This window comes from Petaurus breviceps, unplaced genomic scaffold, assembly GCF_028583685.1.
Source record: "Petaurus breviceps papuanus isolate PSGF00001 unplaced genomic scaffold, PetGlider_PUasm1.0 90504, whole genome shotgun sequence".
NCBI lineage: Eukaryota > Metazoa > Chordata > Mammalia > Diprotodontia > Petauridae > Petaurus > Petaurus breviceps.
This window is the reverse complement of record NW_027187266.1, coordinates 480141-624319: the sequence shown is the minus strand read 5'-3', so window position 1 is coordinate 624319 and position 144179 is coordinate 480141. Positions and strand designations below refer to the sequence as shown.

The 144179-nt window shown below is 36.2% G+C and overlaps 1 protein-coding gene and 1 pseudogene across 4 annotated transcripts; one reads left to right on the top strand and one right to left on the bottom strand.

The window, feature by feature from the left end:
* The first annotated feature begins 40285 nt into the window (after positions 1-40285).
* GPCPD1 (glycerophosphocholine phosphodiesterase 1) lies at positions 40286-132148 on the top strand. 4 transcript variants are annotated; one of them, XM_069062773.1, is made up of 22 exons: positions 40286-41575; positions 48796-48871; positions 53405-53501; positions 58011-58095; positions 63928-64003; positions 66128-66169; positions 68504-68627; positions 75334-75562; positions 75804-75966; positions 77483-77615; positions 80289-80343; positions 83307-83399; positions 89504-89581; positions 97004-97046; positions 99219-99280; positions 102951-103016; positions 104025-104161; positions 105892-106027; positions 106246-106406; positions 107305-107344; positions 130995-131077; positions 131736-132148. In XM_069062773.1, the coding sequence occupies exons 1-22, from the start codon at positions 41555-41557 to the stop codon at positions 131740-131742; spliced, it is 2007 nt and encodes a 668-aa protein (XP_068918874.1). In that variant the 5' UTR covers positions 40286-41554; the 3' UTR covers positions 131743-132148. The 4 variants fall into 4 exon arrangements, with proteins under 4 accessions (XP_068918874.1, XP_068918876.1, XP_068918872.1 ...); XM_069062775.1 differs by lacking the exons at positions 130995-131077; positions 131736-132148 and having other exon boundaries at positions 40289-41509; positions 107305-109009; XM_069062771.1 differs by lacking the exons at positions 130995-131077; positions 131736-132148 and having other exon boundaries at positions 40289-41575; positions 107305-109009.
* Positions 127666-129472, bottom strand: LOC138141886 (malate dehydrogenase, mitochondrial pseudogene; annotated as a pseudogene).
* Positions 132149-144179: the final 12031 nt, after the last annotated feature.

Sequence of the window (144179 nt, the reverse complement as noted above, 5' to 3'; positions counted from 1 at the left end):
TAAGTTCCCTGCTTCAATATCCTTTTAATACTCTGATAGGAAAGTTACCTCTTCTTATCCCAGCATGAAACCTGTTCATGTTGTGCAAAAATCTGAAAGCAAAGTAACTAGTTATTTTGGGCAGATTGGATTTCCGATAAGGCAGTGTCCATTTTGTTGGAAAAATATCATCCATCAAAAGAATCTGTGGGAGCCTGATTCATTGTTAGAGATCAAAAACATGTATATAAAGGTTGGTAAATAGGCAGATAGAGAAATACATGCTTTATAGCTATAAAAACATATGAAAATAATTACTTAGCAGCTCCACTAATAGCCCTCTTAATGCCTATTGGAAATGGGATGATATTGCTCAAAGGGCATTGGGGTGTTAAAAAGTTGTAAGGCCTGTCTCCATAGAAGAATAGGGATGTAAAAGAATTTAGAAAAATGTGCAATTGAGGGGCAATGTTTTCTATATTTTTGACATTTATCTTTAGACATTTAAAATATAGCTTTTTTATTTAGATAAAAAAAGCAATGGGAATGAACAAAAACCAAAACCAAGATTCATTGATAAACATTGTGATGAGACCACAGTTGCCTTATTTTTTAAAGTCAGACTCTAAGGTTCTATTTTGCACCCATCAGATCTCTCCCTCAAGTCTAACAGTTTTGCAAAATTGGGAAAATAAAATGTCAAATGTGAGAAAACAGGTACATTAAAGCACTATTGGTGAAACTATGAACTAGTCCAACCATTCTGGAAAACAATTTAGAACTATGCTGAAAAAGTTATTAAACTATGCATGTCTTTTGATCCAGTAATATTACTACAAAATCTATAGCAAAAAATTTTATAGTAACTATTTTTGTGGTTGCAAATAATTGAAAACTGAGAGTATGTCTATCAGTTGGGAAAAGGTTGAACAATTTACAGTATATAATGTAATGGAATATGATCGTTTTGTAACAAATGATAGAAGAGATGGTTTCAGAGAAACTGGGGAAGACTGGTATATACTGATGTGGAATAAGAAAAATTTACACAAAAATAATTTTATGAAAACGAGCAACTTCAAGGACTGTGGGACTCTTAGGAAACTTAGGAAATTAATGCAATGATCAACCATAATAGCAGAGGATTCACAATAAAAACATGCCACCCACCTCCTGACAGAGAAGTGATGGATTCAAAATACAGATGCAATCTTTTTTTTGGTTATGGACAATATGGGAATTTGTTTGCTTTTATTTATTTCTTAGTGGTAGAGGGGTGGGAAGAAGATAAAACAAACTTTCATTGATTGAAAAAGTTTCAATTTTTTAAAAAAAGTATATATTGCAAACATTTAGGAAATGAAGTAAAAACTCCTTGCTACATTATTTAATGAATTCATTGTAAGCAATGTTTTTAAAAATTATATGAATTTAAATTACATGTGTATATATATATGTATATCCATATAAATGTTTCTCTTGCTTTATTATTTTGAAACATATTAGAAACTACTTTGAAGAAAATTCCTAATATTTAACTTTTAAGATAACAAATATAAGAGATAAGAATGGATATCTATATGTTTTGGATAAATAAAAGTTAAATTTTGGTTAAAAAAAGTCAAGGGAGATGTAGTCATGGCCCCAAACAGATAAAGACACTAGTTCACAATAGAAACTCAGTCTTCAGAACATGGACAATCACTTCTAAGCCCCTTCCATATACTTTAGCATCCCCAAGATTTAATCATATGTTATATAATAAATGCTTAACATAGTTCTCCACTGATATCACAGGACAGTTACCTGTCAAACTCAATTTCAGACTCTATAATAAATAATTATTCTTTATTCCCTTACAGCTCACTATCTTCATATGGGAGGGTAATTGTCTGAGCAAACTGTGAGTCTTGCTCATTCTATGCTGTCAGCTCTATGACTATATTGGATGACACAAGAGTAGGCATATAAAAAATTCCATATCAGGGGTCTCCTAAATGTTTTTGAGCAAGCCAAAGATAGGGCTTCTCATAGTTGCAGTTACTCAGCTAAAATGTTGTTAAGACCTGAAATAAATCAAAGCCATGAGTTAAGGAATAAAATATCTTTAATTGAGATAACAGGGTAACAAACCTGCTACCCTGGGGGATGTTCAGTGGATTTCCCAATCAAAGAGACCCATGAAAAGATTTTATCATTTTAGGAGGAGAGGGGAAGGAGACCATATGAGATAGTAAGGCCTGGTCATGAGGCTCCAGTGACTCTTAGCAATCTGGGCACAGAAAGCCACTCCATTCTGGTTATTTTGCCCTTTGCACCATGAATCCCATTGGAAAGTGGCAAGGAAATCAAAGGCCTAGATCCAGCTTGAGCCATATTTCCCCACAAGGCAAGATCTCAGGATGGGGGGCACCTAGGGTGTGGTTCAACTCAACCTTATCAAGAGTAAGGACATGTAATGTAAAGAGTAAAGAAATGTAAGGACATTACTGAAATTCTGACATTAAGAGGAATGTTTAAGGGAGTGGCAGTCCATAGTACATTTGGTATTAACAATTTCCATTATTATATTAATAATCATATTAACAATTTTCTGTCAATGTCATAGTACTACCGTGTTTCCCCGATAATAAGACCTATCCTGAAAATAAGCCCTCCCCTTACTGTGTAAGATTCCTCTAAAATAAGCCCTCCCCCGAAAATAAGCCCTATTGAGATTGCTACTGTAGTGAAGGTGATCCCCCGTGCTACACGCTACATTACAGTACCCTCTGTATGCACCGTCCCCCCCCCCCGTGAAACGCACGCCGCACTCCGAGCTGCATCCAATCAGAGCTGCAGCAGTGAGCGCGTCATCCTGTTCTTCCCCAGTGATTTGCTTATTGAATAAAGGTACATTTTTTTGTTCACATTTACCTGTTTATTAAAATTGCTGTCAATGTTCATTAAAATAAGCCCTCCCCTGAAAATAAGCCCTCTGGTGTTTTTCTGTCCAAAAAAAATTATAAGACAGTGTCTTATTTCGGGGAAACACAGTAGATATTATTTTTTCTACGGAAGACAATTGTTTTTTACTTTGACCTTTCTATCCTTAATTTCTACTTTGTTGTCATTCAATACTATAGGGATGTTTCCACATGCCACATTTCTATGCCTGTGAGGTGTTTTGTTCATTCAATCATGAGCAAAGCACCATTGAATTATAAATCTTGAGGTAGAAGAAACCTCAGGGTCTATGTAGTCCACACTCCTTACTTTACAGATGAGAAAACTAAGGGCCAAGGAGTTTAAATTACTTGTTCAAGATTACATAGGTAGTCAGAGATGAGATTTAAGCCTAGGACTTCTGACTCCAGAGAGTTCTTTGTACACACTAGTAAGCATACTAATAGTACACTCAGCATGGATTTAATAATCATTTCCAAATTTCCCTTGGACACACTGGCATAGGGCTATTCCTGGCCAGAGAATGGAGTTTTATGATTTGAAAATTTTGTTTCAAAGTCTTAGTTACACATAGCCTATCAACAAACCTCTGTGTGTGGAAAAACCTTGTCCTTTGAATGTATGAAGTTTAACAAAAGAAATCTGGGAAAATACTGATAAGAGTTTAAGATTTCCCATGATTACATTCTTAATAGAGTCTGCAATATGGCTATTGCTATCTCATATTGTCTCCTCCCCCTCTCCTCCTATAGCAGAAGCTGAATGTTGAGTTTTACCTTAGGAGTGCAAGATTCAGTAGCTTTCACAATATTTTTAACTGTGATAGCTAAGTATAATTAGCTTGTTGTAAACCATGAAAAGATTGAGTGAGGGAAAAAACAAACATTGGTTTCATTGACCTATAAAGAAGGAAAGAAAGCTTACTTTCTACATTCCTTTTTAAAAAAATATTTAGATTACTTTGAGGTTCTTGCTCTTATGTCTTGGTTGTTGTCCCTCATTCTCAAAGATGAGCAAATGACATCACTATGTGGGGATCAAGGTACAGTGTGTCTTACTGAGGATCAGACCAATATGAGCTCATAATGTTCTACCACAGGTCAGGGACAAACAGTCCATAGGAACATTTGGAATGGAAATGTCTCTTATGTAAAAATTGATAAGTATAGGAATAATTTTCCTAAAAATTTTATCCTGCTAGACCTCTGACACATACTGGCCATGTAACAATAGGAATATCACTTCATTATCTCATTGCTTTAAGTTTTAGAGATGATGTTGACCAGCATTGGTGGTGGGGAGTTTTCTCTCTGGGAGTTCCCAGAACAGTGAAATCAGGTATTATTTCCTCTTCCTGCTCTAGCCCTGTTATCCTGGATACCTCCCATTAACAATTTTTTTTGCTTCTAACCCTTGGTCTAAGAAGCATCGTTGGAGGAAATAATGAAATTCAGCTGACACAATTTACAGAAATTCATCCTGATTTCAGGTTCTCAGTTTTCCCAACAATTATTCCATTCATGTGCTGACTCCTTATCAAATCCCCAACAGCTATTTTAAATCTTTCCTCCTGTCCTCAGTCTCACACTGTATTCCTACCTCTCCCATCTTGAGCATCTCTTACTTTACTGAGATGGAATTTTATGACATGATTTTCCTTGACTTCTCTCCACTTCAATATCTCTCTTTTTCTTCATTTATCCTCTCTTCTCTCCTGCCTCACAGAAAGACAAATCTTTTCTTTTAAGATTTCTTTAACTATTCCCTCTACGCCCTTGCTCCCATCCTATCCTTACTATCTTTGTGTCAATAATCATCTGTTATTGTTGGGGTTTTTTGGTTTTGGTTTTTGTGTATTCAATCTTTCCCTGGCTTTAGTGGATCCTTAGATCTTTGTCTACAAACATATCATCTAACCTAAAAAAACCACAAAATCCCTCCCCAAGCTACTCTCTCATTGCTCTCTTTCCTTTAACCACCACATTTCTTGAAAAAGCAATCTTTGCTCACTGTCTTCACTTCTTTACCACCCAGACACTTGCAGAGCAAGAGTATTGCTCAAGGGATTTCATATTCAAGTCTATGATTTCCCTAATCAATTCAAGAAGCGGAATCTAAGGGGTCTTTCCCCATGTCTTATATACAATTCTACTGGTGTGTTACTTATATGACATAGGGAATTCAAGTCAATTGTTGGACTAAGGTTTAAGAGGAGAGACTCAGCCATTCTCTAGTCCAGACCAGCGTTCTTAATACCCTAAACTTAACATGTCCAAAATCAAGCCATAATCTTTAGTCTCTAAACTTATTCCTCCTCCTGACTTCCTGATTTATAATAAAGTTACAACAATTTTCCTAGTAACCCAAGCTTGAAACCCAGGAGTCATTACTGGTTTTTCCGAAGTGCTGTCAAGTACTGTCTATTATATCTCCACAATGTCTCTTATATCTATCCTCTCTTCTCATTTCCACTTCTGCTGACAAGACCTCTTAATCCAGGCTCTTAACTACCTCTCACTTGGAAGGGTGAAACAGATTCCTCACTGAAGTTACTGACTCAAGTTTCTTCCTCCTCCTTCCCATCCTAAACACCTGGTTAATTAATATTCCCACAATGCACAGCTTTCATCAAGTTGTTGTCTTTCTCAATATTTGTCAGTGGTTATCTATTGCTCTAAAACTATAAAAAAGTATGAATAACCATCAACAAAAAAATAACATAAATATAGAAAAAGAAGGTCAAAATCCTACCTCAACCCCATTGACTATAAAAATCAGAACCAAAAGAAGTGAGAAAAGAAAATAAGATGCCTTTGTTTTATGTCTTTCTTCTATGAAGCCTTTCTGAAATTCCTTCATCTTTAGCCCTGTTTTATTCCATGCCCTTGGCATCTTGTTCCTTCTTCCTTTTTTTCTCCTCCCTGCTTCGTTCATATAATCATTATATGATGGTGATTAGGATACATATGCTTCTAGTTCTTATTTCTCTACTTTGTATCACCTCATATAAGCTCTATATTTCCTTCCATGTTTTACATTTATTTTTATATCATTGTGATATTCATGAATAAATAATAATTTATTCAGTCATCCTTCAGCCATTTTTTCTTCCTTGCAATGACAAATACAATGGTTATGAAGCCTTCCTGGATTGGTAGTGATCCATCCCCACCTCTGAAATCCCATAGCATTTTATATCAGTACATCTCCTATGGGACTTTTTGAATTCTATGTTCTTTCATAATTACTGGTTTACATCTTATCTTCTCTATTATCCACCTGAGGGCAGGGACTTTGCTAAGACTTATTCATCTTTATATCCCCCACTGTGCCTAGTACAGTGCCCTCATCCAGAGTAAATGTTTTACAAATGTTCAATGAATGAATCTAACTTGAGGGGAAAATTACCTGTTCTTTAAAGAAAAGAAATACTTTAAATAGAGACAACGGTGCTTCTTCATGTTTTAGTAGTGTCTAACAAAATCAGACAACTGATCCTTTGGAAGGGGAGAGGTGGGGGGGAGATAAATGCTTGCATATCTATCTATATCTATATCTATCTGTCTGTCTATATTTATAGACCTGTGATTTCATTTGTCCTGGGAATTTCAATAAGGAAAAAACTTCCATCAATACAGATTGGATTATAGTCTTAGAGAGTTGCCTGGGGGGCACTGAAAGGTAAGTGACTTTCTTGGGGTCTCCTAGCCAGTGAAAATCCAGGTCTTTCTGACACAGACTGGCCAAGGCTGTATACATTATACCATGTTGCCTCTCACTGAAAAGACAGTATTGTGAAATACTCTGGAGATGGTAAAGCAATAAGCAAAAAACAACTAGGTTATGTGTAATTTTGATAACTTCTTCTGGAGGGGAGATATCTGAAATATAGAAATCATACAAAATGACCAAAAAAAAAATCTCATTCAGATAAGCTTTCAACTTAATTATCTTTCTACATAGTCAGTGATGAAATTAGCGTGCATTAAATTATAACTATTTAAATGTATATATTAGATTAACTCAATTAAATTAGTATCATTAATTAATTGATAATTTTAATTAATTAAATTTTTTATATATTAGAATTCTATTCAAAAGTAACTTGTTTTCCTCTAACTAAACCAGATTAGGAACAGGAGGAAATTTTCCTCAGCTGATTAAGCTGTATAACATCTGCCCAGTTACCCTAAAAATGGTATAGGTTGAAGGATACTAATTGCTCCCTGGACAGTGTAGTTTATAAAAAGGAGAGATGGAAGTGATTGCTGTTCTTGCTGCTGAAAAAGGGATTTCCTGGGAGATCTTTATTTCCAGAGTAGTTTATCTTAATAACAATAGCCAGCATTTATATAGCATTTTAAGTTTTGCAGAGTACTTTATATATGTTATTTTCTTTGGTCCTCACAACAACCCTGACAGCTAGGTAGGTAGAATGTTGGATCCGGAGTTAAGAACCTGAGCCTGAGTTTAAATTTGTCCTCAGACACTTACTAGTGATGTGACCCTGGGCAAATTACTTAACTTCTGCCTGACTACGTTTTCTCATCTATAAAATGAAGATGATAATAGCATCTATTTTCCAGGATTGCTGTGTGAATACAATGTGATACTATTTGCAAAATACTTTGCCACACACACGCTATTATATTTTTACAGAAGTGGAAATGGAGTCTTAGGGAGGTTAAGTGACTTGACCTAGGTTACATTTAGGGATCTGAGGTCACATTTGAACTCAGATCTTCTTGATTCCTAGTACAGCTCTCTGTGTACTGTGCCAGTTAGTGGCCTTTTAACCTTACACATTTTTATAATGCTTCTGACAGAGAAGCAGAAGGGGTAAGAACACTGAACTCTGGGATAGGAGACCTGTTTTCAAGCCCCTTGTCCACTGCTTCTCAGCTGAGTGTCCTTGGAGGAAATTATTTAACTCAAGAGCTTTATCATTTTTATCTGTGAAGAGGAAATATGATCACTTGCATTATTTACATCATACAATTACTGTGGGAATCAAACAGTATTCCTGTCTATGAAGAGTTTTGTCATCGTAGACACTATAAAAATAACAATACTTATAGACAGGTGGCAAGTCATGTTATTTCCCTTTGGCAGATGTGGAGGTGTGGTATAGCATAAGGAGAATTAGAAGTTTACCTTAGGTAGACATTGTGGTTAAGGGCAGAATATTGGATTTAGAATTGTAGGGCCAGGACTCACATCCTGGCTCTTCTACTTATTACCTAAATGACCTTGGGTAAGTTACTTCTGTGATAAGTGATAGTAATGGAATATAAAGATCCCCCTGTATTGGCTTGGTTTTCAAATTGATTGTGTTAAAACCCAGAGTTTGTTAATCCCACCTGTGGGGTGGACTTGTTGATGTGAAAAGAGAGTCCTGAACTGGGAGGAGCTGGTGACGTAGATTTGGAGAGACAAGAGGGAGGCAGAAGAACTTTTTGGAAGCAGCACCTTTGGAGGCAAAGAGAGACTGAGAGGATTGTTGGGGGCCACTTTGAGTTGCCCTGGACTTTTGAGACCTGCCCCCGGAGCTGCCAAGGACTGAGGAGACATGGCTGTTTTGATGTTGTTTTGCCAGATTTGTCCACTGGTGAAAGACAGTCCTGTTGTTGCAGGGGTCTGGGAACCTTTCTGTTGGTTCAGAAGCCCTGAAGAAGGATTTTCTTGTTGTATGTTTACAGAAATCCTGGGAGAGGGTTTTGCTAATGTTTTCAGGGGTTCTAGGACTGTTCTGCAGACAGAGGATGAATTAATGAAGAGACTGGCAATGTATCTTGTGGCCTTGCTAAGCCTTGTCTCCCCAGGAACTAAGATTGCTGAGAACTTGCCTTGTGTCAAGATGAAGAAAAGACCTCCATTTGGGTATTAAGTGCTGTGCTTAAACTTGATGTAACTCTGGGGTAGATTCAATTGTGATCCAGGGGTGGGGAACTTTTGACCTTTTTGTGTTCTATGGTTGAACAAATGAATGTACTTTACTTATGTTTGGAAACTAATCTCCATTTGAGAAGAGGGATTTTGTGATGGACTAAATGAAGGTACAGCCTAGGGGTGGAGAAGTATTTAGAACAGGGACTTGGTAATTGATTGAATGAATGGAAGGTCCTGGGGTGGGGTAGTCCTTGGAGATTATTTAATCACACTTAGTAAATGCTGTATTTTGAATGATGTCATGTTTTGACCTTCTCTGTTCTTAATTTGTCACTGAATAAAATGGAGAGCACCTATGTGCTGGTATTTTGAACCTTGGGAAGTTGCCTTTCCTTGGCATTACATTACAACTTCTCACATTAATTTCTTTATATGTAAAATGAAGGGGTTGGACTAAAAGACCTCTAAGGTCCTTTCCAGCCTTAAAGCAGTCAACCTAAACTCACATAAAATATGATTTGGGAACAGTAGTGAGGGCCTTGAAACTATTAACATTTTAATTAATTGGAAACATGTTAATCTTATATGCAAATATTTTGATCTGTTAGGTTATTTTAATAAATTATGTCAGAGCAATTGTCCAATTTGAAGGTGTATTTTTTATTTATGGAATAAATCAATAGTATAATTTAAAAAAAGATGATCACATAATATTAGATACAACTTGCTATTCCTTTTAAATATATAATAAAGTTATCACATAAATTTCTTCCCACCCCCTTTTTTTTCTTTCCTCCTCCCCTCCCTTCCCCCTCTTTAGAGATGGTCACCATTAGACACAAATATGTACGATCATTGTATACATACTTCTTTTTTACCACTTCTTTCTCTGGATGCATATAGCATCTTCCTTCATATGTCCTTTGTAGTTAGGTGTATATTTTTATCAACTGATATGCTCATTTGAAGGTGGTTAAAATACAGGGCCTCATTATAGTATTAGCCTCTACAGTGAACTTCACACACACTTATCCTGTAGCACATAAGTGCTTTTATATCATCATTAAGGCTATAATTTAAACTCATCATTTTAGTTGGGTTCCTGTTTCCAAATGCTTTTTGTAATATTCTCACACTAGGTGGGTGCAGGCTCAAATATATCCCAATTTACCAGTCAATTAACAAACATTTATTAAGCCCCTACTATATTCCTACTGTACTAACTGCTGAGGAAAAAAGTAGTCCCTGCCCTCAATGAGTTTATAATCTAATGGGGAAAGACAATACACAGAAGAAACTGAAAAGCAGTAATCAGGGCATAGTGGAAAAATCAGAGAACTCCCAAAGTAGTGCAGCCAGGTAGAAATTAGAAGATGTTCTGAGCTTGAGATCCCTCCTTAAATGAAGATTTTAGAGTTCTTGGTTCCACCCTCCAATCAGAGGAACTGAAGGTGGTGGTAAGGTGGAGTCTTAAGGCTGATGGGAATGGTGAGTTTCCTTGGGCATGGTGGAAAAATCAAAGAAGTCCCAAAGTAATGCAGAAAAATAAAAATGCCTTACAGATCTAGAGAATGTTTGCCATTAAGGAAGTAAACAAATTCACACATATGTTCCTTAGCAAAGCCCGCCATACAATGTGAGTGTACTAAACTAACCATTATGGCAGAAAAGGAAAATGGAGACAAGGGTATAAGTACTTGGCAGGGGGAGCGTAGTCACTCTGATGTTACAACCAGAAATGTTTTCTCACCAGCTGCCAGTTAAATGAGAGCTGCTGTATATACCATTCTCAGAGACTTCCCCCGCTACTGGTTATCTGAAGACACTTCGTCAGTTTTCTTACAGTATCACTATATACTTCTAATAATGCTAGAAAATTGCTCAACTGCCATACTGGTACTAGACTTCTCACAATACAAAGGTAATTCCATGCCCATGTTGTTTAGGTTCCTTAAATGTATCTTGCTCTGGGTCAGCTCAGAATGACCTTTGTGATCTTGGAAAATGAAGGACCTAGGGAGCTGGAGTGGGGAGAGCCAGTCTGATTCTATTTGTAGGTAGCAAGGAAGAACAGGGAACTGGTCTGAGCTGATTAAATTGGTAAGGGAATTGGCTGCTCATGAAAACTAAATTGACTAGACTCATATAAAAGTATGTTTTAAGGGATCTCCCTGTCTAGGCGATCGAAGGATGATATCTGGATAATATATTTTTCATCTTTTCTTCCATACATGCTTTCTAGAAGCTGCTGAGACGCTGGGTTTATTTTTAGCATGGGTTCCAAAGCAGAAGTTTTTGTTACTTCAAGTTCAGTGTGAGATGTTTTAAGTAATCATAATTAATTATAATCAGGAACCATATAACAAATAACAAAGCTTTGAATTAAGATAAAATAGCAGCAAACAATAGCCATAACAGTAAGAGACAATTGCATAAAAGGAATCCATCCCAGATTCCTTTGTTATCAATGGGAGACTGAATAATGCTTAGACAACTCATCCTAGATTTGCATCTTGGCTGGACCATCTCTTATAGCTCTTTCACCTAGCTATGAGTTGTTTCCCTGATCCCTCAATTCAGAAGGTGCCACTATTCTGTCTTCAAAGCTGACACAAACTTCATCTTTGATAAGCTGCCCCTGAGATATGTTAGAGCTCTTTTCTGCTTCTGGGATTTGTTTTTCTTCAAAAGGAATATAAATAATCTTTTATTGAGAGAGCATAGCCAATATGCCTAGGGCTAATCAATGGGTTTTCAGTTCTTCTGGTAGTCAGCTGACTAGCCATCTGCACACAGAAGAATCCAGTTAAGATCTGTTGATTTGGAGGGTATAGAGGTGGAAGGGGGAAGGGTGGAGGTTCAAACTTCATTGCCTCTCAGAGAGAATACCCCCAGGCTCCTTTGATATTTTAGGGTCATGGGATCTAGACAAGGAATGTACCTTGGTCTAATCCAACCTTTTCATTTTATAGTTTAGGTGAATGAGGTACAGAGAAGCAAGGAAAAGCAACAACCATCTATTAAGTGCTTACTATGTGCCAGGCACTGTGTTAAACACTGGGGATGCAAATACAAGCAAATGTATTTGCCCCCAAAGAGCCCACATTCTAACTGGGGAAGATAACATACAAAAAGGAACTAAAAAGGGGCAGAGGAGGGAAAGTATTGAATAGGAACATGGCATAGCAATATCTGATGTCAGCTAAGGCATGGTGGCAAAGTCTGCAAGGAAACAGAGCCAGGGAGGGAATGAAGGCTGGCCAGCCTGGGTTCTTCCCCAAAACAGAGATTCCAAGAGAAACTCACGAATGGGAGAAAGGGGGCTGGTATTGTGGTGGGCTGTTCCTGGGTAAGTAAATAGGGGAATGGATGAATATTCTGGGGTGAGAAGGACCCTGGCCCTGAGGGAAGTTCCAGAGTAAGACCGCAACTGAGGCCTGGTAAGTCTGGAAAGCCAGGAGCAGGATGTCTCTTCCACAGAGAGCTGAAGTTTATTCCTTGAGTTCACATAGGAAGTATGCAGCAGAACTGGGATTCTGACCCAGGTTCTCTGGGTCCAAATCCAACACTCTTTCCATTGCATCACTGGTTCCTTAGCTTGGATTAGTAAACTCCTTTCAACTCCCATCGTGTTTTTGGCAATTAGGACCGTGCAAATTGCCATGAAACTTTGACAAACCAAGAAAAAGCTTGAAGGGAGTGAGATAATGGTTCATTTCTATAGCTATGCCTAGGGTCATTGTCCCCTTTATATTAAGATTTTGTGTAGCCCCCCAAATTATTTAAAAACCCTATTACTTCCTTCAATACAAAACTGCTCAGAGTAAATACTTCCCTCACGTATAATCTTTCCTTTTTGTGATCTTTGATGTTGGGTGCCCTCATAAGACCCTTTAACTTTAAGTCAGTTTGTGGAATAAATAGTTTTAATGTATAATAAAGGAAAAATTTTGAAAGTCTCTGACAAAAAGAAAGAAAAACATCTTTTTCTCCATGTGAAACATCAGCCAAATAAATATTTGGCTCATCAAGTTCAAAACCTCAATTTAAAACCTTGATACTGTTTAAAGAGCACTTAGCTTTGTTCAAGAAATCAAAAACATAATAGATCTACTGATACCCTTTGTGGTAGTTAAAGTTCTAAAGGAAGTACATATTCTTGATCAATTATAAAGCAAATTTCTTCTTTAAAAATAAAATTTTGATACTTTGGTTTTTATGCCACCTACACTTATTGTATCTCTCCCTCTAACACCTCCCAGTGAGCATTTTTTTTATAATAAAGAATTTTAAAAGATGAAGAAAAAAAAAGCAAGCTCTATAAAATGAATACATCAAGAAAGCAGGATATTATAAACTGTTTCAAATCCATGCTCACCAACCTCTTTAAAGAATCAGGGCAGGGTATCCACTAATATTTCTTCTTTGTGGGAAGGCTTGATCATTTTAATTTTGTGCCATTATTTTGATTATTTTATTTTTTGTTTCTCCAATTTGAATTATTGTAGTCATTTTCATTACTTTATTTTTTAGTTCATATTATTATTTTCATGCTTCCTTGTGTTCATCATATCCAACATTTCTTATAGCAAAGTAATATTCCAACAAGACCATGAACTGAAGTCAGTTTAGTTATTACCCAGTCGATGTGTACAATTTTTTTACAATTCCTGTGCTACCACAAAAAATGCTACTATGAATCATATACTGCATAAGAGACTTTTTATTTCTGTCTTAGATAAACTTGGAGTATATGCCTAACTGTCCCAAAGTGGAAAGGGCTGCCCTAGAGAAGTAGCTGGTTCCTCACTGTTGAAACTTTTGAGCAGAGGCTTGATGACCTCTTTAGCTATGCCTGTCCCTGTAAATTCCACTGTCAGGAATCTTTTGGTATATGGATTGTAATCCGACCCACATTTGGATAGTTGCTCGGATAGTTGCTGAGCTTCTTTTCCAGTTCTCAAATTCTGGGATACTGAGATCTCTACATTAAATGGTATAATATTTTAGTCAATTTTGGGGGGTTTGTTTTTCTTTTTCTTTTTGCTTTTTGGAGGGGGAAAGGCAGGGCAATTGGGGTTAAATGACTTGTCCAAGTTCACACAGCTAGTAAGTGTTAAGTGTCTGAGGCCAGATTTGAATTCAGGTCCTCCTGATTCCAGGGCTGGTGCTCTGTTCACTGCACCACCTCGCCTCCCCAATAACTTGTAATTAGTTCAAGAACTGTTTGTTCCTATCCTTTGACCACTAATCTACTGGAGAATGGCTCTTGGTCTTATATATTTTATTCCCTATATAGCTTAGATCTCAAGCCCCTATTGGAGATATCTGATGTAATGGTTTCTTCCAATCAATAGCTTCCTTTAAAAAATATAATAATAGCATTTATATTATTATATTATAGGCAACTGGTGGCAAAATTGAAAAAGTGCTGAACTTGGTGTTAAAAAGACTTGCATTCAAATTTGGCCTCAGATACTTAATAGCTGTGTGACTCTGGGCAAGTCATTTAACCTCTGTTTACTTCAGTTTCCTCAACTGTAAAATGAGGATAATAATAGTACCAACCCCACAAGGTTCTTTTGAGGAACCAATGAGATATTTATAAAAATGCTTATCATAGGATTTTTAAAATCATATCGAGATGTGGGAGCTATATAAATCCTTATTCCCTTCCCTTCCTCCATTTTATTCTAGTTGTGTTGAAAAAAAAAACTTTTTTCAATTTCATGCAATTGAAATAATCCATTTTGTATTTTGTGACATCTTCCATTTGGTTAGTAATGTTTCTCCTAGCCATATTTGGGAAAGGTGCTTGCTCTGATTCACCCTTAAATGTTTTTATCTTGCCTCTTTACACAAAGCACCATGATTTTCCTTCCCTCCTTTGGACAGCATCCATTGTTGATAGTATGGGACTTGTAACTGCATTCTGTGTCTTCCAGATTCTCCTCTCTTCAATTTATCCTTCACAATGCTGTCAAAGCAATATTAACAAATAGATCTTGTTTCATAACTTTTTGGATCAAAAGTCTATTATTGTTTTTACCTGCTGGAAAATCCTGGCATTCAAGATCTTCCACAATATGACTTCAACCTACATTTACAGGCTTGTTTTATACCTATAAACTTCCTTAATTATATGGCTTAGTGAAACCTGGCTATATATTGGCTATTCCCCAATCTTGGTTTCTTGGACTCTTTTACCTTTATATATTTGTGGCATCATCCATTGTATTGGGAATAGACCCTTCCCAAACCCCTACTTTTAACTTTTTTTTTTCCTCTGAATTTTCTTTTTTAAATGAACTTGACAAATCAAAAGCTAATGACTCTTTTTGGGCCTGACCTTTTATGTCATGAATGTTGGGGTCTCTTGGTGAAGAAATTTCTCTGCCAGTGAGGACCAGCACCTTCATTATAATTTATGGATTTAGGGAGTTGCCTGGGGTACTAAAAAATACAATGACTCCCAGAGTCATGGAAATATTATATATCAAAGGCAAAAGACTTTCTGGTCACCTTAAGACAATTCAAGAAATTATTAGCTGCCATATTTTAGGTAGAGAGAGTATGCTAGCAGATGTCTGGATGATTCAAGTTCTCCATCCTTTTATCATGAATTTGTGTCAGGCTTATATGATTCCCAAATTCCTCATCAATTTCTTCTTTGTCTTCAGATTGTCTATACAATATTACAAAGACAATTATGCCTCTGCCTCAATTGATCTTTACCCAAATGCTCTCTATCATGTCTACTCTCTCTGATTCCTGACTTTCTTTATGTAATTATATACAGCTATGTTACTATGGGCAAGTCATCTAAATATTTTGAGTCTCTGTTTCTTCATGATAATGAAGAAAATGAGGATAATAATATCTGTAGTGCCCATCTCACAGATGTGAAAAGCAAATGAAATAAAGCAGTTTACAAATATTAAAGAGGCATTTAAGTGTAAAATGTTATGCTTCCTGTCTGGCTTCTTTTGAATAAACAATTTTATAATAACCAGTCATAGGTCTCATATCACCAAGTCTTAGCCATACTATATGGTAAAATTTGCCTTTTTCATTAGTATCTCTAGTTCACCTTGTTTGTGTTTTAGACTCTGTGCATTCATGATTAGACATTAGAAGCCATGGGTTTTATTGACTCTTGAACTTTGTCTCCTGTGAATTTCTGGGTGTCTCTGCTTCTTTTAAATTGTATCTGCTCCATAGAACATCTAGGCTAGCAAAAGGTCATAGGCAATTTTATCCTCCCTATTTACGTTTCAGTTTTAAAAACTTTTGATTAGATTTGCAAAGCTGAAGGAAATACTTTATATCCTGTTCCTACAATGGAGTATATCATTCCTTAATTTTTAGGTTGTGATGCAAACATTTACATCTTGTTCTCAGAAGCCGTCTTCTTAACCAGTTTATTTTCCAAATCTGCCTTTCTTTTTGGAATCCTTTGACTTCAATGGGTAGTAATGATGAAAATGCTACCTGTGCCCCTAAGTTCTTTAATTTCTTGCCCAATATTTTAGAATCTTTATCAATGTTTTTAGATTCCCTCTGGCAGTATCATTTGTGTCTTCATGGATCACTAGAAGAAGGTAGAGTCATCCAGTTTAACAGGTCTTGGGGAATTCTCTTCCACATCTTGGATACAGGCCCTGGGTAGACAACAGACTTCTTTATGATTATGAGGTTGGTAAATCATTGCTTCAGTCCTCCATTACTCTTCCCTTCCTACTCAGACCCTCAAAGGGTATGTTGTTGTTCAATTGTTCAGTCATGTCTGATACTTTGTGACCCCATGGATTATAGCATGCCAGTACTGTCATGGGTCTGTGGAGTTTTCTTGGCAAAGATAATGGAATGGTTTGCTATATCCTTCTCCAGTAAGTTAAGAAAAACAGAGGTTAAATGACTTACCTAGGATCATACAGCTAGTAAGTGTCTGAGGCTGGACTTGAACTCTGGTCTTTCTGACTCCAAGACCATCACTCCATCTACTGAGCCACCTAGCTGCCTTCTCAAAAAGTCCAACTCTCTCCTTTTGAAAGGAGCCTCATATCTATTCCTTAGCTCCAATATTATATTCATTTTCCCACTTTGTCCTCTGTGTCACATTCTTATACCCTCCAATTTCCCTACATAGGTTGGACATCCTCTGGATTTTATCTCTTTGGATCCCCTTTCTTTATTTTTAATCTTTTACAGAATTTTTTTGTTTATTTATTTGTTTTTTGACAGTAATTCTCCCTTATGGCTGGAAATAGAGTTGAACTTCATGGCCTGATCCTTCTGCAGATTGGCATGGAAGATTAGACCTACTCCATTTTATCATTTTATGACCTGTACCAGCATTCTTGGGAAGCTGCTTCCCCAATCCCTCCCCAAACTTTTGCCATATTGGTGCTAGACTTAGTACAGGTCTCCAGCTTTAGCCCTACTGTAGCTCAATATATATCTTAACTCAAGTGATCCACCAGTCTCAAACTCCCCTAGAAGAAGGGACTACAGATTGCGACTATAGACCTGTATCAAGTCCAGATCTTTCTTTGTTTTAACAATAAATCTCTTCTCCAATTTTTTTTAAAGTCAATTCACACCCCCCCCCATAACAAAATTCCTTGAATTCTCTTACCTTCTTTTGTAGGAGACCATCCTGCCCTGTTCTCTAAGGATAATAAACTATTCCTTGAAGGAAAGGATTGGATTGCTTTTTATTTTTGGATTCCAATCACCTAACTTGGTATCTTGCAATTCAATTCAATTAATGTCTATTAAACCTCCATGTATAAGACAAACATGTCTAATAAACATTAATTGAATTGAATTTCAATGTGTCTATTCCTTCCTCCCTTCCCCTTCTGCGCCTTCCCCCCTTCACCTCACTCCCCTTTTCAGGTCTTCTGACTCAGCTTTAGCTCTAGGGAAAGATAAATGCTTCAGTAAGGCTATATCAGAAAAAGAGCCAAAGTGAAGTCTGAGGGCAAGATTTTTTTTTTAACATATATTTCCTTTGTGATGGTTTGCTTATCTTGATGTCTAAACCAGCACCTCCATAGCTCTGGACAGATATGAGCATTAGCATTTTCTAGATGCCACTATTTCAAGGAAAATAAAAGCTCTCTAGGCATTCAGCCAAGCCAACTGGACCCCTGAGTCACAGAAACACTCACATGAGATGGTGGGAGGAAACTAGAACTCACCAATCCTACAGTGATTATTAGTTACGTAATCAGTCCTACACTTTGCCACTGCAGAATAACAGTGGCTAATTTCCAAAATAACCATGAGACCCGTTACTGGGTTCTTGTTATAAATCCTTCAAACAATCATCACCCTCTCAGGATGTAATTCTGAATTATAACTGGGCTAGAGTGACTGGGACTTTGTCTCAGGACGCCAAATTTAAAGAGTGCTAATAGCACTTTCATCCTTTCATCTGAATAGAAACAACAGCTAGCATCTGATTAATGAAAATGACTGAAAAAGGAACTTTACAGATGACACACTTACTTCTCAAGGACATCGGTACCTAAGTGAACTATTAACTCTGTGTCTAACTCACTATCAATGGCCTTACAGGCTTGCCCTGAAGTTGGTTTGTGGTAATTCACCTGGTGGTTCATTTGAGCTCTGAATGTGGTCAATTTGTTTGTGACTGTATTCTACTTCCCAGGCTATGCTGACTATGTCTACTCTGTTTAGCAACAACAAAAATAGAGAGTGGACTTCTATTTCATTGGTTTAGAAAATTAACAGGTAAAGGAAAGAAACACTCTCTTCTTAGGCATCTTATAAGGCCTAAATAGTTGCCTAGCACAATGAGAGGTTAAGTGATTCACCTAGTATATAGCAGAGGTAGAACTTGAACTCAGGTCTTACTGGATTTGAGGCCATCTTTCTACCCACTATGATGTAATGTCTTTCTCCAACAATTACAGCAGCTATCATTGCCAGAAGCTTATTCTTTGTTGAAACAAAATTTAAGTCTCTGCTACCTCTAACAATTGGTTCTAATTCTTTTCTCTGGTGCTACAAAGCATCAGTGTAAGACAATCCTTCAGCTATTTTCCAGCAGTATAGTATAGTAGAAAAACAAAAGAATAATAGTCAAGAAGGCCTATGTTCAACCCCTGACTGCCACTAAATTACTCTATGGTCTTATGTCACTTGAGGGCCCCGCCCCCCCCCGCCCCAGGCCTTAGTTTCCTCACCTATTTTTACAGAGGAGGGTGAACTAGGTGATCTCTAAATTGCCTTCCAATTCTAACATTCCATGCATCTGGAGACATGTCCCAACCTAGGTTTCCTTTTCTTCCATTCCCAAAATCCTTCAACCATTCCTTGTATTATAGAGTAACTAGATCCTTTACCATTCGGTATCTCCTCTAGATGCACTGATTTTTGTCAATATTTCTTCTAAAAAGGTAGAACCCAGAATTATACACACAATGAATACAATTGTGAGGGCACTAAATGTCTGAAAGAGGGAAAGATATCAAAGAGTAGAAGAAAATTTGGACCTCATTAATACTGAACAAAGGTGATCAATTGTACATCAGTGAAATTACTAGGTTATATGTCTACTCTCCTATCTTTACCTATCTTTACAAAATCTTTGTGAGAACCATATATACACGAATCAATGGCATCCTTGATGAGATTAGCAATGAACAAGCAGCATTTAACAAGCAACATTTGACAATGGACCACATCTCTACCACTGTACAATTAACAGAAAATTATAGAGAATATAAGATCCCACTCTGACTATTGTTTAGTGATGGTGGAAAAGCATTTAGTTCAGTAGAACAAAATGTTACCTTATAGACTCTTATAAAGCAAGGTGTTGGTATTTACTCTATACACATCAAAATCATTCAAGATTCCTCAAAAGATAGGCAAAATGTTGCCTTATAAGCTCTTCTACAGTAAGATATTGGTGTTTACCCTACACACATCAGTATCATTCAAAAGTCCTTGAAAGATATAACAATAGAAAAAACTCTCATCAATGATCCTCTGATCATAATCATCAGGTTATGTAAAATAAAGAGATAAATACCAAAGAAGTTTGTTAAGATTATAGAGTAGATCCAGAACTAAGCACAATTTAAAGAGGAATTCCCTTTAGGTGGTGAGATTCTCCAGATGCTCCTATTCATGGAATCATTTGTAATTGCATTTTCTGAAAAAATTTTTTTTAAAAAAAGAGCATTCCATTCATCATAAAACTACTGATTAGGTAAGATGTGGTCCCTATCTTCATGAAGCTTAGAGTCTAGTAGTAGGATTCAATTCAAACATAGATAATGATAACACATGATTTTACATAAGTGTATTAGAGAACTACAAAACAAAATCTTATTTAAGGTTCAAAGGGAAAAATTATTCATATCCTAAACTAACTTTGCATTTTGCTTCCACAACAATATTATTTTTGTTTCTCTCTTCTTTGATCAAAAGATCCTCACCATACTTAAACCCTCAGCTTCTCCCTAGGTTTCATGAGATAAATTTTGTTCCTTGATAGGAATTCAATATTCAATTCTTGAAAAGTATCTTTTGTATACAAAGTATGAAGATGAAAGGGAAACAGTCCTTGGCTTCAAGAAGCTTATAAACTACTGGGGGAACACATGTACAGAAAAAAAAGTATGGTACCAGGAAAATTTTGGAGGAACATTGTGTTAACCACCACAGGTACAAATGGAGAACAAAAAAGACTCATGGAGGAAATGGCCCTGAATTAAGTCTTGAAAGAAGAATTAAGTTTTGAAAAGTAGAAGTGGGGTAGAAGTACATTTAAGCTATGGGAAATGGCTTCTGAAAATTCAGGGAGGTTGAGAGATTAAGTAGGGGTGACAGCTAATAGTTTGATTGGTTCATAAAGTTGGTGGGTACCAGATTAGGCTAGAAAGGTAGGCTACCAGATACCAGATTATTTTGTGGGCAGTGGGGAACCACTGATAGATTCTGAATAGGAGATTGACATGATCAGACCTATGCCTTGGAAAGATTATTTTGGAAGCTCTGTGGGTAGATTTTTCTGGTATTGTAAAGCATGGTTAATAAATCTAAATCCTCTTCTTTAATATCACGTACATAGTTGTTTTCTCCCTTTTCTCTTTTATTGTCAAAAACCTTCAACCAGGAGAAAAGATGAAAACACTAACTTAAATTCTTCCCTGACCTCCTATATTCAGTACTTCAAAGTCACTAGAGCTACATTAGAGGTTTCTTTTGGCTGTTTTCATTTGTTTTCAAATTTATCTAACAGTTGGTGAGTCTGACAAACTCTACAGTGTCTTTCAAATATACACTTCAGAGAGAAAGCCTACTTCCAAATAACTATGTCAGATCTGCATATAGTTATCTCTCTGTTCTCCAGCAGACAAACACAATGCATTATTCCTTCAGGTAATAATATTATTCCTTACACTTTTGGGGCCTATGAATCCTTATTGTGCTGTGAATCATACACTGCTGCTCTCTCCACCCCAACCCCAAGTCCACCTTCTTTAGAAAGAGATATATATTTGTTGTAAAGTTTTTCCAGAAGACAGTTTTTAGGTAGACCAGGCATGGTTAATTTGAAACTGAGCTATCTTAAGAACATGTACTTGAGACAGAACAGAAAGCTCACTAAGACTGACCATAAGAAGTTGCCTTAGAAGTTAAATAAAATAGGGGCGGCTAGGTGGCACAGTGAACAGAGCACCGGCCCTGGAGTCAGGAAGACCTGAGTTCAAACACGGCTTCAGACACTTAACACAAAAACTAGCCATGTGACCTTGGGCAAGTCACTTAACCCCAAATTGCCCCACCTTCCCCCCTCCAAAAAGCCAAAAAAAAGTTAAATAAAATACAATATCAAGGAAGTACATGACTAATAACCAAATACATCACAGCTGTATTCCCAGATCCTAGTACATTGGCACATTCATAGTAGGAGTTTAGTAAGTTTTTATTGATGAGTTTGAAGGAGAGAGTTCCCTGTGCCTTAGCTGGGAATATTTCAAAGTGGAAGAGGGCTTGAAACTGAGTTTTGAAAGATTGAAAGTATTTAGATAGGTCTTAAAGGGAGAAAGAACACTTCAGAACGAAGAAAGATATTTTGTTTTTGCATCCCCAACATCTAGAATACTCTCTTCTGCAGAATAATAACTTAGTAAATATATATATTTGCCTTTTGGAGGGCAGTTGGGGTTAAGTAACTTGCCCAAGGTTACACAGCTAGTTTTTTGTGTGTGGGTGTTGTGTCTAAGGCTGGAACCGAACTCGGGTCCTCCTGACTCTGGGGCTGGCACTTCACTCAGTGCGCCACCTAACTGCTCCTATAACTTAGTAAATTACTAGTAAATTAGATCGACTTGGCTTGGATTATAGGTTCCTTGTGTATACAAGGTATATTTGGGAGAAGATGAGTATATCCATTTGAATAGAGCCTAGCACTAACTTAGGAAATGAAGTGACAGTGATATTCAGATGTCTCTTCTGTTGCCTCTTTCCACAGAATCACAGAAGAAATTGATAAGCCTGGGCAACAGCTGTGCAGCTGTGAGTAACCACTCACACTTGCTACTGTGCTATAGGAGACATGCACCTCCCATTTGGAAGCAGCTGCGTCTCAGCAGCTATAACTGAGACATATATAGAATTTTATAGCATTAAAACCCAACATATAAACTGGTTTTTCTGTACTGGTTATTCAACTTGGACAATCTCCAGATTAGCTGGGAGCTATTTTGTATTAGGACGTTACATGCAAATCTATTCTGAAGAGAAAATCTTCAGCATTTTCTAACTAGGTTCCTATTTTTCTGTGTCATGGACATATGTGTTTCTTTCTGGGCCCAGGATCCTAGGCATTTATCCAAGCAAGATATCTGAACATGGGCCTTGCTAACTCCAAGTCTAATATCCTTTCCACTAGGAAAATGCTTTCTGGCATCTGAATTCCCAAGAGCTAGCAGGATATAAAAACCTAGCAAGAGAACTGTGGCAACAAGAAGAATTTTATCTTATCCTAGACAGTTTGAAAATCATAATTATAATAATAATCTGATGCATCAACATTTAACCAATAATAGATATGGTACAGTTTATAATAATGAATCTTTCCATTTTATATAATTTAGATGACCTAGTAAGTTTTTTTAAGTACTGGATATTATCATTATAAAACATCTCATAAATAAAAAAGAACTATAATTATTATTATCATAAAAGATAAGATTATATTACTAACTTTGTATTTTCACATCGCTAATAAAACATTGACCTTTATCAATATCAAAACACATTGTGCCTCCCTAAGTGATTCTGTAATCAAATTGAAACAGCAGGAATAGAAATAGAGGAAATATTTTCTGGAACTTTATTGTGTTTTTTTAGCATGCTAAAATATTGCTATCTAAAAATATTTTTTTAGGGACTTGAAATCCAAGTTATATTGAATTTAAAGAACCATTATACAAGAAGAAGACTTAATCTTAGGCCATGATATTGCTACCCTCACCAAGGTTTCTACTTAAGTCATCATAATGCTTTATGCCCAAGGAATTATAAAGTTGCTCATACTTTAACCTCATTTTCACAACTCAATTTCTTTTTTTCAACGTGAAATGGACATAAAATATTAGTCTAGTTGAATTCAATAGGCATTTATTATTTATCTTACTGTGAGCAAGCATTTTGTTAGATTGTGATGATACAAAGATAAAGCAATGAAATGTGCCTAACCTCAAGGAGTCTACATTCTTTTGGGGGACACAATGTCTACACAGCAAGATAAATACAAAATCACTGCAGAGAATGAAAGGATGGAACTAAACAACTGGGCAATCTGGAAGGACCTCATGTAGGAGGTGGAACTTAAGAAGATCCAAGCAGAAAAGTTTGTATTTTATCCTGGAAGTAATATGAAGCCACTCAAACAAATTTCTTGAGCAGGGAAGTGACATGATCAAAGTCTTTTTGGAATATCAATTTGTAATCTGTGTGGAGAAAGAATTGTAGAAAGGAGAAACTGATTCAGCAGAGAGATCATTTAGGAAGCTACTGACATGGTCAGGGTGGGAGATGATGAGTTCTAGAACCACAGTGGTTACCATGATTTGAAGTTATTTCCATGTATTTCATTTATGACTTTCTCCTCATTTTCCTCCTACTTGTTTAATTTCTTCTTCTTAGTCTCCTTTGTTACTTCACCAAATAGATTTGACGACCATTTTACTCTTCTATTCAATAAACTCTAGTGGCTCCCTATTGCCTTTAGAACCAAATATAAATCCCCCTATTTAGTTTTTAAAGCCTTTCCAATTTTGTTCCAGTCTGTCTTTTCAATCTCACTGAACATTACTTCTCTTTCCACACACTGTGATTCATCTAAACTGAATTTCTCTTGGTTCCTCATACACGATATTCTAATACCTATCTCCTTGCTTTGCAGACTGGTTATGTTCCATGCCTAGAATGCATTCTCTTTTCACCTCCACCTCATAAGATTCCTCTCTTTCTCCAAGATATAGGTCAACCAACACTTTCTACATGAAGCTTTTCTTTTTGTCTCAACTGCTAGTGTCTTCCCTCTCAAACTGCCTTGTTTTAACTACTTTGTATTTATTTAGATTTATTTTCCATAAGCTTATTTGTTCTTGTTGCCTTCCCCATTAGAATGTGAACTCTTTGTAAGAATTTCATTCATTATATTTGTGTCTCTAGTACCTTATACAGTTCCTGACACATAGTACTGATACTTAATATTTGATCGATGTGTAATACGTTTCTAGATACTTATTATTTTTTACAAAGAAGTTCTCTGTTAACAGAATAGGGATTGGCCCTAGACTGAAACCTTTCCCAAAATTCACTTCTTCACTTCAAGCATAGGTTTAGACTGATGTCAAGAGGAATTTGGCTAACTTAATGGTCAGTAATGCTAATGCATAGAAAAAAGAAGAAACTTTTCTGTGGGTGATTGTGGCTTAATCAAAATTTTTTTGATAGTTTAATTGGGATGGCATTGAATAAGTAGATTAGTTTAGGTAGAATTGTCATTTTATTTTATTAGATCTGCCTACCCATGAATAATTAATATTTCTCCAATTATTTAAATCTGAATTTATTTGTATAAAAAGTATTTTATAATTATGTCCATGTAGTTCCTGGGTTTGTCTTCGCAGGTATATTTCCAAGTATTTTTATGCTGTCTACAATTATTTTCAATGGGGTATCTCTTACTATTTCTTTTTATAGGGTTTTGTTGGTGATACATAGAAATGCTGAAGATTTATATGGGCTTATTTTATATCCTGCTACTTTATTAAAATTATTCTTTCATCTAGCTTTTTAGTTAAGTCTCTAGGATTTTCCAAGTATATCATCATATTGTCTACAAAGAGATAGTTTTATTACCTCATTGCCCATTATAATTCCTCCAATTTCTTTTTCTTCTCTTTTTATTGCTAGCATTTCTAACACAATATTGAATAATATTGGTGATAATGGACATCTTTGTTTTACCTCTGATCTTATTGGGAAGGCTTCCAGCTTATCCCCATTCCAAATAATGCTGGCTGATGGTTTTAAGTAGATGTTTATCATTTTGAGGAAAAATTCATTTATACCCATGCTTTCAAGTGTTTTTAATAGTAATAAGTATTGGTTTTGCCAAAAGTTTTTTTTTCTGATCCTATAATTTTTGTTACTTTTGTCATTATATCATTTTAAGAGTTTTCCTTAGATTAAACCATCCCTGTATTCCTGGTATAAATCTCACTTGGTCATAATATATAATCTTTGTACTATATTGCTGTAGTCTCCTAGTCAGTATTTTATTTAGGATTTTTGCATCCATAGTCAATAATGTAATTGATCTATAATTTTTTCCTCTTTTTTTACTTTTCCTAGTTTAGGTATCAGCACCATATTTATTTCACAAAAGAAGTTTGGTAGATAATATTTTAATTAATTTATCTTTATTTTTTTGTTTAATTTGTTTATTTTTAATTTTCAACATTCACTTCCACAAGATTTTAAGTTACAAATTTTCTCCCCATCTTTCCCCTACCCACCACCCTAAAATAGCGAGATTACTGAAAACCCTTTCTCCCAATCTGCTCTCTCTTATATCCTCCCCCACACCCCCTCTGATTTTCTAGTAGGGCAAGATGGATTTCTATACCCCAGTGCCTGTATATCTTATTTCCCAATTGCATGTAAAAAAATAATTTTATATATATATATATATATATATATATACACACACACACACACACACACACACACACACATATATGTGTGTGTGTATCTATCTGTCTATCTATCTATATTTAACATTTGATTTTAAAACTTTGATTTCCAGATTCTTTCCCTTCTTCCCTCCTCACCCACCCCTGTTGGGAGGAAAAGATTTGAACTCAGGTCCTCCTGACTCCAAGGCCAATGCTCTATTCACTGTGCCACCTAGACACCTCTACATTGTTAAGTTTATTGGCATATAATTGGGCAAAATAACTCCTGAGAAGTGCTTTGATTTCATCTTTGTTAGTTGTATATTCACCCTTTCCATTTTTAATGCTAGTAATTTGGTTTTCTTCTGTATTTATCTGAATCACATTAACCAATGATTTAACTATTTTATTTACTTTATCATAAAACCAACTCCTATCTTTATTTATTAATTCAATGATTTTCTTACATTCACTTTTATTAATATCAGCTTTAATTTTTGGGATTTCCAATTTGGGTTTTTTTGGAGATTTTTAATGTGCTATTTTTCTAGTTTTTAAATTGTATACCCAGTTCATTGATTTGTTCTTTCCCTACTTTATTGATGTAAACATTTAGAGATATAAATCTTCTTTGACTACTGTTTTGATATACCCTCTGGGTTTTGGCATGCTGTCTTATTATTGTCATTGTGTCTCATTTTTTAAATTATGTTTAATAAAATTAATATTTAATAAAATTTATTGTTTGTATGACTTGTTCTTTAACCTGCTATTCTTTAAGATTAGGTTATTTAATCTCCAATTATTTTTAATCTGTGTTTCCATGGTCCCTTATTAAATATAATTTTTACTGCATTATTATCTGAAAAGGATGCATTTAATATTTCTGCTTGTCTGCCCTTTACTATAAAGTTACTAAAAACCATATGGCCAACTTTTGTAAAGGTACCATGTATAGCTAAGAAAAGGGTATATTCCTTTCTATTCCCATTCAATTATCTCCAGATAATCTAGCATATCTAAGAGTCTTTTAATCCCTTGACTTCTTTTTTTTTTTAGATTTATCTAATTGTAAGAGAAGAAGGTTGAAATCTGTAATTATATTTTTGCTACCTATTTCTACTTGTAATTTATTTAGCTTTTCTTTTAAAAATCTGGATGCCATAGCAATCTGTACATATAAGTTCAGTACTAATATTACATCATTAATTATCAATGGTATTTTTTTCATAATATAGTTTCCCTGTTCATGTCTTTAAATTAAATCTATTTTAGTTTTAACTTTGTCTGAGATCATGATTGCTACCTCTGCTTTTTTTTAATATCAGCTGAAGCATAATAAATTCCATTCCAACCCTTTGTTCTTAACTTTATATGTTTTTCTTATTTTAAAATTTGTTTCTTGTAAACATATTGTCAGGTTCTGGTTTTTGTTCCATTCTGCTGTTTCCAATTTTTGGGTGAATTTATTCCATTCCCATTCAAAATTATAATTACTGTTTCTGCATTTCTCGCCATCTAAGATTTTTCCTCACTGTTTATCCTCCTCTCTCTTCTTAGAGGTCAAATTTTCTTCTTTTTGGAGGCAATCAGGGTTAAGTGACTTTCCCAGGATCACACAGCTAGTAAATATTTGAGGCTGGATTTGATCTCAGATCCTCCTGATTCCAGAGTTGGTGCTCTATCTACTTTGCTACCTAACTGCCTTATTGTCTATGGCCATACCAGCCTGAATGCTCTTGATTTTGTCTAATTTACTTCTAAACACTGTCTCCCTAATCCACCCTCTTCCAATAATTCCTCCCATATCCTCTCCCCTGACCCTATTTCTTTTTTCTTTTTTTTAATGCTTTATTAACTTCTGATTTACATCATTCATTTCCACCAGATTTTGAGTTACAAATTTTCTCCCCGTTTTTCACCTACCCACCGCCCCAAAATAGCAGTCCCACAGGATATCCCCTCCTCCAATCTGCTCTATCCCATATTTTCTCCCATACCCCTTTCGACTTTTCCAGTGGATCTCTATGCCCCAGTGCCTGTATATCTTATTTCCCAAATACATGTAAGATGGTATTAATAATAGTATATACACACACATACACACACACACACACATATATATATTTGAATATTTGATTTTAAAACTTTCAATTCCAGATTCATTCCCTTCCTTCCTTGTTCACCCACCCTTACTGGGAAGATAAGCAGTTCAGTATAGGTTGTACATGTGCGGCTAATGCAAAACAATAACATAGTAGATATCTTATAAAAGACTGACTATATTTCCCTCCCTCCTATCCCACCACCCACTTTTTCTATTCTCTACTTTGATCCCCTCCCTTTTCAAAAGTGAGTGCTTCCAACTTCCCTCCCCCCAGCCTGCTCTCCCTTCCATCAACCCCCTCTCATCCCCTTCCCCCTACTCTCCTGTAGGGTGAGATACCCTATTTGGCACATATTTCATTCCCTTCCCGCTCCAAATTCAGTGAGAATAAGGTCGACCCATTCCCTTTTGCCTTCCTATTCTTCCCCTCCATTGTAACCATTTTCCCTTCCCTCTTCTGTATGAGATAGTTTACCCCAATCTGTCTCTCCCTATCTCCTCTCATTATATTCCTCTCACCTCTTAATTTCACCTTTTAAGTATCATCCCTTCCTGTTAAATTGGTCCTGTGCCCTCTATCTATGTATACCTGTAAACATATATACACACATTCACATATGTATTCATATGCCCATATGCCCTCATATATAGAGACACACACACACACACACATATATATATATATAGATATATATATATTTCTAATCCCTTCAACTACCGAGAAAAGTTTCAGAAGTTATAATTATTGTTTTTCCATGTAGGGATGTTAATAGTTCAACTTTGATAAGTTCCTTATGATTTCTTTTCCCTGTTTACATTCTCATGCTTCTCTTGCTTCTTGTATCTGAATGTCAAATTTTCTATTCAACTCTGCTTTTTTCAGCAAGAATGCTTGAAAGTCCTCTATTCCACTGAATGACCATATTTTCCCCTGAAACATGATACTCAGTTTTGCTGGGTAGGTGACTCTTCGTTTTAATCCCAGCTCCTTTGGCCTACGGAATATCATATTCCAAGACTTTTGATCCCTCAGTGTAGAAGCTGCCAGATCCTGGGTTATCCTGATTGTGTTTCCACAATATTCAAATTGTTTCTTGCTGGCTGCTTGTAGTATTCTCTCCTTAATATGGGAATTCCGGAACCTGGCTATAATATTCTTAGGAGTTTTCTTTTTGGGATCTTTTTCAGGAGGTGATCGGTGGATTCTTTCAACCTCCATTTTGCCCTCTGGCACTAAAACATCAGGGCAGTTTTCTTTGAGAACTTCCTGGAGGATGATTTCTACGTTCTTACTTTGGTTATGGCTTTCAGGTAGTCCAATAATTTTTAAATTATCTCTCCTGGATCTATTTTCTAGGTCAGTGGTTTTTCCCATGAGATATTTCACATTGCCTTCTATTCTTTCATTTGTTTGGATCTGTTTAACAGCATCTTGATTTCTCATAAAGTCATTAGCTTCCATTTGCTCCAATCTAATTCTGAAGCAATGATTCTTCTCATTGAGCTTTTGAGATTCTTTTTCCATCTGGCAAATTTGGCTTTTTAAGGCATTCTTCTCCTCATTGGCTTTTTGAGCCTCCTTTGCCATTTGAGTCAGTCTGTTCTTTAAGGTATTATTTTCCTCAGTCAGGCTGTTGACTCTCATTTCATAATTTTCTTGCATTGTTGTCATTTCTCTTCCCAATTTTTCCTCCACTTCTCTTATCTGCTTCTTAAGGTCCTGTATGGCCTGTAACCAGCTTGTATTTTCCTTTGAAGCTTTTGGTGCAGGAGTCCTGACTTCACTGTTTTCCTCCTGTTCCATGCTTTGCTCCTTTTTGTCCCCAAAATAGGATTGTAATTTTGGAATCTTCTGTCTGCTTTGTTTCCTTTGCCTGCTCATTTTGCCATTCAATTACTTGACTTTTGGGCTTTTTACCACAGTAGGACTCTGCCACCAGACAGGGGAGCTTGCATCCCAAACGCTGGGGTTTTCTCAGCTGCTGGAGGTATTTATTAGATGGGTGCCCTCTCTGAGGTCTCCACAATCTCTGGAAAGCTGGACACACACCCCAGGACCTCCACCCTAGACTGCAATCCAGATCCAAGCAGGTTAAAGCAAGAGCAATTACCCCTCAGACTGGAACTTGGTCTCCCTACACTCTGCAGGCCAGGAGCTGAAGCTGCCACATGGCACTGGCTGGCTGTGCTGGCATCTCAGCGGCTTCTCGACCCGGAGGTAAAAGCCACGCACTCCCACTTACTGGTCCCAAAGTCCAGACTGCACTGTCCTCTCACTTTGTCCTTCGCATCTATGTGTTGATAAGTCTGGAAACTGCCACAGCTGCTGCTGATCTGGAGTCCCTCAGGCAGGTGGCTGGTCAGGCCCGCCCTTGGGCTAAAGCCTTGGAGTGGGGCTGGGCTTAGCTCCAGAGCGCTGACCTGGCTGATTCCTGCCAGCCTGTTGGGCTGTCCTCAGTGGAAGGTTAGCTTCTCTGTGTCATTTTGTGGGTTCTGCCGCTCCAAAGTTTGTTTAGAGTCCCCTTTTTACATGGATTGGGGAAGGTGGAAGCCAGAGCTGTGGGAAGGTCGTGCTTCTACTCTGCCATCTTGGCTCCGCCCCCTTCACTTTCTTTCCGACCCTATTTCTTTATCTGTTCACCTAAGAGTCCCTTCCTTATCCTATCCCCTTGTCCTCCTATTTCTCTCTAAGTTAGGATGATTTTTATACCCTTCTAACTGTATGTCACTACCTCTTTAACCCAATTCTGATATGGTTCTAGCACTATCAGCCCTCTGTCCCCTATAGAATCCACTTTGCATCCATTCATGCCTTGTTTTTATGAGATGATTGCTCCATTTTACCTTTCTTTACCCAATTTTATTTTGTAGAATCATACCATCATAATCAACTCAACCTGATGTTTCTAATTTGAAAACATTTGACAGTGCCAAGGACATTGGTGGTAAGAACTTTTTTTCTGAATCTAAGGCACCTGTGGAGGTGAAAGGAGTAAAAAGAGCACCTACAGAGCAGTTGCCAGTTCCACAAGGTTGAAGGCTCTAGGCGCCATGTTGGAAGTAGGGATAGTGGTGATGGTGGTGGGTACAGCTGTTTCCAGAGTATTTGGGATTACCTGCCTGCCCATTGGTGGCACATGCCACCCCATGTCTCTCCTTTAGGGTTCGGTACTCCTTCTATGCTGAGTTGCTTTCCCCATCAGTGGTAGTTGGTATTGGAGAGACACAGAGACCTGTGATTTCATTGGTATAGGGAACTCTATTGGTCAGAAAACTCCTTATACAAATAATACAGATGACTTCTACCATTTGTAGTCTTAGTATCTTACATGTCAGCTCTGAGACTGGGGCAAAAACAAAAGGCAAAAATATTATTGTAGCGAACCTGTATGGTACATCAATGGAAGAGACATGGAGACACTCATACTAGGAGATTTAGGCTTTTGACATTTGTTTGACATAAATACCAAACTGAAAATCAAGGAAATTAACTTGCTTTGCTAAGTGCTATCTTGTCTAAAGGCAGGTACTCCTCTGATAGGAGAGTCAACTGAATTCTTTTAGGGAATGAGCAGAGAAAGAAGTTTTGTTGTTGCTATTGTTGTTGTTCAGTTGTTGTCATGTCTGACTCTATGTGACCTCTTGGGCTTTGTTCTTGAGGTTTTCTTGGCAAAGATACTGGAAGGCTTTGCCATTTCCTTCTCCAGTGTGTTCCCATTTTACAAATGAAGAACTGAGACAAATAAGAGTTAAGTGAGCTGCCCATGGTCACACAGCAAGTAAGTCGGAGCCCACATTTAAACTTAGATCTTCCAGACTCTAGGCTAGGTGTTCTATTCACTGCACCACATAGCTACTCCCATATAGACTAGTGGAGGGAAAACTGTCATTTGCAAACTCCACAATAACAATGAGAGGTAAAAGATTTTTCTTTTCTATGCATTACTGATTATTGAGTTGGCTAAATTCTTCTTGATATTAGTCTAAATCTATGATTGAAGTGAGGAAGTGATCAAGAATTGGTTCTGTTTAATCTTGGGACTTTTTATTCCTTATTTCTGGAGTCCTCATCCCATTTTGATCATTTTTTCCCATTCTTTCATAAACAATAGATGGAAAAAGGATGGTGAAATGCACTCCCAACTTGTACTCCCTTTCTCTTGATAACTTATTAACATTTAAAACCCTTCTTCAGTCTTCTTATGATTTTAGCCTGAACAGCTTACAGATCCTCTTAGAACTGCTACTACTGGAAAAAATAGTTAATAGCATCCTGCCATCATTTAAAAATCAAACTGAAATTTTTACCCAAAACCCAAACAATACTCCCCCCCCCAAAAAAGCCACCAAAACACCATGCTTTGGGATTTTCTAGTAATATTTTTTTAGCCAAGGTGAAGAAAAAAATATCACTCTATTAATCAGCAAAATCATTTAGTTATATGGATCAAACCTCAATTTCCAGAATTTGTGTTACACTATGAGCAATTAGTATTTACAGATATATTATAGAGATAACAGTCTAGTGGGAAATGTTCTAGGTCTGGAATCAGAAGATCTGGGTTTGAATTCTACTTCAGATACTTACTACTTGAGTGACAATGAGCAAATCACAACCTTTCAGAACCTGCTATTTTATTTGTAAAATGAAGCTAATCATGACTGCATTGCTTACCTCACTGGGTTGTCACGTGTCACGAGGAAAAGATTTTACAAATCTTGAAGTGCTATTTAAATGTGACATATTTAGCATTATGAATTTTAAAAAATCTTCCTAAAATGGTGTTGGCTTCTCCTTCTTTCTATGTTAGACATGAACAATACAATAGTTATTCAACTTTACTAATTTTAGTTTAAAACAATGGAAAAAGGAGAGTAATACTTCTGGGGAAATATGATCTTAATAAATCCACTGATGCAGACTGTATGTGTGCCTTCTCACTCAAAAATCCTCCATGCAGGATTAATTCAAAAGTACTGAAGTAGGGAGACATTTAATATTAGTGGACTAAGTGAACTTGTATTCATTCACAAAAAAGCTATAATATTCCTCCTACTTGATTTTTAAAAATTTTAAACTTAAATGCAAAATGAAAAAGAAAAACAATTGCCATGTATATAGCAGACCATGAGAGGATTCAGTTTAAAACAATACATTTTCATTTCAAGAAAACCTGGGATGCAGAGTCAAGATGGTGGAGTAGTAACAGGACTTCTTTGGGGCTCCCGCTGCCACCTCCTCCGATTCATGTAAAAATGACTCTAAACAAACTTTGGAGCTACAGAACCCAAAGAAGGACACAGAGAAGCTAACCTCCTGCTGAAGACAGCCTGGCAAGTCAGCAGGAAGTGGCCAGCTCAGTGTGTTGGGAGCCGAGCCCAGCCCCGCGAGCCTGAGGTTTTAGCTGCCAGTTGGAGGGACTTCAGAGAACCAGCAGCTGTGGTGGTTTCCAGAATTATCAACCCATAGATGCTAAGGACAAAGTGAGAGGTCAGTGCAGTATGGACTTTGGGACCTGGGAATTCAGGAGTGCAATCCAGTCTTTACCCCTGGGGTGAGCCACGTGGCTGCTTCAGAGCTCCTGGCCTGCAGATTGTAGGGGGACCAAGTGACCAGTCTGAGGGGTAATTACTCTTGCTTTAACCTGCTTGGATCTGGATTGCTGTTTGGGGTGTGTGACCAGTGAGCCAGAGTATATGGCGGCTTCAGAGAGGGCAGCCAACTAATAGCTCCAGCAGTTGAGAAAACCCCAGTGATTTGTGACAAAGCTCTCCTCTCTGGAAGCAGAATTCTACAGTGGCAAAAAGCCCAAAAGTCAAGTAATTGAGTGGCAACATGAGTAAGCAAAGCAAGCACAGCAATCCAACTTTGGATTCCTTTTTAGGGGACAAAAAGCATCAAAGCATGGAGTGGCAGGAAGACAATGAAGTCAGAACTCCTGCACCAAAAGCTTCCAAGAAAAATGATTGGTTACAGGTCATTGTAATGGAAATGCAAATTTAAAGATCTTCCCTGCCCCTAGGCTAAAGTGCACCTGAAGCCTGGGGTGGGAGGCTTGTTTTTCAGTAGATACTTCTTGATTGGCCAGTGAGTCAATAAGGTTGTTACATTCTCTGAGCCAGGAGAAGGCTATATAAGCCCTGATGTGAGGCTTTGTTTTGGGGGGCTCACTTTGAGAAGTGTTTTGTGATTTGATCTGTATTCTGGGAAGCCGTCATCCAGGGCCCCCCGGCTTTGAAAAACCCAGATGTGGAAACCCAGATGTTGACTGGGTATGGATGTAATGGCTGGACAGTTTGGAAATCTGTCTACTTGATCTGTTTCTGTCTTGATAATTCTGCCTGTATACTTTGAAGTTCGGGGTGCTGACCTTTTCCCCTGAACAAGGTAAATGATATATGTCTGACTGATTAACGTAAGCTTGTTAACCCATTTTGAGTTGCTTTCGTTTAACAAAGCAGATCCAAGAACCTGTGCTGGTGGCAAACCCTGAGGACGTTTGGGGTGCTTGCTGCTACAGTCATAGAGGAGCTTAAGAAGGAATTTGAAAACCAAATAAGAAAAGTGGAGGAAAAATTGGGAAGAGAAATGAGAACGATGCAAGAAAATCATGAAAAGTGAGTCAACAACCTGACTGAAGAAAATAACACCTTAAAAAATAGACTAACTCAAATGGCAAAAGAGGCTCAAAAAGCCAATGAGGAGAAGAATGCCTTAAAAAGTTGAATTTGCCATATGGAAAAAGAATCTCAAAAGCTCACTGAAGAGAATCATTCCTTCAGAATTAGATTGGAGCAAATGGAAGCTAGTGACTTTATGAGAAATCAAGATACTATTAAACAGATCCAAACAAATGAAAAATTAGAAGGCAATGTGAAATATCTCATTGGAAAAAACCACAGACCTGGAAAATAGATCCAGGAGAGATAATTTAAAAATTATTGGACTACCTGAAAGCCATGATCAAAAAAAGAATGTAGAAATCATCCTTCAAGAAATTCTCAAGAAAAAATTGCCCTGATATTTTAGAACCAGAAGGCAAAATAGAGGTGGAAAGAATCCACCAATCACCTCTTGAAAAATATACCCAAAAGAAAACTCCTAGGAATATTATAGCGAGGTTCCAGAGTTTCCAGATCAAGGAGAAAATATTACAGGCATACAAGAAGAAACAATTTGAATATTGTGGAAACACAATCAGGATAACACAGGACCTGGCAGCTTCTACACTGAGGTATCAAAGGGCTTTGAGTATGATATTCTAAAGGTCAAAGGAGCTGGAATTAAAACCAAGAATCACCTACCCAACAAAACTGAGTATAATGTTTCAGGGGGAAATATGGTCATTCAGTGGAATAGAGGACTTTCAAGTATTCTTGATGAAAAAAAACCAGAGCCGAATAGAAAATTTGACATTCAGATACAAGAAGCAAGAGAAGCATGAGAAAGTAAACAGGGAAAAGAAATCATAAGGAAGTTATCAAAGTTTAACTACTTACATTCCTACATGGAAAAAAAAATATATATATATATATGTATACATACATATATGCCTATATAGGAGGGTATATGGGCATATGAATACATATGTGAGTGTATGTATATATATATGTGTACAAGTTACATAGACAGAGGGCACAGGACCAATTGAATAGGAAGGGATAATATTTAAAAGGTGAAATTGAGAGGTGAGGGGAATATAATGAGAGGAGATGGGGAGAGACAGAATGGGGTATACTATTTCATATAGAAGAGGTAAGGGAAAACTGTTACAATGGAGGGGAAGAACAGGAAGGCAAAAGGTAATGGGTCAATCTTAGTCTCATTTAATTTGGCTTAGGGAGGGAATGACACACAATAAATAAGGTATCTCACCTTACAGGAGAGCAGGGGGGAAGGGGTAAGAGGGGAAATGATGTAGGGGAGGGCAAGTTGTGGGGAGGGAAGTTAGAAGTATACACTTTTGAAAAGGGACAGGGTCAAAGTAGAGAGATGTGGGGGGCGGGATAGGATTTCCATCCACTATGGAAATGTTTTACATAGCTACACGTGTACAACCTATATTAAATTGCCTATCTTCCCAGTAAGGGTGGGTGGTGATGAGGGAGGAAGGGAAAAAAATCTGTATTTCAAAGTTTTAAAATCAAATGTTTAAAAATATATATATTATTATTATTATTTGCATGCAACTAGGAAATAAGATATACAGGCACTGGTGTGATCCATCTTGCCCTACTGGAAAGTTGGAGGGGGAATGGGGAAAGATATAGGAGAGAGCAGATTGGGGGAGTGGGTATACAATGGGATTGTTCCTTTGGGGTGATGGGTCGCGGAAAGACAGGGGGTGTTCTTTTCTCTTAGATGGGGACTCTGTAAACACTCTCTCCCACATGCAGTGGAGCCAGGGTTTGATAACCGGCATTGAAAGGTGTTAGGTAGCACTTCTAGTGTTAGCACTTCATCAGCTATTGCAAGACGAGAGGGCCAATTTCCTTGTTACACAGCTGGAGAGGCATGGATGGGGGCCAAAGTAGGGGTGAGGGGGAGCAGAATGCAGGTCATTGCCTAGGATTGTCAATATTCTGACTTCATTTATTCTCAAGAAGGTGAATGTTGGGAACTTTTAGCTCGCTGAAATGAGAACTAAAGATGCCTTTGGACAAGTGTGCTTTCTCACCTTCAACTCTGTGGCCATAATTGTCCTGATTGCCTGACACTATGCTCACTAATGGCAAAGAGTGAATAGAACAGATTTAAATGTCCAGATCACAATGGTCTACCTGATTATCCACAGGATTCTCCATGAAAAGACTCTGACATTCATTAAAATTGTTTTCATTTCTCCTGTAATTCCATCTGTATATCAAACTTAAATAATGTAACTCTTGGAAAGAACAATGTTCAAGTTAATTTTAGTGACATAAGTTTTTACTTTTGAGGGGTTTTTGGGGGGTGTGGAGAATCGAACTTATAATTTGATTTAATGTAGGCTCCATATATGAATGCAAAAAAAGGTGTTCTCCAACTTGGAAGGTTAAGTAACTTGCCCAGTGTCACAGTCAGTATTTGTTTGAGGCAGAACTTGAACCCAGATCTTCCTGACTTAGAACTAAACTCTCTTTCCACTGTGCCATGTTGTCTTATTTCAACTGGTTAATCATAAGTAAAGCTCTTTACTACATGGAAAAACTTAAACAATCCTATCTGGTCATGGCTAGCTATCCCGGATATAATAAGATTTAAAGATGAGCATTTTAAGAAGATGACCTAGTAGATCTCTTGAATGCAGTATCACCTTAACTTTTATTTCCACTACTTCCTCAGGCTATACTAATAATGTGAGGGTGTCATGCACTCTTTCAATTTTTCATGGCAGCCTCCCCTATTGCAATTATATCGATGGAAAACTACTTGCTTGTAAAGGCACCATTAAAAAATTGTTGCTATTCAGTCATTTCTCCTGTGTCTGACTCTTCATGACCTCATCTGTGGTTTTCCTGGCAAAGATAATGGAGCGGTTTGCCATGTCCTTCTCCAGCTCATTTTACAGATGAGGAAACTGAGGCAAACAGGGTGAAGTGGCTTGCCTAGGGTCACATAGTTCTGTCTCTGTCATGTGTGCACGTGCACACATGTGCATGCTTACTATGTGCCAGGCATTGTGCTAAGTGCTTTACAAGTATTATCTCATTTGATTCTCACACCAACCCTGAGAGATAGGTGCTATTATTTCATTTTACAGATGAAAAAAAATAAGCAAAACACAACAAACTGTGTCTGGAATAAAACTAGTAGGCTTTGACCTATTTCTTAACAAGTAAAGGATTATTTTAGCCAGAATTAAGAGTGAAATTTTTCCTAAATCCTGGAAGAAAGGATTTAGTCTTAGTCTGTGCTTTTTGAGGTTTTTTCATCTGTGGTGTTCCCAGTAATTTTTCCAGTTCATGTTTCACTGAATGTGAAATATTCCACATTAACGATATTTTTTAATCTAACTTCCCAATATTAATTAAGTAAATCTATTTGTAAGTAGATATATAGGGCATGTAGCCTTTTGGTGTTTGCAATAATAATATAGCTTATCTTTATATAGTGCTTTCAATGTGCCAGATAATTTATAATTATCTCATTTGATTCTCACAACAATTCAGGGATATAGGTGCTATTATTATATTCATTATACAGATGAGGAAACTGAGGTAAATAGAAATTGATTTGCCCGGGGTCACACAGCTACTGAGTCTGAGGCTAAATTTGAACTCAGGTCTTCCAGACTCCAAGCCCCTGATACACTGCACCATCTACCTATCTTTTAGGGATGTATTAAAGAATTGAGTTGTTTGGGAAGTAATCTAAGTTCTGAATTAGCCATTTAGATAAGCTAAGAAGTAGGATGGAGTTGTAGAGCCAGCCTCAGAGTCAGGAAGACCTGGGTTCAAGTTTTGCCTCTGACAAAGCTGAATGACCATGGGCAAGTCATTTAATTTTTTAGTTGCCCAGTCTACTCTGCAAGACTACACATTACATTAACAGTTGTTGACCTGTGTTGGTGGAAGAAATTTCTACACTGGGGCATCCCAACATAGTGAAGCCATAGGTTCAGAACAACATCAACAAAAAGTCAAACTGTGGAAAGTTTAATAGCCCAAAGAAGTAACAGGAATAAAACCTTTAAGACAGCTTAGCAATGTGAACAAAATAAACATATCTCTTTTAAAAAAATTTACTTTATTCTGAATTTAAGAAATAAAACAAGTATTTCCATAACAAAGCTAGACAGAAAAAGAGGATTGCACTTGAAATAGGAGATCCTTTATGTACATTATGTACTACCTGGCATTCCTTTCCAATATAAAAGTTATCATGTGACTTGCTTTTTTTTGCCCTTCCCCCTATCCCAAACTTTGAGATGGTTACCATTGGATACAAATCTGTGTGTGTACAGACACACACATATGCATACACATGTGTGTACATATACACATATACAATATATACATACATATACATGTCAGTTCTTTTTCTGGATTCAAATAGCATCTCCTTTCATAGGATCTTTGAGGTTAATTTGGGTATTTATAACAGTCAGAATGACTTGGTTGCTCAAAGTTGTTCTCAAAACAATATTGCTGTTACTATGTACAGTGTTCTCTTGGTTGTGCTCATTTTGCTCTTCATTATTTTGTGGAGGTCTCTCCATGCTTTTCTAAAATCATTGAGCTTATTTATCATTCCTTATAGGAGGGTGATATTTCATCATGAACATTTAACACAATTTGTTTAACCATTCCCCAGGTGACAGGTAGCCCCACAATTTTCAATTCTTTGCCACCACAAAGATAGCTGCTATAACTAATTTAGAACATGTACATTCTCTTCCCTTTTCCCTAATCATCTTAGGAAACCAATCTAATGGTGGTATTTCTGGGTCAAAGGGTGTAGGCAGTTTAATAACTCTTTGGGCATAATTCCAAATCTCTCTCCAAAATGGTTGGATCAGCTCACTAAATACAGCTCAATCTATTACACCTAATTTGTAAGCAGTGACATTTTGGTTTGCATTTTGAAAACATATTTTGGCAAATGATGAATTGGTTAAGTGTAGACTACAGGGAATTCTAGGTGATGAAATAAAGTTCTGTTAATAAATGTCTAGAGGGCATCAACAATGAGGAAAAGAATTCATTGGATAAATCTAGGGTATGTTAGAAACAGATTAACATCAATATCAGGCTATCAAGGAAATCTTAATTATAGCAACAATTAACATGTCCTTTACCTATAAAATACTTTCATCCATATTACTTCATTTAATTAAGTTGTAAAATAAATAGAAATTTTTTTTAAATGTGAACTATAACTAAGAGCTCTGTATTAGTTAGTCATCTGTGAGGTTACAGTGGAGAATGCCTTTGTCCTTGTTTTGCCATCAACTGGTTATATAAAATGCACAAGTTACTCAGCACCTCAGGGTCTCAGCTTTGTCATCCGAAAAACGGAATATAATGCCTACTCTTGTACACTTTGCAGGAATGAGGTAATTCATCTAGGTGTTATATAAGTATGAGGTGTTTTTTTTTTTTTTTGGCTCTTTTACTATTGCAAAGTGTATTTCGTGTAAAAAGTAATAAAATTTACACAGACTCCTAAATTTGGGAGGGTTGGAGTGATCATCTAGTCTAGTCCAATGACCCTGACTGGCAAGATCCTATCCAAAACAACCCATCAAAGAAGAGACTTTTCTATTATAAAAAGGCCTTTAATGAAAAAGCCTTTCTCCTAGTTAAACCAGTTTCTTCAATGCATTTTCAGCCATACTAGAGGTATCAAAATTTTAACTTTGTACATTTCCCAGCATAATTGTAAAGCTATAATCTCAGGCAAGCAAACATTTAAATATACATGTGTGTCTTTCCTAGGATAGAAAATATTTGCAAACTACTTTCTTTGGTACAGCTTTCACTTTTCACAAGTTCAAGTAATTTTTTTTCCTGGCATAAGATTCCTTAAAAAATGTTAATCAGACTAATGTCCAACACTTCAGTAACTCTCCGTGTCATGTTGGTGACGGTGCAAAAAGACATTCTTCCATGTTTTAAACCCCCCTCTCATTTGTCTGTTCCAACGTACAGCTCGTGCACCTGCAGCCCCAGGAATCGCGCTGGGCGTTCGCCGCCGACCCGCTACTTCGGGGGTCCAGGGCGGGGTTCGTTCCCCCAACCTCACCCTACCACCTCCTCCCCCCAAAACAAAAAGACCCGAGGGGCTGGAGGGGTGGACGCCGGGCTCTTCTAGCCGACCACCTAGCCCCACTCCGGGGGTCCGATGGCTAAGAGAGAAAAAGATAGAGAGGGAAACCTCCGAACACGCCCAAGCGGGGGCCCCAACCTCCTAAAGGAGAGAAAAGGCTTTCCAAGAACCGCTGTCTTCATTTCGGAGACCCGTCCCTGGCGCGGATTGGTTTTAGAGCGGCGCTGCCTTGTGACGTCACCGACCCTTCTCCGCCCACCTCCTCCCCCCGGGTGGTTTCGGCTGTTGGTCCGGAGCAGCTGAAACCGGTTTGAGAGAAGCCGTTTCCTCCTTCTCTGGGCTGCCCAGGCAGCCCTCGTGAAGCGCTCTCGCGGCTGCGGCGGTGACCGCCACCCGGCGACTGAGAGGGGGCGGGGGCAGCCGCGCCGAGCGGATTTTCTCTTCCTTGGTTCCACTGACGAGGAGGGGGCCTGGGACCTGACGCTCTTACTGAAGCGGCAGCGGAGGCAGCGCCGGGCGACGCACGGAACCCGTCGTGGGGAGGACCCCTCTTTTCTCCGCTCCCGACGCCCCCTTCCGCCTCACCCTCCCGAACAGGTGAGCACGCGGAGGCAGGGAAGATGGGGGAAGGGCACTCCCGCGATGTGCGGTGCGGGCGAGCAGGTGAGCTGCCAGGCGTTGGGAAAGGTGTCGGGTGAGGACTGTCTAGTCTGCGGGGGTCGTATCCTCACCCCCGAAGTCGAGGGGAGGAGGGGGAGGAAGGGCGCGTGGTGACGAGCTCGCCAGTTACCGGGGACCCAATTTCCCCCACTGTCCTAAGGCAGGGGTGTTGCAGCTGAGGGATGCCTGGAGCCGGAGGTCCGGGGCACAGGCTGGGTGGAGGGGGCGAGGTTATCTTCTGGCGGGGGCCGGGGGGATCCTCAGGGGGTCATGTGGGACGATCTCTGGGCCGGAGGCTGGTAAGCCTTGATCGTCTTTTCTGGGGTCTTCTGGGTCTGGAGAATCTGCTGGGAGGTAAGGGGTTGGCACCCAGTTTGGGGAGAATTCATAGATTCGAATTTTGTTTTGATTTCTCTTTCTTACTTAACTGAGACCTGGTTGATGAATCTGCTTACTCACTCTGCCTCTCTCGGGTACCAGACTGCCTTATCTTGAGCTTTCTAAATAATGCCCGAATTGCTGGCTAATGTATCTGTCAAGAAATTATTAAGTGTTCACTAAGTGCTAGGCGTTTTATTGTACCGAGGATGAAACAATTCCTGCTATCAAAAAGCTTTTAAAATCAGGGACTCCTAAGGTTCTTTACTTACGCTTAATTGAGCAAGTCTCCTCGTCTTTCTTATTTATGGTAGTGTTTGTCCTTTTAAAAAAAAAAAGGCTTATGTCAGCAAAGCCTTGTAATTGTAAATTTTAGTTTTAGAGTCATTTCAGTAGACATCAAAGCCTGTAATGTGTACTCAGGATTAGGGGCCGGAATACTGACAAACTCAAATAATCCTTTCCCCCAAGGAATTTATATTCTATGGGAATGTTAAATGTTCATTTTAAACCCTCAGCTTTTTTAGTCATGGAAATCCAGGAATTTTCTTTTAAAACTTCAGTTTACTTCAGTGAAAGGAATTAGTATAGTTCATTTGTGCATTGTATGATTCTTCAGCATAAATATTGGAAATCATTAAGGGCTCCTGTCATTCAGATAATTTGACTGGTAGTCTTTTCCAATCTAAAAGTTTTGCTTAATGAGTCTGCTGTATATGTTCAACATTACTTGGAGAATTTTGTTACCTTTTTGTTGCTGTATTTTTTTAATGTATGTTAAACAAATACCCCATAACTCTATAGATTTGGAGCTGGAAGTGAGTTTAGGAGGTTATTGAGGCCAGCCTCCTCATTTTACTGAGGAAGCAACTGAGCCACACAGACTGAAAATAACATGCCAGATTACACACCCAGACCAAGATGGGATTTGAACAGAAGTCTGACTCCTGCATTCTCAAGCCTTCCCTTACATGCCCTGCATATGTATTTTAGGAAGATTAAATATGAGATAACATTTTCTCCAATTGTGGAGGATTGTTCATAGAAAGTCTAGAAATTCTTGAAGAATTCTGAAGTCATGGCTTGTGGGGAGAGCATCATGGAATGTTATGAAAATCTAGAGCACTCATTATCCCCAGGAATATTGGATTTGGGGGATTGGAGGGAATATTCCAATATGAATGCCTAAATAAGAATGCTGTATTTTTTGTTTCTAAAATTATACTGTTTTAATGCTTTCAGCCCTTTGGATTGTTTTAGGAAGAAAGAACCTTACTTTCTTTAACATTTTTTACTGTCTCTTTAAGAGACTGACTGAGTGGTATAGTGGATAGAGAGAGTTAGCTGACTTCGGAGTCTGGAAGATCAGGGTTCAAGTCCTACCTCTGGCCTGTATTGATTTGTGAGCCTGGGTAAGTCACTTAGCATAACATGGAAGTAACCTAGGCAACTCAATGTGTCGCTTAGTTGCAGAGAAGAATGATGAACTGAATTGGAAGAACCAGTTTCCTCTATGTTGCCTATACCAATATAATCACAGGTCTAGTCCCTATCCATATTCTTATGAAGTAATAATAATATCTAAAATTACATTGTGTTTTAAAGTTTTTAAAGTAATATATGTGTATGTGTGTACACACACACACACACACACACACGAGCTTCTCATTTGGTCCTCACACATCCTTGTGAGGCAAGTACATCTTGATTCTGAGGAAGATCAAGTGGCATCATCAGGCAGAAGTAACAACCTATTGGGAACTGTGTAGTGCTGCAAAACTGTACCAGAAAGTAGAAGGGAGGCAATTTTGAATGGACCCATGCCAACAAACATGAAATAGAGAATCCCAAGTACCTAAATCTAGAAGTTTTTCTTTGCTCCTCTGCAATAACTGAAGACATTATGTGTGTCCAGTGCTACTTTAATTCTAGGAGGGGGTAAGAAGAAATTGAAATTTTTTCCTTTTATTTAAAAAAGGAAATCTGTGAATGATGGTTCCTTTTGGCTATTCCTGTAGTGCTCCTGGGAAGCTAAAAATGTTTGTAACTTAAAACTCTTTTTATTAAGTTTTATTATGAAAAGTTTCATATAACCTTTTTTTGTTCCCAAATTTAGGGAGGGAGGTTTACTGTATGAGTCAGAAAAAATTTACCTGGTAAAAGCCTATATAATAAAAGATTTCACAGGGTAATAACAGTTTAACATTTATTGCCATATATTTTGCTGCCAACTTATTTGAGTCTTTTAAAAATGACATAATATAGGCAAGCTCAAATGAGTAAAATAGGTTGTTTTTCTTTCATTTAATTTTTTCTGTTTGAAAAACATTAATTTGTGGGATACACAAACATGACCCTTTTCCTAAGATGACATTTTATTATATATTATAGGAAATTTGGTTAATATAAAAGTTAAACTTAATGTAAAAATGAGAACATTAAACATCTCAGATAAGTTCTGTTTTATGTATTTTATTCTTGGATGTGTATGTGTTTGTGTGTTAGCTGACTTTCCAGCCTCCTCTCCCCTGTAATTGGGATGTTTTCTTGAAAGAAAAACCAGAGAGACTTTCTTGATGATTCACTATGAAAAAGTAGAACAGAATTTTATGTTGTCAGTACTATATTGCTGATAGTACAGGTCATTCTGGGTGAGAAAACCGCAGTTAAATCCTGCACCAGAATTTTGGCTCATATCCATGCTTATGAGTACAATGCAGTACTAGGGAACTGCTATACTTTTAGAAATATGGTAACAAGTTTTAGAATGAGCTATAAAGTAAAATTTTTTCCTGGAATTTAGAAAGGAGAGCCATATAGTAAATATTTATAGATAACATTTAGAGGGGCAGTAAAGTATACTGGAAAGACCACTGTTTTTAGGTTCAAGTCACACAGCTTTAATGCACTAACACTTTGACAATGGAAAAATCACTTTCATTTTTGAGACTTAATTTCTTATTTTGTAAAAATGTATCACTTATTTCAAAGGGTTACTATGAAAAAAGCACTTGGTCTATGTACAGCACTATAGAAATGTGAGGCTATTCCAATGATCCAGATGTTCTTGTTTCTCAAGTCATCTCAAGTCATCATTCAGCAATCTTCTGTAACTTGGTTTTCCTAGTAGATTTTCTAGTGGGAAGGGTTTGCACTGTTTTGGGCAGTTGTATCATGAACTTTCACAGTTCATATTGTATGTAAATACTTCAATAGTTCCATGATTTCTTCCCTTTGGGGAAGGATGGGGAGGGTAATATCTCTACAATCCCTCCACACCTTAATATACTTATCAAGTTTCTGTGGCTACGTTCTGGAAATAAATCTCTCTTAACTAGGTTGGCTGAAGATGTACTTCAATAACTGGGTGCACACTTTAAGCCTTTCCTTTGGTACAGTATCTTAGAAATTGCGCCTTCCTGGAACAGCTTTTGAGAACCCAGGATTACCTCCATGCCATCATAAGGAATTAAAGGACTTGAATGAAGGTACTTATTGTAAATTAATAAATTGGCATTTTTGGTTTTGGTTAGTATGAACCTTTCCTGAGAATTAGTTGTCTCCAGGTGGACTGATATTTAGAGATCTTGACCCTACAAATTTAAAGACTTGACACTGGTGTTTAAGGTGACTGCTGAGGTGCTGCAACTAGGAATGACTTAGCCTCTCCAGCCAGACAGCCTCTTCAGTAGCTATCATTTTATCTGCCACCGGCCAGTGTTAAAATACATCACATAGCTACTAAGAGTGAGAGGGGGAAAGAAATGTAGAACTAGCCCAAGAGACTCTTTTTCAGGCAGAGGATCTCAGGAACATAGTTCCAGAGCTGAAATGGAACCCAGAAGGTCATCTTATTTCTATCTCAGTCCAAGAAACTTGTTATGTACATATTTAGTATATAGTGTTTACTTTTAGAAATAAAACATATTAATAGCACCTTTAATTCATTTTGGAGTGAACTTCCTTTTTTGTTTAGTTGTTTTCTCCAAATAAATTGTTTTTTCTAATTAAGGCTGCAGGTGAAATGTCTGTCATTCTGCAAGTAGGGTGACAATAGCTCATGGACCTATAAAACTATAAGGTTTGCAAAACACTTTGTTTACAACAGCCCAGTGTGTTAGTGCAAATAATTATCTAGCCTTTTAGGTAGAGTAAGTGATGATTAGAGACAGTGATAAGGAATTTGTCCACATTGAGGCTGCCAAGCTAACTTGGGAGTGTTCTTGTTGATATATGTTTATGTGGTTTTTATAGCTATTCATAGGTTATGTAGGTGAATTGTGTCCATATAGTTATGTTGGATATAGTAACTATTTATTGAGCTCTTGTTTAAAAATAGCATATTTCTGTGTGTAGGAAAACAAGATATAGGAGTATCTGTATCTGGGAAATTGAAAATAAATGGATTAAAAAGACAACATAAGTTAGGACATTGTGCAACCTTGATAAATCACTTGAAGATCAGAGAGTTAGAAGAATGATCATCACACTTAGAGATTAGTTGAGGTGAATTTTCTAATGGAATTAATAAAAACATTTTATAGAGTCCTTTATAACTTTAATAAAGGTGGGATATCTCAGGTGGAGGAAAATGATATACTCATTACAGTGTTTTAAGCTTTATTAGGTTAGAATGCTCTCTCTTTTAATTTTAATTAGCTCTAGGACTCATTTAAAAACAAAACTTTTTAATTTTTTCTTTAGAAGTACATGATGATAGTATTAAAAAAAAAAAGAGGAGGGACCTTACTTAGATTTAGAGCATTTGGTACAGGGGTCTTAATTTGAGGCCTTTGAATTTAAAAAAAATTTTATAACTGTTTCAATATATTTTGTTTCCTTTTTAATTCTACTTATTTTATGCAACTAAAGCATTATTTTGAAAAATGGCTCCACAGGTTTCACCAAATTGTCAAAAGGAGTTCATGTCAGAAAAGCCCCTGATCCTAGTACAACTAAATTTCTTAATAATTTTAGTGTAACTGAGATAGAGTTTATATTAACAAAAGTAAGTTAGAAAAATGTCAAGCAAATTAGTAAATAACCTGCCGTAATTTTTAAAAATTGGTAGATTAGGCAGTGGGTTGCCAACTATGTATCGCCTAGGTAAGATTGTTACTATAACCCATGGAAGTTGTAGTTGACTCTTTTATGTCCTGGCCTTGGTTTTCTTCCTTTCCTTCCTTCCTTCCTTCTTTTTGTGAGTCTTTTGGGGTTAAGGGACTTGCCCAAGGTCACACAACTAATAAGTGTCAAGTGTCTAAGGCTGGATTTGAACTCAGATCCTCCTGACTCCTGGGTCAGTGTTCTGTACCCTGTGCCACCTAGCTGCCACCTTAGTTTTCTTATAACCTCCCAGAAATGCTGTGTCAAAGTTCTGCAGTTGAGAAGGGAGTGTCTGGATGTCAGTGGGGAAAGTATTGATTTAGATCCTAGATCTCGAGGTGTTAGATAAACAGATAACCATATCTCTACTGAGATATGCATGGTGGAGAGACCTCTTTACATTGTAGCTAGAGGATAACAGCAGTAGCCAGCATGCTGAGACTAGTTGAAGTCAGGGATAGGGATTAATTTTTAGAACACCCCATAATGATGATTTAGAACACCACTTAGTGATGCTACTGGATTCATTTTATGAAGTGAAGTTCTCAGAAGCAGATTGAATGCATTCAGATAGCAGTTGTATGGTTTGGAGGGAGAGGAGTCACAGTAAAAGTGTGTGTGTGTGTGTGTGTGTGTGTGTGTGTGTGTTTTAAAACTTGTCAAGAAACTCAAGTGACCAGGATTTTTACAAGGTTTGAATTGGTATTCACATTCCAAGTTGTCTGATATAAAGGTCTTCCCAGGATTTGGAGAGGGGTGTCTCAACAGTAAACAGAAGAAAAAAAAAACCTTCACCTCAGAGGACTCTTGCCGCAGTGCAAGGGTTACATTAAAAATTGAGTTTTATTAATATTTTTATAGTAGTTGTGCATAGAATGGCAGAGAGGACATTGGGGACAAAGAGGCTAGTGATACAAAGTTCTAAGAGATGGATGTGGGAGTGGTAGCTGTAGAAATAGAAAGTAAGATGTGGATCATAGAAAAATCACATAGAAGTATCAGCAGGACTTAGTAATGTATGTGGGTAGCAAGGAAAAAAAGAATAGAAAAAAATTATTTCCCTTTGTGGAACCAAATGGCAATTCAATAATATTGATGCAGTTTGTAAAGAGGAAATTGGAAAAGGTGACCTATGATGGAGATGTTGAATACTGACTATTTATGTCTTTGAAATTGAATGCCATCATTGGTGCCAAGTACAATTTGTTAAACAATGACTACTATGTAAATTAATTTTATTTCAGCTTTTCCCATTTTGCTAAATTAGAAACATCTTATTTTTTTCTTGCTGTTCATTTATAGTAAAATTTCTGCCCTCTACCATTCAGAGCTGTTTCAGAAAGATAGTAATAGAGACTTCAAAACAACTGCTTATCAAACAAGGACACATGTGACCAGAGAATCTTCACACCTTTATCATTAAAATTTATAAATATATCCATACAGGAAAGTTAGGAATTTTAATAGTATAAAACTTGAGATTTCTATTTAGTATTTTTAATAAATTTACTCCCTCTGATTAGTCCCAGGAAATCACAAGTGTTAGGAGTGAGCATGTGTTGTTATTAAGTTAAACGTGTTTTATACAATGGCTCAGAAATTAATCAATAGAGCAAAAGTTGGGGTTCAGTAATAGTTCATCTCTTTAATGAATTTTAAAAGTTGACTACCAATACCTAATGCATTTTAGATAATATTTATAGCTAACATTTTCCTGTATTATACATTTTTTTTTCTAGTTCAACATCCTAAATAAATCTGCCAAGATGACACCTTCTCAAGTTACCTTTGAATTAAGAGGAACTCCATTACCAGGTATTGAGAAGTTTTACTCTTTAAATTTTTACATAGCATTAACATCTTCATTCTGTACTATTTTAAACTATAGAACTGCTAAGTAAAAGAAAGAAATTGAGGGTGATATATATTTTAAATGTTTTGCAAAATGTTTTTGCACATGTTCTTTGAAAAGGATTTTTCTTACCAAAACTGGAAAAGGAAGGGGAAAGGAAAATTAAGTATTTATATAGAGCCTCTTATGTGTTAGGCACTGTGCTAAGTACTTTTTAGAAATATTAGTAGTAGTAATAGTAATAATTCTAGCTAACATTTATACAGTGCTTGCTGTGTGTCAGGCACTGTGCTTAATGCTTTGCAGTTATTATCCCGTTTCGGCCTCACAGTAACCATAAGAGGTAGGTACTGTTATTATTCCCTTTTTGCAGATGAGGAAACTGAGGCAAACAGAAGTCAAATGACTTCCCCAGGGTCACACAGCTAGTAAATATCTGTGGGTAGATTTGAATCCTCAGATCATACTGAGTGACTCCAGGCCTAGTGCTCTATCTACTGTGCTACCTAGTAACAACCCTGCAAGATGGATGATATTCTTATCCAAATTTTATAAGATATTGGAGATAATCAGCAGAGGGAAGGCTTAGCATTAATGAAGATCAGGAGAAGATGGAATTTAGTTGAGACTTGCAGGAAGCTAGAAGACAGACTATTCCAGGCAAGGGAAATAGCCAGTAAAAAAATTCCTTGAGTCTGGAGATAGAGGGTCTTGTGTGTGGAATAACAAGGGATGTGTCACTGGAATAGAGATGGGAAGATGTAAGAAAATTGGAAAGGAAAGAGGGAGTCATGTTGTGAAAGGCTTTGAATGCTGAACAGAAGATTTTGTATTTGATCTTGGAGGTGAACTCTCATTGGAATTTATTTAATGGTGGGGGATATACATTGTCAAGTCTTTGAGAAGATTAATTTGATGGCTGAGTGGAGAATAGATTGGAGTAGGAAAAGACTTGAGGCAGGAAGACTTACCAGAGGGGTGTTACAATGCTCTGGAAGTAAGGAAATGAAGGCCGCCACAAGGTGGTGGCAATGTCAGAGGACAGAAAGAGGCTGAGATGTGTTACAAAAGTAAAACTGACGGCCTTTGGCCACTGATTTGGATATATGAGAAAGTGATGATAGAGACTGAGGGGTCAAAGGTGCTATCTAGGTTATAAGTCTGGGTACCTGGGAGGATGCTAGTGCCTTCAGTAATAGGAAAGAGATTGTTGGAAGAGAAAAAGATCTTATATATTCCAAAATATAACAGCTTTTTTGGTAGTAGTAAATGGGAGACTAAATGGGTACCCATTAGTTGGAAGATGGCTGAACTAATTATGGCATATTTGTCAGTCATTTAGGACAGTGCCTGGCACAGAATAGGCATTATAAATGCTAGCTATTACTGTTTAATTTATTATTGACCAGTTAATTGTCATTTTTAATTAATAAGTAATTACTAAAAAAACCCAACTTGAAAATAGTTGCTTCTTATTTGCCAGTGTTGGTTGCTGAGTACAAAGGATAAGAAATTCTATTAATAACTTGATAAAACTCTTCAAATCAGCATAGACCTTATACTTGGAGACTTTAATACAAGAGTGATAAGGATGAGTATGGAGAGAAGTATATGTGAAATTATGACTTAGGAAGAAATGAGTGTGGTCAGGCATCATAGATTAAGCAGAAACCTTATGCCTATTTATCATAAACACTTAAAAAATTCCTAGGTACTGGACGTGGCAAGTGCCAATAAGATCATAAGGACTGAAATTGATTTAACAAATAGGAAAATGCACATCCCTGAGTAATCTATGCATAGTTATATCAGCTCATCAGAGTGAAAATCTGTATTTATAATAAACAAGAAGAATAGTTATGAGAAAAAGATGGTATAAAACTGTGATTTAGTGCTGACTTATTTAATAAAGCTATTGAAAATAAAAAATGGGAAATGGACAACAGAAATATATTAATACCAATTATTTCATTAAAAAATTTAAACCAATATAAATTAATTACTGCAAGCAGGAGACCAAAAGAGGCCAGAAAACGCCTTAGTTAACATACATTTGTCATTTTTCACCAAAGAGAGATGGCTATCAAAGGCAACAGCAAGTTAAAATGTAAACTCTTCTGTTCAGTCTACTGAAGAAGGATCATAGATGATTATGAGCAGCAGCATCCCAAAGCAGAAAGAAGCAATGGGATATAAATCACTCTAAAGAATGCTTGGCAAGCTGTCCAACTAAGCAAAGTCATTTTAACAAACTTTTTTCAAGGATAGTGGAAACATCACACAATCCTTGAGGTGATTATGCAAGCAGTAGAAATTTTTGCTAAAGAGAACAGAAATGGGAAAAGCGGGCAGATTGGATCAAATCTATGCAGAGGAGATTTATACCTTTATGATGGTACTGAGAGGCCATTATATAAGTCAGTCGGAAGTCAGAAGGTGGAGGGGATACTAATCAATAAGCAAGCATTAAGTGCTTATTATGCAAGGAGTATGCTTACTGTTCCAGGAATGCCAGGGATGAAGAAAGAAAGAAAAAATACTTTTCAGAACAAAGAGAGGTAAATACTGTCAGAACAAAATGATAACTTACAGGCTCTTTTATAACAAAGTTATTCCCATCCATTGTATCAAGTTTGTTCAGGATTCTTTGGAAAATATAGCAACAACAATAATTGTGTTCAGAAATCTCCTAATAAATAACATCAGGAAAGGTATGAAACAAGGAGATGTTTGCTTGCCAAAAGTATTTGCTGTTGTGACTGTAGGCCATCGAGTGTAGAATCCAAGTCAAGAAGAGGGATTCCTTTGGATGAAGAGGCCCTCCAGCTTTCCTGTTTATGGTTACTTGTGTTGTGTTGCATTAAGTCCCAGAATGTTTCAGGGCCTCCTGGACTATTATTTGTGATTATTCAAAGGAGATTGACCTGTCTGTCCTTTACAGGACAGACCAAATGGATGAAGATTATCCATTGTCCAGATTTTAACATGCATCTGAATAGATATCCATTACAGTTTATTCAACAATATGTGTGTCTGGATTTGACAGAACAGATAGACAATGACAAGAGGTGAAAAGGAGGAAGAGAATGGTCTGGATTGCTTTCAGCAAATTGCAGAACACTTTTTCTGATGCCAAATTATCTATAAAAACAAAGGACCATGTTTTCAGTACAAATATTTCACTGGTGTTACTGTATGGCAACAAGACCCAGAAAGAAATCATCTCAGAGGAGCTAAAGATGAGCATCACATAGATGGCAATGGAAAGACTCAGTCATGCTAGGTGTGAGCAGGTGGCGATGTATAACCAGTGAGGAACTCCAAAGGAGCATAGAAAAGGATGTCATCAAAGAATGGTATATACCAGACAGAAGGAGAAGATGAGCAGGTTATGTGGGAAGTATCAAGGGATGATAAGTAGACAACTAAAGTTCACCACTGCCACTCTTATTGTATTGAAAGAAGGTTAGAAAAGGCTCCAGCACTTTGAGTGGAATGTCTTCCATGACTTTTCTGGAGGAAAGGCATGTGGGTTGAGTATAGTCTGCATTGTTTGAGGAAACTCCCAAATTGATATGACTATGGATCCATTGAGTACCTCCTGAACCTAGCACTGTGCCTGCTACATGCTACACAAATGTTTGTTGATTCATCCCTTACTACTCTGTTCCTCTTCTATAAAGTGAGAGAGTTGGACTAGGTGGCCTCAAGGGTCTCTTTTAACTCTAATCTTTCATCATTCTATAACTGTCCCTTTCCTTCTGTTACCTTGTTGAGCATTGTCAAGACACTTAGGATCATATATGAGTTATAGAGGCCCTTGTACAGCTTGGGGGAAGATGGCTGATTTTCCTGTTTTTTCCTGTTTCTTGCTGACATTCTTTTAAAAAAAATTTCTGTGACAATAATTTGGAAAAAAAAACCAGTTCTAATCATGGTGGGTATAGGCACTCTTCACCTTTATTCATCTTTATTGTAGTTTATATGAAATGATGCTTTAAGTTGAAATAATATTTTCCTATTATGGGAATAGGACTCGCTTTCAAATTTGAGGACCTGATGGACATTTTATTTTGATAGAAATGATCACATACACCTTATTGAAATTAGGTTTTGAAGTAAGAAATAGTTAATCAACCAAAATATTATATGAATACCGTGTACCATTTAGTTTTTAAAGCATGTTTAAGTCAAATGAGATACTACAATAAGCAGTCAAATAAAATGGCTTCATATACATTATAATGTATATGAATGCTATAACAATGAAACTAAAAAAATAGCATCCTTGATTTCAGAAGAGTGTATTTCGGAATACTTTGGTCCACTAGATTATTTTTTGAGAAACTTAATGTTGATCATCTTGCTGATCTGGGCCTGTGAATAGAGGATTATGTTCAACTAAGTATACCTGATTAAAATTTTTTTACTTTCATAAACTAAAAACTGAGATCACCTGTTATTTAAACTAACTAGTTATTTATGACACTCTTTAGGAGAAATTTTTGCAATATGTGGAGATTGTGACACTTTGGGAAATTGGAATCCTCAATATGGTGTGGTTCTTAAACCTGAAGAGACGCCAAGTGATGGGTGAGTATAAGAATATTTGTAAGTATGAGAAGATTGGATAATAATATAGTAACTTTTTATTCAGATTTTTAAACTATTCAAACGTATGTAATATATTACATTTCTGAAAAATTATACATGCAACCAGCACAAATTTTTACTACCTTTTTTCTTGGAGATTTCAAAGGCAGGTTCTGTCAAGCTCTGAATGTTTCCAAGGATGGGCCTAGTTACTCTCTGTATGCCTGTTATCAGTCTAGTTAGAAAAGATATGCTAGCTGCAGAGGGATGAATTTTTTTGGTCATAGTAACTCTGGAAGCTTTTTTTTTTTTAAATCAAGTCATAGAATAATTAACATCTATATCAAAGGAGTTAATGACCACACCAATGGCATGTCATTGAAATACGAAGTATTTACTTTGGCACTAGAACATAGCAACTAAAAGAAACTCAGAATTGAATGGTGAGATATAAACTTAGGAATATAAGTATCATGTTGTGGTACTTATGTTTGCTTATCTTGCATAATAAAGTCTGTGCTTTATTCTTTAAAATTTAAAGAAAACCTGACTTATTTGTAGCCTGATTTTTCAGTTTTAGATAAAATGAATTTTTAGAATTAGATTAAATGAAGACCATGGCAAAATATTTTCTTTTTACAAATGCTTTAATATGAATGCATATCTTCTACTTAATTTCCATCTTACAACCCTTATCTCCCATTCATCCTTCACCTGCAGAATGTCATTAATGACATTTAAGAGTATTACCATTGCTTTCCCATTGTGCCTGAAGGACCATGGTACTTTTTCATTTGACTTGCAGCTGAAACCTTGATGTGTTGTCTCCCCTGTTAGAAAGAGTTCTTTTTTATTTGTATTTTTTATTTGCTAAGAGCAGTGCTTTGTTCTTAGTACAGTAATCATTTAAGAAATACTTTATGGGGGCGGCTAGGTGGCTCAGTGAGTAAAGCGCCGGCCCCGAAGTCAGGAGGACCCGAGTTCGATTTCGGCCTCAGACACTTAACACATTTAAAAAAAAAACACTAGCCGCGTGACCTTGGGCAAGTTACTTAACCCCAGTTGCCCTCCAAAAGACAAAATAAATAAATAAGAAATACATTATGGAGGGGTGGCTAGGTGGCATAGTGAATAGAGCACTGGCCCTGGAGTCAGGAGGACCTGAGTTCAATTTCAGCCTCAGGTACTTAACACTTACTAGCTGTGTGACCTTGGGCAAATCACTTAACCCCAATTGCCCTCTCCAAAAGCAAAAAAAAAAAGAAAAGAAAAGAAAAAGAAATACTTTATGCATTCATAAAAGAAGTACACATTGTGATTCATTCCTCTCATCATTTTGAAGAACTAGACTTAGGTGAAAGATACACACTGCAAAAAAGCATTTGTTCAGCAAGAAAGAACCTATGATGTATTGGACATTGTATTGGGCTCTGGGGATATAAAGACAGAAATGAAACAATCCTTACACACAAGGAGCTTGCATTCTATTGGAGGAAAGCAGCAGGTATATAGTTAAATAAAGACAATACATATACAAAGTAAACACAGTAAATTAAGTGAAAGACTCAAGAACTAAGCATTTGCAAAAGGGATTAGTACATGAAATAGTATTGTCGAAGAGTAGTAATGCTTTATGCAGGGGGTAGGGAAAGTTGGCATTTCTATTGGTGTTTGAATGGTTAGGATAAATTCTTACGGGGCTTATGTAATGCAGCCAGATAAACTGGTGTTGCTTATTATAAAAACATAACCAAGAATAGTGTTTTAAGCTTGATCTTTAGGCCAGAAAGCCAAGATTCCCCAGGAAAATACCATATTAGTGTTTTGTATGTGTGTGTACATATCTAAAATAAGACATAGAGAAGTTAATTTTTTATCAGATGTAAATTGATTTGGTTGATTGTTCTTTATTGGGGTGTGGGGGGGAAAGGCAAGGCAATTGGCATTATATGACTTGCCCAAGGTCACACAGTAAAGTGTCAAGTGTCTGAGGCTCAATTTGAACTCTTGGCCAACTCTATATCATTTTGGTTCACATTTCACATAATGGCCATGACCACAAACCTAAATCCTCATTTAAAGATCAGATATCCAAATTATGGTCTTGATAAAACTAATCATACAGTGGAAATTATCAATATAGCTGTCCTTTGTATAGAAATGTTTTAACCAGAATTTATTTTTCTATACTGTTCTTCAGAAAGAGGCAGATAGGTTAAAATTAGCATTTTTCTCAAAAAAAAAAGCCAACTATCAGAGGATTTCCTTGATGATCAAGTTATTCGTCTCAGTTTCCTATACCCTTTATTTGAGAATTAATCATCTTGAGAAGCACTATTAACATCCTTAATATTCAAAGAAAGTTATCTCCACTGAACTATTATATATTTAAGCAGGAAAGTACACTGACACATTTCAGTAAGATTTCAAAGAGTTCTTGTAAACCTTACTATAAGTTCTAGTAAAGATTGATGTGGAATATGAACACAGGTCTCCTGTCTCTGAGTACACTGACTACAACTCTTGTTTTCCTTCCACACAACAAAGTTGAAAGAAATGCTTTCTACTTAACTTCAATTTATCCCAAAATTAAATCCCCCAATATTCTTCCAGCATTCTGTATCACAAATGCTGTAAGAGCTTGTGAAGAAAGTAATTAAGGCTGACTTTGGCAGAACAGCTGGAATAAATAGGAAAAATTAGAAGCGTTAGAGTATAAGGTCATTGTTACCACCTTAATTGGAGTCCGTTATATCGGGTTAGTCATAGGATGGAACCAGGTTTCTATCATTATTTGATATCAGTTCAGAAAATGGGTCTTCCAAATAACTGAAGACTTTAAATTATTATGCAAAAATTCTTTTTTTATGAGCAAGCTCTATTTGGAATCTTAATACTCAGAACCTCATTAATATTAATAAGTAATTAGGTGCCTTCTCTGTCTTGGACACCATTCCAGTGGTAGGCAAAGAAAATCTCTCCCAATTGTGAATATAGAGTTGACATGCAAGTTAAATTTCTATGACCCAAGGGGAATCCTGCTGGTAAAAGGGGGCAAATTTCAAAGTTGTTTAAGTTTTTTAAAAGGAATGTAAGCTAAGTAGGTAACTGTGATTAGGAAGCAGAATATTTTAGGTCAAATTCTAATGCCTCATGTGACCTTTTAAATCTTCACCTTTTTCTATTGCGGATTTTATTTGGGAAACCGTCTCTAATACTAGGAAAAAAATTACTTAAATATATATTTCATAGAGTGTGGTGTTGCTACTGTACTTGGCTAATAATAGAGCCATTATTCTTATGAATACCAAATGAGTAGGGTCAGTACTGGGACCATTCAGTTCAACAAATTACCTTGTGTTAGGTATATAATATAAGTAAGGTACTGAGAATTTAAAGGTGTGAGAATCACATAGACCTTTCTCTCTAGGAACTTAAATTTACATAGGGATAATAGTGACCCATAGATGAAGAGTACAGAGGCAGGACTGGAAATATAAGAAATTGTTATTAAGAACTGGAATTGGATGAAGGATGAACTAGACTATAAGAAATACCCCAAGAACCTCTGGTAAGAATCAGAACTGGGAGTTTGAGTTATCTATCAGTCTATAGTTTGGAAATACACAAACGTCATAGGTCAGAACAAGTATTGGATTGACACAAAGGCATTCAGGAATCAGGAAGACAGATATATTGAGTGGCAAGGGAAAGTAGGGGAAGGGGAAAAGGAATAAACATTTCTTCCACTGTGTGCCAGGTATTGTGTACTTTTTTATAAATGTATCATTTGATCCTCACTGCAGTCCTGGAAGGTAGGTGTTATTATTACTATCCTCATTTTACATTTGAATTAACTGAGGCAAAGAGGTAAAGTGATTTGCCTTAGGGTCATACAAACTAGTAAGATACTGAATTTGAATTCAGGTCTTCTTGCCTCCAGGCCCAATGCTCTGTCTAGCTACTACATCAGCAACTGTCATTGTAGAAGTAGAAGTAGATGATTAATAGGTCAACTAGATAGTTGAGGACTAAGATAACAGGGTAACCATAATGCAGCTCCCACCCACCCCCAAAACAACCCCAAACCAAAAAAACCCTTACATTAGATACTTGCTGGGGGGGGGGGGGGCAGACCTTACATCTCAGGGACGATCATAAGTTAGATGCTTCTTTACTGGACATAGAATAAACCCAAGACTTAGTTTTTCTAGGACCTGCAAGTAGAACAGGGGAAGTGATCGTAGTTGACTGAATTAAGTTTGTAGGTATCTGGAAGGAAATGTCCTGACTTGGAGCTATAAAAATACAGAAATGATGCCAGTAAAATTACAGAACAATATACATGGCATGGTCTGTCCATTTTTATATTTGAAACATTTTTTACTAAAATTTAAAGGCTTTTTAACCAATTCCAGTTTTCAAAGAAAGTTTTATTAAATGTTGAAACTTGGTAAGAATCTTACAGATATTTTTCTTTTCTGTTTTTTCCTCAAACTTTCTGCACAGTATTCTATGGAAAGCAACTGTTGCACTCAATAGAGGAGTACAAGTTCAGTATCGTTACTTTAAAGGATACTTTCTAGAACCAAAGGTATGTACTTTTTGATCTAATTTCCAGTCCTATAACAATTTTCTTAATTTCTTCCCAATATTACTGCTATAATTTATGAAAAATGCTTTTAAGTTGAACTAAAAACCATTTGAGAAATGTCTTATTATGACCAAAAGTAAATTCCTTCCTTTGTCCATCCCTGCCTTTGGTGCATGGACAAATTGTCTACAAATTGAGGTTAATTGTAAGTATGTAATAGCCATGAGTCTCAAAGAGTATGCTTTTCCTCTTAGTTGCAGTAATATTAGGGTAGTATCTAGCTAGTTTTAGACTTTTTTTTTTCATAGCAATTGTCATATGCTGGCTGTACTTGGAATGTATTTCAAATACTCTAAGGTAGTATTTAGCAGTTAATTAAATTAGATTGATTTCTCTAAAATTCTTAAAACAATAGTAACACTAACAAGTAAGGCCACATCCCATGTAAAAGGCCATGAAAAGAAATTAAAGCTCCCTGCACACAGTGATTGTAGTGAGATGAAATTTCAGTTATTTTCTCTTATTTGGAGTAGAAAGAATTAGAGTTTAGTTGTTTTCTTCTTCAAAAAAGAAGAGTTTCATTCAGTTCATTGAATTGAGGGGATTTTCTTAAAAATAATGGAACTGCATGTGATTAGCCTAGTGTTTAGGCAAGAGAAGTACTACATGGAAGTGAAAGACAGACAAGAGGGACTGACGTAAAAAAAATACATTTTCTTCCCTTCCAAAAGTTTTTTAAATTACTTATGAAGTAAATCAAGTATTCACTTTTGCTTCATTCTTTTAGCCACCAGCATAAAAAAATTGACAAACCTACCCCAACTGTCTTTTGCACTTATTACTTTGATTATTCCAAGAATATATCATAAATATTCAGTATTTTAATTTGGATAATATTTGTTGGTAGAACTGAATATTGGCTTACCTTGACAGTAGTAGTATTTTTATTTTGCTTTAGAATGGCATCTAAGTCTTCCTTTTGTTATGGGGGTAATGTCAGGAAAGTTATTTAGTTTGAAGTAAATATTATTAAATGTGTACATCATATCTACATTACGATTGTGAGTTCGCATTACTGACAGCCATTGTGCTGTTTTAAATTCACAATAATGTAAGACCAACTAAATTTGTAGTTGAGAAATCAAGTTTTTTTTATTAAAAAGAACTCTAACTGCTTTTTTTTTTTGGCTAAGAGCTTTAGAAAGTAGGACTGTTGTCAACACAGTTCAAATTAAGCCAATATATAGTCTTTTCTTTGAAAATGTAAAGAATAGTTCAAAATGCCTTTTCAGAAGAATTGGCAATAAATTTGCCTGTAATAAAAACAACAACAAAAGCTTTTTTTCCCTCTTGTAATACTTGCAAAAGTTTACAGTATATGTTGGTGAGTGTGTTTCTTTAAGTAGGTACTCTGTATCGTGTATACATGTACCGTGTGATGCAGGGGCTGCCATGGTAAGTATGTTTTTCATGGAATAGAGTAAATAGCTACATAATATCCCATACATATGGTAAAGTGTTTCCCCCCCCCCCCCCCACTTACCAGCTTAAATGACACCCTTTTTTTCTCTATACTTGGTGGCACTTTTAAAGTGGGATAGATTTTTAGTTAGAAACATTTTGAAATTTTGTTTCAGTTTTGCATTGTCTGTGTCTGTGGTGTAAGAAGGGTTTTTTTCCTTGAAAAATAAATTGAAGGGAAGCTAAAAAGGGCATCAGAGGCAATTTTCTTCACTATTTTTCAGGGTAGTCTCCAAAGAAATAAATGCAGAGGGGTTTAAATCACATTTCACACTTCATATTTAATCTGCCATATTTGGCTTTTTAGTATGGACATTTTATGTTTTAGAAGTTAAGGGGCATGGAATGTGATTTCTCCTTTCATTTTTCACAGTAGAGTTTATTTCCTTATACTTGGAGTAATTATGACAAGCTGCTAGAAATGATTTTGAGCCATAGCTTGTAGTAATTATGAAGCTGACAAGTAGGTCATCTGCAGTATGCAAAGAGTAGGGTTTTTATCTTACGAACAAAAACAACTCAAAAAACTTCTGACCAGAAGTAACTATTATTCTGAAATATGTACTTAATTGTTTGATAGCATGTCATGTCCTTTCATATTGTTTTTATATGAGGATGTATATTTTTAATACATTTCATAATCATTTTAATAACTTATTTAGGAATTAAAAATTCTCAAAATTAAGCTTCTTTCTTGAAAAAAATGAGACCTATGTTCACTATTTTAGGTAGTCTTTTCATTACCTATTAAAAAGCCTAGCTTTTTTATATGTTTGATTTGACCCATCATAAAATTCCTCAAATCAATTTGCAAGTGAAAGTTTCTCAGAATAATTGTGAAAAGGAAGTTTTGAGAAGAAATTGTTCAAATGTCATGATATATATGTTTCTATTTGTATCAAATGGAGATAGTAAAATACTCCAAAGAATAGTTCATCATTCATTTTAATAGCTTAAAAAAATTATAAAGTCCCAATGTTACCTTTTTTCTTTTCTATTCTTGAAAAACTGCAGTTCAGAGATTAAACATCATAGTCCTATCTCTGACTTGAATTAACTAATTTTTTTTATCTTGAAGTTAATTTCATGATTATTTCAATTCAATAATTTATTCTACTTCTGGTAGATTAGAAAATTACTATATGCAATTTGCACTGTTTGGGACTGGTAATAATGTTGCTTTTTTTCTTAAACTCTCTCAATTTCTTTACAAAAAGAAAATATTCCTCTTAGGTCATTATATTTAGCATATTGCAGACTATCTCAAAATTTCATGTGTTGCTGTTACATTGACATTCCCAAGGTTTATTTTTGTTGCTTTTTTAAAATATGGGTCATAGACTTACTGTTCACGGCAAGAGCTTGTGCAAATGTCATATAGGACTGCCAAATATAGCATGTTTCAAACTTGGCCCATGTTCTAATATTAGACTTTGATAGCATATCTTTTTGTAGATGATACAAAATAGATTTGGAGATGGAAAAGATTGTAAGGGATTTTCTCCACCTAACACTCTGGATTCACGTGTAAATGGGCGGTTGTCTAATGTCTCATTTTATGTAGTAAAACTTCATTACAACATAACGTAAGTTTGAAGTTAAAGTATTTAATGTCCCATGGGAAATGTTTATTCTTGATAATTATTCTTTCACTAATAAATATTTACCTTTGTGTCTGATAAATGTTTGAATTTTACTGTATAACCTTGAGAGAACCTAGATTTTTTCAAAATGGATTTTTCATTGCAAGTTTTTAGCAACTTCATTAAATTTCTAAAAATGTAGACCTATCTGCATTTGAAGAATAAAAGGATCAAATTACTTTATATTTTTGGAGTTATCGATTCATTTTGAACTCCTAATTACTACCATTTTGCTTTGGTAAAGTGTTATATTTCAGAAATTTAGCTAAATTTTTTAAGTTTACAATAGTAATAATGACTGTTTTTCCAAAATTTGAGGCCTGAACTCTTGCTAGTAGTTATATTTATTTTTGTCTAATTTTCTACCAGTAAGCATCATTATGACTCTGTAAAAGTTACTTTTAAGTTGGAAAAATTGTATCAAAAGAGGAAAACAATAGCAAAATCTTTGAGACTCTTTATGAAGTTATAAAAACATCTTCGTATAGTTACAAAATTAAATAAAAGTTTCGTAATTTTGGTCAGGACAATTTTTTCTTTGAAGTCTTCAGTTTTTGATGATCATTTTGTCCTTTTTGTAACCTGGTAAATAGACAAAAATAAACATTCCTTTCAGTCTTCCAGCACAATTTACTCTCAAGGCTGATTTGAGTGTTGTCTTTTCAAAACCTTTGGCAGTGTCTTGGATGAAAAAAAAACAATCCCTCTCATTTAAATCTTTATCTTCAGAATTTGAGCATTTCTTATCAGCTTGTCAATTAAGTGATAGTCTATTCAGAAGTGTATTTAATTCATTATGTATTTCCTCGTCACTGCCATTTTGACATTTTATTGATAATTTTAATTTATATTAAAATATTGTAAGAGGACACTTAAATTTAGAGATTGATATTTAATTATTTTATTTTGACATATTTTAAATTGTTAAACTTAACAGGAGTTTTGAAGTGGTATGAAAAACTATTATCCATTTTGTACCAAACCCTGCTGTGAAGATGGCGTTGTGTTAGAGGCTAGGTTAGATATATGAAGATAATAAAGGGGTCCCTGCTCCAAATGAACTTTTAGCATATTGACAAGAATGTTGAAATAAAATCTAGCTTTCATGGGACCTTAGATCATTTGTAGGTTTTAGATCTTAAAGGGACCATGAAAGTCAGCCAGTTCAATTTCCTCATTTTACAAATGAAGAAACTGAGGTCCAGAGAGGATAAATGTTTCACTCATGGCAGATAACAAATAGTAATCATCAATAGCAAGTATTTGAATTCAAGTCTGTTAGCTGCCCAGAGTAGTACTCTCTTTATTTTGTAGCCATACTACCTCACCTCAGTTAGATTTTGTATCATTTGGCTGGGACTTTAAAAATTTAGTGATATGTTTCTCCTAATGTGTTAGAAAATTCAGGTATTTGAGTAACTTTGATTTAAAAAATAGCACAGCTATTAAGGAACAGGCATTTTTAAAGACATATTTTGTGCCTAGCATGGTGCTAAACATTGGTGATAAAAAGTCAAAAAAATAACAGTCTCTTATCTCAAGGAGATAATGTTCTATTGAGAGAAAATATGTACACCAAATAGCATATACAAAATGTTATACAAATTAGCTGTTAGACAAATTAAACAATTGTAAGTAAGTATATAGTAATTTAATTCTTTAACCACCATTTGTTTATCTATATGTAGTTGACAACCTCTGTGATGCAAATTGATGGAAAGGTCTTTTTGGAAAATAGTGTATTTTTTTTAGAGCCTTTTAAAATGTATAAATTGCTGCAAAAATTATGAGAAAAACCTGTAAAGTACGTATATTTTAGTAAAATGGCAACTCATTTTTATTAGAGTATATTTTCCACAGATTATTTTTTGGTTATTGAACATTTTCATACCCAATAACCTTTTATATAGCAACATTCTGTGTGTGTGTGTTTTACTAGTTCAACTTATAAAAGTTTTATTAAATAAATTACTAAAATTCATCAATTTGAATCTTTCCTTTTGACCAAACTTAGTCTATGCACTAAAGAATATTCATAGTGAGACTAAAGAAATTCCAATTCATTCCTATTTATCTATCACAAATTGTTTTTCATTACCAAATAATAGAGGAATTATTCCTCAACATTCAGATTTAGTGTGTCCTCTTGTTTCTTTTTTAAACTATTTTTGTAGATGAAGTAAATATTGTGGTTTTTCCTCTAAAACACTTTTATAGTTAATGGAATAGAATAGAAAATACAGATGTTATAGAAAGTAGCACTCTAAAGTGTATTTAAAGTGTATAGCTGGAATGCAAAGTGTATGTAATGTTCATTTGACATGTTCATAGCATGTATTTTTAATCAACATGAATTTTCTGGGGAAAATATTCATGTTTACTATGTTTAATGTAGTGCAAGTCCCAGAAGTTTTTTAAAAGACAATTTAATGTTTCACTTAGTTAATGTCTCTCCTTTTACTGTTTACTTCACTTCTTTTTAGCAGCCAGTTTGCTCTGTTACCTGGTGAATTACTATTTATTAGCTTACAGCATTGCTAGAGTAAGAAAGATGAATCTCTTAGTTTCATATTTAGTTTAAAACTTTTCCCCACAAACATCTAGTGGAGTCATGGGTAGAAAACAAGATATGAGAAATTATTGCAGACATTTAACTTTTAAATTGCAGACTATCGGTGGTCCATGGCAAGTCATAGTTCACAAGTGGGAGACTCATCTACAACCACGATCAATAACCCCTTTAGGTATGGGCATTAACTGCATCTGTTTGAGGCATATGCATAAAGTTACTAATATGCTGCACAATGGCTTAGTGAAATTTGACAGTGCAATTTTATTAGCAAGATGAAAACTTAATATATTATCAGTTCCACAAATTTCACTTAGCACATCATGGAGCTTACTCTCAAAAATAATTCTTAATTTGCCTCATTCTTTTAGTTAACACTGTGGAAAAATGTTTTCTTAGTTATATTCTCATATTTTTGGTATATTTTACTTATCATAAAATATATGTTGAATATTCTCAATTCGATCCATAAAAGTTTTTTTTTTTTTTCTGAACTAATTTCCTTGTTTTTGAGACTGAGCATCCATGGCTTTATTAAAGAAGAAAATATGATTTAAGCCATAAGATTTACCTTGGTTGGTAACTTTATTTTTTAATTACATATTCCAAAGGATAATAAAAATTTAGCTAGTGATGATTAGTTTTTGATTGCTAAATATTAAAATTCAGCTTGTTTGAATAAATTGAAACCACACTTCTTGGATACATATTTCCCCAATTTAAAATACTTAGAAGAAGCATCCTTGCTAAATGTGTTAGACTTTTGAGATTTTATTATCTTTTAGTATCATTTTAGATCTTTTAGTATCATTAAGTTCTCTTGAAACTTAAGACATTTATTCTCAAGGAAACATTTAATGCTTATTTAAAATACTGACTTACTTTATATAACACAATGAAGTTTATTTCACATATTTTAAATTACCACCTTTCTTTACTTGTAGTTGCCTGATTGCTAGGGAAGTTCTATCTTTTTAGTTTGTGGACATTAGAATTTATTGGTAATAAATGGCTTACTACTTCAGTTTTGGAAGCAGTGAATATTTCTGCTTGGCAGTCAAGATGACATTTATTTTTGGTCTGTCACCTTCCATCCTCTTTATTGGATTTTCTTATTTTCTGAATGTTAATACTTTGGGGAATACTTTAAAAAAGATATAAATACATCCATATCTATGTATATCTGTATATCTATGTAACTATAGTAATCCTATATTGAGGCTGGAAAACATTAATATTACACATTAAATAAACATGTAAGCAAGAGTTTAAGTACTGACGTATATTATGTGTTTCAAAACAGTCATATGGTAAATGGAAATTCATTTTAGTCATGTTTAAAGAGATTTAAATTCTGGTAAACTTTAAATTTGAGAGCCATGTGAAATATTCTAGAGAAAACACAACATTTGATTTTTAATTCTGTATTGTCTAAATGTAGCATATGCATTTTTACAGAGGGAGAAAAATCTGCATTTGGGGGTAGAGAGAAAGAAAAAGAATTAGTTTGATGGTATCATCACAGTATGACAGGAAATTACTCCCTTTACTTGGAAGTTGGAAGTTTGCAGTCTTTCTTACCTAATCACTATTTCTGTTAAGAAAGGGGTTATTCCAGGATAAATTTTGGGTTTCTTAATAAATCCAATTTTTCTCACAGTTCTATTGCGTGTGTTGGTAAGTTTGTATTATTTTTTAGATTTTCTTTCAACTCTGGTTGGATATAGAGGATAGTTATAATTTCATTGGAAAATGGAATTTTAGATAGGATTGATATCATAAATAAGAATAAGCATTTTGATTATGCCAAATCTAGAAAAATCCATAGATTTTACTTCTTCCTTTACCAAATTAAAAAAAAATCAAGAAATTCTTTGGTTGCCCACATTGGTGTTTAAAATCCAATCAAAGAGAGGTAATATAGTATGAAGAGCACTCTTTCTATTCAACCTACTTTTCGTTATCTCTAAAAGGAGGCAGTATTGGATTCAATGACCTAAGCTCTGTTTAGCTTTAAATCTTTGATCCTCTGATATTATGAGGGTAGAACTCTTTATTATGTAGGAAACGTTGCCATGCTTCCTTTTTCTGTTTTGGTAATTTCTTATGCCACCATAGGAATATGGAATGGCTAATAATTTCAAGAGAAAAAGAATCTTTTACTGAGGGCATCAATAAATATGCTTATTCATTAGATAAGGTCATTAGAAATAAGGTAGGTAGTTATCACAGTTGTTCATTCTGTATAAATTGTGACTTTTAATTATATTTCTCTACTTATTTTTTGCTTTACTTTTAGAAAACGAAAGCATTGTTGATGATGGACAGTTTGGAATCCACAGTAAGTGAGACTTAGGATCTTAAGAGTTATGGAAAAGCTTATGTTTTATTATAAATAGATGGTTTAAATAATACATTTGCTAAAAAATAATACTTTTTGGAACTAGTAAATAAATCCAAGCAAAAACTGATTCCACTATGGCATAGGAAATGCCCATTATTTTGCATTGCTAATTTTGCTTTTTAAAAAAGCTACCTAATCTTGGTATTTGTGTAACTTGTTGGTTTCAAGAAGTTAACCAGTAGGTAATTGATAAATTATTGCATTTTGCTCTGAGCACATATTTCATAATAATCCTATGATATCATTTATAACTAATGTTTGGACATTTAGGTGATTATATTTTGCAAATGTTAAGGTGAATTTTTATGTGCATGTATGTATATGTACTCAACATTTGTTATAGTAAAAACTATGGAAATGGGGAATAATGGGTAATTGAATTTTTCCTTTAAATTGGCAGATAAGCAAAAGATGCTTTTTAGATATTGTTTTGTATTTTATTAAGCCTTCTTGTTCTGTTTTCTGTCTTAGTTCCTTTATTCTCAAATACTTAACTTTTTAAATTAAAGATTTTGTAATGCCTAACGTTTATTATGCTGAATATCAGTTATGATACCATCCTGTTAATGTAGATGCTGTAGGACATTGCATTGAATGAATACAGACATTAGGCCATCACCTAGAAGTAGTATTTTTTTTAATTCTCATTTTAATATGATTTTGTTTTTAGTATCCAGGACAATATCTGATGGAAGATTTAAGTTACTTGAAGTTTCACTTTAGGGGTGTGTGTGTCTGTGTGTGTGTGTGCATACACATGAAGAATATATAGCATTTGATTGATGAACAATTAGAAGAAATAAAAATTTAATTTCCACTAATGTTGAAAAGAAATTGTGTTTACATCAGAATTTTAGTCTGAAGTACTTGAATTGTTTAAATTTTTGTGTTATATCTTAGCCTCCTTTGAGTTATGTACAACTATTATTAATAAAATATAATTTGGAAGTTTTTTTTTGGTGGAGAAATTTAATTGATTATATGATTTTTCTAATTTCTCCAAATGTAATACATGTGACATCACACTTTTATTGTATTATTATGTTCTGATTTGAAGTGAATGACTTCAATTTGTTTGACAATTTCTTTTCCAGAGTCAAACAAAACTATGTCTCCTTTGCTTCTCCTTCTGAAACAAGTTAAAAAGAATTAATTTTAATTTTAAATTAACAGATGACACTTAATTGCTTTTATTTTAAATTTTGGTTTGAGAATGGCCTAAACAGTCTCTTAAGAATCTTTGAAAAGAAAACTTTCTTGAACTTTTCAGACATTGCTGAAAAATCCTATTTCTAAAGTACTTGATATTTTTTAAAAGAACTTGCTGAATTTATTAAATCTTTTTTTTTACTCTTGCTGTTAAAGATCAAATTTATATGAGGATAAACAACTCTCAATGCTTTCTTATTGTAATCCTGCCGTATGATTGTGTTAACTATATGAAGCAATGTGAAATTATGCAATTCAGTAATAATGTATATTTTATTATTTATAATACCTTATAATGAATGGTCTGAAAAGTATGAGAGAGGAGGTATTTTGTGGAAGAATTACTAGACCTACCACCACCTTGGAACACAGTCTTTCTTAAGTCTGCCAAGTGTTAGTCTATTTAAGTTGTTAGATAATGTATTATGGTACAGAACACTGAATTGGAAGTCAGGATACCTGAGTAGTTTTGAATGCTATTAAATAACCATATATGATATTTCTCGTGGAAGTCATTTGCACTTGGCAGAGCCTTAGTTCACCTGTAACTAATTGGATTGTATTAGAGAATCTTTGGTGAAGAATAGTGACAGGTTCTAGATTACTCTTTCAAACATGGATGACATCCAATTGCTTTTGTTTTAAATTTAAAATTTTTTACTCATTTAAAATGACTAAAATCTTTCAACTACACTGTGAGACAAATTAGCCCGCCCTTTTGCATCTTATACTTTATAAATAGTACCCTTAATATAAAATAGTAGTAAGCTATAAATATGATTATTCTTGCTTTTTATTTGGATGAATCCATTGCATATATGTATTATGCCTACCCGATCTCAGTTATTTTCAGTTTGTAGTGTATGGTTAACTAACTAGAAGATTTACACGTTTACTGATATCCTTTTTTGGTGTGAAGTGCTGTTCTTAAAGCATCATCCTATATTTTAAATTGACTAAATTTAAAATACGTTATGACAACTTTGAGTGCTTATTGCATATCTCAGGTTGTTGTTGTTTTAATGTAACAATTGCTACTTTCCATCGTATTTTCTTTGCTAGATGGTGTTGAAAATCTGGATACTGGATGGCTGACTTGTCAGACTGAAATAAGATTACGTCTACATTATTCTACAAAACCACCTGTCTCGATATCCAAGAAAAAATTTAAAGAATCTAGGTTTAGGTATGCCTATATGTTTGTCATAAGATACACAAATTTGTGGTTATTTTTAGAGTGTGTTAACATTTTTATCCCTCACTTTTTTGTGTTCAGACCAGAATGGTTTTTGTTTGTAATTGGTAAATCAAAAGAATAGAACTTGTAGATAGTATCATGTATTTCTTTCTATTATCAGTTTCCTAATTCCTTTAATATCAAAGAAGATATTTGTTTGGTCTTCCTTTTACTCATACATTGTTGCCGTCTTATCATATCTAAATGATTCTCTGAACCAGAAATTGTGGGAACTTTAGATAATCGTGTGTATTTATATGTGCACATACATGTTGAGTCTCTAGTCTCTAAGACACCAGATTAAATAAATGATGTGTTGTCGTAATTTATATAATAAAATCAGCAGGAAAAAATAGCATTAGGGTAATCCTTCATTGTATGTTCTGAATTCTTTTGTAGGACAGTTTCTCTCATGGTAAGATTAGGATAAAACGTTGCTGTTAATATCAGTATTAAGCTGTTTGTTAGCTTTTTGTAATGCTGATTAATAACTTTGAGAAATAGAACTGAAATTCTTCATGTGTAACCAGGTAAGAAGCGAATTTATGCTTTTAAAAATTTATGATGTGTGTTGTGAATATCCAAACTCATATAAGAAAGGTATGCTTTCCTGAGAAATAATGACCCTTTATAAAATAAAAATGTATTATATTAATATATAGTCATAAAATAATATAGTCAGTGCTATAATATAAATTATAAAAATAACATTTTAAATTCTGTGCCACTTAGAGTTTTACTGAAGATCATATGACAATAGAGTGCTGAAAGAAATAACTTTAAGGAACATTGATTATTATAATGCTATTCTTTCTTGACTGTCAACTGCTTTCAAAAGAGTGACCTACATTGACATAAATTTTGGGTGGCTGATGGAAGACTGAAATAAGACTCATCTACATTATTCTGCAGTAATGATAATCCTTTACCTAGTAGATTTTTTTTTAACTTCTTAAATAGTGTTTTATTGATGCTTTTTATTTTTAAATCACAGTTATTTCTAGTATTATACCACCATCCTGCCTGCTCCCCTATGGAACCCTTCTTTGTAAGAAAGAAAAAGCGGTTAAACAAAACTACCTGATAGTCTGATAGTTGCTCTACCTGACAGTCTCCTTTTGTATATCCCCCTCAATTCTGTCAAAGGGAGACAACTAGTCCATTATCTGTTCTCTAGTACCATTTCTTTTTTGCTTTCTCAGTCCCTCAGAGCTCAGGTTCCTTCTTGTGGTTTTTCTCCTTTCTATTGTAGTAGGAATTATTACATTTATATAGCAGTTTACTTTTGCTCCACTTTGTTACCAGTTTTTTTGTTGTTATCACAAAGAGTCCTGCTGAAACTTTCTTGTTTTCATCTTTGAGCTTGTTGGGGGTATGTGCCTAGTATTGGGATTTATTCAGTCAAAAGGTATGAAGTGATGTCACATATTTGTATAATTCCAAATGGATAGCCAAAATGGATGGATCAATTCACAGTTCTACCTACCAACAGTGTTATTATGGGAATGGGGATTTAAGATCTTCCCTGCCCCTAGGCCCTTTGATAGGCTTAAGTGACTCTGAGAACCTTCTTTGATTTGAAAATATATTCTGCCCCCTAATAGGCTGAATGTGATCCACCTGGAGCCTGTGGTGGGAGCCTTGGTTTTCAGGAACACCCATACCCCAGTACTTTGTGATTGGGCAGTAGGTCAAGAGGGTTGTGACATTCTCTGAGCCAGGAGAAGGCTATTATATACCCTGATGTGAGGCTTTGCTTTGGGGCTTGCTTAGAGAAGTGTTGTGTGATTGGACCAGACAAGACTCTGTGCAGCCGTTGACCCCACCCCCCACCCCCCGGCTTTGAAAACCCAGATGGTGGTGCTTCCCTCTCTGGTAACTGTGACTAGGTATGGATGTAATGGTCAGACAGTTGGAAGCCGGTCTGCTGAATTGTTTCTCTGTTTGCTTGTAACTTCTCTCTAAAGTTCTGGGTGCTGACTTTTCCCCCTGAACTAGGTAAATGATACATTTGATTGATTAAAGCAAGATTGTTAACCCGTTTTGAGTTGCTTTCCTTTAGAAAAGCAGATCTAAGAACCTGTGTTGGCAGCCACCCTGGGGATGCTGGGGTGCTTGCTGCTACAAATGTATGAATATTCCTTTCTTCCCACAACTCCTCCAGCACTATCTTCATTTTTGTTTTCTTGGTCAACTTTCAGAGTGAGGGGTGAAACCTCAGAGTTGTTTTAATTTGCATTTCTCTTATTATTGTTGATTTGGAGCAAGTATCTAAATGGCAATTAATGTAATTTTTAATTTTCAAATCTTTAAAAAAATTGTTCCAATTTTTTGACCATTAATCTTTGAGGATTGGCTCTTGATTATTCCTTTTTTGTATCCTTGAGTGTCAGGATAGTGCTGGGAGCACAACTGATAGTTCATAAAGTCTTCCTGTTGATTCAGTTCAGCAAAAGCTTATGGAAATAATTCTGATATTAAACCACAAAGAGAGGAAAACTGTCAAGGCCAAATAATAACCCTTTGAAACAGGTGTGAAAGTACTATTAACCTTACTGAAATTGGAAGTTGAATCTTATTTCAAGACTATTCTCTTCCCTTCATTTAGGGAACTGGTGGAGTTTGATAGTCTTGTCTATGGAGTCCCAAATTTCATGCTTGTGTGTACTTGGTTTCATCAGGTGTTATCTTTGAGTTTACCCACACAGAGCAAAATGAGTGTGAGAAACCAGAGACTCCAGCTGATAGCTGCTGCAGTCCAGCCATCTTCATCCACTTCATGTTTACAGCACCTGGCAGCCTTAGAGCAGAAATCTACATTAGAGCACTGTGTTATGAATGCCGAGTCTGACACAGGAGAAGGAACCGATGAGCTTATTAGCAAGTTGTGTAGGACACAGATAGGAGGATGAGGCTGATGGGAACATGGATTCCAGAGGAAAGCTGCTTCATGGTGGAGATGGGAGACACCTGTCAAGACTGCCCTTACCTAATAGGTTTTTTTTAAATAAAAATTTAGAGAGGCATTGCTGTTTACATTTTTGTTATTCAGTTATTCCATTACTCTGCAAAACTCCACTGCTGAGTGTATTAGAAAAAGAGAGTGAAAGGAAATGTGAGTTTCTTTTAGTTAATAAAGTATATAAAGATCAAAATTAGTGTGATTACTTTAAAAACAGGTTATCATAACCACTTTGTCAGGTTATCCCTTTGTTGGGATACAAAATGATATTGGTTTAAGATAAAGACTGTGGAAAGTATTCTTGTAAGATTTCTATCACAAAAATATACTCATAATGTTATGGTGAATCAAAATAGGTTGCAAATTATATTTCTCTTTCTAAGTCTTGGTAGACTTTTTTTTAGCCTTTTTTTTGGAGGGAGAAGGTGGGGCAGTTGGGGTTAAGTGACTTGCCCAGCGTCACACAGCTATTAAGTGTTAAGTGTCTGAGGCCGGATTTGAACTTTCAGGGCCAGTGCTCTATTTACTGCATCACCTTGCTGCCCCAGTAGACTTTTAAAAGTATTGTAGTAAAGTGATTAAAAAGTTGCCTCAAAGGGAGGCATTATGGTATTATGAAAAGACAGATGGAATGGAGTCAAGAGACTTAGATTCTTAGTTGTATTCATGGCACTAACTGTTAAGGTAAGATTCTTGACTTTTATAAGCTTTATTTTCCTTATTTGTAATATGAGTTTTTGATCAGAATCTTAAATCCTTTTCAGCTATAAAATGCTTAATGAAGTAGTTATATGAGTAAATTTTGTAAGGTCAGCTCTGTCTGTACATTTATGGTCTAAAGTAAATAAGTTATTTGCTTCTAAAGTAGTGACTTATTAGTGAGGTTCCAAGTTAGGATAGAAAATAAGAAGATCTTGGTTGCTTAGTTACCCATAAACTTATAATTTTTTCCTATACTGAAATGTAGGAAGTACACATTAATTAATGTCTAAAATAGTGCAAGTATTTCTATTCCCTTTTTACAGCCCTTTCCTTTGTCTCATGGTGGCTTGGCGGTAACTTCTGAGTTCTTCAAGGCTATGCCAATGGTAGCATGTTCTACTGAACTAGAAAAGCTTAGAGTTCATGACTGATCACAGACACTGTGTCATCTAAGGCCCAGGCTAGCTAAATTTGGAGAAGCCAAAAGATTAATTACCAGATGATTTAATTTTTGCCTTAGCAACTTATAAATATTGTCTATTAAAGGAAAGACAGTCTGTGATCTGCTTCAGTGGAGACTGTATATCAGTAAAGGCATAGGTCTTTTGATTCATTTTAGGGCGGGGATATATACTTAACTATTAAAATTGGTAATATAGCCAGGATTCATATATATTGATGTATAAACCTGGCCTAAAACGAATTAGAAAATTTTATTATTCTAGTTATTTACCTATGCATTAATAAGAAAAGGATTTTATCTTCATTCTCTGGAAAAGATTAGTTTATATAGGAATATAAAGAGTTGGGAAATTTGATTTTTATATATCCATTTTCTTTATTGGTCTGATGGTGGGATTATACTTCTAAAATGAGATTTCTTTGGAAAGTTTCAAAAAGATTGGTATATACTGGAAAATATTACATGTAAGTGCATATTTAATATAAAAATGTTTGCTTGTATTTCAGTTCAGGTCAATAAATCATTCACTAAGTACCTCCAATGTACTGGTTACTATGCTAGATACTTGTGACATCCAAATTAAAATTTCAAAATAGTCTCGACTTCCAATACCTATTACAGTTTTTGTGATAACTGTATTCTAGCTCTTTATTGTTTTCTTTTTTGTGTATAGTTGTAGACTGACCCTTAAGTTTTTATACAAGCCAGATTTGGGAAGAAAATAGGGTTTCCAGACAGTATGATACATTCAACAAGTTATGAATTTTTAAAGTTTTAGGAAACTACTTAAGAATTTTAAATAAAATTCTAGACCCAAAAGTACATATTTTGGAAGAAAATTTCTCTTTATGGTAGAGTATCTCAGTATTTGGTCACAAATAAACAAATAGAGTCTATATCAGGCTGCTTTTCTATAAATAATAGTAACATACTTAAAAAAAAACATTCTTTTCAAACTTGTTTATTCCCCCACAAGAGTTATGCCTTTTTTTAGAGGTAACTTTATGAAAGACTTTCTATCTGTTTCTTTGTAGCTGTTGCATATTTGAATTATTGTTCATTTAAGTGGATTCTGGTATAGAAGAATTTCCATACATCCTAATGTTCCTTAGGAACTGCAGCAAGTAGTATCACCATTTTCTCAGTTGTTTATGAACATTTCATTTCTGAGGAATTTGATTTTTCTATGAGGTAGAAATAAAAATGTTACATTAGCTTTCAGTGAGAAATTTGAGTGATAGCTATAGTATCATACTTCACAGGCTCCTCCAAAGCTTGTTAGCTCTAGAGATAGATGTTAACATTTATTAAAATTAAGTGGGTGATATAGTTGTAATTCTGTTGTTTTTTTTTTTTTTAATGTGGGATTTTTTCATGTTACCAATTCAGTTTCATGAATCAGTTCATTGAAATTACTTATCTTGTAAGCCATTGGTTCTTAAATGATTGATTATTGTTGCATAACCAGTAGAAACTTAGTAAATTATACTCTGATTTCAAATATAAATTGTATATCTAATGAAAATTTAAAAACAAGAATTTGTAGTTGACTTCTTTTGTGTTGTCGTAAACTGTTATAGAGCACAGTATAATTAATAGAAGGCAGATCTTATTATATAATAACTAGCCTTTTGTGTCAATTTCAGTTAACCCACAAATTATGTATGCTTGATTCCGTTTTTAATTTATGCAGATTAAAGATTATTTTTTCAGTCATAATTTTTTCCTTAACTGAATACAAAAAGTGTGTCATAAAAGTGAAACTATTAAATTTTAGTCCTTCAAACCCATGTCATTATTTGTTGAAATTATTGCTACTCCACTTTAGTCATCTGGACCCATGTCATCTTTTGAAATACTTGATACCCACACATAGTTTGTGTTGAATCTATGCACATATATGCAGTCAAATGTATGAAGTTCTCATAATGAAGTGATATGTTGAAATGGCAACTAGAGTTTAGGGAGCTTGAAAGGGTGACCGCAGAGTCAAAGTTAACATTATTGTAACTTGATTGATTTAGAAAAGCAAACAACAGCGCAACAAAACTGTCATTTTAAATACTGTTGTTCAAATGCATATGTAAGAAAATAGGCCAGTATACTGTAAAACTTTAGTTTGTACCTCAGCCTTATTTGAAGTATTCCTTCATGCAAGAAATGTAATTTCTTTTTCTTAAAAGTATAATTAATGTAATTTGTTACCATTTTGAGACCAGCTATTGTAGTACTTTTTTTTTTTTTAAAGCAATCGGGGTTAAGTAACTTGCTCAAGGTTACATGGCCAGTTATTTCTGGGTGTGGCGCTAATTACATGGCCAGTTATTTCTGGGTGTGGCGCTAAGTATCTGCTCCCGGATTTGATCCCCAATTCACCCTGACACTGGAGCCGGTACTCTTACTCACTGAGCCACCTGGCCGCCCCATATTGTAGTACTTTTAATTTTAAACTCTTTGTATATAGAATTTTGTATAGGGTTTTCCCTTATGCTAAATTTAAATTTTTTTCACTTTTTCATGGTTTATAGGGTAAAGGTGACATTAGAAGGCCCAGAAGATGATGAAGATTGCTTATCTCCCACTAACCATCACAAACTGGCAAAAAATTTAGAGATATCCTTAGTAAGTGATAATGAATTCAAATGTCGTCATTCTCAACCAGAATGTGGGTATGGATTGCAGCCTGATCGATGGACAGAATATCACATACAAACAATGAAACCAGATAATTTGGAATTAATCTTTGACTTTTTTGAAGTGAGTAATTTTAAGTATATCTGTCTGTCAGTGAGAACTTAAATGTAAATCAGTTAAAAGTAAACTAACCTGATTAGTTTTAATAAAAGTTTTTTTTTAAATAAATTCATCTTCAATTTATATTATGACTGTTTTCTTCCTCTTAAAATATTCGGGGGCTCGAGAATTGATATTGAATACTGTCAAATTATAAAAAGTTTATATAAAAACTAATTACTTGTTCTAATACTTAATTTTTCAGGAAGATCTAAGTGAAACAGTTGTTCAGGGAGATGCACTTCCAGGACATGTTGGTACTGCGTGTCTGTTGACCTCTACTATTGCTGAAAGTGGAAGAAGTGCAGGAATTCTCACACTTCCCATCATGAGCAGGAATTCAAGAAAAGCAATTGGCAAAGTTAGAGGTATGTCTGATAGCAAATCAGAGTTTATGTGAAGTTTTGCAATGTAAACTAAAGTTATTATCCTAAATTAAATTTTAATTGATTTTAAATTAGAGCATTAGAATGGAAGGAAGAAGGGAATAAGAATTATGTATGCAGGGTCAGTGTTTGTGGGGCATATCTCCTTAGTTTTTTATACTTAATTATGCATTTAATGGGAGCAGTGTAGTTTGGTGGATAATGAACTGAGCTTGGAGTCAGGAAGACCTGGGTTCACATCTCCATTCTGGAACTTTTTTGTCATGTGACCTTGGGCAAGTCACTTAACTTCTCTGTGCCTCAGTTTTTCTCATTTGTAAAATGAAGCTAATGATAGCATCAACCTCACTCAGTATCCTGGAACTGACATCCTCATGATGGGTCGTTGTGCACCACATAAATCTTATTCAAAATTAATTGTTCACGTTAAGCAGTCTAAGGAGATCCAGAACATATTCCAAATTATAGAGAGGCTCCTTGTGAGTGGTGAAATTCTCTAGATGTTTTTGTTTGCTGGTCATATGAATTCTAAGAAGGTTTCAGAACCTTCTCAAAAGAACCATAACCATTCAAGAGTTTGTCCTTATCATCTACACAGGAAAGACCAAGTGCCTGACGAATACTTATTGCATGGATGATGACATGCTCTTAAGACAACCTGTAGGGCTTGTCCATCAATACATATATATGGAATATAGAGTATAAATGGACAAGTTAGGTCAAGAATTAAAAGAAGGGAAAGGCCTTTTGTTTTTAGGAAATTTCAGAGTTCCTTTAATAAGCTCAATTGTGCCTGGAAACAAGGGCCCAACTTTTTTAATAACAGTTTTACACCTGTGATGTTGTGTATCTATGGGACATAGAACACAGTAGTCTCTCAGGAAATGAAGGCAATGGAGAAATGCATGGTATTTGTGAGTAAAGTGCAATATATAAGCAATGAGGAATTTTTTTATTTTAAAGCAATAGGGGTTAAGTAACTTGCTCAAGGTTACACGGCCAGTTATTTCTGGGTGTGGTGCTGAGTATCTGAGCCCGGATTTGATCCAGGTCATCCCGACACTGGAGCCGGTGCTCTGACTTGCTGAGCCACCTGGCCGCCCCTGAGGAATTTTTTTAAAAGAGTGAAAGATAGCAGAGAAAATGCATGATAGAAGAAGAGATGAGTTGGTTATATGGGGAGGCAAATTATTATAAAAGGGCAGCCCTAGTTCTCAGCTTTTATCCCCACAATATAAGGAGAAGGTGAGCATGGTGGGCGGATTCCCAAGTTGAACTTAACAGCAGGGCATATACAAAGGAGCCACATTGGAGGAGCAAGGATGGATGGCTTTCAATCTTTATTGCTGGATAGAACATCAAAACCAGTGAGATCATAGTTTTATCTGTATACTCATGGGTTTACATAAGACATTTTGTCACTTATAAGTTAATTGAATAAGTTTTATGGTATGTTTTGAAAAGAATAATTTCGCATTTTCTCTTTTTTCCCTAAAAGTTGATTATATAATTATTAAGCCAATTCTAGGATACAACTGTGATATGAAGTGTTCGTTTTCAAAGTATTGGAATCCAAGATCACCTCTAGATGTTGGACATCGAGGTGCAGGAAACTCTACAACAACTACCAAGTAAGTTTTGTTTAAATTTGTAGTTATGAAGCAAAAAAATAACTTGGCATTATATGGAAAATTGAATTTCTTTACATATATACCAAGTTTCTGTATTTAATGTTTGCCTTTGCATAATGGTGACAAGTTTATTTTGGAAGGGGCAAGTAGATTAAAAAAAAAAGATTGTTCCTCAAAATATAAAGTCATTCTTTCATTACTGTGAAAATCACTCTAAAGGATTTAAATAGCTTTTTTTATATAATAAACTGCAAAGAATTTTTAATTTTGCTTAAGCAAAAATTTTAGAAGCTACAGTCTCTCTCTTTTAATGTTCTGTCAGTTACCAACTTGATAAAGAGGAGATAGAAAAAAGAAACCCCAGTATTATAATATATGAACTGGAGATGAGGACACAGCTAGAATTTTTTTTCACTTTCATCTATAGGTATCTGGCATTTGGTTGTAGCTGGCAGCATGTGGACGCTTGTTTTTGACTTGTGAATCAGGCTGATTTTATTGTATACAATAAGTCCAGAATCTTTTTATGATACTTGTCTTTTCCTTTCCCAGTAATTTACTTTTTAGACTCCAGAGTATAGTGAAAACAATATTGGAGTATTTCTTAAGGAAGCTTGAGTTTTCATCCTGAATTCGCAACTAAAGAATTGTGTGATCTTAGAACAAACTTCATTGAATCTCTTTTTGGCTCTCTTATCTGTAAAATTAGAGAAACAGACTGGTGATCTCTCAGTTCTTTTTTATCTCCAAAATCTTTTGCATATAGCAAATAGAAGGATGGAAGAGTGTCGAATAGACACAATTTGAAGTAGATTTGGGGACTCTTACTCAGACACAGACAACCAGCATAAAACCCCTTATTTTTGTGAAGGTTTTTGCAAACTGTTCCAGGATAGTATCGTGTTCTGCCCTAGTTCCCTTAAGTCAGGAGAGAGACTACACATGTACACAGCTCCCCACCTTCACCCTACACATATATGTGTGTATGTATGTATACACCTGTGTGCATGTGTATCTATAGCTCTCTCTACATATATATATGATCAACTGTATAGAGATTATAGAATCTATGGAACCTAATCACTAAGTGAGATCTCTCTGATATAGAAAGAGAAAAGAAGTGGGCCCAAGATAGAATATTTGGGGGAACATACCCATAATTAGTGGGTTTGACCTAGATGAAGGACCAGCAAAGGAGACTGAGGAGTGGTTAGATATAAGTAGTATGAGAACTAGAGAAAAAAGTGTCACAAAAACTTAGAGAGGAGAGAGTATCCAGGAAGGAAGGAATGGAATTTAAATCAATTTGTGTCAAAGATTTAGTGCCTTTAAAAATCACAACCAGCTATCACAGAGGTAGGAACCTGGAGCCACAAGAAAACCACTAGCTTTGGAATTAGTAAGCCACTCAGGTAGGGAATCAATATTCCTTCTTCCTATTACTAAATTCTCTTCCTACTTGGCTACCTTGGTTAGTATCTTCCCATCCTTACCTCCCTTTGCAAAAGTGTTTGAGAATGGTCATCCACATGCAGGTCTTATTCTTACTGTTGGTTCTCTCTTATTTTGTGTTCTTTGCGACATTTTTTTTTTACTATGAATTAGAAAATCATCAGACATGAACATTTCCATATACAAAGGTCAGAAAAAAGATTATATATTAAACTTTGAATCTTTACATACAGCTTGGGTTTTTTAACTATGTTAAATTTAGTGTAGTAGTCCCAAGATTGTCCTGCATATCCATCACCTTCTGAACTATCCTTCGCTTTCTTTTGCGTGTTTTTCAAGATACTTCTTTGATTTTTTTTTTTTTTTTGGCATCATCACTATACTCCAGCCTTTCCTCCAGTAAAACGCTCTGGCTTGTAATAAGCACAATTAAATAAAAACAAATTTTTGTTTTATTGCTTGTATGAACTTATCCCCCAGCCAAAGGATGGGGGAGGCAAACTTCTTTATCATTTTTCTGGAGTAGTGATTGGTCACTGCATTGATCAGAGGTTTTAAGTTTTCCAAAATTATTTTCCTTTTCAGTGCTGTGCTCATTGTATAAATCTGCTTCTAGTCATGTCACTGTATCATTTCATAAGTCTTTCTAAGCTTTTCTGAATTCATGCCCTTTTTTATTTTCTTATGATACTTCCTTGGTTTCTTAGTCTCTTGCTACAAAATGAAATGTCACCTTTTTTTAATCAAATAGATTTTTCATTTTATCTTTGATCTCTTTTATATATAGGCCTAGTGATGGCATTGTTTAGTCAAAAAGTATATGCTTCTTTAATGACTTTTGGGGGTATAGTTTCAAATTGTTTTCTATGATGGCTATACCAATTCACAGATCCACCAATAGAAGTCCTCCCACAGTTCCTATAGTCACTATGGAAACCCACCTTTATAATTTCCTGCTATAACAAGGGTTCTGTCTTGGCTAGGAGATCTTCTCCACATGAAGGCTTATTAATCTCTTTGAAAAAGGAAAAAAAGATTAGTCAAGCTGGTCACATTTCTATTTTATGGTTGCCAAAATTAGTATCAATTTGAATAAATACATCATTGCTAAAAATACTATTAAAATTTACTATATATGAAACTTCTTACATTGCTAACTTTTTTAAAGTGTTTACTTTTTAAAAAAATTAGTCTGTTGATGACTTGTCTCCTCTATTTCAGGCTTGCTAAAGTACAAGAAAATACAATTGCTTCTTTAAGAAGTGCAGCTAGTCATGTATGTAAATATTTTTCCCCTTAAATAACTTACTTGTAACTTTTGGGATAGAGAAAATAATGTATAAACTTTTCAGTAATCAAAAATAAATCTGTAGGAATCACTTTATGAGCCAGTTTATCTTTTAAATATGTTTACCAGAATGTGTACTTCTGACAGTTTTGGGCAAATTCTCTCTTGAGTGTTTCTTCTTCTGTAAAATTACAATAATAATTCCATCATTAACCTGTAGGATTTTTTTTGAAGAAAGCCCTTTTATAAACTTCAGATGTGCTTTGGAAATTGAGTAGTTATTGTTATTCATCAAGTGAGGAATATTTAGAATTGAATTTCTTCTTTCAATTTAAAGGATTTGCCACTTTTTTTTTTGCTAATAACCAAATGAAACATCTCTAGAATTCCATTGTTTTTAAATGTTCTCGTTTTGTCAAGAGTGCCAAGAATAAATCTTACTTATGCCTGGACTTGTTTACCAGGTTTTACTGAAGTATATTACTTTTAGATATGCTTTGCCACAATAATTTTTACCTGGAATTTTTTCCTTGTTAAGGAATTGAGTAGTTTTGTATAAATGATTTTTGCATTTTTGTTGTTCCATCATTTCAGTTGTGCCAGACTCTTGGTGACCCCCTTTAGTGTTTTCTTTGCAAAGATACAGAAATGATTTGACATTTCTTTCTCCAGCTCATTTTACAGTTAAGGAAACCGAGGCATAGAGTTAAGTGAGTTGCCCAAGCTTAGTTTGAACTCAGAAAGATGAGTCTTCCTGATTTTATCCTCTGCACCATTTAGCATGTACTATCAACATTTTCTAATTTTCATGACTTTTTATAAAATACAAGTTAGAGTCTTGTGCATTTTACCCTTAAGTTAATGTTTTAGGTATAAAAATGTTATCTTTGTATAGTGTTCATTATATTGATAAAGTGATTTAAAAGAACACAAAATCAAAGTAACATATCTTACTAAGTTCACCTTAGTGCCTACCCTAGAAATTTTTTTTTTCTTTTTATTACCTCTTGATCAAGGCATCTCTTGGAACTCTAAAGCTTTAGAGAGACAGCCATGATTTTTCCCAAAAGAAAAATAAAACCAGAAAACTACCTATAATATTTTGAAATTAAGTAGAATCAAGCCAATATATTATCTTGTTTCTGTAGAAAATGTTCTTTTACCTATAATTTTATGAAATACAATCTTTGAAGGGACTGATAAATCTTTGGAGATTATGTAAAATTGGATCTTCCATTTTGTTTTTTGTAATATATCATGAAGAAATTTAATACTAATTGAAGAATATTGAAAAAGTCTAAATTTTTTTGATATATTTACCTAAATTTTTTGGACATATTTACTTGCCAATATTATGGTTTTTCTTTAGTGATGTCCTTAATGATTGAGTTATAGAATGCACCTGTTTACTACCTATTAAAATATATAAACTAATCTGATAAAGATGAGAGATGGAACTTTTTCAAATATGAGTCAGCTTGTACTTTTGAATAAAAGCAGAAATGTTTTGAGGAAAATAATGATTCTCTACCCTCACTTTTCATTTTGAAAAGTTAAAGTTTTATTTACAATGAATTCCTATATGTGGTTGACATCAGCCTTGTCCATTAAAGAGAAAATAATTTTCATAAAAGTTTTTTTCTTTCTTTTTAATGTTTATCTACTATCATAATGGGTAGTACCCATTATGTTTCTCCATCATTGGTGAGAGGAATTCTTGTAATGATTGAGGGGAGGGACGGGGGAGAAAGACTTCGAATATTAGAGACAACTTGCTGACAAGCACCCTAGCACTCTCTTCTTTTTGTCATTTGGAATATAGTTCTTGGTGCTGTTCTTACTTGAACTCAGACTAAGACACTACATTTCTTTTTATGTCCTCTTTCACTACCTTTGGTGCCACTTTATAGGCACTGAAATTTGATGCTCTACACAAAATTGGTTATGATCTGTACCTGTGAAGGGAGCATCCGCATTGAGATCATGAGTCTGTCAAAATGTCATTGCATTGGAAATTATTTTAAAACATTCTTGAACAGTTATATTTTGACTCAGGAATATTCTTGATTAGGAGGAATATGTTGACTGGCTGAATTTTGTTGTATGTTGACATCTTTTAAATTTATTACATTCTTTGTTAAATTAAGCAAGGTAATATCTACAGGAGACTATGTATGATGCTTGGTAGATAAGACTAGTTTAATTAACTAGAAAAATGGTTTAATTTAAAATCATTACTGTCTAGAATTACAAAAACAGAACTCAGAAAAAAAATTATCTGACCATAGAGCAAAATCTTTAGGAGCTTTTCTCATTCTTGGTATCATTACTTGTTCCTCTTAAATTTGTGTTTGCTTTAGTGCTTTAGTTTAGCATTAGTATAAAATGTGACTGAATTTCCTTCAAATCATTAAAATAAGAGGCATTAGTAATTTGCACGAGTTAAAACCATCAGTTTTACTTAGCAGAAACTAAATTCGTTATTATGTTTGTGGTCTAGTCCTGTGGTTTCTTCAGTTTGGAGAAACTCCTTATATAGAAACTCACTCCAATGTTGTAAATTAGCAACCTGTCTAAAATCTATAGTCTTAGAGAGATTCGTGATATGTGTCAAATACAGTATGTGAAATATGATCTTTGCTTCACTATTCCATATTATGCTTCATTCATTACCTAGTTAGGAAAAACATTTTCATTGTTATATAGCATACGTTTTTTTTTTTTTTTTAAGGATTGTTGTAGTTCTTAAGTTTTAATAATAATAGTAAGGTTGTTAATAGAGTTTTGTCAGTAATAATTTTGGATGGTAGTTGCCTTTCTCTTCTAAAATTAAACAGTAAATATTAACTAAATCATATCCTAATTTTTTTCATCTATCCTTTTGTATAATTTTTAAGGTTTCTTATAGCCCCAGAAGATTTACCTTAATGCTTAATCACTTGTCTTTTTAGGGTGCAGCTTATGTAGAATTTGATGTTCATCTTTCAAAGGATTTTGTACCTGTTGTATATCATGATCTCACTTGTTGCTTGACTATGAAAAAGGTATGTTAAGAATGTTTTAATAAAGTAATTAAGAACCAGTGAATTGTCCTTTCGTAATAGTTAATTTTTCAAAAAAGTCTAGCGAATTTCCTAATGAAATATTTTTTTCTCAAGTGCCAGATAAATAGTCCTTCCAAGGTGTTTAATTTAAAACAAATTCTTCTTCATTTTATTTTCTTCTTTGAACATTTAATGTTGGAGGGAAGCACTGATGCTAATACCAAACAGTACACTGAAATAGCAAAGACAGGGTATAGGAGAAAGAAAGATAAGACTCTCCTTCCTTCCCTTTCCTCCCAGTTCAAATTCTGAGTTCAAGTTCTACTTCCAACATATGGCCATGTGACCCTAGGCAAGTCATTTAATCTGTTAGTGTTCTGGAAATATCTTAGACTCTTGTAAGGTTTTTTTTTTTTTTTAAAGCAATTGGGGTGAAGTAACTTGCTCAAGGTTACACAGCCAGTTATTTCTGGGTATGGTGCTAAGTATCTGAGCCTGGATTTGATCCCCAGGTCATCCTGACACTGGAGCCAGTGCTCTTACTCGCTGAACCACCTGGCCTCCCCGACTCTTATAAGTTTTAATAAAGGTGCTGCTCTACATTGGTAGAGGGGGCTTCCTCATCCAGAAGTTTCCTACAGCAATGAAGTCAAAGATCTAGTTTCTACCACTATATTAAAGAAACAATTTGTCATAATGGAGGGCTGACCTCAGAGTCTAACAGACTTGAGTATATGTCATTCCTTTGATACATAATAGATGTCTGGTCATGAGCAAGCTATTTAATGATTTCATTTTCTTTATTTGTAAAATGAGGGCTTTGGACTAGATGATCTATAAACTCCCTTCCAGCTCTAAGTTGATGAAGTTTGAGATGAACATATAAAAACAAATTATTTAGTGAGATCAGGATTACTGAATCAAACTGACCAATTTGGAAAAACTTCTCAAAGGAAATTAACTAGAGATTAGAATAGTGTCTAGGATATCGGTTACATTGGTAGTATGTAGTTCTGCTTTATCTCCTTTCCTGCAGAGAAGGAAAGGAGCCCTACCCCTCATTCCCACACAAATAAATATGGTTAGAGAGACCCAAGAAAATAAATTTGTCTCAGGAGAGGAGTGGGTGGTCAGTTTGCTAGAATTTATTAAGCATTCCTGATGCGCTATGTACTTGCTAAGTACTAGGGATACAATGAAAGGCAAAAAGAAAATTAGAAGCTCCTCTACCTTTATAATTCTAGTCTCACTTTATCCTTTATCTGCAATGTTTTTCTAACATGTTGCTGATGGACTAGATTTAAATGCTGTTGATCTAGCTACACAATAAGTATTATTCAACGACTTTGCTTTTCCTGTGCAATTGATTAGGCAAACTAGATTCTTTAGTGATTAGGAATCAGATATGTAAGACTTCAGTATCCTGGAATTTGATGTATTCAATCCAATGTCATCTATAAATAGGAACATGTATAAGACAGCACCATTAATAGGAAGTCTTCCTTTTGGTCTCTGCTCTGAATATCTTTCACAGAAGTGGAATATACTTTTTGCAAGCACTTGTAACCCTGATATATGCATTATAGTAGTAATTTATACATAATTATAATAATAAATTAATAAAGGTCTTTGAATAAAGTTCTCATTCCTAGAAACATGTTTGTTTTTTGATCTGAGAACCCATTCAATTCAATTCAGCAACCATGTATTGAGTACTTGTACTAAGTATTGTGCTAGGCACTGAGCATACAAATAAAGGCAAAAGACAGTCTTTGTAAGGAACTTACATTCTAATGAGGGAGATAATATTCAAGCAACTAAGTACATACAAGAGATATATAGGATAAATTAGCGGTGGTCTCAGGAAATTGATTAACATTAAAGAGGATTGGAAAAGGTTACTTGTTGAAGGGATTTTAGCTGAAACTTAAGGGAAATCAAGGCAGTCAGGAGGTAGAGATGTGGAAGGAGAGAATTCCAGGTTTTCAGGATAGCCAGTAAAACACAAGGAGTCCAGAGGTGGAGTGTTTTGTGCAAAGAACAGCAAGGAACTCAGAGTATGTGGGAGGGAGTAAGGTATAATTAATACTGAATGGTAAAAAGGACCAGGTTGTAATGGGCTTTAAAAAGCCACACAGGAGTTTATGTGCAAACCTAGAGGCAATAGAGAGCTGTTGGAGTTTACTGAATTAGGACAGTGACATGATCACTTACCTTTTAGGAAGAAAGGAGGAATGAAGGAAAGAAAAATTTATTAAGAGCCTATTCTATGTGAAGCACCTTATAGATATTATCTCATTTGAGCCCTATAACAGCCCTGGGAAGTAGGTGCTATTATTATCTTCATTTTACAGTTGAGGAAACTGAGGCAGAGATCTTTCTGAATCTAGATTCTGTATTCTTTAGCCAGTATGCTTCCTAACTGCTTCCAGGATCACTTTGATAGCTGAGCAAAGGATGGACTAGACTGAGGAGAAACTTGAGGCAAAGAGGTCAACCAGCAAGCAATAGCTGTACTCATGAGATAATAAAAGTCTGCGCCAAGATTGTGGCAGTGTCAGAGGAAAGAAGTTGGAGTCTGTAAGAAATCAAAAGGTTGGATATGGGAGAAGGGTGAAAGTGAGGGGTCAAAATGACTCTTTTAAGTTGCAACTCTGGGTGACTGAGAGGATAGTGGTACTCTCTACAGCAGCACTTCTTAAATTGTGGGTCATGAGTAGACAAAGTTCAAGAAGCACTGCTCTACAATAATAGGGAATTTAAGTTAGGAAGAAACAGAGGGTTTGGGGGAGAAAAGATAATGTGTTCAGTTTTATACGTATTGAGTATAAGATGTTTATGGTATGTTCAGTTCAAGATGCCCAGTTGGCAGTTGGAGACTGGAAGTCAGAAAAGTGGTTAGAGATGGGTAAATACAACCAATCATCATCTTCATAGAGATGATAATTGAATCAATGGGAGCTTATGATGATTACCAAGAGAGAAGATAACTTACGATATTACCAAAGGGAGAAGAGAAGACATAGAATAGAGCCTTGGAGAATACACTTACTGGATATGACCTAGATGAAGGAGCATAGGAGACTGAAAAAGGTGTGGTCAGATAGGTAAGAGAACCAGGAGAGAAATAGTATCACAGAAACTTAGAAGAGAGTATCAAAATGGAGAAATGATCAGCAGTGTTAAAACTTCAAGAAGGGTGAGGATTGGGGAAAAAAAGGCCATTAGATTTGGAAATTCATAGATCACTGGTAACTTTGAAAAGAATAGTTTTGGTTGAATGATGAGCTCAAAAACCATATTGCAGAGAGTTAAGAAGAAAGAAAGTTGAGGCACTGATTGTAAATAGCCTTCCCAAGGAGTTTGGTCATGAGAGAAATAGGATAATAGTTAAGGGGGTGGAGAGATCAGGTGAAGGTTTTTTTGACAATGGAAGCGATATGGTAATATTTATAGTTAGTTGGAAAAGCAACCCAGGTCCACAGAGTTTGGAGATTAGTGAGAGAATGGGTATGATAGAGAGGCCGTCTGCTGAAAAAGATGGGATGGAACATGATCCCTTGTATTGGTAGAAATGTTTGTCTTAGGGGAAGGGCACCCTCTTCATGTAAAACAGGGGTGAAGGAGGAGATAATGGCAAAGGCATCTGAGTGATGTGAAATGAGAAGGGCAGAAGAGGAAGCACTTAGTGAATTACCTCAGTTTTTTCAGTGAAATATTGGTCAAGCTTCTCAGGTGAGAGTGTGGAGTAGGGGTTACCATGAGAAGTTTGAAGGATAAGAAGTCTTAGAAAAACCACAGTGATGAGTAGTCAGCTAATTACAGAAGTGTAAAAGGGTGACCTTGCTACTGTGAGGGCCCATTTGAGAATGTACCACAAATCTATAGTGGACCTAGTCAGAATAGGTCCAGTAGAATGATTTTTCCAGTGTAATTCAGCAGCATGTGAATAGGAATGAAGGTAAGAAATGATGGGAGTAATTTAAGACTGGGCATGGCAGGACAAGATTGGCAATAAAATAAGAGGGTAAGGAGCTGGTAAGAAGATAGTGTAGATTTGAACCTATTCACCAAGGGAAATGGAAAGAATGTAGCCATTGCAGGGATGATGCCTGAGGAAAAACTGAGGGGTAGAAGAATTAGAACTCATAATAAGAACAAAGAATAATGTTAGGGGTTGTGAGACAAGAGGATAAGGTAGAATGACAAAAGATTATGGTCAGATAAAGGAATTTCAGAGTTCATGAACTTTGAAGTGCAAGCATACGACAATCCATGTGTGTAACTGAGGGGCGTGGAAGAGTAGGTCATGGAAAATAGTTAAGTTGAGGAACAAAGAAGTTATTGTCTTTGAAGGATTGTTAATACATATGATTAACACATATGATTGTTAACACATATGCCCTAGTATAAGGGCAGGAGTTGGGAAGGAGAGAGTTAGGTATTAACCTCATTGAGGAAGCAAGGAAAATGCCTTTGAAGTTAGTGGATACCTACCAAAATCATGAACAGATGATAGTATAGATTGAATGAACTTTAAAGAAGTAGAGATTGCTGATTGATGGTTGTAGAAGGAGAGTGGATGTGGCAGTGGGAGCAAGGAGTATTCTGACTCTTAACAGTATGATTAATCACTCAGGAGATATTAGTGAAAATGCAACAAGTTCTAGAAAGTCTCACCAGGAATGCCATATTATCAGAAAGGAGCTGGATCTCAGTGAGTATAAGATGATGGAAGGAGTGAAAAAGGCAGCTAGGTTGTGTAGTGGATTCAGTTCTGGACCTACAGTCAGGGAAAAACCTGTATTGATATCCAGCCTCAGACACTTGCTAGCTCTGTGACTCTGGGCAAGTCATTTAACTTCTTTCTGCCTTAGTTTCCTCAATTTAAAATGAAGATTATAATAGCATCTACCTTATGGCATTATTGTAAACATCAAGTGTTTAGTTAGCACAATGCCTGGTACATAATAGGTGCTTAATAATGTCCCCTCCCTTCCCCTCTGCTTCCTTTTCATTTCATAAAGCTATAAATTGTGAAATAATAATCTCCAAAGAATTAAAGTAGTTGGACACAGATACACGCTAGGCATGAATAGACTACAGGGGAAGTAGAATAAAGAATATGCTCAGACACATATACAGATACACGCTAGGCATGAATAGACTACAGGGGAAGTAGAATAAAGAATATGCTCAGACACATATATATATGTAACCAGAAAAGAAAATGAGTCAGTTATATAGTAAGAGTCGGGGGGGGGAGGGGTGGTGGGGAATTAACAGTAGGTAAAGTGATCCAAAGGAATGCCCCAAGCACATTAGGTAAATCTCTTGTGAAGGTTTTATGGGAGGACATGGAGAAGAGTTGCAGAGGATGAAAAGGTGTGGAGTTGTAATTTGCAATGCTTGGAAGGAATACCCACAGCAATGAGATAAATTACAGGACCATCAAAGTATCAGAATGGTAAAGGTGTCAAACTCTAGACTAAATGATCTTCTCTGAATTTACATTTACCTTTTTTAAAAGAAATCTTAAAAAGTATGCCCCACTAAAGTCTTTTTTTCTATCTTTGCTTTATAATAAAGCATGTTTTGTCATACTCTAGCAGTGATTCTGGCTTCTTAAAGCTTGTCAGTCAATCAGCACTTATTTATTAAATACCTACAATGTGCCAATTATGGCTACAGAAAAAAAAAATTAAACAGTCCCTTCCCTCAAGGAGAGGAGATAAAATATATATATATATATATATAAAATAAATAGGAAGTAACCTTTTGAGAGAAGAATTATTAGCACCAGTGTTAGTGGAATGTAAGCTTTACAGATTTTTTTTAAATCAGGAAACAGTTTGTTTACAGACTTAGTAATGAATTTTATGTCTTGCAAAATTTAGAAAACTTTGATGAAGACTGTTGTTGTAGGAATAAAGAAATGATAAACAGGAAAAGCCCTCTACACCATTTATTTCCTCTTTTCTATATAGCCTAATATCTTCATTTTTCACAAATTTTTTCATGTGATACACTTGGAATAATAGATTTTGTTCACAAATTGGAATACATTCAGTGAAGCTTAAAATCTTTCTGATTTTTTTTTAAAGAAATTTGATCATGAACCAACAGAACTGTTTGAAATTCCAGTGAAAGAATTAACTTTTGAACAACTCCAGCTGTTGAAGGTAATAAAAATTTTAATTTTTCTTTAACTTTAGAAATTCCTTTCTACATATGAAGAATCCAGTTAATCTATCAAATATTAGTAAAGTGTGCTTCATATTTCTATTACTAGGAAAATATTTCATAGAATTCGGAATTTGAAATGGAAAGATCCTCAGAGGGCATTGACTCAGACAATAGAAACAAGAATCCATTTAATGATATCCCTGACAAGACAGGAATTCAGTACTTTCCAAGGGGTCTATTCAATTTTTGGTTGGTTCTAATAGATAATAAATTTTTTCTTAAAATAAGCCCAGTTTTGCTTTGTACAACTTTCCCCTCTTGCTCCTGGTTCTGTCTTTTGTGTTCAAGCAGGGCAAGCCTAATTTCATATTCTGTGTGACACCTTTTGAAATATTTGAAAACAATATTCATCAGTTTTGATGTCCCCACCATCCTGGTTGTCCATAGGATTCTCTCCAGTTTGTTTCCTAACATAATTTCCAAGAGTAGAACAAAATTTTCCAGATATGGCCTAACCAGGCAGGGTAATAAATAATGTGACTGTCATTTTCCTAATTCTGGACACGTTATCTCTCAGTGTACCTTAAGATTTTATTAGCTCTCTTGGCAACTGTATCTTGTTGACTCAATATGCCTTTAGGACTAACTTTTGTCTAGAGTTGCCTGTTCCCATCTTGAGTATGTGAAGTCAATTTCTGGAACCTACGTATGAAAAGTTGCATTTAACTCTTTTAAATATCATTTCATCAGATTCAACCCATATTTAAACCATTTCTCATTTTCAGTCTCATCTATTCCCTCTTTATGTCCTCAATAAATTTGTTAACCGTGGCATTTATGCTTTTATCCAAATCAGTGAAAAACACAGCTGCATAGTGTAGGGCCATGAATAGATCTCTTGATAACTCAATTGGAGACCTCTTTATTGATATAGAACTATTAGTTCAAACTCTTTGGGTTTGGACATGCAACCAGTTCTGAATCTATCTAACTGAGTTATTGTCTATTTTGTATCTCTCAGTCTTTCCTGTTGGAAGAGCATTAAACTTTCTCAGATGCTTTGCCAAAATAAAATTTACTTAGACTATATCTATAGCATTTTTCTTATTGTACAGTCTAGGAGCCCTCTTAAATAAATGAAATGGGGTTAGTTTTAATTGACTTGTTCTTGATTGTTCTTAACATGTTGCAACCTTTTGATCTCTTTATTTTTCTACATGAAATCTAACCATCCCATTTAATAATATGCTCTAAAATTTTTCCAAAAATCATAATTTGAAGGCCTATGCTTGTCTCTTTTTTAAAAATTGGAACAACAGCATACTTTTTTCAAACCCTTGGTACCTTTCCTATTCTCTGTGATCTTTCTTTAAAAAAAAAAGTTTTATTTTTGGTTTTACAATGCCTACATTCCCCAGTAAGATCTAGGGACCAGGATAAGCTGAATGTGGTCAAACAGGAGATGGAAAAATTACGCATTGATATCTTGGGTGTCATTGAACTTAAATGGATGGGAATGGGTGAATTCAGGTGATTATGACATATACCGTGTTTCCCTGATAATAAGACCTATCCCGAAAATAAGCCCTCCCGTTACTGTGTAAGATTCCTCTAAAATAAGCCCTCCCCCGAAAATAAGCCCTATTGAGATTGCTACTGTAGTGAAGGTGATCCCCTGTGCTACACTCTACATTACGGTACCCTCTGTATGCACCGTTCCCCCCCCGCCCCCCCCGGGGTGAAACACACGCCGCTCTCCGAGCTGCATCCAATCAGAGCTGTAGCAGTGAGCGCGTCATCCTGTTCTTCCCCAGTGATTTGCTTGCTGGTGCCATTGAGAGCAGTGCCACGGAGGAGAGCTGAGGCAGGACAACATAAGCCCTCTCCTGAAAATAAGCCCTCTGGTGTTTTTATTTCCCAAAAATTTAATAAGACAGTTTCTTATCGGGGAAACACGGTAGTATTGTGGACAAGGATCCCTCAGAAGAAATGGAATAGACCTCATAGTCAGTAAAAGGGTAAGAAAAGTAGTAGTGGGGAATAATCTCAAAAATGACATGTTGGTATCTGGGCAAACCATTCAGCATCACAGTTATGATAACTATAATGAGAGAGGCCAAAGTTGATCAGTTACATGAAGACCTACATTATCTTCTAGAAATAACACAAACATACACACACACTCACAAAGTCACATTTATCATAGGGATTGAGTGCTAAAGTAGGAAATCAGAAGATAATTGAAATAACAGGTAAGTTTGATCTTGGACTACAAAATTAAGCTGGGCAGAAACAGAGTTTTGTCAAGATAATTAGCTGGTCATAGCACTCTTTTTCAACAACCCAAAAGGTGACTACATGTAGACCTCACCAGCTAGTCAGTATCAAAATCAGATTTTTATACTTTGTAACCAAACAGAGAAGCTCTATGCAGTCAGACCTGGAATTGACTGTGGCTTAGACCATGAGCTGCTTGTTTCAAAATTCAGACTTGAATTGATGAAAGTAGGAAAAAACCATCACACTATATAGGTATGACCTAAATAATATCCCTTATGAAGTGGAAGTGATGAATAGATTTAGGAGATTAGATCTGAATTGAGTGGCTGAAGAGCTATGGCTAGAGGTTTGTAATATTGTTAAATATTAATATAACAATATTATATAAAACATTATATATTAGCATTAATATATAAAGTAAAATATTAATATTGTGTAAAATATCATAATCATATTATATAAATAATGTAATAATAATTTTAAAATCCTAAATAAAAAGAGCAAGAGCAAAATTGCTGTCTGATGATGCTTTACAAATAGTTTAGGAAAGAGGAAAAGGGAAAGGGAAAGATAGATCTAACTGAATACAGAATTTCAGAGACCAAGGAGAGATAAAGGTTTTCTTAAATAAGCAACGTAAAGAAAAAGAGGAAAACAATAGAATGAGGAAGACAAGAGATCTCTTCAAGAATATTAGAGATATCATGAGAACATTTCATGCAGAAATAGGCATGATAAGATACAAAAGTGGTAGGGACTTAACAGAAGTTGAATTGATTAAGAAGAGGTGGAAAGAATATACAGAACCATACAAGAAAGATCTTAACATCAGTGATAACTACTATGGTGTGGTTACTGATCTAGAACCAGGCATCCTGGAGAATGAAGTCAAATGAGCCTTAGGAAGCATTGCTAACATTGAGGCTAGTGGAGGTGGTAGCATTCCAATTGAGCTATTTAAAATCCTAAAAGATGATACTGTTTAAATACTGCATTCAGTATACCAGCAAGTTTGGAAAACTTAACAGTGGCCACAAGATTGGAAAAGATCATTTTACATCCTAGTCCTAAGGAAGAATTCCAAGGAATGGTCAAATAAGCAAACATTTATGTTTATTTTACATGCCAGAACGGTTATGCTTAAGATTCTGCAAACTAGGCTTCAGCAATAGTTGAACTGAGAATTACCAGAAGAGCAGGCTGGTTTTTCAGAGAGGCAGAGGAAGAAATCAGCAGAGTTCCAGAAAAACATTTACTGCTTAATTGACTATGCTGAAACCTTTGTGTTGATCACAACAAAATGTGACAAGTCCTCAAAGAAATGGGAGTACCAGATCATCTTGCTTGCCTCCTGAAGAACCTGTATGTGGTTCAAGAAGCAACAGTTAGACCAAACCTGGAACAACTGATTGATTAAAGATTGGAAAAGAAGTATGACAAGGCTGTATATTGTCACCTCATTTATTTAATTTACATGCAGAGTACATCATGCAAAATAACCAGACTGGATGAATTAAAAGCCAGAATTAAGGTTGCTAAGGAGAAATGGCAGCAATCTCAGATATGTAGATGTTGCCAGTCTGATGGCAGAAAGTGAAGAGGAATTAAGAGTGAAAGAAGAGAGTGTAAAAACTGTCTTGAAATTTAACATAAAAAAAACAGATCATGGCAAATGGTCATATCACTTTCTGGCAAATAGAAGGAGAAGAAATGAAAGCAGTGTCTGATTTTATATTCTTGAGCTCAAAGAAAATTGCAGACAGCAGCTGCAACCATGAAATTTTTAAAAAGCTTGTTCCTTGGAAGGAAAGGTATGGCAAATCTGGGCAGCATACTAAAAAGCAGAGACATCACCTTACTGACAAAGGTCCATGTAGCCAAAGCTGTGGCTTTTCCAGTTAATGCATGACTGTGAGAGTTGGATTACCAAGAAAGATAAGTTCTGCAGAATTGATGCTTTTGGATTGTGGTGCTAGAGAAGACTTCTGAGAGTCCCTTGGACAAGGAGAACAAATCAGTCAATACTTAAAGAAATTAATTCAGACTATTCATTGGAAGGGTGAATGCTGAAACTGAAGCTTGTATACTTTGGCCACATAATGAGAAGACAGGACTCATTGGAAAAGACCTTGATGTTGGGAAAAATTGAAGGCAAAAGGAGAAGGGGACAGCAGAAGATGAGATGAATAGATAGTGTCATGGAAACAATGAACATGAGTTTCGACAGACTGACAGACAGTGGAGGATAGAAGGTCTTGTATTATATGAACTGGAGTCATGAAGAGTCAGATATGACTGAAGAGCAAAATATTTCCCTTTGTATTCCTTTTCCTTTTCTCTAGCAAAAAGACATCCATATAATAAAGAATAAAAAGGGACGAAAGTTCAGCAAAACAAAGATCAGTAACCAAGTACAGAAGTGATCAAATCTGCCAAATCTTTCCATTTCCATACCTAAAGATGTAGTTAATCAGGGTTTATTAACTTTAATTCATGTAGTATTGCAGTTTTCTTTGAGCTCAAGAATGTAAAATAAGTGGAACATGGCCTGTTAGCAAGAAACCATGCATTGAAGAGCTCCCCAAAAACTTCTCTAAACATATCTAGAAACACACACCAGACCAAATCCTGATGGGGAAATCCAAGAAAAGGAGCGGGTCATTTTTCCAGCCCAATTTGGCATAGCAAGACCAACAGAGAGGTTTGCAAATACTGGGGTAGGGACTGATGTGTACATCATTGTGCAGGGAGAGGCTGTGACCTGGGGTAAGAAGAGTCCCAAACTCATTAGGGTACCCCCAAACTATGCCAGGGCTAGATGTGAACTAGCAGCATTGTTGCCCACTATTTAGTTCTCAAATCCTGAGCAAATTGACAAGACCTATGCCCAAATGTGTACATTCCTATCACTGCCCCACCTTCTCCCACCTGTTGTCTCAGGCTCTTGGTGGTATACTGAAGAAAGCAGCAGCAGTATAACTCAGCTTTCATGACCAAAGTAGAATATAGTTTCCAGACTCCATTGCAGTCTGAAGTCTGCAGAGAAATAACCAGGGCAGCGGGCGGCCAGGTAGCATGGCGAGTAAGAGCACCAGCCCCAGTGTCGGGATGACCTGGGGATCGAATCCGGGCTCTGACGCTTAGCACCCACCCAGAAACACCTGGCCGTGTAACCTTGAGCAAGTTACTTAACCCCAATTGCTTAAAAAAAAAAAGAAATAACCAGGGCAGGAATCTGAGATCTAAGGGGAACCTATAGTTCTGTAACTGAACCTGCAGAACTTCCCAACTGGCTCACAGTGGCTGAGTTGAGCAGCAGGCCACTGTTGCTCAGTTTCAGACCCAGGTTCAGAATTTGCAGACCAAGGGGGCAACAATTAGATTTTGATTTGGATCAGACCACTATGGGTTCATTGAAAGATTGCAGGTCCTGAGCTTGAGCTGTCCCAGAGATCCTAGAACAACACAACACTCAAGTGTCCAAAAAAGCAGTAACAAAAGTGCACAGATCTTGGCCTTAGCATTAAGTACGAAGTAAGGAAGTAGGCTATAAGAATGAGCAATCACAAAGAAAATTCCATCATAAAAAGCTCTTAAGATAATAGGGATGCTCAAGACACAAATGCAGAAGAAAAGAATATTCCATACCATCCACAAGCAAAGCTTTAAAGAAAAACACAATTTGAGTACAAACTCAACTAGAATTCCTGGAATAGATGAAGCAGTTCAAACTGTTTTTGTCAATGACGTGAGAAAGCATATGTTTATTATATTGACATATGGAAATTAATGTGATATAAAAGATAAAGTCAATTCATAAATATGTATTTACATATACATTTACACATGAATATATAGGTACACATTTACATACATACATACAAATATGTGTGTATGTATATTTACAGTATCACCTTCCTGCTGTCATAGTCCATAGTCCTCTTTCAGAACAATGGACAAACAACAATGTATTTATGTATACACATATTTATAGATATATGTTGGCGAACTCCCAGTGCATCCCTATCAGACTCTTTAAATTATTCCCAGTTTTCTTATCAGAATTGTTTCTCTGTGTTTTCAGAATTTCCTTCTTAATATCTTCGCATTTTTCCAGAACTGGCTCCTATTTTCAGTCTGTGAAATCCCAACTATCTTTTTTCTGAACCTTTCTGAAATCTTTCTCAGTTCCCTAGGGTACATGTTAGAATTCCTGGATTTCTTCTCCTTTTTCACAGTCTTTAAGAGGGATGAGCTACTAGTTCCTTGATGTAGTAAGAATTACATTTGGTAAAAATTTCCTCTCATTCACTCCACTACTTTTTGAATGATGAAATCATTATTTAGACAAGTCAGATTTCCAGTAAATATCTGGATAATTAAAATTTCCCTACTGCTTTTGAAATTTTTCCTGAACTCATATTTTTTGCTCTCCAAGTATCCTGGTGTTAATATTGCTTCAGATTTTTTTTATTTATCCATTTAATTTCTTGTTCAGTTCTCCTAATGTCTAGCATTTATGAAATGACTAGCTGAAATTAAGGTATCTTTCACTTTTAATATTCTGTGATTCTTTACATTTGAGTCATGTCATAAAGTGAAGTGAACATCACATGTAGAATATGCCCTTGTAACTTTAGATTAATAAATATGGAACTCCAAGTGAGCCAGTGTTTCTTTTTCATTAATTACTTTTGCCTTTTCTGAGTTTATCATACTATCATTCAGAGTGCTTAACTATTTACATAAATGTTCATACCATGAAAATGTATTGTTAGTGTGCAATGTAATTTTTTAGTAATAATTATGTTTCTGAAAGACCTAATGTTATAAACCATTTTATGATTAGACTAATGCTCATTCAATGATATCTTGCACTAACATTTGTAATCAAGGGACAAGGTCTTTGGTTCTGGGTATTTTTGCCATTGTATTTGTTAACGTTATTTATAGAATGTATGATTTATTAGAGCTCATCCTTTAACTGGTTGTTTTAAATGTATATTGCATTATGCTCAATTTTGCAAACATCTATAACTATTCCTTTTATGATTTCTCTGTTACATCTCTTAATAATAAAACATCACATAGAGATTGAGACTTTTAAAAATAACTAATTTTTCTTTTGTATTTTCCAGCTTTCTCATGTAACTGCACTAAAATCAAAAGAGTTCTTAAATGGTATGTAGCAGCATTGAAAAATGGTTTATTTCAAATTAATATTTATATTTTATTTCTTTATTTCCAGTTTGAATTACTGTATTCTAAACTTGATTTTTAAAGATGGGATTTTACATTTTTTATGTCAGTCAACATACTACTGGCAAGCCCAAGCATATATTTAATGAAGAACAAAGTGTAACTGTTTCACAGAATTATAGAATATTTGATTTTTGTAATGCTGATCTCTTGGTTCTCCTGCTGCCTAACTGATTGCTCCTTCTCAGTCTTCTTTGCTGGATCTTCATCCAGATTATGCCCATTAGCCATGATTATCCCACGGGGCTATGCCCTAGGTCAGGGGTGAGGAATCTGGTCTCAAGGTCACATGTGGCCCTCTAGGGCCTCAGATCTCTGGCCCTTTGAATGAATCCAAACTTCATAGAACAAATCCTCTTAATAAAAAGATTTGTCCTATAAAACTTGGACTCAGCAAGAAGGTCATACCCAGGGACCTAGAAGGCCACATGTGGCCTTGAGGCCACAGGTTCCCCACCCATGTGTTAGGCCCTCTTCTCTTCTCCTTCTATACTACTTTCCTTGGCGATCTTAGCTCCCATGGATTCCAGTTGTCATCTTTATGCTGACGATTCTCAGATCTTCTTATCCAATCCGAATCTCTTTGCTGACCTCCAGTCTCACATCTTCAGCTGCCTAGTAGATATCTCAAACTGAATATCGCATAGAGATCTTAAATTCAACATGACCAAAACTGAACTCATTCTCTCCCTGCCTCCCAGCCCCCTTTCCTATTACTGTTGAGGGTACTGCTATCTTCCCAGTCACCCAGGCTTAGAACTTTGGTGTCACACTTGACTTCTCACTATCTTTCACCAGCCTACCCCATATCTAATCAGTTGCCACAGCCTGTCAGTTTTACCTTTGTAACATCTTTCATAAAAGCCGCCTTCTCTCCTCTGACACTGCCATTAATTTGGAGCAGGCCTTTATCACTTCACACTTACAGTATTGCTATAGCCTGCTGGTTGGTCTGCCTGCTCCAAGTCTCTCCTAACTGGATTTCTTCTACTCAGCTACCAAAATTATCTTCCCAAAATGACAGTCTGACCACATCACCCCTGCTCAAAAAATTCCAGTGGCTACTTGTGACCTGCAGAATAAAATATAAAATCCTTGATTTGGCATTCAAAACTCTTTATAACCTCGCTGCCCCTTCTTGCCCCCCAAGTACTTGTAAAATTTTCTTACACTTTATCCTCCCTTGTCCCATACTCTTTGATCCAGTGGCACTGGCCTCTTTGTTGTTCCTTAAACAAGCCATTTTATCTTCTGACTTCAGATATTTTCACTGGCCATCCCTCAAGCCTGAAATACTCTCCCTTTGAAACTCTGCCTCCTGGCTTCTTTAGCTTCCTTTAAATCCCAGCCAAAATTGAACCTTCTATAAGAGACTTTTTCCCAATCTCACTTTTTTCTAGTGCTTTCCCACTGTTAATAGTTTCCAGGTTACCCTGAAAATAGCTTGTTTGTACATAGCTATTTACATGTTGTCTCCCCCATTAGGTTGTGGGTTCATCAAGAGCAGAGACTGTCTTCATATTCCAAATAATTTCAACAGTTCTTGTCTCAGGAGATACTTATAAGTGTTTATTGACTAATTCCACTTAAAATATATTAAACTACTGAATTTCTTCTAAAAATAGCTATAGAAGTTATGTCACAGAAAATACAGGTATTCATTGAGTCACACTAAATACAGGTAGTCATTGAGTCACACTATTAGTCCTGGTGTAATGATCTCGTATATAAACATTCCTCATTTGATAGGTGAGGTAACTTAAGATTCAAGTGTCTTAGCTCTCTATTCCTAGCACAAAGCTACACGGTTAGTGATAGAAATGGGACTAGAATCTGGGTTTCCTCACTCTCGGGCCAGTATTCTTTTTTTATGACATCACATTGTGTCTTCATATATAATTGGGTATTTGTCAGGCATTAGAATCTATTTTTCAAAAATATTTTACAAAATAAGGCCTAGGGCTAGGTGACTATATGTGGTTTTTAAAGGTGAAGCTGTAAGGTAAATATATTTGTGAATGAAATGTATTGTGTTAAAGTATCTATAGAAAAAAGACTCTTATTCATTGATACATTTATAAATTTAATTTTCAGCATCTTTAACTGGGGAAGAAAATTATATCTCTGAAAATCAGCCATTCCCTTCTCTCCAGATGGTAAGTACTTTGCAAAACCTTTGTTTATAAAAGAATAGCCTTCAAATTTTTATGTTGAATAAATCTTTAGTTGATGTAAAGATAATAACTTTTATATGGTTTTATTTTAATTATATTACTTTAAAATATATATATATATATATATATATATATATATATATATATATATATATATATGCCTTTGGTTTTATATTAATCATATGAAAGTAAATAAATTTAAGCACTAAGCAAGTTCTTGAGTAAGGGACCTTGTTTAATTTTATAATCTCCAAAATGTAGTGATCAGCGCACTGGAGCTACTTTAGAAATATTTGTTGAATTATTGTTAAAAATAGGTGTAGTTTTTTAAATGTGCCATTGCTGAGAAGACAACTCAGCACAAATCTGTATTTTCTCTGCATGTAATTTACAGATCTGTTTATCATTATGACCCTACCAACTACTAACTTATGGATATCTCAAACTGGATATCCCATAAGCATCTCAAACTCAACATGTCCAAAACAAAATTTATTATTATTATCCATTAGACTGTGGGCTCCTTAACAGGGACTGTCTTTTGCTTATCTTTGTATGCCTAGTGCTTAGCACAGTACCAGCACATAGTAAGTGCTTAATAAGTGTTTATTGACTTTTCCTCAAACCCTTCCCTCTTCCCAACTTTCTGTTACTAGCACCACCATCCTCCCAGTCACCTAGGCCTGAAACTTTGATGCCACCCTTGATTCCTTACTCTCACTCAATCCATATAACTAATCTGTTGCCAGATCTTATCTTTTCTACGTCCACAACATCCCTGCTATATGTTTCCTTTTCTACTCAGCCATTCCCCTAGTTCAGGCCCTCATCACCTCTTGTTCTTAATTGATCTCCTTGACTCCTTTTCCTCCTCATTTTAATCCATTTTCCACTTAGCTGCCAAAGTGATTCTTCAAAAACATAAATTGGACAACATGAAACCTTACAGCCTCCCAATCAGTAAAATTGAGAAGTTCCTATGACCTTCAGGATCTGATATACATTTATCTCTCTAACATTTACAGATATTCACAACCTGGACCCTTTTTCACTTTCCAGTTTCTCATACTTTACTTTTCTCCATGCACTCTACAGCCCAATTTCGAAAATTGACTTACTTGATATTCTTTGCGCATAACACTCCATCTATTGCTATGCTTTTTACCCTGGTTGTCTCCCATATCTGTAATGCTGCCATTCCTCTCTTCTGCTTTTTAGTTTCCCTAGCTTCTGTCAAGGTTTAGCTCAAATCCCAACTTTTTCAGGAGGCTTTTCCTAGTTCCTTTCAGGTATCTACTATCTTCCATTTAAGAATTTCCTTCCATCTACTCTGGATAGATATTGTTTGTATTTTGTTATTTGCATGTCATCTCCCTCATTAGATTATGAATTTCCTAAAGGCAGAGACTTTTTTTTTTGCATTTCTTTTTAAAGATCTGCATTTAACACACTGTAAAGCACATAGTGTTTAATAAATTATTTTTGACCGACTGGATCTATTTCAAACATGTACCATTACTTAGGAATTACAATTATTATATCTCTTGATTAATTTTTGAGTTATCTTTATACACACACACATCCTCATATGGATTAAATGAAATAGCATGCAAAATGCTTTGAACAACTCTAATCCCTCTTCAACATGACAGCCCTTTCATTATTTAGCTATTATATCAACTCAGATCTTCTCTTCTTAGGGTAAACATCTCTGTTTTAGTCAGTGTGGCCTCATGTGGCGTGTTTCCAGGGTTCTTTGCCTTCCAGGTTGCCCATTATGGAAAATATATATGGGTACTGGTTTTCAATTTCGACTAACAAATTTAGTCATCAAATTCTATTTAATTTATATTCTCTATATATGTATGCACATACGTGTGTGTGTGTATACATTTACATACATACAACCAAAGAGACTTGGAATCCTGAGTATTAACAATGGTAAGGCAGAGGTTTTTTAATTAAAAAAAATTTTTTTAATTGTAGTAATAATAAAGGGCAATTGCTGAAGTGAATTGGCAATAAGGCCCAGGGGTTGGCATAGAGGAGTATAATTGGGCTAGTGGGTACAATATTCCTGAGTTATTAGAGAGAAATACAAGGCAGGTATGAATAGTTTTGGGTTTTGGTTAACTGAGCTCAGTGTAGTTAAATGATAACAAAAATGGTAGTGAATATTTTTTTGTGGAGATTGTAGCTGACTTTCTTAAGTGGCCTTGATGCCACTTTTAAAATCTTTTTGCTTAATTCAGTTTAGTACAGCAAATATTAAGTATCTGTTAAGTACAAGGTATTGTGCTGGATGTTCATGATAATAACAATCATAGCTAGGATTTATATAGTGCTTTAAGGTTTTTGAAGTGCCTTTCATGAACTAGTGCTTGCCTTCTAAGAGCATACAATCAACGGGGGAGATGTAACAGAGGCGGCTGAGTAGCACAGTGGATAGAATGGATTAGAACACTGGGACTGGAGTCAAGAAGCCCTTATTTCAAATCTAGCCTCAGACACTTACTAGCTGTATGATCCTGGGAAAATTACTTAAACTTCTTTTTGCCTCAGTTTCTTCAACTATAAAATAAGGATAGTAATAGGACCTCTGCCTCCCAGGGTTGTTGTGGGGATCAAATTAGTTAATATTTGTAAAGTGCTTAGCACAGTGCCTGGTACATAATGTACTAGGTGTTTAATAAATATTTATTCCTCTTCCCCACCCCCCTTTCCTTTTTCCCCTAACATGCGTGAACTAAATATATACAAAATAATTTCAAGAGGGAGGATTAACTAACATCTGGGATGGTAGGAAGGAATCACATTAAAAAAAGGTTATCTGAGGTGCATTTTGAAAAGAACTAAGATTCTAAGAGGTAGAGGTAAGTAGAGAACATAAAGTTCTGCACAAAGTCCTTGCTCCTCTTTTGTTGAGGAAGGAGGTAACATAGTGAGTAGAATGAATAGGTGCTGTGGAGAATATGATGAAGAATCAGTTAAGGAGAACTAAAAGGAGTGCCAGATAGCAATAAGGGTCCAATTGATGTTAAAATATGAATTTATAATTTACCTGTTAACCAAAGTTTGACTTTCCCCATTAGTACTTAGTAGCTTCTGAGAGGGAGAGAGAAGGTTGAATGGGTGTTGAGAATAACTCAGTATTTGAATTGGGTTAGACGTGACTGGTGATTGGGCAAGGGTGCAAAGGGTTATAGGTCTATGCTAGCCAGAATAATTGATCTGTTACCAGTTACAACCATTAGACAGCTAGGTGGCACAGTGGTAGAGCATCAAACCCAGAGTCAGGAAGATCTGAGTTCAAAACCAGCCTTAGACACCTACAAACTGTGTGACAGTAGGCAATATGCTGTCTTCCTCAGTTTCATCATCTGTACAATGGAAATCATAGGACCTACACCCAAGTTTTTTTTTGTGAGGATAAATGAGTTATTTTATAATTAGCTCTTTGCAAACCTTAAAGGCTTACGTTGATATTTGCTATAATTATATAAACCTAGTAAAAATTGTACTTGCTAAAACACAAAATTTTAAATAATGCTTTATATTTCTTCCTATTCTTTCTTACAGATTGCTTTTGGTAATAATTATTTTCCTCTTCTTTATCCTATACTCCCTCTTTTAAAAAAAAAAATCCTGTTAGGTTTTAGAGGCTTTGTCAGAGGATGTTGGATTTAACATTGAAGTAAAATGGATTTGCCAACAAAGAGTAAGTAATTTTATACCTTGTGTAATCTTTTGGTTATATTTGGAAAATTTTAAATTACTAATTTTACAAGTAGAGTTAAATTTTTATTTTAGTATACATAAAACCTATTGAACCTCTTTATCAATGTGCACATTAATATATTGGTATATTAATAACTGTACCTAAAAATGACAAATTTACTTACCTTTGTAGCATAATATCATATTAGTGTTAATATCAAGGATGTCCCTAAATAAGATTTATGTTCAGTTCTTCTCCAGTTCCTTCACTGTAGTTTGACCAAAGCTAGATAACACCTTATCTCTTAAACCCTACTTTGCTTCTAATCAAAATTTGCCTCTCCTATTTTACAAGAACTTTGCTTTTATAGTAAGTTGCAGAGCTTGGCAATGAATCACTAAAAGATAATTAATTCCCTCCCATATTACAAAATGCCCTTATTCACTTTAGTGAGTAGAAGATCAGATATCATGATATCCAAAGAGAAAGATAAACAAGGAGATGTTTTGCTCAGTGTAGCCACTTGGGAATCCTCAAACATCAGTTGGTTATTTGACCTGTATATGTAGGGTTGACAGTGGTTATCTTAACTCGGTATTTCTAGAGTGAATGATTTTTCAGACTTTTTTGTGTGGGTGTACTTTTTAAAAGATGATACATTTTCAGCACAATTCAGTGCACCCTAAGTTCCTGAAAATGTTTTCAGTATTTCAAATTACTTTAGATAACATTATATGAATACTTGGTATATTTAAATGAGTTAAATATCAAATGATATCTAATGTGGGTATTTTTTATAAATGGGTTACCAGAAATGATCAGAGTTGTTCTGTGTTGTTAAATTTTTTTTAACTTAACCTTTAAAAAATGTAACTTGTCATTTTAAAAAATGATTACAGGTTTTTGTTATAAAATTATTTTTATATAACACTTTATTTTTTTTTCTGTGAAAATGATTGAACTATTAGGAAATTTAATTGTTCTAATTCAACATACTTTTTCATGTAGGATGGAATATGGGATGGCAACTTGTCAGTATTTTTTGACATGAACGTGTTCTTGGATATTGTTTTAAAGACTGTTTTAGAAAAGTCTGGAAACAGAAGAATTATATTTTCTTCATTTGACGCAGATGTCTGCACAATGTGAGTAACATAATTCTCTCTTTTGGTTTGTTTGTTTTGCTTTTGGAGGGGGGAAGGCAGGGCAGTTGGGAATAAGTGACTTGCCCAAGGCCACACGGCTAGTAAGTGTTAAGTGTCTGAGGCTGGATTTGAATTCAGGTCCTCCTGACTCCAGGGCTGGTACTGAATTCACTGTGCCATGTAGCCACCCCAAGTAATATAACTCTTACATCATAATTTTAACCACAGTTTATTTCGGGGACGGAGCTAAACACCTTTGTATCTGGTCTTCTTTCTCTGTTCCTCCACTTTGCTTTGGGGAAGTAAACACAAATGGAAATAAATGAAAGGGAGGAGGAATGAAGAATGGATAAGTGGAATTAAAATCACCAGAAAAAGACAGTGTAGTTCTTCTCTTTATTTCTTAGTATCCTTATCAATAACAATCCAAATATAAGCCATATTTGCCACCTGTGTTCCCCTCTTCTTCACCCATGCCTCCAAGAAAATACCTGACTTGAACAAAACCTTAGTGTTGCCTAATAGTAGTACTATTTTTCATATATACCTAAATATGCTCCCTTTTAAAAAAGAAATTTCATTTTGGGAATGTGGCTACAGCAGGATTAGAATGTCTGAAGATCACAGTGAGGAAAAGAGTGGGTTTAGGAAGAATGAGGTGAGGAGACATGTAAGACATAAGACAGAATATTATGATCAGAGCATGTCAACATTCAAGAATATGAAAGTACTATAGTTAATAATGGTGAGATCTAAGATATGACCACTTCCGGGGGGGGGGGGGCAGCTGAGATTGAGTAAAGTTATATTCCTGAGGTCAAAGTGTTCAAAGGGACATTAGTATATATATATATTGAGGACTTGAAGTATAGGACAATGGTAGGGGTAAAAAGGAAGACTATGAGCCATTTACTAAACTGCTTAATAAAGGAAAGAAGAGGAGTGATCCTCAGGCTTGTAGATCACTTGAGCAAAGATTTGGATAGAATGAGGTTGGGTTAGGTTCTTTAGAAATCTGTTAAAGGCAATAAGTTCACTTTTAAAATACTGAATGAAGTCGGTCTCAAATTCTGAAATTTTCCTTTGTGATCATAACATACTTTTCCTTCTCTTCCCAATGAAAATTCTACCTTCTACAGGAAGCCTTCCTCAGCCCCTTTTAATTAGGGTCTCCGCTCTGTTAATTATGTCCTATTTTGTGTATGACTTACTTTATATATATGTTGGTTTGCATGTTATCTCCCCCATTAGATTGTAAGCTCCTTGAGAGCACAGACTTTCTTTTGCCTTTTTTTATGTCCCCAGAATGTAGCATAGTGCCTGGCATATACCACGTGCTTCACAAATGTTTATTGATTGATTGATGATGTACCTTCTTGTCCTGTCACTTGTCCATGCCCTTACCCATATAGCCACTCAGTAGGCTAGAAGGCTAGAAGGCTTCCTCAGTTCTTGATGTTAAGTGGATACCATGATCAAAGTTTGGAGACAGTGGTATAGGGAATTACTTGGAGAATGGAGAGACTAAAAGCAAGGTAAACAAATTGATAGACTATTAAAATAGTCCAGGTAAGAGAGAGGAGATGCAGGCAATATGTATGAGTAGAGAGAGGGACCAATGCAAAAGATGCTGTCTTGCAACTTGAAGATATTTTCGTGTACCCTCTTTGTTCTCTTATTTTCCAATCAAGATGTCTTACTATTTGACAAATATTAAATATCTGTTACAGGATTCGACATAAGCAAAACAAATACCCTGTTTTGTTTTTGACTCAAGGAAAAACTAATGCTTATCCTGAACTCATGGATCTAAGATCTAGGACAACTTCCATTGCAATGAGCTTTGCACAGTTTGAAAATTTGCTGGTGAGTTATGATTCATTTTTAGGAAAACTGAAAGAGAAAAAAATATAAATTAAAATAATCCCAATTTAATTTAACTCTGACTGGAAAGTAGTTGCGTGAATGTAATTGGGATTTATATTATACATTTTAAGTAAAGAAAATTACCCATGAAGATTTAAAAGTATAATGGGTGGTTATATTTAATATTTCTTATTATTAACCAGAGATTTTCTTTCTAGGGAATAAATGCACATAGTGAAGAGCTTCTTAGGAACCCATCATATGTCGAGGAAGCAAAATCTAAGGGTTTAGTGATATTTTGTTGGGGTGAAGATACTAATGATCCTGAAAACAGAAGGAAGCTGAGAGAATTAGGTGTTCATGGCCTAATCTATGACAGGTATTAAATGTTTTGTGAAAAATTTCCTTGTAACTTAGTACTAATTTTACATGTAAAAAGTATATTAAAAAGTACAATTAAATATGTTTTATTCTAAAGTATATGAAATCTCTTTTAGTATATATATTGAGGACTTCAATTCTACCATAGCTAAGATAAAATATTCTACCTGTGAAGAGAAAGAGTTGTCTAATCAATTCAAGTTTAAATATGAATTGGGGATGATATTATTTAACTGCTATTTATATTTACTATATATGTATATTCACATATACATATATAGACATGTGTACGTACATACATACACCCGTGCGTATACATATATGTGTTTGTCTATGAGTTTGGATTCTACTGATTTAAAGTCCAGAACTGTTTCCAGTATTTCAGTCAATGAAGGATAAATGAAATTAAGAGAGGAAAAGTTTAATAAACTAGTGGAAAGTCAGCAGTGTTTGAGATGCCAAAAAGGCTACTTGAGAAGAATAAAGTTATTGGTAACTTCAAAAAAACTTTTGCAGGATATACTTACTATTTTCAGAAACTATTTCTCCCCTCAGGTGATATTAACTTTCAGGTTTGTTAACATAACTATCATGAAGTTTATAAGAAATTGATAAGTATTGGTAAAGTTTAGAATTTCTGCAACACAATGGAATTTAATCTGTTCTTTGACTAGTTGCTACTGAGTATATTTTAATTTGAATTTATTAAAGGGACCATAAGTATCCTAAGTTTTTAGAAATATAGATATACTCTTCCTTCAAGAAAATGGAATTTTTAAATTTTTGGAAACATTTTATCTATAATTGAGCTTACTAAAAGTTATTAAATCTTATAAATTCTATGCAGATCATGAAATCATAATGGTTTTATTTGTGTTTGTTTTTTACCTTCATAGGATATATGATTCGATGCCCGAACAGCCAAATATATTCCAGGTAGAGCAGCTGGAACGTCTAAAGAGAGAATTACCAGAGCTCAAGAGTTGCCCATGCCCCACTGTTAGCCATTTTGCTCATACACCCAATTCGTGTGTATGTAGGTCACACAAGCCTGCCAAATAGTATAGCTGACTTAAAGAATGCTTAATCCTTTATTATGCAGAGGCCTTTTAGGGTCATATACTGCTACTTGGGATATGTAGTTTTCATCATTCAGCACTGCTTATGCCTTTTGGTTTTCTCAGTCTAAATGAAGCAATAACTTAAGTATTTTACTATTTCACTACAGTTCTTGCTAGAATTTCAAATACTCTTGGCCAGGTATAATTACTAAAGAGTTTCCACCTGTAAAAAAAAAAATTAAGTGGTTAGTAAACCTCAGAAAACAACATTCAAATTTTAAGCATTTTTAGATTAAAAGAATAGCACTTTGATCTGTAAAGATAACATGTAGTATTGACATATTTGTTAATAACCTTTCATTTGATAAGCTCTAAAATCATTAGCACTGGAGAAAAATGACTATGCATAATTATACCTGACCATGATAAAAATAAGTACCTCAAATGCATGCAATTTGCACTGGTGGTTCCAACTGTACAAATATTTGTGCCATCTGTGTATATTTCTTAATGTGGACTATCATGCACATAAGCCATTTTTATTCAGTATGAACCTTGAGGCTGCTGCCATTTTCCCACTCTGCCAGATATATGCCTGTGTAAAAAGCCTCGGGGTAAAAAAGTGAATTTGTATAACACCTCCAAAAGTTGTCTTGTATCAACTTGTCAGATTTTAAATGCAGCAGATAATTTGATATCTAAAATATGAATGAGTCATTGAAGACATTTCTGCAGCTTTAAAAAAAATATTGCACATATCTTAAGTGAAACAGATCATATGTATAAATTCTACTGATTGCATGCTTCAGGTTTTAAGCATGAAATTATACATGTTTACCATAAGTCCTTGCATCCTGTGGTGCTAGGTAAGTGTGAGAAGGTGATAAGGACTAAAATAAAAATTTTTTGTTGCCGAAAAATAAGCCTATTTGTAGGCAATTTAAATTTTGCTTACCATTTAAAGTGTGTCTTACTACTATAAACAGTTCTTAATTCATGTGAATTTGCATTACTCAAATTCAGCTGTCATTCAGTGGGGCTCAGGAGCCTCATGCAGCAGCAGGGGCAGTGGGTGGGTGACAGTAGCAGCTGCCTGGCCAGAGGTTCTCCGTTCCAGGCAGTGAAGCCCATGAGGCTGCAGGGCCCCAGGTAATGGGCCATGTGGAACCTCCCCTTCCCCCAAGGGGAAGGGGAGATCCACTTATGTAAGTCAAGAACTGGCTATACCTATTACATGCCATCAGCTACTGTGTGTGTGTGTGTGTATGTATGTGTATGTGTGCATTAGAAGTTGCCTCCAAATTAAATAATAAATGTCCTGAAATCTCAGCTCTGTATTAATTGGTTAATATAAATCATGTGTATAATTTATTCATAAATGTCATGTATAAGCTTAAATATGTATGCATGTTCTTAGCTTGATACTTTTAAGGATTTTTTCATTGGTAGGAAATTGTTAAGACACAACTGTAACTTATGAATCAAGTGTTATTCTATGATAAATGACAGATTTATTTCATTATAAAATATTTCAAGAAGATATTGTTTTCATAGATTCTGTTTCATGGAACTTCTATGAAAGCAAGTTGAAAATCTGAGTATCTATCTCTGAAAGACATGACTTACCTTGCATGTAGTTATTTCCTCTGTATTATTTGATGTCCAAGGTTTATTTGTTCATAAGCATATATTGACTGCAATTAAGATTCAGTTAAAATTCAGAAAAAAAAAACCTAAAACCAAATCATAAAAGAACAACTTGTTTTCATTATAAAACCTAAACATTCTATTTTCACTTATTAGCATTTTATGATTGAAAGTACTTTAGACAATTTAATTTTCTGTAAAGGGATGGTACTAGGTAGCATTTTAAAGTTAACTTGTACTTAGGGAAAATTTTAGTCAGGAAAAAATTACATGATTTTTTTAAACGTAACATATAATTACCATACCATAATTTAGCTCAGGATTTTGGGTGGACGGATGCTTTTACTTTCTGCCAGGCATGCAAAGAAATTCCAAAACAGTCTTTGTCCTCAAGGAGCTCACATTCTGATGGGGGAAGACAACAAACAAATAACTGTGAACATAGGACATATTTTCAGCATCAATAAAAGGTAATCTCAGAGTTAAGGCACTAGCATCTGTGGAGACCAGCTTCAAACACTTCCTTAAAAAGGTGAAATTTGAGTAGAGTCCTGAAGGAATCCAGGAGGCAGAGGTGAAGAAGGAGAACATTTTAGGCACGGAAGACAGCCAGTGAGGAAACATGGAATAAGGCAGTGGAACAGTGTTTGATAGGAACATCAAGAAAGCCAGGGTAGTTGACTCACAGAGCATGTGGAGGAAGAGAATAGCACATTTATATAGCACAAATTTATTTCACTTGATACTCATAACAGTCCTATGAAGTAGGTGCTGTTATTATCCTGGAACGTTTTGAAGTTGAGGAAACTGAGGCGGACAGATTAGATGATTTGCTCAGCTTCATAGAGCTAATAAAAGTGTCTTAAGTGCAGATTTGAACTCAGATCTTCCTACCTTCAGGCCCCAAGCTGCTTCTACTTTAACAGCTGCTTCTCATAGAAGGGTAAAGTTTAAGAAGACTGGAAAGATAGGAAGAAGCCATGTTGTGAAATGTTTGAATGCTAAATATAAGCATTTTAATATTTCATTTTGGAAACAATGGGGTTCTGGAAATTGAATAGAGTGACCAGTACTTTAGGAAAATCACTTTGGCAGTTGATGAATTGTAGTGAGAGGAGACTCAAGGCAGAGAGTCTAACCAGAAAGCTAGTTATGATCCAGTTATGAGATAGTAAAGGTTTAGACCAAGGTTGCAATTGTGTGAGCGGAGAGGAAATGTATACGAGAGATATGATGGTAGAAACAAGACCTGACAACACATTGAATATGTGTTGTGGGAATGAGGAATTAAGGATGACACATTTCAAACCTGAGAGAATGGTGGGGGACAGTAATAAAGTTAGGAAAAGGGGAGGATTTGGGGGTAAATATGAGTTCTGTTTTGGTTGTGTTCCATTTGTAACTTGTGTGATTCTTTGATTCCACCATGAATCTTAAGTTGCTATGGGAAATTCTAGGTGAAAAGGAAAGGAAATTTAAATTGAAAGGAAATTAGAGAAAGAAAGGAGTTTGGAAGCATACCATAGAGTAATTTTGCATTTATTCAGAGGTGAGTAAGTAGAATTAAAATCATTGCTACCAATTTTTTTTTTTTTAAGTGATAGGAGGACCCCTTTCTAACACCAAATCCAAGATGTCCTATGGGGTATATTCATTTGTACTTTCCATTTCCCAGTCTATCAACAAGCATTTATTAAGTATCTCCTGTATGCCAGGTACTGTGCTAGGCACTTGGCCTCCAGTGAGTTTTGTTCTATGCAGGGAGACAGCATCATTAAATTCTAACTCAGACACTTAATAGCTGTGTCACCCTAGGCAAATCCATCCTTCAGTTCCCTCATCTATAAAATGAGGGAGTTGGACTCAATGGCTTCTAAGATCTATTCCAACTTAAAATTTTATAATCCTGTATACATATATATATATCAGAATATATGAAATTATACAAGCTTAAGATTTTAGGAGGAAGGCCCTAGCAATTGTGAGTAGCCTCCTTTTCAGGTGGTGTTTAAGTTCACCTTAGAAGGAAACTGGGGATTAGTACAAGTGAAATACTTTGAGTATGAAGACAGCCATTGGATAGGCACAGACACTAGAGAGAAGTGTCATGTTTGAGGAACAATAAGAGGATCCTTTTGCCTGAATTGTAGAGTTCATAAAAGGGAGTAATTTGAATAGCAGGATAAAGTGGGAGAAGATTGTGAAGAGCTTTGGATGCCAAGTGGATTTATATTTTAATCCTATTCTTTTATTAAGTGCCTACCTACAATGTGCCAGACATTGTGCTAAGTGCTGGGGATACCAAACTGGCAAGACAGTCTCTGCCCTCAAGAAGCTTGCAGTCTAACAAGGGAGACAACATGCAAACAAATATATACAAAGCAAGCAGTATACAAGACAAAATAGGAAATACTAAAAGAGGGAAAGTGCTAGAATTGAGGGGTTAGGGTAGACTTCATATAGAAGGTGGGATTTTAGTTGGGACTTAAAGGAAACCAGAGAGGTCAGTATTTGGAGCATAGGAAGGAGAGCATTCCAGGCATGAGAGACAGAAAAAATACCCAGAGCTGAGAGATGGAGTGTCTGGAACAGCTAGGAGGCCAGTGTCATTGGATCAAAGAGTATCTATCTGTCTGTCTATCTATCTATCTATCTATAATGTTGGGGATTGAAGATGTAAGAGCACTTAAAAGGTAGAAGGGGGCTAGATTATGAAGGGCTTTGTTTTTGGAGGCAATAGGTAGTCACTGCAGTTTGAGTCGGGGGGGGACATTACATGGTTGTACTTGAATTTTAGGAAAATCACTAGTGACTTAATGGAGAGTGGATTGGAATAGGGAGAAACTTGAAATAGGGAAACTAAGAGGTTACTGTAGTGATCTAGGTGAGAGGGGGCTAAGGTGGCTGTATGCATGGAAAGAAGATGTATATGAGAGTTACTGTACAGGTAGAAATAAGGTTTATTAATTGAATGGATATGTGGGATGATGTTGAGGACTTGATGCCACCAAGGCTGTGACCCAGAGTTACTAGAAGCATAGTAATTTCCTTGATAGTAATAAGGAATTTTGGAAGTTGATTAAGCTTGAGGGTGGAGGGAAGGATAAGCTCCATGATTTCATAATGTTAGATGTAGATAGTAACCTTTCCTTGCCTTCATGAATTGCTGTGGTTGAACAATTTCATCACATATTTGTGCACCAACTTTTTAGTGATGAAAACCCTCTCAGAATTTATCCAGCTTGGTTCTCAAATAAGAATGTCATTGCTGAGTTCATATAGGAACCTTTTCACTTTGTAGGGCTAGAAGTTGTTTTCCAGTGGCATAGGCATCAAGAATGGCGGGAGATCAATACCACGAAGAAGCATCAAAATGAGACTTTAGGAATGAAATCCACACCAAGTGCCCTCTTAAATACCAAAATTTAACTTGGTCTGGAAAGTTAACTTTTGAATTAGTTTGCTTTTTTTTTTTTTGAAGATTTTTCTATTTTCTTAAATTTTTAATTTGATATGGACAGATTTGGGTTAAATACTGGAATTTTTCTTTTTGGAGTGAAAAGATAGAAATTTGAAAATAATAAGCCTCTCTAGCTCTGGAACTAAAGGACTAATATAATTTTGAAAATAGATTTAATACATTGATATCCTTATTTTGCATTGTTTAAAAATAATGTGAAGATTTTCCTTGTGTAAATTTTGCCGATCTATTGTCACTGACTTATCCACACTTCCTTACCACCTTTCCTCCACACCCCATTCCACAAAGCCCTACCTACCTTTCTAACCTGGTTTTCTAATTCTCTGCTACAGAAAATTTCTATTCCAACAAGCTTATTTTCTAATTCTTCTCCAAAAAGTTCCCAAGTGCCTTCTTATCTGTTTTCCCCTGCTTTTAATAGTCTGCTGTGTTGTGGTAGGTACACCAGACCAGGAAAATGGTGATGAGAACTGTTAGGGATGTGTTGATTCAGGCTGGTCAGGTTTGATGTTCAAACAAAAAAAGGCAATCCTGTGTCATTCTGCAGTTAATAAAAAGAGGTTTGCTTAGCCATAGCATAGAAAGCATATTCATCAAGGATATTTCAGCACTTGGGTAGCACAACCCCTTTTATCACCATATGGAAATATTATCTATTTAGCAGAGCAAGATGTGGTGATTAGCAGTCTCTTGAGGCATCCACCAAACCATAAGGGGCCTAAATCCAAGTAGGTCTTTTATGCCCTTAGAGGAGCATCAGTATGACCAGAGAGAATCAGAAAGCTGCATCAGGCCTAGCTGACTCCTTTGCCCAATGTCAGTTAAGTGTCAGAGAGAACTTTGCAACTTTTCAATAAAAAACTTGCATGTTGTGGAGGGACCTGGGAGAGGGGGGAACTCCTAGGGAATGATCCTATCATAGATCAACCCCATGTTGGCAAAGTCTTAAGGCTTTTCCAGAGGACTTTCCATTTAAATGCTTTTAGGGCTTTTGCTGAACAATACTCAGATAAAACAATTTTTTTAAAATTAAGGCAAAAACAATACATACAGAACAAAAATAAATTTCACAAGCTTCCTTAAAGGAGCCACAATTAAAAAAAAAAATACAAGAGAACAAAATCCAGAAATGCTAGACTCCTATTTGCAGAGGACACAGTCTCAGAAAAATGGTTCATGTGGTGGATGATACCTGGTCTTTGCAGTTTGCACTGTGTCTCCAGATGCAAGGCAGTGATGTGATCAGCAACAGTACAAGGAACATCAGGTATACCGCTGATGACACCTCCATCACAGGTCAACAGTTCTGTGTAAGGGTCAAGTCAACAAGTTTCTGTGTGCTAGGTAGAGCGATAACAGGTAAACTAGGCACCAACAAGGCATGTACGTCCTCTCACATGTATACGTAGAGTAAGTTGGAAAGGCACTAGTACTAAGGGGAGTCAGGAAAAACCACTTAGAGGAGGCGGGAGGCAGAGAGAAAGAGGAAGAGCAAGGTCAGTCCAAAAGGTCGAGGGGTCACGGGGTCACAGAGTACACGGAGGGAGGGAGGGAGGGACGGGGTTCTAAAAGCCAACTTGAATTTCATCTTTTATCCTGGAGCCACCGGCATTTATGAATGGGCAGAGTGGAGGAGGATGAGATAACTTGATTAGATCAGAGGTTTTTCATAGCCAAGTGGAGGATGGACTGGAGTGGGAAGACAGACCAACCAGAAGACTTGCAATAGCCTGGGTGTTAAGCCTCTTCCAAAGTGGTGGTAGCGACAGCGTCAAGAGGAGGGAATGGGAGCACATATATGAGAGATGTGAAGACAGAAATGACAGAACTGAGCAGCTGATGGATATGGGTCAGGGAAAGAGTAGAGTCAAGGACAACACCTAAGTTTGTCAACTTGGGTGACTGGTGATGCTTTCCATAGTGGAGAAGTTAGAAAGAGGGCAAAGTTTTTGAGGAAAGATGACGAAATCAGATTTACACATCATGATGTCTATGAGATACCCAGTTTGAGAAATCCAACTGGCAGTAAAGATGTGATACTAGATGGTAGAAGATAGGTTGGGACTGGATAAATCCAAGAATCATCAGCACAGAGATGATAATTCCAGAACTGAAGAGATCAAGTAAAATAGAGAACACAAGTCAGAGCCTTGGGGGACACTCGGGGTTAATACTTGTGTCCTGAATGCAAGTCCAGGAAAGGAAAATGAGTAGTCCAACGGAGAAGGCCAGGAGAAAAGTATCACTAAAAAGAGAAAACATAAAGGGAAATAAGGAATTGACAGTATAAAAAAAAGTTGCTGAGAGGTCGACAGAGAACAAGGATTAGGAGAAAGTGGTGAGATTTAGCAATTCAGAGATCATTGTTAACTTTGGAGAGGGCTATTTCAGTTGAATAATGAGGTTAGAAATCAGACTGCAGAAAGTTAGGAATGGAAATGGGAGCACTGACTAGTTGGCCTCAAGCTTAGCCATGAAAGGGAGGGGACAGGGTTTACCCTGGCAAGAAGGGCCACCTCATGTGAGATGGGGATGAAGGATATACCAGGGGAAGACATCTGAGTAAGGTGAGGTGTGAGGATGGGAGAGAAAAAGAAGCTCCCAGTGAATAACATTTTTTTTTTTTTATGTGAGGTAAGACTTTTAGTTGAGAGGGTAGGAGAATGTGGTTCCTTAGACTGGGTTAAGGGAAATGAGTAGGTTGAGGAACTGAGAAGTTAGGATATTTGAAGGAATATCACAATTTATGTTGATAAGGCAAGAGTTGGAGAGGAGAGAAAAAACTGTGAGATAAGTACAGAACCAGTGTCCTAGAGATGGATAAATAATTGTTACCAGAATCTGGATTGGGTGATGAATATGGATTATCTGTAGTAAAATGACTAAGGTCACACAACCTTTTCCAGGAGCTAAGATGATATTGAGGCACTTCTAATGCTACAAACCATCCAGTGTTCCTTAGCTCATACACCTAAACTTACTCCTCCATGCAAGACATGACAAGGGGGATGGTACTGGATATTTACTCCCTTAGGGGCTTTGGCAAAAAGGTTGGCGCCTTCTTCCACAAGGGCTAAAAAGGGACTCTTCCCTTACCTTAGTCAAAGGATTCAGAATTGCCATGAAGTCATCTGGTGTACCTCTTCTGGGTAAATACAGTCACCATAATTATATAGTGACAATTTCACCTTCCCCATGCTCTTAGAAAGCAAGAGACCTCCCAACAATAGCACCCCAAGACCATCTCAGAAGAAAGAAAGCTTGCCAGTTGAACATATGAGCTATTATTTCTCCAGGCATGTGAAGCCCTTAAAGGCAACAAAGATCTTGATATCCGGGGGTATTTCCCTGGGAAGGTATAAAGAAGGAGCAGAAAGGGCCAGCTGGGGGTTCTGTCCAAAAGCAATCTATTTTTACCAGAATCTTATCTGAATCAAAAACTGCTGGACTGGGGGGAGAATCCTCCTTCCTAATTCCTTCTGCTTATGTCCAATTTTTCCTTTATGTATAGTAGTACATCTTATTTATACATAGTTGTTTGCATGTTGTCTCACCATTAAATTATAAGTTTTTCTTTGTATTCCCAGTGCTTAGCACAGTGCCTGAATATGGTAGACATTTTAATAATTGCTTACTGCCTTCCTAGGGTAGAAATGATTTCCCACAGACATGACTTCTCAGAAATTGAATACTATTTGGGCAGTGAGGTGCATGTGATTTCATCTGTTAATTAACAAGGGCAGAATTCTCTCCCTGAGATGAGGTAAGAGGACCATTTTATGATGGCTCTTTAATCTGATCACAATCTGTTGTCATTGCACTTCTTTCTCTGCCTTGCAACCCAAATGCTCTTCTTTGTCTTCATCATGCTCTCCAATCACTCAACCCCTCACTTTTTTGCTAGGTCATCACCCTATGCAGTAGCTATACTTTCTTCCCTTCTCCATCTTGATCCTTTGGTGAAGCCATTCAACTCTGCATTGTCCTGTAGAGTCCTTTGCCCTTAATTCTTGCTTGGCCAAATCTCAGCTTTGGTTTACTACCACTTTCCATTGCTTTTTCTCTTATTCTCATGCTGAACGAAGCTGGAAAAAATCATGAAACTATGCTAATTAGGTCCATTATAAATTTATGCTATGTAATTTCAAGTGGACCCTCAGTGTGGCAAAGCAGTCCTTTTAACCTCCCTAATTGACTCAGTATTCACCTCACTATAGAGTTTTTTCCAAACCTTTTCGTTCATCCTCCAATCTCCAGTAGCATCTTTGTCTCACCCTGTCATCTCAGAACTTTGCATTATATTTCCCTGAAAAAAATTGAACCCATTTGCCAAGAGCTATCTCTTTTTCCCAACTCCTCATCTTAGATCACTCAGTTTGGCCACTATCTCTTTCGTTACAAGACAAACCTTTCAACTTACACAAGGGAACCTATTCCATCCCATTTTCTCCAGAAAACTATGCCCTCTATCATCCCTACTCTCAATAATTTTCATTTTCTCCTATTTATTGTTTGTTTACCTGTGACTTACTAACACACTCATGTCTCTCTGAAAGACCCTCTAACATATCTTTCCTCCGTTCTGTGGCTAAACTTGAGAAGGTACCATAGGTGCCTCCCCAACCTTTTTTTACCTTTTTTTTTAAACCTCCATACAATTAGTCTTCAGAGCTCAACATTCAACAAATAATGCTCTTTTTAAAATTCAGCACTCCAAACCTCTATTTTCTCTTATTTAAAAAATATTTTTATTCCCAGCTCCAAATTCTCTCTTTTCCTCCACCCCTTCCCCACTCATGAGAAGGCAAGAAATGCAATATACATTATACATATGAAGTCATGCAAAACATTTCCAAAAAATAAAGAAAATAATGTACTTCAATTTGCACTCAGAATCCATTGAGTCTCTCTCTGGAAGTGAAGAGTATTTTTCATCATGATTCTTTTGAAAAATATTGTGGATCATATTGCTTACAATAGCTAAATTTCATTGATTATTATTACAATATTGCTGTTACTGTTTACTACATTCTTCTAGCTCTGCTCATTTTACTTTGCATCAGTTCATATAAATCTTTCCAGGTTTTGGGAGAAACCACCGCCTTCATCATTTCTTATGTCACAATAGTATTTCATTACAATCATGAACCACAATAATGCTCTTTCCAAAGTTACCAGTGATCTCTGAATTTCCAAGTCCAATGGCCTTTTTCTTACTCCTTCTCCTTCTTAATCTACCTGCAGACTTTAACAACTGCTTCCTTTTTTATACTCTTTTCTCTAAATTTTCATAATACTACTCTCTCCTGGTTCTCTTCCTGTCTATCTGACTACTTCTCAGCCTTCTTTATTGGATCTCCTAGATCATGTCCAGTAACAGTATCCTCCAGGGTTCTCTCCTAGGCCCATTTTTCTTCTCCCTTCATTCTATTGCCTCTGTTTACTTGGTGACCTCATAAACTCCCATGAATTAAATTATCATCTCTATGCTGATGATTCTCACATCTGCTTATCCAGCCCTAGCCTATCTCCTAACCTCTAGACTTTCATCTCCTGCTTATTGGTCATTTTGAACAATATGTCTCATTTATTTAACTCATATTTAATTCAACATGTCCAAAGCTAAACTCATTTTTTTCCCTCGAGGTCACTACCATCCTCCCAGTCACCAAGATTCACAACCAATATATTATCTTCTACTTTTCACTCTTTCTCATCCCTCCCATATCCATGAATTACCAAGTCTTCTTGATTTTACTTTCATAACATCTTTTGTGTTATGTCCCCTTCTCTCCTCTTATGGTGCCACTACCTTGGTTCATGTACTTATCACCTCATGTTAGACTACATCAATAGCATTCTGATTGTTCTTGCCTCAGGTCTCTTCATTCCAGTACATCCTCCAGTCAGCTATCAGACTGATCTTCCTAAAGTTCAGGTCTGACTATGTCACTCATCTCTCGCATTAAATGAACTCCAATAGCTCTCTTTCACCTCCAGGATCAAATACATAAAACCCTCTGTTTGGCATTCAAAGCCCTTTATAACCTGTGCTCCTTTACCTTTCCAGTATTCTTACACCTTACTTATCTTCATGTACTCCTCAGTCCAATAACACTAGCCTCCTTGTTCCTCAAGCAAGATGCTCTGTCTTTAAACTATATGTTTTCACTGACCTCTTGCCTGGAATTCTCTCCCTCCTTGCTCCTGGCTTCAAGTTTCAGCTAAATTCCCACCTTCTTTAAGAAGCATTTCCCAATCTTCTTTATTGTAACTATTTTCTCTGTTTATCTCCAGTTTATTTTTTATCTTGTTTATACATGGCTGTTTTCATGTTATGTCTCAATAGACTGTGAGCTGGAAAGTAGAGACTTTCTTTTTGTCTTTTAAAAACTTTTTTTTTTTACCATCATTTTGTACAATGTCTGGCTCATAATAGAGCTTAATAAATGTTTGTTGACTTGGCTTATGTGACATTTTATTTAAGATTTTCAAGATGTCTCACATGTATGATCTCATTAGGACCTCACAATAACTCTGGGAGGTAGGTGGATAATACTGGATTTGGAGTCTGGAAGACCCAAGTTCAAATCCAGCCTCAGACATAATTACAATCTGCTTTAATTTCTTCATCTGTGAAATGTGGATGATAATAGTAAACTACCTTTCAGAGTTATTAGGCAAAAAACAACAGCAACAACAATAGCTAACATTTACATAGCACCTACTGTGTGCCAGACATTGTACTAAATGCTTTACAAATCAATTATTCCATTTGATACATACAACAACCTTGGGAGTAGGTGCAGGTGTGTGTGTAGGTGTGTGTGTGTGTGTGTGTGTTTGTGTATAAAATAGCTTTTGACAAAGATATGGAGTGGCTTTCCATTTCCTTTCCCCGCTCATTTTACAGATGAAGAAAATAAGGTAAAGAGAGGTTTCCCAGGGGCACACAGCTGTTAAGTGTCTCAGGGTGGGTCTGGATTCAGGGCTTTCTGACTTCAGGTCCAGTGTCACCTCGCTGTTCTGATAAAATGAGAAAATATTTTTAAAGCTCCTAACAAATCTTAAAGCACCATATGAGTGCTTTAAGTCAAAACCCCTATTACTATTGTAGCTTCTGTGGAAGGTCTTTCCACTTCTGCCCTATTAGCTCCTAGTGCCTTACTTTCAAGGGTTACCTATTCTGTATTTACCTTGTATTACTGATGTATGTATGTATGTATATTGTATTACACATTGTGCATAGATGTGTGTGATACATATATTTATATCTATATTAACACACACCTATATATGCATATATATTTAAGAAGTGACTGAGAGTAAATGAGTGTCTAGGACTTCCCCATATAAGCTTCTTGAAGGACTATTTTTGCTTTTTCTTTGTATTTCCAGCACTTAACAGTGTCTGGGACATAGTGCTCAATAAATGCCTTTTGATTTTGTATTGATTAATTGATCCTCTTTTTCAGGTGGACTGATGAAATGGTTTCATTGAAAGTACTGAGTACCCTTTGTTTAGTTATTTCAATAATTTCTAACTCTTTACAACCCCTTTAGGATTTTCTTGGCAAAGATACTGGAGTGGTTTTCTTCTCCAGATCATTTTTATAGATGAGGAAACTGAGGCAAACAGGATTAAGTAATTCGCCCAGGGTCACACAGCAAGTAAATGTCTGAGAATGGATTTGAACTTGTCTTCCTAACTCCAGGTCTGGCACTCTTATCTACTGTGCCACCTACCTGCCCTTACTGAATACCCTTTGTTGTTGCTGTTGTTCAGTTGTTTCAGTCATGTCTGACTTTTCATAACTCCATTTTGGGGTTTTCTTGACAAAGATGCTGGAGTTTTTTTTGCCATTTTCTTCTCCAGTTCATTTTTATGAATGAGAAACTGAAGCAAGCAGGGTTAAGTGATTTGCCTGGGGTCACACAGCTAGTAAGTATCCAAGATCAGATTTGAACCCATGAAGATGAGTCTTGCTGACTTCAGACCCAGAACTCTATTGACTGTGCCACCAAACTGTCCCAGTGAGTACCCTACAAATGCCAGGTATTGGAAATAAAACTAGAAAGGAAGAATTGAAGAACTCAAAGCAATCTTAGGTTATTTCTTCAACCTTAGTAGGTTATTTCTCTGTTACATGCAAAATCGTTGTTTTGCCCTTCATAGTTTCACCTGCAAAAATCAATCATAATTGGACAGGGAAACAATATAAGAATGGAAGCCAAATCTCTCATAGGAAATGCTGATCTGTAGTCACTAAATGAACAACTTTAGAGCTAAAAGTGATGATTAATGAACCAAGTCTTACAAGAAATTTACAAAATCTACATTAGGAAGAGGGATTCTATCATAATTCATAGAAACATTCACTCAAGTTCCTCTTTGTGCATGGTAAAAAAAAGGTGAGCTAGTTGGACTTCAAGAAAAGTATTACTTTTCTCTCCTGTCAGAAGAAGCATAGGATATGAGACCTTTGAGGTCCGAGACTGAGGAGACTATCATGGATACTCTTTGAAGCTCCAAGATAATGAAGACTCAAAAATCAAAATATAGCATAGAAGATTCCCCCTCTCCCTACCACCTATGGCAGATGGACTTCATGCTTCTCATTTTTCTCTGTATAGTATGCAATATTGATTTTATTGTCTGAAAGGCAAATGTTATTGTTCAATGGAAGCAGTGCTAGAAAACTGAGCGTCACTCAGCCTATAAATTTGTCTTTGTAGAAGAAAGGCTGGAGTTAGCTCTTTTAAGGCCAATGGCTTCATACATCTTTAATAATTGTTCTTTACAGCATGTTTAAGGAAACCCATCCCCCTACAGAGACAAAGGTCAGGGTGGTAGTCAGAGAGAAAGTCACCCTTGAAGGGAAGAGTTGGGAAAATGGGCTTCTGTCCATATGAAAGTGGGGGGCAACCAAGAGGCAGTAATCACTTGTACTGCTTACAACCCTTCATTTTCTGTCCCACAAACCACCAGACAAGTACATTTGCACCTGGTTACTTTTGGTCTGATTCGCTGGGCCTGTTTCTGCTTTTGGCAGTTATAAAGATGTGAATCAATAAAATATTATTTCTAATTACAAACCCCTATGCTGTTCTCAGAAGTTATGACTATTTCTCTCCCTATCACCTTTCTCTTTTCTCAGTAGCAGTATTTTTATATGGCACTTTTAGGTTTGCAAAACATTTGACAAATATTTTATGACCACAGCAACTGTTGGAGGCAGATGCTATAACTATCTCCATTGTACAGGTTAGAAAGCGGACAGACGTTAAGTAAATTCTCTAGGATCACACAGCTAGTGTCTGAGGCCACGTCTGAATCATATCCTCCTCTTCCCTATACACTTCTGTCAGTGGCATTTAATCTCTAAGCACATGCATGCATGGGCTTGCGTACACACACACACACACACATTATTGTTCATCTTTTGTTCATGGTATTGGGGTCAAGGTTTGCTATGTTTGTGGCTGATCAGTCTAATAGGAGCTTGGAAGATTCTACCATAGATTGGGCACAATAGTCCATCTGAACATTTGGGATGGAGATATTTTTAGATTTGCACATTTCATGTTTCCTTTGTGCCACTGTGATTCTGCTTTGCTCTTAGAGCACAGCACTTTCTTTGATGCAGGCATACCACACTGGGCACAAATCAGTATTTACTAATGACTATAAAGTCTTAGAGAATGAGTTTTTTTTTAAAACAAGTGGCAAAGCAGAAAGCAAACAGAGTCTTAATAAACAAGAACTGGTAAAGTTTTGTCTCGCCCTAGAAAAAGAACAAACATTCAAGAGGAAGGGGCAAAGGATGGAAATACAGGATTTGTTGGGTTCTATCTCTGTAGCACTGTGGGTATAGAACTCTGTATTGCTCTGTCTGCCTTGAACTCAACCCTGATAACATAGTTCTACTATCAGTGTCAGTATCTTCTTGATCTTCATAGCATAATACATGATGCCACATGGGCAGGGAGGCTATGGAAATAGTCACAACCCCTTTAGTCCTTGAGCCAGAGTACACTGGTCATTTCTGTCCTTATGCAAAGGCATCCATCTCTGGTGTCTATTCTAATACCTTGAGCAAGAGGATGCTATAGGCAGCTATGTGGAACAGTGGATTAGAGTGCTGGGCCTGGAGTTGGGAAGAATCATCTTCCTGAGTCCAAATCTGGCCTCAGACACTAGTTGTGTGACCCTGAGCAAGTCACTTAACCCTGTTTGCCTCAGTTTCTTCATCTGTGAATTGAGTTGGAGAAGGAAATGGCAAACCACTCCAGTATCTTTGCCCAGAAAATCCCAAATGAGGTCACAAGGATTTGGACATGACTGAAAATGACTGAACAGCAACAAAAATGACAACATTGAAGTGGGTAGGAGGGGATGACTTGTGGAAGTGAAGAGAAAAGGATGATCTTTACTTTTCTGTTAGTGGCAATTTATATAGGCTATTCAACCCGTGGTCTAAATGGATCTGGATCCTCACAGAGTTGGGTTCAAATGATGGCAATTTTCAATAGTAATTTACATTTCTGGCAAGATTTTTGCTGCCACCCATTTAGAAAACTGGGGACTTCTAAAGTTAACTCAGGTATTCAGCCATTTAATATGCTAACAGATCCTGACAAGAAAGAGCAGTGAGGAATCTAAAATATTTATTTGCTGAAAAAATGAATAGTTAAACAACAATAACAACACAATTTAAACCTACATCTGCAATGATGAGGAGTCTTATTACTCTTCTATGTCTGCCCCTTCCCCTCCCTTGAGTATTTTGGGTTCATAGCCCTCCCAAACTCTGAAAATGAAGACATGAAACCATGTTCCTCTTGGCAGTAGGAGCTGAGGTTAGTGTTTAGATCATATAGCTTTGGAATCTCTAAAAACTGCTCCAGCAAGTATCTGTAGCCCATCTCTTTTGTTTTGAATCACTACTACTTCCAGGTAGCATCTGATATGTGTGACCTTGGGCAAGTCACTTAATCCCAACTGTCCTCAAAAAAAAATAATTGATCTGATTATCTGTGTGACCTTCAGCAAGTCACTTCACTTCTTTCTGCCTCAGTTTCTTCAACTGCAAAATGAAAGAATTGTACCAGATGATTCCTAAGGTCCCTTCCAAATTCTGCATTAATGATATAAGGAACCAAAACCACAGTGATCAAATCACAGAGGTTCTAGTCTTTCACCCAAGCTCCAGTCTCATATGAGTAATTTATATGACATTTCAAACTGCCTGACTAAGCTAGGCATCATATACTCAAATTCCAAAAAATTGTCCCTAGGAAATGACCCTCAGCTCTTCCCTCTTCTTTAACCCCTAGTTGACAGTTATCAAATCTTGTTAATATCTGTTCACTTCTTTACATTCACATAGCTAGTACAGCAATTCAGGCCCTCATCAATATTTGCCTGTACTATTTCAATTACTTTCTAACTAGTTTCCTTGCATCAGATCACTCTTTCCTTCATTCCATCCTCTGCATAGCTGCAAAAGTGATATTCTTAAAGCACAAGTCAGACTGCTACTCCCCAGACTAAGAAGTCCAAGGATTTGCCTATATATTAAAATAAAAATTCCTCTGGCATTAAAAGCCTTCTAGAATCTGACACCATCCTTCCTTTCCAGCTTTCTTATACATCATTTTCTTTCATGTGCTCTACATTACAGTCAAAATAGGCTACTTGTTGTTCCTCACATGTGACATTGCATTTATCATCTCCTTGCTTTTGCATAGGCTAACCTCAGTGTCTAGGATACACTTCTTCCTCACCTCCATCTCCTGGAACCTTTTGTTGTTAATTCTAGAAACATTTTCTAAGACCTTATTATATGTAGGGCACTCTACTATGTGCTGGGTATACAAAGACAAAAGAAAAGGAAGCAGTCCCTGCCCTTGGGGAGCTTATATTCTATTGTGGGGATAAAACAAAGATACCTACACAGAAAAATAAACACAAGATAATTTGAAGAGAGTGAGATAATTAATTAATTACTAGAGGGAAGGATAAGGAAATGTTTCATGTAAGAGTTGTTCCCAAACTGATCATTAAAATAAACCAGGGATTCTGAGAGGTAGAATAGAAGTTAGAGTAAATTCAAGGCTTGGGTATAAGCCTGTATGAAGGCATTGAGATGTAATCTTAAACTGAGGAACAGCTAGTACAGTATTTTGTCTGTAAGACAAAACATAAGACTAGGGCTTTATAATGAGTGAAGGGAGTTAGAGAAAATAAGTCTGAAAGTTTTCCTGATCTGACCAAGGAAAGCAAACAAGCAAATAAACAAAACAAACCACTCCATTTATAGCTTATTTTTAAAAGGATATTTTTTGTTTTCTCTTTCTTACATCACCATAGCATCCCATGTATCACCTACCTTCTCTCACCATGAGAACCATTCACTGTCAAAGAGTGTCTTTGCTTTATTTTGTTTTTAGAGAGAGGAAAAAATAGTGACAATGTTTTTACTTTGTTTTGTTTTTTAGAGAGAGGGGAAAAAATCAGCATAATTGACTGATACATTGTGAATGTGCAATGTGTAATACCTGTGGCCCTTCTACCTCCACGATGGGGTAGGTTAGGGATGTTGGCTTATGTCTGCACCTGAGTACTGCTTGATCTTTATAATTTTGTTACCTTTGATTTTTTTGGTGTGTCATTGTTCGTTCCATTTACACTGTTTTAGTTACTGTGTATATTGTTTTCTTGGCTCTGCTTAATTCTGTATCAGTTGGTATAGATCCATATTCATCATACACATAATTTCTTACAATGCAGTGGTATTCCATTACATTAATATACAGTAACTTATTTAGTCATTCCCCAATCAGTGGGCTTCTACCTTGTTTCTGATTTTTAACTATCACAAAAAGGGCTGCTAGGAGTACTTTGTAATCCAAAGACTTCTTTTTTATCAGTTGCTTTCTTAGCATATAAGCATAGTAATAGAGTTTTCAACTCAAAGGGTATGGACATTATAGTCACTTTATTTGCATGATAACAAATTCCTTTTGAAAATGGTTGTACCGTTTCATATCTCCACCAACAATGCATTAATGTGCCTATCTTTCCACAAACCCTCCAGACTCTGACTGTTGCCATTTTGGGGGTCATTTTGCCAATTTGCAGGATGTGAGGTGAAACCTCACAGTTGTCTTGATTTGCATTTTTTATTAGTGATTTGGAGCATATTTTCATATGTTTGTGAACACTTTGCAGTTTTTGAGAATTCTTTGTTCACATCCTTTTACTATTTATCTATTGGATTGGTCATAGTTTGTGTTTTAATTCATTCCAAAAGAAAAGAGGTCTTTATGGATTGGAAAGTGCACTGGATCTAGAGTCAGAAGTCATGTCAATCCTGCCTCTGATGCTAAATTCCCTGTGGGATTTTGGAAAAGTCACCTATCTCTCAATTTCCTGAACTTTAAATTAGAGAGGGGTAGGAGTGAAGTCCTTTTCAAATTTAATTCATGATCTTGTGACATCTTGTTAATATCTCAACTAATGTTTTTCAAGGTCAGAGCATTTGTGTTGGCAAAACCCTAATAATCTGTCTTTGTCTTCCCTTTGCTTGAAAGTAACAGATCTTCTCTAATTGCAAGTCCTTGGTTCTTTTGATCTGATGCTGTGGTTCATAATAATAATTATGACTAATACTAGTAAAATCCATTTGCATAGCATTTCATGCTTTTCAAAGCATTTTCACATCCATTTTCTTATACATAAACCTAACAGAGAAGATGTGATTCATATGTGATAGGTGAGGAAACTAAGAATCAGAAAGGCTAAATGACTGATCATATGGCTAGTTGGCGAAAGAGACAGATAGTTTGGCAGGTTCCAGAGATTAAAGTGGATGTGTTGAAGGTTTCATTGATGTGGAGATACAGTAAATTCCTCAGGTTAAGTGAATAATTTAAAAATTCACAAAAAGTTTCTGTCAGTAAGATTTCAGAAAAGAGCCTAGGGGATTTAGTATTATATTTAGACTCCCTATTTCTCTACCTCCTTAGCCTCCCACATATTTCCTCACATTCAATGTTCCTTAAAGGTCACACCAGAAAGAGTGATTAGAAAGAATGTCAGAAGAACCTGGAAAGCAAAAGGAAAAGAGTTTTGTTGTATTTGGGGATGTATGGAGGTAGAAAGACTGAGAAGTCACCTGCTTATTTAAAAATTTTAAGAACAAATACTAGCTAATTTTTAAAAAATACTTTAAATTTATGTATGCTGGTTTTTTGTATATCACCATAGGTTTCCCCAGTATCCTTCTAATTCTCTCAATGAACCATCCATAAAACAAAAAAGATAATGCAGTACTATGTCTTTTCAGTCATTTTAGCTTTTTTTTAGGGCAACTTTATTCTTACCACTTGTCTTCTCTTCACTCTCAAGCCAAACCTCTCCCATTTATTAGTCATTTCTCTAATTTTGGAGATTTACTTAATTATTATTATTAGTTCATGTTTCTTTCTTGGTTTTTTAGTTATTTCATTCTTCGCCTCTTTTCTTCTTTCTCAGTTGAATACTAAAGTAAAAATCCCCATTCATTTCCTCTCCTTCAATTGGTTTTACTTGTTAGTTTTTTTAAACTTCATTTTCTGCACCTTTTTCTTTTAAAATGAATTTAACTCTTTATTCTATTTACTATTTGTATGCCCTTTTTGTCTATTCTAGACTTTTTATTCACTTTTTTAGTCCTTATTTAGTTTCTGTAGTCTTCATGGAATTAAAGCATCTAAGGTATGTATTTTTAATTTATTTTTTTCTAAATAGTTTCTCTTTTATTGTCCTGTAGAAGTTGTGCCCTTGATCTACTTTTTCTTATTTTTGTACCTTATTCTTAGAAATAACATTTCCTATAGATGACAGAGATGATATTGTCACATACTGGGAATTTACTTATGTTTTGGATTATACAATTCAGTATTGGCTGTATTCTTCCCATGGTCACTTTTTCCCATTTTGTTGAAATCCCCTCCTTAGATCTATACCTTCCCATTCTTCAGTTACCTACAGAGCTCTGATTTCCCTTCTCTTGGGGGCAGGATTAATGGTGACTCTAAACACCAAATTCCTGAATATTGCATTCATTATAGAATATCTTCTCTCATGGGATTGTATATCAATGGTACTTCCTCCCACCACTGAAACAACATTTCTCACATTTCTTTATTTTTCAGTTTCTCTCACTTATTCTCCTGTGGACTCTCTTCTTGAGAGACTACAGAAGTTATTCTCCATCCTCTACTAGCCTTTAACTAAATTGGAGTACAACATATATTTTGCTCAATCTTCCTCTTCCCCTCTATACATTGAGGCATCTCCCATTCTGTAATTTAATATCACAAAAACTAATGCTATCGCTTTTTGGTTTCTCTTCTTTGTGGTTTTCTTTTATTTCTGTGTATTTGCATTCTTGATTATTCTCTCTTTTTTTTTGGTGAGATTTGCTTAACATGTATTCAGATATTTCTATTTTGCCAATTATTTTTGTTGTACAGGTAATAAATTCTGTTTTCACATTTCTCTTCTTTAAAAAAAATAGATGAACTTTTTTTTGATGTATCAATATACCAGTTGGTAATTTGATGGGGTGATAGTATGCTAATATAAATCTCTTCAAAGATGATGCACTGCATCTAAAGTATTTTTCAAGTGAAATAATAAATAAATAAAAATTAATAAGTAAAAATATAAACATTTCCTTAATAAATTAAAGAAATAGATTCCTTTTTTTACATTATAGGTTTTTTTTGCTTCATGTTCTTCACAAAATCCTTTCCTTTCTTGATGGAAACTTTAATCTTGAGAATGGCCTCAGCAGATCATCTTCTCTTCAGAAAGGGAGATCTTGCCAATACCTAGATTCTCTTTGATATCTTTTTTCCCCAAATAGCAAGGGTATGGAAAAATAGAACACTCTGTTTCTTCTGATCTGACAAAGGAACATTCCATGACTCCCTCCTTTATTTTTACTACAGCACAATAGAGAAGACAAATCTGTCACTGACATGGGCCATTAATAGGGTTGCTGAACCTGCTCCAGCTTTAGCTTTGACAACCTTTCTTCCAGCCTCTTGGATCCTACCTGTCAGGGTTTTCAGCTGATCCTTAGGAAATTCCACTTGAGGTATGAGAGATAGAAAGATCATTAAGCTTCTTGCATGATTATCAGTGATGGGGACATTGATTCAAGTTGGATCTAAGCCCTTCAGTTCTGCAACAAAAAGTATTTGCTCTGATGATATCCAGTGTTGCTACACCAAATATTTTGTGGGGTTCTACATACCTTGTTTCTTGAAAACTTTAGATGTAACTGGGATGGTAGAGTTGACCAGGTTTACAGTTAATACAGATCATGGCTTCTGGGCTATGCTTGGTAGAGGCAGCAGCCAGAGTAGCAATGATTGTAGCTTTGTTGTTGAAAAGATTATCAAGGGTCATTCCTGTCTTTCTGGGGACTCCTGTAGGAATCATAATGGTATCACAGCCTTTTGAGCAATCTGGCAGCTTCTCAGGTCCTATCTAACTTTTCAATCACTCTGGTCTCCATGTGGCCCAAATTAGCTGTTTCTTTGAGAGTGTGAACAATGTCATAAAGTATTAGATGACTCACCATAGGGCAATTCTTCAAAAATGAAAGGAGTTGTTCTATTTCTCCAGAAGCATCTAGCAAAGGTACTTTAGCTTTATTCTGTTACAAGGTGCTAAGACAACATCATGAGGCAGAGAGAGCACATGTGGGTCCAGTGCAGGCAGGAGAGTTGTCTTTGACTCCCTCTCATTTCCCTTTTAAAATTAAAACCATTAAAATCAAACAATTCAGGAACAACCTTTTGTGGTTCCATGCTCTCTTGAGGATCCACAGAGTCCTTTACTTTATCATATGTTAATTCACTTTCCCTTTTCTTTCAATATTTTGTTCATAGATGTCTAGACTTTTTTACTTGATCTACTAGCCATATTTACTTCTATCATGTTAATATCTTCACTGCTAGTTTATCTGCTTAAGCTCAAGGTCTCTAGCTGAGTTTTCCTCCTCCCGAGATCTTTGGCAATTTCTGTCTTTTTTTTCTTCTTATAGTCTGTCACTTTATGACTCCTTCCTCTTTGAGTCTGGTTTCTCTGGGGGATGGCCCTCAAAGTCATCTCAGCCTCTTTCCATGCTAGGCAATTCACAGTTCACCAGTCTTATGCTCTGCCCCCAAGTGACTTCTAGGGGGAAAGATTTGGCCCCAACTGGATGCTAGACTCTCCCTTAGGCTTAGTGGTGCCAGACAGGCACACTTGTGTCTTGTTTCATTCCTTCTTTACCTCAGTTCTCTGGTCTCTGTTGTAGCACAAAATACTGCCACAGCCTGAGAAAACTTCTTTTGGATTTCTGTGGCACTGGGAGGAGGGAGATATGTAGAGTTGAGTTCTGTATGAGACTGTGGGTTAGTTTGTGTACCCTTGCTACAGGAGCATAGTAGTGGATGAAGGGGTGATGAGTTAAAATATTAGGGGCTAATATTCTTCTCTGTTGTCAGTTCATTGAATTGTTAAATCATTTGGGTTCTTGGTGGTCTAACCTTGAATACAGCTAAAATTGTTTTATTTCTTATGCATAATTTCTGTTTTTAGAGGTTTGAGAGGTAATGAGGATGAGAGAAAAATGTCTGGTTCTCTACCTTATGAAGTCATCTGACCTGGAAGTTGGTGACTTATTTTTAAAAACTGATCAGATTTGTATTGTTAGTTCTATTTCCTTGAAGTGAGTATTCACTGGCTTTGTTTTTAATGGAAAAGACTTGAAAGAAGTTAGAGAATGCCTTTTTCACCCATTGAGGGGTGAAATTGAATTGGGAATGATTATTTCCTCTGGAGATGGTTGATGGGAAAGCAACCAAGAAACACAAAGATGATATTCCTATGAAATACCATTTATCCACAGAAAGACATCAAGCCTGTTTCTGCCCTGTGGGAATCAAGGCTTAATGGGTGGTAATCACACATTCTGTGGACCCCATTGAGTTAGTAATCTTCTTTCTTGTTTTGTGCACTTAAAACAAATGTTCCTTATGCTATTATCAAGGGGAATGCCAGGCTGGGATTTGAAGTAAAAAACAAAAACAAAGATGAAACCTGCACTAATCTTAAGGTCATCCCTGAAGTCAAGGGAGCCATGGCCAACCAAATAGAAGCTATCAAAATGATCACGATGAAAGATACAAGATCAAGGTTAACAGGGCAGGCAATGCCTTCACTTATATTGACTAGCTAGAGCAGAAAAAAGATTAGGTAGTAATATTATAAAGTGAATTTTTCTATATGCAAAAGATAAACGCCAATAACAATAATAAAACATTGATGATTTTTTTTTTTGTTTTTGTGTAGGGGCTGGAGAACATAGACAAGCAACTTTCTTCGGATATCTCATCTCCAAAAACAGCCAGTTTAGAAGATGGCGGAACTTTTAAGTATGACCATTTAATCATACTACTATACTTTAGTTGGAATGAGATCTCTTAAAACTCTTAAAAGTAGAATGAGCTTAGTTAATATGTGTGTGTGTGTGTGTGTGTGTGTGTGTGTGCTTTGAGTGGTAGGATATTTCAATAGTGCTGGGTAAATAGAGGTTAATTTTATTACCTAGGGAAGACAAACGGTAAAATCAGAAAAATTCCCCAAGAGAGTTTGTGAAATCTTTTCACATGACCATTATATAATTGACCTTGACTTGACCATGGAATGTGAGCTGGGAAGCTGCCTTCAGGCCAGCAGCTTACCCAACATTCCCTGGGATTCAGTTGTTCTTTAGTAGCTTGACCTTGAGAACAAGGAAGCTAGCAGAAAGAAAGCAGAAGAAAAACCAGTGGAACGTCAGAAAAAGCAATTGGAGGTAAAGAGACAGCCTGTAGAAATTAGGAGCCAGTGCTGAGAGATAAGTCATGAAATCTTGCTGGAGGTTTTGGAATGATTCTGTGAAGCAGTGGCCCCAGGGAGAGTGGAAGCATCAGAAATCCACAGTTCCAGTACAGTAAGATCTTTCCAGAATCAGGACTAATACATTGACCCCCTGCACTGGCCTCTTTTCTAGTTAGCTTGTTTATTCTTTATTTGTTTCTTTTAATTTAGATTGTAAGACCCTGAAGAGATGGACATGCCAGTAAAAATAAGCCCAACAGAGCAACATGTCAAATGAAGAACGGGTATAGTGAGCTTATAAGCGCAATGGAGCAGCATGCCCAACAGAGACCTTTGACAGCAAGGAACACTCTTGGTGAAAGCAGTGAAACGGTATCACCAGAAGGTATCATGGGTGAGAGCAGCTCAATGACATGACACTGCCAGAAAACAACAGGAGTTCATTAGAAGATGTCACATACGGGCTCTGAAGCATCAGAGGCATAATTTGCTGTCATGAAAGATTTCTGTGCACAATCCTTCTCCCACTGGTCATAGGCATTCCTTGTGGCTGTGAGGTGTGTGACAATGTTCTATTGAAAATCATGTTACTATGACATTTCATTAAATTTCTTTGCTTTGAACTGATTGAATTATCTGATTGACCAGGGAAAAAGTGAACACAATGATTGGGACTTGTGGACTAGCATCTTCTGAGGGGATATAGACATAATGAGTATATTGAGTCTGGAGAACATATTCTAGGGACTCACTGTGTGAGAGGGGATACAACCACAGGTAGCATTACAATTATAGAAAAAGAATTTAGAGAGACGTTATTGAATTCTGGCTTTAAGCAAATCTGTGATGGTCATGTACATCTTGTGCCTTCTGTCTCCCGTTGGGAGCAGTGTGTCCTATGAGGGAAGGTGGCACGGGGCCAAACCAGACATCTTTCATCTGTCCCAGAGGATTTCTTCCTGCTCTGAAACTGGGCCCTCATGGCTGCTAGGCAATCTACCATCTCTCCCTTATCAACTCACTATCCCACTTTCCATAATAGCTCTTTGTCTCGCCTCAAACCTTCCATGATTCCTCCACTTCCCACCCCCTCAACTGAGATCCTTTCCTCATGATTTATAGAAGAAAAAGATATTAAGAGCATTCTCTGTAATCTTCTATCACTCAGATGACTTCTACCACTATGCTCTTTTACCCCTGTCTCACATGATGTAGTGGCCTTACTTACAAGGCTAGCTTCTCCACTTATTCCAGTAATCAGATATCATCCTCCTATAGATTTACCCCTTTGCTATCTTCACTCTTTCATTTCTTTTCAAACTCTCCCTTTCTATTGGCTCATTCTCAACTGTCTATGAACATGCTCATGTCTCCCCCATTCTGAAATCCCCCAAAAACCTCACTTGTTCTTTCCTTCCCAGCCAAGTGTCATTCTACATCTCTCCTGCCCTTTGTAGGCATTGGAGAGGCCATCTACAATAGATACCTTTATGTTTTCTCTTTTCTTTTAAACCCCTTACAATTTGGCTTCTGGCCTTATCATTCCACTGACACTGCTCTCTCCAAACACACCAATGGTCTCTAGGTTGCTGGACCTTTTCTCAGTTGTTACTCTCCTTGACCTCTCTGCAGCCTTTAACACTGTTGATCACTTTTTCATCTCTCCTAGATACACTTTTCTCCTGTTGATCTTATCAGCTCACTTGGATTTAATTACCATCTCTATGCTGATGATTCTCAAATTTATCTAATCCACCCCAAACTCTCTACTGACCTCATCTTGCCTTTATATCATCTCAGTAGACTTCTTAAACATAACATGTCCAAAACAGAATCCATTATTTGCCTCTTCCCCTGCCTTTTTCACTCCTACCTCCCCTGTGACAGTAGAAGGCAACACCATTCTCCCATTTCTTCAGATATACAACCTAGGAATCATCCTCAACTCCTCACTGTCTGTCACTCCTCACATCTAAGCTGTTTCCAAAGCCTGTCTATTTCACCATTACAACATCTCTGAAATATGTCCCCTTCTCTCCTCTGATACTGCCATCACTCTAGTACAGGCCCTCATCATTTCATGCCTGGACGATTGCAATAGCTTGCTGATGGTTCTGCCTGCCTCAAGTCTTTCCTCACTCCTCTCCAGCCTCCAGCCTCCAAAGAGATTTTACTAAAGTGCAGGTCTGACCATGTCATGCCCGCACCCCCCCCCCCCAAATAAACTCCAGTGGCTCCCTGTCACCTCTAGGATCAAATACAAAATGCTGTGTTTGACACTGAAAGCTCTTCACAGTGTAGCTCCTTCCTACCTTTCCAGTCTCTTTACATCTTAACCCCTTTCATGTACTCTTCAATTCAGTGACACTGGCTTGTTCCATGAACAAGATAATCCATCTCTCAGCTCCCAGCATTTTTTTTTTGGCTGTCCCCCATGTCTGAAATGCTCTCCCTCTTTAACTCTGCCTATCAACTTACATGGCTTCTGTTAAGTTCCAATTTAAATTCTGTCTTTTTACAGGAAGCTCTTTCCAACCCCTTTTATTTCTAGTGCCTTCTGTTAATCATTTCCTATTATCCTCTATATAGCTCGCTTGTATATATTTGTTTGCATGTTAACTCCCCCATTAGACTGTAAGCTCCTTGAGGGCAGGGGCCGTCTTGTCTCTTTTTCTATCCCAAGCACTTAGCACAGTGCCTGGCACATAATAGGTGCCTAATAAATTCTTATTGATTGAAATTGATTAATTGTAATGGCCCTTGTATACTCAACTTGAAGAACCAGGGAAGGAGAGGTGGGCAGGCTGTTGGAAAGGAGAATAAAGGGCCCCATGTGTTATATATGTATTTTATACTCTACTTGATTCTGGTCATTTTGTATTGAACAGTTATTTTTACTGTATTTTAGGAGTTTTAGTGATCATTTAGTTCAATATCTCCTCGGTTTCCTCATCTATAAAATGAGAATAATAATGCACTACTTAACCTCACAGGGCTATGACAAGGAAAGGACTTTCAAACCTTTACAAGTCTGTACAGATGTGAGTTAGGTAGTTTGGTGATCTCGGGCAAGAAACAACCTTCCATGGTAAGTAAGTTACCTGTGAGGTAAGTAATGCATTATTTTCCCCGAATTTATAGATGAGGAAATCATTTTCTCCGAATTTATAGATGAGGAAATCATTTTCCCCTAATTTATAGATGAGGAAATCAGAATTGAGAGAGCTTAAACAATGTGTCAAAATGTCATAGAGACAGTGAACAAGTAGAAGTGCTTTTATCAGGAAGGTCTACTATGCCATGTGCCACTTTTCAGTACAACATGAAGACTCTTAGAGACAAACCTTGATATAGACTCAAATTTCCTGCCTCTAATCTAGTTTTCTCCTATTCTATTGAACTTACTTATTATTTGACACCTGTTTCCTAAAGGGAGACTATGAGAGAGAAACAATATTCTATGAGTGCCTTTTGGGCTACAAACGAAGCCCCACACTTTGCCATATAGCTCTTTCTGTAGCATTAACTGCTTCCTTCACAACAGACATTGCTCCTAAGAAGTCATTTGCTTTCCTTCTAGACTGTTGCTCCCTTTGCCCTTCCATAAGTGAAGCTGACCACAAGTCAGTCTGCAAATACCAGCAGTCTTGAAAATACTGCAAGAAGCTACTCCCGTAGAAAAATCAATTCAGTCTTCATCTATTTTCCCAGTAGAAAGGCTTGTTCTTCAGGAACTAGTCTTTCTGGCCATGCCCAGACAATTATTACTTTGAGGACGCTCAGCTTTGAGTTGTGTATTCAATAGCAGTGTATCCTATTTGTCTTGTTAAAGTGAAGGTGCTTTCTCAATTTGGTGATTTTCAAAACTTTTCATCTATGGAGCCCAAGACCTCAGGGACAACCTTACCCCACCTATCATGGCAAAAGAATACTGTCCTCAAGCAGCTGAGTGCCCTTTAGCTTACTTCACTAACCTTTGATACTTAATATTTTAAGGCAGGGGTTTTTAACTTTTGGCAGCCTAGTGAAACCTTAGACCCCTTCTCAGAATTACTGAATACATTTGTAACTGAAAGAAACATTACATTTCAGTTAGAGGTTAGGAAAATTAAAGATGTAAATATTCTTCCCTATATGCCTTCATAGACACCCTGAAATCTATCTATGGTGCCCTGTTTCAAGGGAAAGGAATTACTGGCTGATATTAGGAGTTGGGATAGGAAAGGGGTACAGCAAGAAGATGTGAGAAAACAGTAAGATAAGAATGAGATCTTAAGAGAATTATTAGCATCTGTCTGTCTGTCTCTCTCTGTCTCTCTCTCTCTCTCTCACACACACATACACACACACACACACACAGACACTCACACACTCATACCCCTTAGGATCCAGTTCAAGCTGCAAGCAGGGGCGGTGACAATGACATAACTCAGCTTACTGCTCTCAGCCTACATAATGAAAAAGCTAATCGATTTGGAATTGAGTTCTGGATTCACTTATGGACTTTGTTCCTCAGTGGTTGTATGGTCCTGAGTTAATCACTTCATCACTCTAGGTCTCCACATCTATAAAGTGAGTGATTGGACTAATTGATCTCCAGGCTTCCTCTCCAATGTAAATCCTAATGTAACCTGGGGTTTAAGTTTGGTACATTTACACAATGCTTTCTTCATTAGTGGGAAAAAAAATGATTACTCAAAGCTTCATAGGTGTTTGCTTGAGGGAGTTTCTTGCTTCCAGATTGGAGAGAACATACCAGCTCTTGCCATCTCTGTCCCTCATGTAGACATACAGCTTCTAGTAATCATTCTTGAATCATTAATGAGGAGCCTTATGTAAATGCACTAGTTATATAGTCAGTAAAAAAAACCAGACCTGTGATTTCATTGGTATGGAGAACTTCCATAGTATAAACTCCCTCTGTAGGCAACTACTGGGGACCTATTATGTCACTTAGTCTTACGGAGTTGCCTCGAGCATTGAAAAGGTCAGTGACTTGCACAGTCACACAGCCAGTATGTGTCAGAGGCAGAACTAAAAACCAGGTCTTCCTGATTCCAAGTAATAATCTCTCTGCTACTTGATTCTGTTTCTTAGGAGCCTAAGTAATTCAGAAAAAAAAATCCTCTTTATATCTTCATTTCTTCCTGTGTATGCTGGAAACTTCACCTAGCTCCCAATGGGAATATGACCCACCCTTGTAATCTCAACTAGCTATGGGCCAAAATGGAAAGTCTCACTATTAAAAGGTCTGTCTTATCAGTACTTTTAGCTGATGATAATTATGATGAGGATTATAAATTTCATCTGGAAGAAATATGCCATTTATTGTTTGTTTACAGTGAGGTCAGCTGATTCCAGGGATCCACAACGAGGCATTAATCATTTATTTCCCATAATTCTTCATTGTTAGAATTTCACAGTTAGATTTGTTAGGGAGATTATTTCATTGTGTCAATCCCATGTTTAGAGATTTCTCTAATCTTTGTCACTGATCCATCATCCACAAATGCCTCCAAGCTCTAAGCATCAAGAAGAAGCAGATTTTTGCAGAAAGAGAAGGGAGAGAAATAAGGGAGGACGGGCAACTTTTCTAAGAGTGCCACCTAAGGTGGTGCAATGGAGAAGGGGGAGGGCTTACCTAGGGATCTGCTAGCTAAAATCTGCCCTCCCGCCCCCCCCCCATTATATATAGTGCTAAGCCCTCAGAATGTCCATGTTGTGTAATCATTAATTGTTATTACCTTAAATACAGTACCCATGGAGTCACTCTGCCCCTAGTCACTCTGGCCTTAAGATCATTCAGCTCCATTTGATAAGAGTCTTATGTTCACCAAGCAACCTTTGAATCCCCCTGATTCCTGTTAGAAAGAGGGTATGCAGATCAACCAGTATAAATAGCCCCATCTGATTCACATATTCCTCAATGTAAATTAATAAATTGGCATCCTGACTTATCAGTTAGTCTCTTGCGAGTTTGGCTAGTGTGAATCACTTGAGTAAAGTTTGGTTACCTCTGGCTGACCTAACAACATTTAATTCTTGAGCCAGCAAAACTAGGCTTTTAATTTTCTTATTATTTTTTTATTATTTTTATTTAAATTTAAATAAATTTAAATTTGTTAAATTAATAATTTATTTTTAATTAAAATTTTTTAAATTTATTAATTAAATAAATTAGTTAAATTTAAAAATTTAATTAAAAAATAAATAAATTTAAATTAAATTAAAATAAATTAAATTAAAAATTAAATTTAAATTAAAAATTTAAAAATTATTATTTCTTATAATTTTCTCAACAAGGTGAAAAATCCCCAAACTCTTGTGGTCCTTCCTGAAACTGCCTGTTTCACTGTCTGAGTCAACTGGGTCTTCTCTTTACATTATAGCAGAAACGTGTCTGCTAAAATTAATGAAAACAAGGAGAGAGCAAATGGTCAATAAATCACAGCAATTTGTAAGTGTTTTGCTAGATTGAGTGACTGCATTTCTTTTTAAAGGCCAAGCTTTACTGAGATTTTACATTTTCACATGTAGGCATTTTCAGTTTTCATGAATTGTTGAGTCAGTGACTTGTTAATTCCAGAGATGCGTAGGCAGGCTGAGGAAAATCTGAGATCACAAAGACATTTTTCCCTCACTCTATAGACTTCAGAACCTGTCTCCACAGTCTCTGGAACCTGGATTGTGAAGTAAACAGGACATGCTGAACCCAGGAGTAGTGACATTAGAAAAGAAAATTTCAAGGAATAATGAGAAATAATTGAATTCAGCAACTCATTTTTATGATAAATTCCAGAAAATTATCTGCAAAAAAACTATTTGACAAGAATTGATGGGGAAATTGGAAAACAGTCCGATAGAAATGAGATTTAGAACAATATCATAAACCGTATACTAAAAGTAAACTCAAAATGGATGTGAATTGAATATTAAATTAAATTGAATTTAATACAGGTTTTAAAACTTACTGGAATCCTAGAATTTGTAGTTCAGAGGAGATGAGTAGTCCCTCTTAACCCTGAGAGTGATTTGGGACTTTGAGGTTGAAAGTGGAATTGTCACACCCAGAAGTTCCTAAAGGGTTATACAAATAGTAGGGACTTAGAAGAACTTATTCATCCAAGGGAAGACAGTGTCCGCAGTCCTGCCCATGCCTTAGAGAGAAGAGCCAGAAAGTATTGGTGACATAACATCAGGTGGGAAAAAAAAAACCAAAAGGGAAAATTGAAAGGAGAGCATGAAAGAAGGGCTCAGCTACAGAAAGAAAAGAAAGGGCAGGAAGTTCAATCAGCTCCCTAAAATGACCTCATATTAGAAGACACAGTCTGAAACTACTGTTGTACTCACTGCTCTAAGGACTAAGGGAAGTTCTAAAAAGGCCTGCTCTTTCCCCAACCTCCCTTTCCTTGTCTGTCTGGTAACAAAAATTCTTAATATCCTGTGGAGGGAGGCAGCTAGGTGGTCCAGATGGATAGAGTTCTAGGCTTGGAGTCAGGAAGACCTGAGTTTAAATCCAGTCTCAGATACGTGTTAGTTGTGTGACCCAGGGAAGTCACTTAACCTCTATCTGCTTTAGTTTTCTCAACTGTAAAATAGGAATGGTAATAATATACATATCTCCCAGGCTTGTTATAGAGATAACATGAGACATCCTCATTTTATGTCAAAGAAGACACTTAATAAATACCTGTTTCCTTCCTCTGTCCACTACTTTTATTTGTATATTTGTATTTTTGCCACAAACATAAAGTGTCCGTGGATTAGTTAAAGGTAAACATAACTTTAAATTGTGGCAGAGAGCCAAACCTCTGCCTGAATATTATGAATTTACCTAAGTGGGGGCCTTGAGCTCTAGCAATTGTACTACAAACTTTTCACCTAGTTGTATCAGCAATGCCATATTCACAATGCCTATAGAGATTACAAATATGCTGATATAATTATCCATCACAAAATACATCATGCTTGCCATATGGGGAAATAAACTAGAAAATTTATTAAGATACCAAAAGACTGAGTCCCAAAACCAGAAAGTGAAAGCCATCAGAGTAGTTATGATATTGGCACAGATAGATAAAGTAGAAAGCACCCACATTTTCAAGCCTTTAAAACAGAACAGGCTACCTCAGGCAAAGGTCCTCCTCTCCCCACTCACAGCAACCACCCAGCGCGCTCCCAGCAGCTCCGGCCCCTGGCAGTCCTCAGCAGGAGTCCTTAGCAGAAATTCCTTAGCAGTCCTAACTCAAAAAAAAAAAAAAAGGCTTCACGCTGCCGCTGCCTCTGCTGCTGCCGCCGCCGTCGCAACCACCACCAACCTCCGCCAGCCACCGCAGGACCACTAGCTCGGCTTTTACTTTCTCTCGCTTTCCGCTTTCTCTTGCTCCGCCCCTTCCTGCTACGTCAGCACGTCCTTGGCTTTCGCTTTCTCTGGCTTTCACTTTCGCTTGCTCTGCCCCTTCCTGCTATGTCAGCACATCCATGGGGCATGGAAGATCTTTAAATCCCATAACCCTTACATTTGGCCCCAAGATCTTTCATGTCCCTTACTTGGCAAAAATACAGTAGGAATAACTGGTGTCAACAAAATTTCACAACAATATAACAAGAATAGCACACAATAAACACAAAAAACCATATTTTAGGGTGGGGCTTGAGCACAAGCTCCCCATCATTCCCCCCACCCCGAACAAATGGGGCCCCAAAATCTTGTGGTAAGGGGTGAAGATCTCTTCTTCCATGGCTACTTGCTGCTGAAATCGGATGTAGAGCTGTCCCTGTCCTAAGGGGTCCCATTTGAGAGGTCAGTTCTTAATATGCTTGATGCCAGGTCCAAGGGTGACACATCACAGTTGCAGACAGGGGGTGACATCCAGCTTAAGCTATCAGACATCTACAGATGGAGGGTACCAAGCCTGTGGAAACAAATCTAACAAACAAGGTGAACAAACAAAAAATCAAGAAGAAGCAAAGAGACAATAACCAGACTATTGTAGCCTCACTCACGGTAGAATAAATGACTTAAGGGTACAATTTTGTAATCATCTTCTCCAGAATAAACAATAGTTACAGTGTTATCCTTCCCATATGCTATAATCTCTGCAGCCTTTGGAACATCATCTGGCTTCCGTTTTACCCATACTTTAGCTCCTGATTTTATTCTATCAGTAGAACCAAATCCTTCAGTTCCTGTGACAGTTATTTTGGAAGGAGGGTCAGTTTTTACAAGTGGCATTGTTTTACAAGGAACGATAATCACTTGAACTATCCTATCATTCTTGTGAATCTGTATGGGCCCTTCACCTAAATTCTGGAATGTTACAACAATTTCTCCTTGATAATTAGAATCTATTACTCCAGCCAATACATGTATTCCTTGAGCTGCTAATCCTGATTTGGGTAAAATCTGTCCAAAGTGATTTTTAGGGATTCTTATGCATAGCCCAGTGGAAATTTTTCTTACTTCTTTCCTGTCCAACCAAAAGTCCTCTAAACAATGTAAATCATACCCCACCGAACCAGGTGGTCCTGGGTATGGTGCTGGGACATCTGGCCTCAAGGTCCAATACTCAATATTTAGGATCTTGTGTGTTTGTTGTTTTCTAATTTGCAGATTGGGGGTCATCATTCTGGCTAGAGGTGTACTTCCTCCCAATGGTCTATTATTCAAATTACGCAAAGCCATGAACAAATTATCCTTCCAATGTTGATATGAATTATTGGAACTTAACTTCCTCAACTGTTCTTTCAGTAATCCATTCATTCTTTCAATTAACCCAGATGCTTCTGGATAATATGGAATATGATATATCCATTCTATATTGTTTAGTATACAATACTTCTTCATTTCATTGCCTTTGAAATGTGACCCATTGTCACTTTGAATCTGCATTGGGGTTCCATAATATAGACTTATGAGATCTAGGGTTTTACAAGTGTTTTTCTGGGTTGCATTCTTATAAGGACAAGCTACTAGTACACCTGAATAGGTATCAACACAAGTACATATAAATCTGCATCCTTTATCCAGTGGTAGTGGACCAATATAATCTATTTGCCAGATTTGGGCTGGGACTTTTCCTCTTGCTATCTCTCTAGTTACTACCCGAGGAACAGTTCGCTCCTTTTCCAATTGACATATATGACATTCTTCTGCTATCTGTTTTAACAGTGAATGAGAGATACTAATACCTCGATCTTGTGCCCACTGGTGTGTGGCCTGGACCCCCAAATGGCCTGCTGTTTGGTGGACCCATTTTGCTAATACCGGATCATCAGTTGTTGTCAAAGTAGGGACAATACGTTCAGTAGCAATCTTTGCCAGTCGATCAGCATGAGCATTGTACTCACGTTCTGGTGTGGTGGGGGCCACGTGAGCATCTACATGAAAAACTGACAAGTCAGTGACCAAAGACATGTTCCAGATATCTTCCCATAATTCTTTGCCCCAGACTTGTTTACCATGAATTTCCCAATTTTCATTTTTCCACATGGGCATCCATGTAGCTAACCCATTAGCTACCGCCCATGAATCAGTGAATATATGACACTGTCCTCCTTGTTCTATTTTGATGGCTTGATATACTGCCATAAGTTCAGCATATTGGCTACTTGCACCTATCCTAGTACTTTCCAAAGTCCTTCTAGTACATGGGTTATAGGCCACTGCTTTCCAATGTCTTTTTTGCCCCAAATATTTTGCTGTCCCATCAGTAAACCATGCATGTCTCTTTTGTTCCTCAGTTAATACATCATATCCCTCATTCCATTTTACAGTGGACTGTACCAACTGTTGCTTTGGGTCAGGGGGTGTGTCATTCCTCTCAATTTCTATGTTTGCTATAGATTCATGCAGAGCAGAGACTCCGCTTTTGCCTGTTTTCGCTCTATTTTGAATATACCACTTCCATTTGATTATACTAGCCTCTTGGGCATGTCCAATTCTGTGAGAAGCTGGGGTACTCATTACCCAGGTCATAATTGGGATTCCAGGTCTTAATATCACTTCATGGCCCACAGTCAGTTGTTCAGTCTCCACCAAAGCCCAATATGCAGCTAACAACTGCTTTTCAAAAGGTGTATACTGGACTCCAGATGAAGGGAGTTTCCTACACCAAAATCCCAAAGGTACATTTCGGCTTTGTTGTTTTTGCCATAAGCTCCAGTTTGCATAATCATCTTGTACAGTCACTTGCAATTCCACTGGACCATTTTGCATGGGCCACAAATCTAGGGCCAATTGTATGGCAGCCTTGGCTTCTTCAAAAGCTTTACTCTGGTCAAGTCCCCAATCAAATTCATATTTCTTCCGTGTGACTCTATATAAAGGTTTTAAAATCTGTCCCAAATGTGGAATGTGGTGCCTCCAGTATCCAAACAATCCTATGAACTTTTGGGCCTCCTTCTTATTGGTAGGGGTAGGAAAATCCTGAATCTTTTGTCGGGCTTGAGGAAGAATCTCCCTTAGCCCCTTGTTCCATTGTATACCCAAAAACTTCACATTCTGAGCTGGTCCTTGAACCTTTGCAGGGTTAATTTCCCACCCTTTACTTTTCATATGCTCAATTAAAAGGGTCAAACTCCTTTCCACTACTTTCGCATCTTTTCCCTGTATCATGATATCATCAATGTAGTGGGTAAGCTGTACACCAGGTAGCTTTAATTCATCCAACTGTTCAGCCACAATCCTGTGACAAATAGTGGGGCTATGTATGTACCCTTGTGGCAAGCGAGTGAAAGTATATTGTCTACCCTGCCAAGTGAAAGCGAAGTGGTCCCATTGTTTAGAGTCTATTGGGATGGTGAAGAAGGCATTTGCCAAGTCAATAACTGCATACCAAGTCCCATCATATTTCTGGATCCTTTCTATTAAGGTGATGGTATCTGGAACAGCAGCATACAAAGAAGGAGTCACCTTATTCAACTGTCTATAATCCACAGTCATTCTCCACGTCCCATCTGATTTTCTTACTGGCCAGACAGGATTATTCCATCTTGTGGTTGTAGGGACTAACACTCCTGCTTCAACATATTCCTTTATAGTAGTGGCAATTTCATCTTGCCCACCTGGCACACGATACTGTTTTAAAGTAATTACTTCAGAAGGTTCAGGTAAAGTGATTGGGTCCATTTTTAGTTTTCCTATTAAAACTGTATTAATTCCTATCTTCCTCACAGCAAATTGGTATCTTCCTTCAGGTAAATTCAGAGTCATGCCTCTCAATACATCTATTCCAATGATGTATTCAGGAATGGGTACAACAACCACAGCATATTCCTTCTTAGGTAACTGCCCAATTTTCATTGTTATTTTAACCTGTCTGGCTGATATTTCAGTGCCTCCTAGACCTGTGATGGTAATAGGAGTTCCATGTTTAAACTTATCAGGGCTTCCATAGATAAGTGTGGCCTCAGCCCCAGTATCAATCAGTGCCCTAGTCACAGTAGTTGATCCATTCTTCCAATATATTGTTAAATCAATATGGGGTCTGCAATCTCTTCTGCATATTTCTTTTATCTGGGCTGGGGCTTGGCCTGTCTCTTCCCCCTGAAGGTGGGGCAAACTTGGATACAAAGATTCAGATTCAGAAATACCTGCGGGGGTGGTTCCTGCTTCCCTGTTCATTCTAATGCTAAGTACCTTTCCTTGGTACA

Coding starts and splice junctions, on each gene's coding strand:
- GPCPD1 (XM_069062771.1), top strand. CDS start 41,555: ATGTGCGGTGCGGGCGAGCAG. Junction 80,344..83,306: donor TAAGAAGTGCAGCTAGTCAT/GTATGTAAATAT, acceptor TTGTCTTTTTAG/GGTGCAGCTTATGTAGAATT. Junction 89,582..97,003: donor AACAACTCCAGCTGTTGAAG/GTAATAAAAATT, acceptor TGTATTTTCCAG/CTTTCTCATGTAACTGCACT.